Source organism: Heteronotia binoei, chromosome 5 (genome assembly GCF_032191835.1).
Source record: "Heteronotia binoei isolate CCM8104 ecotype False Entrance Well chromosome 5, APGP_CSIRO_Hbin_v1, whole genome shotgun sequence".
NCBI lineage: Eukaryota > Metazoa > Chordata > Lepidosauria > Squamata > Gekkonidae > Heteronotia > Heteronotia binoei.
Genome location: NC_083227.1, coordinates 21,760,325 through 21,878,539, shown reverse-complemented (window position 1 = coordinate 21,878,539; position 118,215 = coordinate 21,760,325). Strand labels below are relative to the sequence as shown.

At 45.6% G+C, this 118,215-nt stretch overlaps 4 protein-coding genes across 5 annotated transcripts; all 4 read right to left on the bottom strand.

Annotated features, from left to right (window-relative positions):
- Positions 1-23,513: 23,513 nt before the first annotated feature.
- LOC132571170 (zinc finger protein 232-like) lies at positions 23,514-39,950 on the bottom strand. Of its 2 annotated transcripts, none has more exons than XM_060237858.1 (8): positions 39,871-39,950; positions 33,318-34,286; positions 32,167-32,281; positions 31,722-31,804; positions 31,127-31,241; positions 29,506-29,613; positions 27,766-27,894; positions 23,514-24,352 (listed from the first exon to the last, which is right to left on the bottom strand). In XM_060237858.1, the coding sequence occupies exons 2-8, from the start codon at positions 34,011-34,013 to the stop codon at positions 23,658-23,660; spliced, it is 1,941 nt and encodes a 646-aa protein (XP_060093841.1). In that variant the 5' UTR covers positions 34,014-34,286; positions 39,871-39,950; the 3' UTR covers positions 23,514-23,657. The 2 variants fall into 2 exon arrangements, with proteins under 2 accessions (XP_060093841.1, XP_060093842.1); XM_060237859.1 differs by having other exon boundaries at positions 31,127-31,238.
- A 1,454-nt stretch (positions 39,951-41,404) lies between these two features.
- LOC132571188 (zinc finger protein with KRAB and SCAN domains 1-like) lies at positions 41,405-51,541 on the bottom strand. Its single transcript, XM_060237883.1, has 6 exons — positions 50,999-51,541; positions 49,263-49,362; positions 47,668-47,750; positions 46,088-46,217; positions 45,089-45,190; positions 41,405-43,960 (listed from the first exon to the last, which is right to left on the bottom strand). Exons 1-6 carry the CDS (start codon positions 51,512-51,514, stop codon positions 43,212-43,214), a joined length of 1,680 nt encoding a protein of 559 aa, XP_060093866.1. The 5' UTR covers positions 51,515-51,541; the 3' UTR covers positions 41,405-43,211.
- Positions 51,542-57,746: 6,205 nt separating this feature from the next.
- LOC132571190 (zinc finger protein 174-like) lies at positions 57,747-71,154 on the bottom strand. The gene is made up of 7 exons (XM_060237886.1): positions 71,022-71,154; positions 69,230-70,133; positions 67,620-67,719; positions 62,444-62,526; positions 60,896-61,025; positions 59,919-60,020; positions 57,747-58,412 (listed from the first exon to the last, which is right to left on the bottom strand). The coding sequence occupies exons 2-7, from the start codon at positions 69,935-69,937 to the stop codon at positions 57,862-57,864; spliced, it is 1,674 nt and encodes a 557-aa protein (XP_060093869.1). The 5' UTR covers positions 69,938-70,133; positions 71,022-71,154; the 3' UTR covers positions 57,747-57,861.
- A 3,654-nt stretch (positions 71,155-74,808) lies between these two features.
- Positions 74,809-117,574, bottom strand: LOC132571154 (uncharacterized). Its single transcript, XM_060237830.1, has 14 exons — positions 117,364-117,574; positions 111,938-112,909; positions 108,727-108,847; positions 107,659-107,741; positions 105,145-105,271; positions 103,941-104,048; positions 101,310-101,444; positions 93,076-93,151; positions 88,699-89,416; positions 86,299-86,416; positions 80,144-80,226; positions 79,515-79,641; positions 78,392-78,499; positions 74,809-76,437 (listed from the first exon to the last, which is right to left on the bottom strand). Exons 2-14 carry the CDS (start codon positions 112,646-112,648, stop codon positions 75,518-75,520), a joined length of 3,435 nt encoding a protein of 1,144 aa, XP_060093813.1. The 5' UTR covers positions 112,649-112,909; positions 117,364-117,574; the 3' UTR covers positions 74,809-75,517.
- Positions 117,575-118,215: the final 641 nt, after the last annotated feature.

Sequence of the window (118,215 nt, the reverse complement as noted above, 5' to 3'; positions counted from 1 at the left end):
CAAAGGTGCCCCCAGGTTGGGGAATCCCTGGTTTAGAACATTTCTACTTTTAAGAACATAAGAGAAGACATGTTGGATCAGGCCAATGGTCCATCCAGTCCAACACTGTCACACAGTGGCCAAAAAACCCAGATGCCATCAGGAGGTCTACTAGTGGGGCCAGGACACTAGAAGCCCTCCCTCTGTCACACACCCCCCCCCCCAAGCACCAAGAATACAGAGCATCACTGTCCCAGACCGAGAGTTCCAACAATACGCAGTGGCTAATAGCCACTGATGAACCTCTGCTCCATATGTTTATCCATTCTGCTCTTTTTTTTTTTTTTTGACTTTATTGAAACAGATATGGAACACAAAAATAAACAATATACCAAATTATAAACGTCCTTTCCCAATTTACACAGTCTAAATTCATATCCGAAGGGGTTGATTGTGAATTTTCTCCAATCTTTGTTAACATCTCCTGTTTAGGTTAATCAGATAGCAAGAAAAAAAAATACTTACATCAATACAGACCTTACATCATTTTTTTTTTTTTCCAACCAATCGTAAAATTTTTTCCATTTTTCTAAAGCTTCACATTTTGACATTCCTCTATTCAAATTAGTTAAGACATCCAATTCGGCAACCTGTAATATTTTCGAAACTAATTCATCTTGCTGAGGAGGACTCTTTTGTTTCCAGCATTTGGCAAACAGAATTCTAGCCGCCGTCAGAATGTAAACTACTATATATTCATCTTCCCGTGGGATCTCGTTTCTAACAAAGGAGAGTAATATTAGTTCTGCTTTAAGTTGAATATTTGTCTTTAATATCTCAGATAGCATCTTATGCACACCTACCCAGTATCTTTTCACTATTTTGCATGACCACCATAGGTGGAAGAACGAACCGTTTTTTGTGCCACACTTCCAACACTTCGGCGGGATAGATGGATTAATTTTGTTGAGTTGGAAGGGCGTAATATGCCATCTGTGGAAAAGCTTAAAAACATTTTCCCTATGATTGGTCGGTTTAAGAATTTTGTAGTTGATCTTCCAAAACAAGTCCCATTGTTCTAGAGTTATATTTTTATTAAGATCTTTTGCCCACTTTATCATGGATACCTTGACCAATTCATCTTGGAGTTTCATTTGTAGCATATAGTTATACACTTTTTTAATCACTTTGTCTTGTCCTATAGTTAGTATTCTATCAAAGTTAAAATCTTCCTTGGTGAACCCAAGCAATTTATCTTTATTATACTTGGTTGTTATTTGCGCCATTGTCCACCAGTCCAGTTTTATCCCCAGAACTTCTAAATCCTCCTTCTTTCTCAAATTATTCTTTCCATCAAGCAGATCTATATATCTAATAACCTTCATCTTGTTCCGTAAGTGGGGTTGTACTGAGGCCTCTTCGGGAGAGACCCATCTGGGTGTAATATTACCGTATACATTTCTCTTAATTTTCAACCAGACCTCATAGAGGGACTTTCTGATCAAGTGACTTCTAAAATACTTTTGGCTTTTTTCTATGTACCAAAGATTGGCGTGCCAGCCTGCCTGGAGATCGAACCCTTCCAGAGCCAATACGCGATTATCTTGTAATGTTATCCAATCTTTTAACCATAAAGTGGTACATGCCATATGATAGATCTCAAGGTCAGGAAGGCCCAATCCTCCGTTTTCCTTAGAGTCAGTTAAAATCTTCCATCTGACCCTCGGTTTCTTTCCTTGCCAGATGAAGGATCTTATCTGTTGATTTAATTTATTAGAGAAAGGTTTCTTTACTGCGAAATTGATCATTTGTAAAAGAAACAAGACTTTAGGAAGTATACTCATTTTAATTAGAGCCGCCCTTCCCATAAAAGATAATTTTAGGTTGACCCATTTTTTTAGAATTGACTCCGTCTCTTTTAACAGAGGAACGAAGTTGTTTTCATATATAGAACTACATTTATTTGTTATTTCTACACCCAGATATCTTACTTTTTTTTCCATTTTGTACTCCGTTTTCCTTTCCAGATCATAATTCTCCTGTGGGGTCAAGTTTTTAGTCAAGATTTTTGATTTTTGTTTATTTACCTTTAACCCCGCCACCTCTCCATATTCATCTAACACCTTTAAAACCTCCTCGACTGAATCTAAAGGATTTTGAAGAATCAACACCATGTCGTCCGCGTATGCTAGAAGTTTATATTCCTCCCCTTTTATCTTTAGCCCTCTAATTTTATTATTCTTCCTTATAACATTATTAAGAATTTCCGATGATAAAATAAATAAAAGAGGTGATAGGGGACAACCTTGTCTTGTACCCTTGCCTACTGTTATCTCCTCGGTCAAGTCCCCATTTATAATTACTCTGGCTACCTGTTTGTCGTAAATTGCTTGTATGTTCCTAATAAAATCAGACCCAAAATCCATTTTAATTAATATTTGAAATAAAAAATTCCAGTCTACGTTATCGAATGCTTTTTCTGCATCAAGAAAGAAAAGAGCCACGGCCTTATCCCTATTTAATTCATAATATTCTAATAAATCTAATAGCATCCGAATATTAGTACGCATGTGTCTCCTGGGAAGGAAACCTGTCTGGTCTGAGTGTATTATTGTATTTAGAATTTTTTTCATTCTATTGGCCAAAATAAGGGCATATAACTTGTAGTCCACATTAAGTAAAGAGATGGGTCGATACATTTTAATATCATCAACTTCTCCGTCTGTTTTTGGGATAAGGATAACATTACTGGATCTCCAAGATGTTGGTAGTTTGGCTGAGAACCAGACCTCATCTATTAGGTTTTTAAAATAATTTATAATAACATCTTTAAAAGTAATGTAATACTCTGGAGGGATTCCGTCTGGACCAGCCGCCTTATTTTTCTTTAATTTAGTCCAAGCTTCCTCTACTTCGCACATCGTAATCGGGTCATTTAGAATCTTTTTCTTTTCCTCTGTTAACTTTATCAGTTGATTATTGGATAGATAGTCATCTTGTTTTTCCTTATTCAATTCGACCTTATTAAATAGTTTAGTATAAAAATCTCTTACTATTATCTTCAAATCTTCTATTCGGGTTTTATATCTTCCCTCTTTATCTTTCAGAACTTTGATTGTTTTCCTTTCTTTTTCCTTCCTAATTTTGTACGCTAACCATTTCCCTGGTTTGTCTGCCTTTTCAAAGAATAGTTGTCTAGAATAAGCTATCTTCCTATCCATTTCTTCTAAAAATAATAAATGAACCTTGTGTTGCAGATCTCTAATTTCCGTCTTAATGTCCTTCAGAGACGGAGTCATCTTTAATTGTCTTTCTTTTCTCTTAATTAGGTCTGTCAGATTCAGGAGAGTTTTGCTTTCTTCTCTTTTTTTGTTTACAGAGAAATTAATAACTAGTCCTCTAAAAAACGCCTTACTAGTTTCCCAAACTGTTGTATGTGAGACCTCCTGCTGTGCATTTGTTTTGAAAAAAAAGTTTAATTCTGCTTTTATAAATTGTATAAATTTTTTATCTTTCATCAGACCTGCATTCATCCTCCATCCTGAGGATCTTTTTCTCCTGGGCCCTATAGATAGAAGAATAGGGCTATGATCAGCTATAGTAGAGGGTAGAATTTCTACCTCTTCAATCCATTTCGCTAAACCCAACGACAACCAGGCCATGTCTATCCTTGACCATGACTTGTGCCTATTAGAGAAAAAAGTGTAATCTCTCTTATTCGGGTTAATAGAGCGCCATGCGTCCACTAAAACAAATTCTTCTGCCATTTTAAAAAAAACCTCAGGTAGTACATTACTACCTGACAGTTTATTGATCTTGTTTCTTTTCTTTTTATTGGGAATTCTAGGACTTCTGTCAATGTTAGGAACACTGACTGCATTAAAGTCGCCGATAACACAAATATTTTCATATTTAGACTTTAACACCTTATTATACAAGTCCTTGTAGAATGGGCCTTGTTTATCATTGGGTGCGTAAACGTTTATCAAAAGGAACTTATGTTGATCTTTCATTATTTCGATGCCTTGGCATCTTGCGTCCCTAGTTTCAAAAATTAATTCAGCTTGGATATCTGACTTAATATATGTTACCAATCCTCTCTTCTTTTTTTTTTCTAATTCTGAAGTTATGATCCCCTTTCCTAATCTTCGATTAGTTAACAAATGTTCATCTTTCTTTTTTATGTGGGTCTCTTGCAAACAGATAATGTCCACGTCTAGTCTTTTAAGTTGTAAAAAAACTCTTTTTCGTTTCTGCGGGGAATTTAGACCGTTAACATTCAGCGAGACGATTTTCAATTTGCTAGCCATCATTTTATTATAAAGCTTCTACTGTTCTATTAATTGAAACTTCTTTTTTTTCTGCAACCTCGTTTCTCTCTGGGACAATTCGTCGCCTGCGGGTACCTCTCCTTCCTCTTTTTCGCTTACATCCAAAAGGTCCACCAGATGTGTGGGCTCTCTCGGTAGTGTCTGCTCCTCCGTCTCTTTAAAAGTTTTCCCTCTAGGTTTCCTTTGCCAATTCTTTGTATGATTCTTAATGAATTCATCTAATTTGTAAACAGAGTCAATCTTGAATCTAGTGTTTGCATAGGTAAATAAAATACCTTCCGGGACCAACCATTTATACATAACACCTTTTTCTTGTAACAGCTCAGTTAATCTCATATAATCCTTCCTCCTGGTCCTTATACACCATGGAATTTCTTTCATAATCTTTATTCTTACCCCTTTAACCATTAGCTGCTGTTCTCTGGCTTCTTTCCATACCTTTTCTTTTATGGCCTTGCGCACAAACTTTACGTGTACCTCACGGGCGAGTTCATTTTTTTTTGCATACAGGGTATTAACTCTATAAGCAAAATCAATTTCCTTCTCTATTTCATCTCTCTCCATCTCTAGAATATCTGTTAGAGCTTCCCCTATTATTTTTAATAAGCTCTCGTTCTTCTCTTCTGGTATATTCAAAAATCTTAGAAAATATTCCGCCTGGCCCATTTCTATATGGGCCAATTTACTATTAAATTCAGACTGCTTATGTTCTAATTCTCCGACTTTGTTTTCTGTTACTTTTAGTTTGTCCTCTATGGACTTAGTAATTTTGACCACTTCAGTAATGTCTCTCTTGGTATCTTTAATTTTATCGTCCAGACCTTCCAACTTGTTTGAAAGTCCCTCCATCTGTTTAGTTAAAGTAGCTTGTAACTGGTTTAAAGCCTCTGAAAAATTTTGCTGTATTTCTTTAATTGAATCTTGAGAGATTAAGGCCCCTACTGCTTTCGGTTGACCTGGCGAGAATTTGGTTTTCCCTTGTTGAGACATTCTTAAAATCTACAAAGAAACAGTTCTTCCTAAAGTTATATCAGTTGTACGCTTCAACACAAAGCAAAAATGGAATAAACAGTTCAAATATTCTCATCAGTGCCTAATAAATCTTCAGCCCAAACCGAAACTACTAAACCCGTTTACTGCACTCTCCCCCCCACTACTGTAAGTTGCTTCCCCACACCCCGTTTAGGGTGGGCAAAACCAAAAGAAGGGACAGAGAAAAGTTTGTAAATAACCCCAAAGCTGTCTAACTCAAATACAGGTCTCGCGTCTCTCAGCCGTCAGTCTCTGTTTCTCGTCTTCTGTCACTCTCCTGCAGCTTCACAGCGTGCTAATGTCCGTCTTCCGTCACTCCCTTCCTCTTCCTCTAACACCGCACTGAGAGGTTCTCTAGTCTTGCCTGAATGTCCTCAGTCTGTGTAGCACTTCGAACAGCCGTCTCCCACTCCGACTCCAATTCCAATCCAATTCCAGTCTCCGCTCTTTCTCTTGTCTCTCTTCTCAGCGACCGCTCGGCTCTCGTCACTTCTATCTCTCCCAAACAGTCCAAACCAAACACCGCCGGACCGGGAACCACAGCGACAACACACACACACAAAAAAAAAAAAACCAGCCGAAGAAGAAAAGGAGACAGAAGCTCCCACAGCACACTTCTCCTAGTAACCAGTGTCCTCCGAAGCCTTGCGAGCCAAAAAAGAAATATAATCGCACTTATAAGCAATCCTCTCAGCGTCTTTTCGGCTTCCTTTCAAACCGGGTGGCTGTGGCTTCCGCCCCGCCCTAGAGGAGGGGGGGGGAGGAGCACACCAGCCAAGAAAGAAAAAAAAATGCAAAAAACTGTAACTCCAAAACCAAAACGAGAATGGAGTATCTACACCGAACAGAAAGAAAATAATCCGAAAAAAAAGCCACCCAACTGCGCCTTTCACGCTCAGCCCCAGTGGGCCGGTGGCTGGAGCTACGGCGCCCTAAGACGCCTTCAACCTCCGGGGTTAAGGTAAGAGAGGTACAGCGGAGGGAGTCTTGTTGTCTCCCCCTTCCCCTCGCCCCTTCTACTTGCCAAAACTCCACAACCGGAGTTTGCACGGACCGTTGGTCCCCCAAAAAGGTCGAAATTCAGCTATTCTTGGCCGAGAAGGTCCAAGACACAGCCGCGCCGCCCCGCCGCTTACCGGAAGTCCAACTCCATTCTGCTCTTGAAGCTGGCTATGCTTGCAGCCGCTGCCACCTCCTGTGGCAGTGAATTCCATGTGTTAATTACCCTTTGGGCTGAGGCAAGCAGGCATCCTTCCTTTACTGCCTGTACCACCCACTGTCCTCCCCTACAATGACTCACCATCTGAACTATTATATTCAGGCTGATATTTATGTTTTAATCTGCAAAATGTGCCTGCTCTGCCTATTTTCTATCATTGAGCTGTGCTTGTTTTAATTGTATATAAACTTTTTATGATTGGATTCTGGTTTTGCTATGTCTGTAATCCACCCTGAGCCCATTATGGGAAAGGGCAGAATATACATCTACCAAATAAATAAATAAAATGAGTGGAAAATTACTGAATTTCAAATTATTACAACACTCAAGACAATGGAACCTGCAGGGCTTTAAAGATATACCCGAGTTCTTACCTCACTACACACTCTGTCACTCAGTTCTTGCATCTGTTTGTTAACACTTTTATTATCCGTATGCTGATTTGCTGCTATTCGCAGGCCTTACTAGCTGCTTTAATCCAGTCTTAGCTATACTTATCCTCATCGTTCAGCTACTTATACATCTTGACTCCAATTAGGCCTTCCTGGCAATTAATCTTGCACCTCTCTCTACCTATAATGTAGTGGTTGGTGAAATCTGTTTCAATGTATCTGAAGAAGTATGCATGTATATGAAAGAATTATGCCCAGAATTAAACTTTGTTAGTCTTAAAAGCACAGTGATGTATGGCTGTGAGAGCTGGACCATAAGGAAGGTCGAGCGCAGAAGAACAGATGCTTTTGAGCTGTGGTGCTGGAGAAGAATCTTGAGAGTCCCTTGGACTGCAAGAAGATCAAATCAGTCAGTCCTAAGGGAAATCAACCCTGACTGTTCCCTGGAAGGTCAGATGCTGAAGCTGAAGCTCAAATACTTTGGCCACCAAATGAGAAGAGAGCACTCACTGGAGAAGACCCTGATGCTGGTAAAGACTGAAGGCAAAAGAAGAAGGGGATGGCAAAAGATGAGATGGCTGGACAGCGTTACTGATGTAACAAACACGAATTTGAGCAGACTTTGGAGGATGGTGGAAGACAGGAGGGCCTGGCGTGACTTTGTCCATGGGATCGCCAAAGTCGGACTCGACTGTGCAACTGAACAACATCAAGTCTTAAAAGCACCACTGGATGAAAACTCACATGAGTAGTTGTGAGCATGTAGCCAACTTACAGTGACCCCCTCAAGGGGTTTTCAAGACAGGAGATGTTCAGAGGTGGTCTGCCATTGCCTGCCTGAGTCATGACCCTGGACTTCTTTGGGGGTCTCCCACTCTGCTTAGCTGCAGAGATCTGAGAGAGATTTCTTCCCCAAAAGACCAAAAGCTGCAGAGGCCCAAAGCATATGTTTAAGAGATGTGTCTTGGGTTTACACTGCCAGCAATTAGACACTTTACTTGTTCCCTTAATAAAAAGGTGCTAGTACAGTCTAAATATAATTTATTGCTAAAGATGTCACAGCTCGAGGTCCACAGAAACAAGTATTAATAGGGCCATGTTCCATTGCTTCAGCAAAAGAGGGTGATTGAGCTCCTTATTACTGCCTCTTTTACAGAACAGCTGTCTGAGCCAGTGTGGTGTCACGGCCTGAGCATCAAATCTGGGAGACTCATGTTCAAACCCCTACTCTGCCATGGAAGCTTTCTGAGCAACAGCAGCAGCCTCCTGTAACTCTAGGGGTGTTTAGGCTATTCTGGGGCTATACACCTCAGAATAGGCTATACACCTCAGAATATGGCAGTGTTATGTAAGGTTAAGTTTCGAGGGCTATAGAATAGAGGATTGTCTCATGCTAGTAAAATGCCTATTTTTTTTCTTTCTGGAGACTGAGAGTCAGGAAAGGAAAGGAGGGGAAAGGAAAGGAGGGGAAAGGGGAAAGGAAAGGAAAGGAAAGGAAAGGAAAGGAAAGGAAAGGAAAGGAAAGGAAAGGAAAGGAAAGGAAAGGAAAGGAAAGGAAGGGAAAGGAGGGGAAAGGAGGGGAAAGGAGGGGAAAGGAAAGGAAAGGAAAGGAAAGGAAAGGAAAGGAAAGGAAAGGAAAGGAAAGGAAAGGAAAGGAAAGGAAAGGAAAGGAAAGGAAAGGAAAGGAAAGGAAAGGAAAGGAAAGGAGGGGAAAGGAGGGGAAAGGAGGGGAAAGGAGGGGAAAGGAGGGGAAAGGAGGGGAAAGGAGGGGAAAGGAGGGGAAAGGAGGGGAAAGGAAAGGAAAGGAAAGGAAAGGAAAGGAAAGGAAAGGAAAGGAAAGGAAAGGAAAGGAAAGGAAAGGAAAGGAAAGGAAAGGAAAGGAAAGGAAAGGTCAGGTCCCCTGTGCGAGCACCAGTCGTTTCTGACTCTGGGGTGATGTTGCTTTCACAATGTTTTCACGACAGACTTTTTACGGGGTGGTTTGCCATTGCCTTCCCCAGTCATCTACACTTTCCCCCCAGCAAGCATATGTTTTACCGACCTCGGAAGGATGGAAGGCTGAGTCAACCTTGAGCCGGCTACGTGAAAACCCAGCTTCTGCCAGGGATCGAACTCAGGTCGTGAGCAGAGCTTAGGACTGCAGTACTGCAGCTTTAACACTCTGCACCACGGGGCTCTGTGAGATTCCTGAGGTAGGATTAAAAAGAACAACAGAACAATTTTGTGCTTCTTGACAGAAGAATTCAGGCACTTAAGCTGTCAGCTGGCACAATGAATAGATATCAAACAAAGGAACGCTTCAGCTCATGCTGATGTGAAATATTATCTTCTTCCCCCTTTACAGTGCAATTGAATGGTGTATACAAGTTAATTTAGTAATTCAGAAACATTACAATTTCTCACTGATTTGAAAGAATGATGTGGACTAGATTAAATCCATTGACACTCAGGCCTTCTTAGCTATCCCATCTACTCCACCCTGAATATGGTTCTTTATATTTTGAACGTATGAACTCATGAAGTTGCCTTTCACTGAATCAGACCCTTGTTCCATCATAGGCTTCCCAGACTCCCACTGGTGGTGGGAGATCCCTCCTGCCCTGGGATCAGATGGCTGGCAGGAGGACTTAGCAGCAGCAAACTGCTGCCAGAGACATATGGAAATATAGGTATTCTGGCACAAGCTCTATGGTAAAACCACTTCTACCATAGAGCCTTTGCCCGAACACCAGAATGTCCCCACATTGCTGGTGGCATGATTACATCACTTCTTGTGTGTGCCAGAATATTTTCTACTCATACCAGGGTCTCAGGTAGAGGTCTTTCACATCACTTCTACCTGGTCATTTTAAATTGGAGACGCCAGGGATTGAACCTTGGACCTTCTGCATGCTAAACAGATGCTCTACCAGTCAGCCATAGCCCCTCCCCTCCAGGAAAAGAAGAGTGAAAACAGAATCTTGGAATTTTGCCTGCCTTCTCTCTCCCCCCCCCTCCCCCCCCCCGTCTCCTGGAGTCAGAACTAAGCTTCACACAACTGCCTTCCTCAACCAAACATCTGCTTTGCTTGGATTTTAACACAGACTGAATTGATACAGTAAATTAACTCCACCCCCACAGGCTTGAGAATTCTCCATGCAAAACAATGACCCAACAGTGATCTTTTCCCAGATAGCTTGCTGCAAGTGGTAAAAGCTATACACCAATTCCAAGCAGAATTTTTTTAAAAAGATAAAAAATGTGGGTTAATAAAAGTGGAAAACGGTACACGAAGAACTGGAGGGCTCACACAAGGAAAGTGTGGGTACCCAGGAGGAAGAGAAGGATGGAAAGAAGTTGGATAAGAGAACAAACAGCTGATTCTAGGACTCAGAAGAAAAATCATTTCTGTAAGAACATAAGAAGAGCCCTGCTGGATCAGGCCAATGGTCCAATCTAGTCCAGCATCTTGTCTCACACAGTGGCCAACCAGCTCCGGACAGCAGGACAGCCACTGATAGACTTATCCTCCATTAATCTATTCAATCCCCTTTTAAAGCTATTTATTCCAGTGGCCATCACCGCATCCTCTGGCAGTGAATTCCACATTTTCATCACTCTCTGTGTAAAGCAGCATTGCCTTTTGTCTGTCCTGAACCTACTGCCCATCGGCTTCACTGGATGTCCATCAGCAGCTACATTCTGAGAGACCCAGACCCCAGAGCAGCATCTCTCTTCCCCCACAAATCACTACAACTGACTGGTATGATCATCTTCTGAGGCCCAACTTCAGGTGCCTGCCTTCTGAGATCAGTCAAGTGCCAACCCAGAAAAGGGCCTTCTTGGTCATGGCACCAAAAACCTTGAACTCTCTCCCCAAGGAGATGTGTCTGTCCCCTTCTGTTGCCATCTTCCACCTGATAAAGCCTTTTTTGTTGCATTCAGATTTCCCTCATAAATCCTTCCTTCCTGCCCTATTTATAACAATCATTTTCGTGTTCTGTATTTTAGCTTTGGTGCTAAGTGATATGTTTTTGTTTGGTTTTAATAGTTTTTAAAACTTCTTACATTATTAGGGTTTTAAAAATCTGTTAATTGCCTTGGCGGCACTCATGAGGGCAGAAAGGGAAGGTATAAATTTTGGAAATAAAATAAATGCCAGGATTGCTTGCATCACTAAAGGAGCGAGGAGCAGAGTGCATGCAGAGGGTATGAGCAGGCCTCTAAATATGTGAGGGTTTGAGAGAAAACTTACAACTCTGTCCTTTGGGGAATCAAGATGGAGAGAAAAACACAATGCTCTTATTTCCAGATTACACTTGCAGGTAGAGTTGCCAAGTTCAACTCAAGAAATATCTGGGGACTTTGGGGGTGGAGGAAGGGTGTGACAAGCACAGCTGAACTCCAAAGGGAGTTCTGTCCATCACATTTAAAGGGACCACATGCCCTTTAAATGCTTTCCCTCCATTTGGAATAATAGATGGGGGCGCCATCTTTGAGGGCTCATAGAATTGGACCCCTTGGTCCAATCTTTTTGAAAGTTGGGGAATGTTTTGAGGAGAGACACCAGATGCTATGCTCAAAAAACAGTCCCCCTAGAGCCCCAGATACCCATGGATCAATTCTCCATTATATCCTATGGGAATCAGTCGCCATAGGAAATAATGAAGTGTCTAGCAAAAATTTTCTTCCCCCCCCCACTTTCTAATTACCCTGAAGCGGGGGGGGGGGAGGGCCTCCAAACTGGGGAATTCCCTGCCCTCAACTGGGGATTGGCAACGCTACTTGCAGGTCATTTTTGAAGCCCTGCTTCTTTCCCACTTGAGTGGTAACCACGACACTCGTTGACTGGAGTCAACTCAGATTTTTTATTAGGGTGTTGAGGTTGAGTTTTTTAACTGCAAGCCGCCTCAAACAGGACTCTGAAGAGGCAGCACAGAAATATTGTAAATAAATACAATGGAGAAAGAGAGTATTGCTTTCAAATAGCTGCAGATAATTTACCTCATCAGCCTAGCCTGCCGCCTAGCTCTGAAGAGTAACAAATTTGATTTAATGCACAATACAGCACCGTCCCTAAAAGCACCAATTAGAAAAGGGCCTTTAAAAGACCACCTTAAAAAGCACTAAAAGAGAACAATATGGCAGCAGGGGGCAGATTAGACAGTGCGCTCTAACCCTGCCTCCCCAAACAGTAGATACGATACAGGAGAAATGCATGCCATTTCAAACTCAGACTTGGTCACGTAGTCAAACTAGCAGATTTTTATAGTACTACAAAGAATTTTTTTAAAATGCTTGCTTGGTCTTGAAAATAACAAGCCAATAAGAATTATTTTACCCATTCTAGGAATTTGAGGGAGGGGGGGCTGAGAGAGCTAATTACTTTGATCCTGCATCAGGCTCTTCAGTTTGTTGCAAAACCTTAAGTAATTCCTAACGACACAGGTGTGTAAACCATTTTTTTTTCCAAATTAGAACCCACCAAAATATCACAAAAAGAGCTTCTGAGTGCACAAAACTCTTCCTTGTGCAAAAACCAAAGGAAGGAGGGGGAAGAGAGAGAGCTCATGGTGGAATTATCCTTATATTTTTCTTCCTCTCCCTGTAATTTTCTCCTCTTCCAAAAGACTAGAACCCCCGGGCATGAAGCTGATAGGCAGCAGATGCAGGAAAGACAAAAGGAAATGCTTCTTTACAGAATGAGAGATTCAAATGTGGAATTTGCCGCCAGAGGATGTAGTGATGGCCTCAGGAATAAACACCATTAAAAGGGGATGAGACAGATTCATGGAGGGCAGGTCCTAGCCATGGTGACTAAAGAAAACCTCCACATTCAGAGGCAGTCAGCCTCGGAATCCCAGTGCCAAGAGGCAATGCCGGGGGAGGGCCCCCAGGGGTGGCCAAACTTGCGTAATGTAAAAGCCAGATAGAATAAATGTCAGATGTTTGATAGTTGCAAGACTTGTACATCAGATGTCTGCAAACAGGCAGGAAGGAAGAAAGATTGGAGCAGGAGAGGTGGAAAGAAAGCAACAAGCTTTAAATGCATTTTCCAAGCCACCAGCTGGTTTGGCAAAGTGATTTAAAAAGACAAATTCCTTCTCCAAGCCAGCCGATGGGGTGCGGTGTGGGCTTTGAGAGCCACACAATATGTGTGACAGAGCCACGTGTGGTTCCCGAGCCACAGTTTGGCCACCCGTGCTCTATGCCTTGTTGTTGGCCCCCCCAGAGAAAATGATTGGCCACTGTGTGACACAGCATCCTGAACTAGATGGGCCACAGGTCTGATCCAGCAGCACTCTTCTTTTGCAGAGGTCTAAGACAAAATGCAGAATTGCGTTCCAGTCTCCCAGACGTCGTCCACTTGCTTGGCATTGTACACCACCAAATTTCAAGCAGGGACGGAGACAACGGCAAGGAGAAATAACCCACAAAATATAAAAATCCAGCAGTTAATCAGGTGCCTCTCCAGCACTAATGGCAATCTTTGAAGGCAGAGATACTTACTCCACAGTTGGCAGAGAGCCATATTCACAATTAGTGTCAACCAAAAAAGCCACATTTACTTGCATTCCCAGCATGCGGCCTGCACCCCAGGGAAGTTCACAGCTTGCCTGTTCCTCCGGCAACAACTGTTTCAAGGTGAGAACCCCCAGCCAGACACAAACACTAATCAGGCAAAGGCCTGGCCCGCTTTCCTAGAATGTGGGGCAGGTGTCACGTTGGGAAACAATGCTCAGAACAGCCACAGGGTGGCATGGCAAAGAGCCACACGTGGGTAGCCACTGAGTATCAGTTTTTCAAAGTAATACAGAAGTTCAGGTCTGGTTCCACCACAACCACCAAAATCATGTGGCAATAAGTAAGGTGAGGGAATTCAGTTTAGACCATTTCCCATTCTCTTGGCATGAAAAAGCAAATCCCTTAAAGTCAAAATTAGACAGCGGGGAGGGAGGGGGGGAGTTTGATTTCTTTCTACCAGATTGTCATGTATCAACACATTTTCCTTCATGAATCAATTGGGGTGGTTCACACGGGCAGGGGAACGATCTGACAGTGAAGCAGCAGAGACATCGGATGACAATGGAGCGCACCACCATCTTGTAAACCTCTATCATGTCCCTTCCCTAACTAGCGAAGAGACCAATTAAAAAAAAAAGGCAGCAAGCTTAGTTTTCACACACACCCTTTTGCTGTCAAGTCACAGCCGACTTGACAGCGGTGACCCCAGAGGCTTTTCTGACAAGAGACGAATGCCTCTGCGAACCAACCCTGGACTTCCTTGGTGGTCTCTCTCATCTGTGCACAAACCAGGGCCTAGTCTGCTTAGCTTTCAAGGGCAAACTAGCCTAGCCTCTTCAGAACTACAGGAGTGTCTGAACGCGCCCTGTGCGTATGTAGAGGGGGAAAGCTGAAGAATATCTCGCTCTCCCTCCCTCCCTCCTCGCACAGGGGACCTTTCCTTTTCCTTTCCTTAGCTGTTATTAAGAACACAGGCGCGGTAGTTCAAAGCCAACAGGTACAACTGAGAATCTTGACGCACCTTCACAAATTATTATTATTAGGGCTGCCAACAACCTTTGAGTGTAGAGTTGCCAAGTCCTCCCTGCCCAAATCCAAAGTAGAAAACTCCTGGAGATTTGGGGATTAGGGTTGCCAATCCCCAGGTGGGGGCAGGGGATCCCCCCCGGTTTGGAGGCCCTCCCCCCGCTTCAGGGTCATCAGAAAGCGGGGGGAGGGGAGGGAAATGTCTGCTGGGAACTCTGTTATTCCCTATGGAGATTTATTCCCATAGAAAATCATGGAGAATTGATCTGTGGGCATCTGCGGCTCTGGGGAGGCTGTTTTTTGGGATAGAGCCACCAAATTTTCAGTATAGCATCTAGTGCCTCTCCCCAAAATACCCCCCCCCCAAGTTTCAAAACGATTGGACCATGGGGTTTAATTCTATGAGCCCCCAAAGAAGGTGCCCCTATCCTTCATTATTTCCTATGGAAGGAAGGCATTGAAAAGGTGTCCCGTCCCTTTAAATGTGATGGCCAGAACTCCCTTTGGAGTTCAATTATGCTTGTCACAGCCTTGATCTTGGCTCCACCCCTAATGTCTCCTGGCTCCACCCCCAAAGTCTCCTGGCTCCACCCCCCAAAGTCCCCAGATATTTCTTGAATTGGACTTGGCAACCCTATTGGGGATGGAGCCTGAGGAGACCAGCGATCTCAGCGGAGTTCCATGCCCCAGAGTCCACCCTCCAAAGCATCCGTTTTCTGCAAGGAAACTGATCTCTGTCGTGCAGAGATGAGCTGTAGTTCCGGGGGGGGGGGGGGAGAGAGAATGTCGGTGGGGAAAAATGGAAAGCGGAAGCTTTTCGAGCCACAAAAACACAACCTCACCTCATCCTACGAAGCTGGGCACCCTTTATTATCCAGAAATAATCAATCCCCACCAGATCTTTAGAAGGGCCCCGTGAGATTTATGTTTTTTTAAAACATCCACAACCGAACTCGACACAGAAATAATAATTTTGCAAAACAAAGCAAAACAGGCAACTCCATCCTTTGCTTTGACCCAGGCTTAATTCCACGCTGGCTTACTGCTCCTGGCTGCAAGTTTAGCTTTCGGAAAAGAGGGATGGGGGGAGTGGGGGTGGGAATTATATTTATATCCAGTGCGAGGTAGGAGTGAGCAGGAAATCAAATAAAAGAAGGAAGGGGGGGGGAATCAACAGCTCAGAAAAAGCTCCACTCACTTCTGCAGAACTGGCTCCGCTTTGGGCACCCCCTGGCAAGGTGGAGGGGGGAAGGGGCTCACCCCGGCTTGCAAAATCCGAGGGAGACAAGGCGAAGCTGCGGTTCCCGGGAAGGGCTCTGTTGCACCGGAGATGCCCAGCCCGGCTCCGCCTCCTCGACCCCGTCCTGTTTTTCTCCTTCCTCGGTGGCCTTAATGACGCGGCTGCAAGCCGAAGCGCTCTCGGCCGCCCCCTGCCGAAGCTTTCGCTCATGGCTGAGGGAGAAAGCTGACATGAAACCACATCGCGCATATACATTTCCTTTTGAACAAATGTACCTTTAAGACCAACAAAGTTTTATTCAGAACGTAAGCTTTGGTCTTAAAGGTGAACTTGACTCCTGCTTTGTTCTATTGCTTCAGACCAACACGGCTGCCCACTTGGATCTATCTACATTTCCTTTTGTTTAATCGACTTATACCAAGAGCAGTTAACAGGCAACTTTTATTACCTTTGATTGGTTTCCCACGCAAATGCTATCCAGACCAGATGGTCTTCCAATTTATTGCACTATTTCGCCATTTGATCCTAACTTTATATCAGTTTACACTCTTATCCCACCGGCTATATATATTTCTGCTCATTGTACCCCATTCCCTCTCCTGAAGAAGTACCCATGCATACAAAAGCTTACAGTCAAAATAAAACTTTGTTGGTATTAAAGGTGCTACTGGACTCTTACTTTATTCTAATGCAAAAGCCCTGTTACTCCTGAGTAAACCCAGATATTGACTCTGGCTAGGTGCCTTCATAAAAGCAAGCAAACTCCCCCCCAGTGACTTGTGGAAGCTCCTCCCCAGCCACAAACTTTGTTAGTCTTTAAGGTACTCCTGGACTCTTTGCTCTTTTCTGCTGCCACAAACAGACTACCCATCATGAACCAACTCCCCAAGCTTGTAGAACGAATTTGGAGCCCAGTGGCAGCGTTAACCTGCTGGAATGGCCTTGGGTCAGCCATAGCTCTGGCAGAAGTTGTCCTTGAAAGGGCAGCTGCTGTGAGAGCCCTCTCCAGCCCCACCCACCTCACAGGGTGTTTGTTGTGGGGGAAGAAGGTAAAGGAGATTGTGAGCCGCTCTGAGACTCTTCGGAGTGGAGGGCGGGATATAAATCCAATATCTTCATCTACCTCACAGGGTGTCTGTTGTGAGGGAGGAAGGTAAAGGAGATTGTGAGCCGCTCTGAGACTCTTCGGAGTGGAGGGCGGGATATAAATCCAATATCTTCTATCTTCTTCATCTTCTTAACATTAACAAGATTTTATTCAAGGTAGGGTCACCGGCCTCCAAGTGGGGCCTGGAGATCTCCCTCTTCTATAACTGCTCTCCAGTTGGTAGAGATCAGCCGTCATCTGAGAATTTGAAAATGGGCATGAACAAGAGTTAGTCAGGATGACATTACAAGTTTATTTGTTCGGCTCATGAAGAAGCTGTAATCAATGAAACTTGAGATCAAGCTGGTGATCACATGAAGGTGAATTGTCTTTTGAAGTCGATACCTGTGGATGAGCTCCATTCTACAAATAATTTGGGAGTGATCATTCATAACCCTTTGAAGATTGAAAATCTCTTCAGAATCACCCAGTGACATTGACATACTCTTCATGGGACTTTTTATTTTTAATTATCTTTGGAATTGTAAGAAATTTTGGATGCGTATGCACTTACATACAGTGTGATGTTTTTCTGCTTTGAATCAAGTGTTTGGTATTTTTTGGCACAGTTATTCGGGTTAGCATTCTGTACTGTGCCGCCACTGTTCTCCCTTGGAGAAAATGGCTGTTCGGATGGTGGACTCTATGATATTGTACTATGCTGGGTCCCCTCCCCTCCTCAAACCTCAACCTCTCCTGGATCCTCCCTCATTGTCTCCAGGTGTTTTCCAACACAGACCTGGCAACCCTAATTTGAGGTATGAGACTTCGTGTCCATGCACACTTCCTCAGATACAAAGTAGCCTACCTTAGGATCAACTAATCCTAATGAATAAAGTTTGAGTCCGGAGGCACCTTTAAGACTTTGTTGGTCTTAAAGGTGTTGGTCTTAAATAAAACTTTGTTGGTCAAAGGATGGGAGAGACTTGGCTTAGCAGTAGTATGTGCGAAAAGGATCTAGGGGTCTTGGTGGATCATACGCTGAACATGAGTCAACAGTGTGATGCAGTGGCTAAAAAGGCAAATGCAATTTCGGGCTGTATCAACAGAAGTATAGTGTCCAGATCACGTGAAATGATGGTATCGCTTTACTCTGCTCTAAGACCTCACCTGGAGTATTGTGTTCAGTCTTGGCCACCACATTTTAAGGATATAGACTAGCTGGAAGGGGTACAGAGAAGGGCGACAAAGATGGTGAGGGGGTCTGGAGACCGTCCTATAAGGAAATGTTGAAGAAGCTGGGCATGTTTAGCCTGGAGAGGATGCGGCTGAGAGGTGATATGATCACCATCTTCAAGTACTTGAAGGGCTGTCATACAGAGGATGGTGTGGAATTGTTTTCTGTGGCCCCAGAAGGTAGGACCAGAACCAATGGGTTGAAATTAAATCAAAAGAGTTTTCGACTCAACATTAGGAAGAACTTCCTGACAGTTAGAGCGATTCCTCAGTGGAACAGGCTTCCTCGGGAGGTGGTGGGCTCTCTTTCCTTGGAGGTTTTTCAACAGAAGCAAGATGAACATCTGAAAAGAATGAAGATCCTGTGAATTTAGAGGGAGGTATTTGTGAGTTTCCTGCATGTGCAGGGGGCTGGACTAGATGACCTTGGAGGTCCCTTTCAACTCTATGATTCTATAAATAAAACTTTCTTGGTCTTAAAGGTGCCCCTGGAGTCAAACTTTGTTCTATTACTTCAGACCAACATGGCTACCCCACCTGAATACGCTAAGGATAGCTTTTGAACACAATATGAATTACTTCTGAGTTGACAGTCAGATTTACTTACACCAGATTTAAGCCTGACTCGATGTGCAGAAGTGATTGTATCACAGATTATATTGTCCCTGCAATACGCATGCGCCTGACGAAGCCATCTGGGAAACGGCTTGTTTATTGGTGTGCCGTTGTGCCACATTTGTTGTTCTACAAATACGGGACTTTGAATCTTGAGACTTTGATTTCGACCTATGGAATTCTCCAGCATTCGAATTCAAGTGAACAATGGAAGTATGTGCGGCTGCTCCTTATCAGGCACACAAATGCTCACGCGGTTCACTGCCGACTATAATGGGTGTTTACTCTCGAGTCAGCTAAGCTTTTGGAAGGCTCGACACAGCATCTACAAGCACTGAATAAGAGTGGTTATTGAGTACTTTTATTGCCTTCAGTAAATATCCAGGTAATCTTAAAATGGGCAATGGGCGGTACAAGAACCTGCGTGGCTCCAGGTGGCTGCTGAGTGAGGCTTCTTGTGTTCATGAGTGGCCACTCACATGCCGAGCTTTGGGATAACAGTGGCGTGGACTGTATGGCATGGTACCCCACTGAGGTCCCTCTCCTCCCCAAGCGCCACCTCCCAAATCTCCAATCATTTCCCAACTCAGGGCTGGCAACCCCCTATGCCCTGTGCCCCGGATCCTGGCAACCTGACCACCCAGTAAGTTTCCATGGCAGCTTGGGGACTACTGTATAGAAAATGTTTCCATTTTTTATGCTTCAAATTGGGGTTGGGGGCAATGTTCCCTCTAAGCTGTGGAGTCCTGTGAGCAAAAATTGTACGTTGTGAGCTACTGGAATTAAAAGTTGTGAGCAAGTGATTCAGCTACTGCACAAATTAGTTTGCTCTGGAGCCATCCTTCCTGAGCTAAGACAAAAATGTGTAAGCCAGAGGCCAAAAAACTGTGAGCTAGCTCACACTAACTCAGCTTACAAGGAACATTGTCACTTTATAAACTACTGGAATTAAAGTTGTGAGCAAGTGATTCAGCTACTGCACAAATTCGTTTGCTCTGGGGCCATTCTTCCTCAGCCACCACAAAAATGTGTGAGCCAGAGGCTAAAAAAACTGTGAGCTAGCTCACGTTAATGCAGTTTAGAGGGAACACTGGTTGGGGGAGATTTCCCTTCCCAGCTTGCTTAAAAAGGATATCACTTGGCAGCAGTTGGTAATCCAGGACTTTATTGGCCAAAAGTATTACTTAGGGTGCAGAAAGCAGGAAATTTTAAAAGAGAGAGAAAGGCCCTGCCTTCAGGGTCACAGGCGAACTCAATAACTAGGCAAGTGTTGTTTTAAAAGCACCACAGTTTACGCCATCTACCCTGTGTATCACCAGCAATATAGGGAAAGAAATGCAATTTCCCCATCTCTCCAGTCCCCACAGATTTCAACACGAATGACTCTTCCATTTTAGAACAGGAGGCATTGCGCATCCCCTGCAGAAAACGAAGAGGGGATGTCTACCACGTCTTCTGGGAGGTCCAGGTTGGAACTTAGACCCTCGAGGAGTGCAGGAGTCCAATTCCGATTGGGACTGTAGAGTACGGGGCATTCAGTTTTTGCTTCCATGTCATTTTCTTGATCTGAAACAGCCCTGGAAAAACACGATTTGCCCTGTTGAGGAAATGTAAACACCTACACACTTCTGGTCCCCAGTGGGGTGAACAGCAGCCCCCAAGAGTCATTTCAAGTTCGGAAAACAAGCATGGGTGGGGCAGACGAAGGTTTCCTTTTCCCACATGCTGCCTTCCTAATCTGAACCTGGCCTTCTCAAATTTGAGATTTACTGATATTGGATTTATATCCCCCCCGTATACTCTGAATCTCAGAGTATCAGAGCAGTCACAATCTCCTTTACCTCCCCCCCCGCCCTCAACAGACACCCTGTGAGGTGGGTGGGGCTGAGAGAGCACTCCCAGAAGCTGCCCTTTCAAGGACAACTCCTACAAGAGCTATGCCATTCTAGCAGCTGCAAGTGGAGGAGTGGGGAATCAAACCCGGTTCTCCCAGATAAGAGTCTGTGCACTTAACCAGTACACCAAACTGACTCTTGCAATTCCAAGCAGGGCTTTTTTTTTTGTAGCAGGAACTCCTTTGCATATTAGGCCACACACCCCTGATGTAGCTAATCCTCTTGGAGTTTACAGTAAACCCTGTACGAAAAGCCTTGTAAGCTCTTGGAGGATTGGCTACGTCAGGGGTGTGGCCTAATATGCAAAGGAGTTCCTGCTACAAAAAAAAAAGAGAGCCCTGATTCCAAGCATGGAACACCCACTGCACATCAACTGGACAGGTATCCAGGCAGATTCAGGGATGGTCCTGGGAACAAATGTACCGTATAGTTAGGCCCCAAAGCAGAGGAAACATCTCTTTCCACTTCGAGGGCAGAGTGCAGTGTTGCACTCTCTGTTTCGTTTTTTTAGCAAGAGCGAGCCTTCGGATTCTCTTATGGTACCAGCGATCCTGCGTTTATCTAACATTTTGCTCAAAAGCTTAAGACGCATGTTGCTGGACCAGTTCTGAGATCCAGTCCACTTTTCAAATCGGCAAGATGTTCTAAACGGAAAAGGAAGTGACTTCTTCATAGGGACCACCACCAGATGTGGATGTGGGAATAACTGGTCGCTTAGAATGGTCTTAAAAAGAAAGGAACTGACTTGCCGCCTGGTGGAAAGAGATTGATCTAAGTCACGGTAACTAAATGGAAGTTCTGCGTGCCAACAGCAGGCACAAGAATCGAACCCCACAACTGAATGACTTGTAAAGCGTAGCCCGATCCCATCAGATCTTGGAAGCTAAGCAGAGTCGACCTTGGCCAGTACTTGGATGGGGAGACCACTAAGGACGTCCGGGGTTGCTACGCAGAGGCGGGCAATAGCAAACCACCTCTGAATGTATCTTGCTTTGGAAACCGTATGATGAATTGCAGCTGCAGCTTGCAGACTCTTTACACACGCATAAGTCAAGATGTTTTTAGGGGGAGGTATTTGTGCGTTTCCTGCATTGTGCAGGGGGTTGGACTAGATGACCCTGGAGGTACCTTCCAGCTCTATGATTCTATGAAGTATTTCCTTCTGTCTGCCCTGGACACACCTAAGTTCAGGTATTATGGGAGAAAAAGTTCTTTCTATCCACTTTCTCTGATGGAAGTGCTGTCAAATCACAGTCAATTTGTGGCCACCCCTTAGTAGGGGTGTGAAACATGGTCCCTGGGCCGGAACCAGACCATCCAGGGCTCTTATCTAGCCCTTGAGCAACTGATGATATTAGATTTATATCCCGCCCTATACTCTGAATCTCAGAGTCTCACAGCTATCACAATCTCCTCTACCTTCCTCCCTGACAGACACCCTGTGAGGTAGGTGGGGCTGAGAGAGCTCTCCCAGAAGTTGCCCTTTCAAGGACAACTCTGCAAGAGCTATGGCTGACCCAAGGCCATGCCAGCAGCTGCAAGTGGAGGAGTGGGGAATCAAACCCGGGTATCCCAGATAAGAGTCCACACACTTACCCACTACACCATACTGGCTCTCCCCCATAATAATTACCCTGATAATTACCCTTATTGCTAGATGACAGAGCCTGTACATTATCTCCCTGAACATTGTCTCAGTGCTAATGAGTAACGGGCAGTGCCAATGTTTTAAGCATGTTTGTATTTAGAGTAACAAAAATAATACCATTAATTGGGTTTGCCTGTGTCCTTTATAAAGTACCTATTTCCGGTAATCCCCTGTGCAAGCATCAGTCATTTCGGACTCTGGGGTGACATTGCTTTCACAACATTTTCATGGCAGACTTTTTACGGGGTGGTTTGCTGTTGCCTTCCCCAGTCATCTACACTTTCCCCCCAGCAAGCTGGGTACTCATTTTACCGACCTCGGAAGGATGGAAGGCTGAATCAACCTCGAACCGGCTACCTGAACCCAGCTTCCGCCGGGATTGAACTCAGGTCGTGAACAGAGCTTAGGACTGCAATACTGCAGCTTTATCACTCTGCGATGTGGGGCTCTTATATCTCCAGTACCTGGCATTAAATTTTATGGCACACATGGCCAAGCCCAACAAAGCGACATTTATGTTGAATCCAGCCCTCATGATGAATGAGTTTAACACCTCTCTGCCTTACAGGGTTTTCATGGCAAAAGACAACGCAAGGCGGTTTGTCACTGGTCTGCAATAGAACACCTAGATTCAAGACAAGTAATGCCTTAGAGACCAACCAGATATGAATCTGACTACATGTCTTTTGACTCTTGAAAGCTTATGCCCTGAAAATCTTGCTGGTTTCTAAGGGTGCTTCTGGACTCAAATCTACCGATCTCAATTAGAGTCACCCCTTTGAACTCTATTGACATCAGTGGGCTTCAAATCATGTGAATCTCTTGCTTAGAAAAGAATGCCTAAACAAGACAAAGACACTAGGGCAGGGGTGTCAAACACGGGGCCCAGGGGCCAAATCAGGCCCCTGGAAGGCTCCTATCAGGCCCCCAAGTAATTCACTGTTGTCTGCTTCCTTCTCCCTCTCTTGCTTTCTTCTGAATCACTGCTTGGCCAGGTTTGCTCAATCGCACAGGAGCAATAGAGCAAAACTCCTCCCTTGGGGAGGAAGTGGGGGAAGGAGTGCTAGCTTTGCCAGGTGCTCTCAATTGCACAGCAGAGCTATTGAGCCAAGCCTCTCTTCCTTCTGTTCGCTAAGGCTCAACAAGCCAGTGAGGTGGATTAGGTAGAGTATGTGTGTCTCCTTTAAAAAGTTTGTATCTCCCTTACTTGGCATTACATTTCATGACACGCATGGCCTGGCCCAACAAGGCCACATTTATGTCAGATCTGACCCTCATAACAAATGAGCTCGACACCCATGCACTAGGGACTTCAGATAGCTTTGTTTGACTGAAACAAATAAATAAATCCTTGCCAGTGTGAAAATTACACTGCTTTCGCCACCTCTTGGATTCTTTGATGTGTAACGGTGATGAAAATGGCTAGCTTATATTTCCTCACCCTGCCGAGCCCTTAACTCCCGCAGTCAAAGACCTGCTGGTGTCCAGTGTGGGTTCTCTGATGTTTTATCAGTGTATCTTTCCGACTAAAGCTCCTCCCACACTCTGGGCACTCATACGGTTTCTCCCCTGTATGGACTTTCTGATGCCGCTCTAGATGGATGCTCTGGTTGAAGGATTTCGCACAGTAAGAGCATCCATAAGGCCTCTCTCCGGTGTGGATTCTCTGATGTGACTTGAACGAACCACTTGAACGTAAGCTTTTCCCACAATCAGGGCACTCGTAAGTCTTCTTCCTGGCATGTCGACGCTGGTGCCTCATCAAGTGTTCTCTCTGCAGGAAACTTCTCCTCCCATGGGAGAATTCATAGTGCTTCTCTCCTATGGGGATTCTCTGATGTTTAGGGAGGCTTGGGTGGAAGTCTCCCCCACGCACGAGACATTTGTGGAAGTTCTCTCCAGCAGGCATTGTGCCATGACGATCTACAGCAGTATCTTCCCCCATATTTGGAGATCCTTTGGGGCTTGTAGGCACTGTTATCTTGGCAGGTGTATACTGCCTTTTGGATTTGCATGCTTGCTCTTGAATTTCAGCAGTCTTCAATGTACTCCGCTGGGCTAAATGGAGCACAGTCCTGTGTGTTTCCTCGGACTCTCTTCTTCCATATTGGGCCTCCTCTGCCTGGAGTTTAATCCCCTTTCTGCCACCTGCAGAGACAGAGAGAAGAGTCTTGTGAATGCTTCGGTCACCCCTGCTCAAGACCACAGCGAAGTCCTTCTTGCTGGCTCCTGCCTCTATTCATAACTTCCCTCTCTTTGTATCGTGGACTGGCACCGTTCTTCTGGGCTAAACTTTACAACAAAATTCTGCTGCAATGATATTCCTGCCCTGTGTCAAAAAATACTGAATTTTTGCTCCCTGTCCTATTACACAAAGGTGGAAATGTTGTGCTGGTTTCCCGTTATTAATACTGCAACTGACCATCACAGGCATTTGCTGATTCAAGGCACCCAGTGTTAGACCTGCTATGTTTTCACTTACAAGTTCTACTTGACACCATAGGGTCCCTGTTGGAAGAGTGAAAGAGACGGTTCAAACCAGCAGTGCTCTGCTGGATCAATTAAAGCAGTGGTCCCCAACCTTTTTGGCAGCAGGGACTGGTTTTGTGGAAGACAATTTTTCCATGGACTGGCGGGAGGGGGGGGGATGGTTTTGGGATGATACAATTGTGCACTTTATTTGGTTTGTTGGTTATGTGCGCAGACTCTTATCTGGGAGAACTGGGTTTGATTCCCCACTCGCAGCTGCTGGAATGGCCTTGGGTCAGCCATAGCTCTCATAGGAGTTGCCCTTGAAAGGGCAGCTTCTGGGAGAGCTCTCTCAATCCGACTCACCTCACACGGTGTCTGTTGTGGAGGAGGAAGATAAAGGAGATTGTAAGCCACTCTGAGATTTGGAGTGGAGGGCAGGATATAAATCCAATGTCTTCTTCTTCTTATTATTATTACATTGTAATATATAATGAAATAATTATACAACTCACGGCCTGGTTGCTAACAACCAGTCCATGGCCTGGGGGTTGGGGACCCCTGAATTAAAGGGGCAAAAAATTCACCACCCTCTTCCACAGCAGCCAGCCAAATGCTCCCAGGAAGCCTGCCAAAGCAGGGCGTGAAAGTCAGCCTCCCCTATCTCTATGTTGGCATCCTCTAGAATTTAGCATCTAGAGATACACTGCTTCTATGGAAGTTCTACTTAGCCATCATAGCTAACCACTGTGGATGGGTCCATCGATGGCTTATGAGCCATGGTGGCTAAAAGGAACCTCCATATTCAGAGAATGTCCATCCTTAAATGCATATTAGGAAGAAAGTCACATCAAGGGAAAGGTCTTGCTGTCCCTCAAGGGCAGCTATGAGACAGGCTATCAAAAGGGCTTTCCACAAACTATGCAAAATTGAATTATTCAATAAGGTTTTTCTGTGCAGGTAGTAGAATTGCACTGTACTAAATGATGCCCAAAGTTACTTGAATAAATCATTAGGGACTGTGGTCCATATACTTCGCTTGTTGCAACTAGGATCCTACTATATAATTTCTACGTAATGAGAGCCAGTTTGGTGTAGTGGTTAAGTATGTGGACTCTTATCTGAGAGAACCGGGTTTGATTCCCCGCTCCTCCACTTGCAGCTGCTGGAATGGCCTTGGGTCAGCCATAGCTCTTGCAGAGCTGTCCTTGAAAAGTCCGCTTCTGGGAGAGCTCTCTCAGCCCCACCTACCTCACAGGGTGTCTGTTGTGGGGGAGGAAAGTAAAGGAGATTGTAAGCCACTCGGAGACTCTGAGATCCAGAGAGAAAGGTGAGGTATAAACCCAATATCACTACCACCGTCATCATCTTAATATTTCATGTTAATAATTGCACTTGTTTCGGTTCTGCTCTTAGACTTCTGTTGGTTCTACACCCCTAATCCTATTGCATAGTTTATTGTATATTTATTGGATGTCACCTCTTGTTGGGTATATTGACTATGTAATCCACTTTGAGTCCAAGGGAGAAAGGCGGACTATAGGTAATGTAAGTAAAGAAATAAAGGGTTCTCTAGACCTCTCCACTGTGAATGTAAAGTCCAAACGGTCACGGCCATAGTCGGTGGCAGTGAATTTCATAAACAATCAAATGAGCGCATAAAGAAGAGCTTTTCAAACCTGTACCACTGAATCCAATTTTAATTGGTTATACATGGAGTCTTAGTGTTATATCAAACTAATACAGCAGACTCTGGAATAAAACCTCTACTATATTCCTCCACCAACTCGTCTCTCTTTTTCTCCTTAATTAAAAAAAAAAGCTTATCAAAGTAGTCTTCTGAAATAAAAACCATCCATGGCCTGGCATAGATATGCAGAGCAGAGGTGTCAAACATGTGGCCTGTGGGCCACATCTGGCCCCCAGAGGGCTCTATCAGGCTCCCAAGCAACTGGCTGTCATCTGCTTCCTTCTCCCTCTCTTGGTTCCTTCTGCATCACCGCTTGCTTTGCCAGGCTCGCTCAATCGCACAGGAGCTACAGAGCAAAGTTCCTCCCTTGGGGAGGAAGTGGGGGAAGGAGAGCTAGCTTTGCCAGGCTCTCTCAATTGCACAGCAGACCTACTGAGCCAAGCCTCTCTTCCTTCTGTTTGCTGAGGCTCAACAAGCCAGTGAGGCAGTGTGTGTGTTTGTCTGTGTCCTTTACAAAGTTTATATCTCCTCTACCTGGCATTACATTTTATGACACACATGTATTTCAGATCCAGCCCTCATAACAAATGAGTTTGGCATCCTTGATGCAAAGGATTAATGGCTGCAAGTGTTTGCCACATTAAGGGCACTCTTGAGATCTCCATCACGGGTGAGTCTCCTGATGCTGGACCAATGTGAAATTCCGAGTAAAATTTCTCCCACACTTGAGGCTTCTGAAGGGCTTCTCTCCCGTGTGGGTCGTCTTGTGGCTCATGAAGTATTCTTTCTTCTTGAAGCATTTCCCACACTGAAGACATTCAAAAGGTCTCTCTTCTGTATGGATTCCCTGGTGCCTTGTTAACATTTTTTTTTAATAAAGGAAGATCTTCCTGCACTCGGGATGTTTGTGCCATTTCTCTCCAGCGTGGCATCTCTGATGTTTCAGCAAATTTTGCCTATATTGGAAAGTTTTTCTGCACTCAGAACATTCACAGGGCCTCCCTTTGAGGCGAGCTCCTTGGTGACTCTCAAATGACTTTCTAGAACGGATGCTTTCTTCACAATTGGGACATTCGTCCAGCGTCTCATCTCGACTCTGGTGTCTGATCACATTATCTTCCTTCACACATACGTTGAGACTGAGTTGCTTCTGGCCTGTAAGAGTTCCCTGACTTTACTCAAGGAAACCTTTTTGCTGGAGGTTTGCCTCTGATATTAGATGTTTGTAGGGATTCCCACCTGTGTGAGTTGCAAGAAGTTCAGGTTTGTATTTTCTCCCATAATTGGAGAACATGGACTTCCCTCCCCTCTGCATTTATTGTGTATATTTTGCAACTAGCAGCAGAAAGACTTCCTAAATGCTCTCTGGGCTCCTTCATAACCTGCAGCCCTTGGGACTCACATCTCTGCTTGTGGATTTCAGATGTCCCAGGAATGCCCACTTGGGTGGCTTCAGTTGATAACTCCCATGTTTCCTCTGGGCCAGATTCCTCCTCCTCGGAGTCCTCCTTCTTGATCCTCTTCATGTCACCTGAAAGAGACAGAGAGAGGAAGTGGTTCATCTTTTGCTTTGAGTCAGGGGTGTCGAACTCATTTGTTACGAGGGCCAAATCTGACATAAATGAGACCTTGTCGGGTTGGGCCATGTTGGGCCAGGCCATGTGTACCTATTTAAGATTAGATAGCAGAGATATAAACTTTATAAAGGACACAGACAAACACAATTAAGATCTTAAAAAAAAAAAAACTTAAAACATTAGCACTCATTGGCCTTAAAGGTGCTTTCTTTGTATTTCTTCCATGGGATCCAGGGAACTGGGCAAAAGAAGCTTTGGCTCTTTCCTGCCTTCCTCAAGGGACCAGGAGGGGGAGGAGCCTCAGCCAATAGAAGGAAGAGACGCTTGGCTCAGTAGCTCTGCTGTGCAATTGTGATAGTCTGGCAAAGCAAGCACTTCCTTCCCCCCCTTCCTTCCCACGGGAGAAGCCTCAGACAATGGAGAAAACAGAGGTTTTGCTCTGTAGCTCCTGTGTGATTGAGCAAGCCTTGCAAAGCAAACTGTTGCACAGAAGGAAGCAAATGATAGCCAGTTGCTTGGGGGCCTGATAGGAGCCCTCCAGGGGCCTGATTCAGCCCCTGGGCCAGATGTTTGACATCCCTGTCCTAAACATAAGAACATAAGAGAAGCCATGTTAGATCAGGCCAACGGCCCATCCAGTCCAACACTCTGTGTCACACAGTGGCAAAAAAAAAATTATTTAAAATATAATTTAATTATAAATAAAATCAAATAAATAAATAAACTCTGGACAAACAGTGAATTTTCCTATTTGCAGGTCAAGAAATTTTAATTATTCCTCCCTTCCTTCTGTTCTCTTTCCATGATTCATTTTCTTTGCTTGCATGTAGATCATTAACAAGCTTAACTGTTCAAGGTTAGGTACTTTGTAATTAATTAACGGCAAGCGTTAATAGGGACTAGGAACTTTATTTTGGAAGGAAGGAATGCCAAAAAGTACCGCCCTCAGCCAGTTTTCTGCACTAGCACAGATTCTCAGGACGTGGGAACAAATGCTTGGCTTATTCAACATTTCTTCTCCTGGCTGCTGCAGTAATTCAGAAATCTGTGTAAAATGCTACTCCTTTTTTTTTTTTTTTAAAGAAGGAACAATGGCTGGAGTGTTCTGCAGACCTCCAAGAGAATGCCAGAGTGCTTCCTGAAGGATAAGTCTATCCAGGGCTTTTTTTGGGCAAGAATGCACAGGAACGCAGTTCTGGCTGGCTTGGTGTCAGGGGTGTGGCCTCAAATGCAAATGAGTCCCTGCTGGGCTTTTTCTACAAAAAAAGCCCTGTGTGAAACAATGGTGACACCAGAGGGCGTAGCCTAATATGCAAATGAACCCTGCTGGGCTTTTTCTACAAAAAAAGCCCCGAGTCTATCAGTGGCTACAACGGGGAACCTCCACATTCAGAGGCACTAAGTGAGGAGCGCACATCAGGAAAAGACCTTGACCTCTCTGCCCTGTTGTTGGCTGTCCAGAGGAACTGATTGGCCAGTGTGTGAGGCAGGATGCTGGACTCTTCTAAGGTTCATATGTTAATGATTTGTAAGAATCTCCCAAATATCCTTCTTCGGTCCCTTACCTGGATCTTGACCTGGGAGTCTCTCTCTTTCCTCCAGGAACTGGACCAACATTTCTTCTTCTTTTTCCAAATGGGAGGCAAGGCCACATTTAGGAACTAAAAATCCCTCTACAGCAGAGAAAGAGAGAAAGAAATGGGGAATGATTCCTGACACATTTGGATTAAAAGAATACTTCCTGATTAGTTGGACAGAAAAAACGTCTGGGAAAGAAATGCTCTAATTTTGACCCAGGCTTATTAGCGATAGAATAATTAACAGACATTCTCACATTCTGACATGTTACTGCTCTATTGTCTTCCCATGCTAATGCAACCCAGATCAAAGGTTTTCTGAATTTGTTAATTTTACTATTCTGCTATTGGATCTTAACTTTGTACCACTTTGCATTCTGAACCTCACCAGCTATATGTAGCTCTGCTTACTGTACCTCATTCCTTGTCTGAAGAAGTGTGCATGCACACAAAAGCTTACATTCCGAATAAAAGTTTGTTGGTCTTAAAGATGATACTTGACTCCTGCTTTGTTCTACTTCTTCAGACCAACAAGGCTGCCCACTTGGATTTATATTTTGGGAGGTAATGTTTAAAAACCGTCAATAAATCATAGAATCATACAGTTATAGAGTTGGAAGGGACCACCAGGTCATCTAGTCCAACCCCTTGCATAATGCAGGAAATTCACAAGTACCTCCCCCTAAGTTCAAATTCGAAGAAAAACAAAGGAAAGGAAAGGTCCCCTGTGCAAGCACCAGTCGTTTCCGACTCTGGGGTGACGTTGCTTTCACATTTTCACAGCAGACTTTTTACAGGGTGGTTTGCCATTGCCTTCCCCAGTCTTTTACACTTTCCCCCCAGCAAGCTGCGTACTCATTTTACCGATCTCAGAAGGATGGAAGGCTGAGTCAACCTTGGGCCTGATACCTGAATCCAGCTTCCACTGGAATTGAACTCAGGTCGTGAGCAGAGAGTTCAGACCACAGTACTGCCTAGCAACCAACATATCCCAGCCTGGGAAGCAAAAGCAGAGGGAGGAAACACGGTTGGGCGGCTAGCTTCCAGGAGGAGCCTGGAGATCTCCCAGAATTACAACTGATCCACTCCCCTGGAGAAAATGGCTGCTTTGAAGGATGGTCTATGCCCTACCAAGGTTCCTCACCCAACGCAAGCTCCACCCCCAGATCTCCCTGAATTCCCCAACCAAAAGATGACAAACCTAAAGCAGGGGGTGCTTGGTAGGGGGGGCGATGCCCTGGCCCACTACTGGACCTCCTGATGGCACTTGGGTTTTTTGACCACTGTGTGACACAGAGTGTTGGACTGGATGGGCCATTGGCCTGATCCAACATGGCTTCTCTTATGTTCTTAAAGAAAGATGAACAGCAGGCACCATTCTTGTAAAATCCAAATTTTTACACTTTCTTGCCTTTTGGTGGACATGTCTACTATAATAACAGATATTTTGCTCCCTGAATGTACTGAAACCCCTTTAAGGACTTTTTCATATCATGTGCATGCAAATGAATTCTAGGTATGTAAAGACATGTGCAAAACACAGGATCAGATTCTAACATTTTTGGTGACTTTTCTGGGTTGACTGCACTGGAGTAGAAGAGAGCCTTACCCAAAGTGTCTACATTTCCACCGTCTTCCTGCAGGACTTGCCAAAACATGGTCCTTTGGCCCAGCTCCATCGGACTTTGCTTGACGACATCTGTCTCCCTGGTGTTCATCCACTTCTTGGAACGGGGGTGGGGAGGAAAAACAGAAACAGAAACCACCACACACATATCTTGTTGCACAATTAGCTGTGTGAAGGATGCATACAGACAATCATATACCAGAACTCCCAAAATCTAGAGCCTTTTAAATATACCACCCTTAATCTACTTTAAAAAGCCAACCCTTCCAGCATCATTTAATCACCTTGATTTAGAGTAATTAAAAGGCCTGTTCATATGTCCTCAAGAAGAAGAAGATGAAGAGATTGGATTTATACCCCGCCTTTCATACAGCATCTCAGAGCAGTTTACAATCTCCATCTTACTTACTTACTTCCTCTCCTGTATGAGGTAGGTGGGGCTGAGAGAGCTCTGAGAGAACTGCTCTTGAGAAGACAACTATGATCTCAGACTGTGGATCTCAGACTGTCTAAAGAAGAGTACAAAATCTTTAAATGAAGAGTAACAAACCAACTTTCCCTCAGAGCATCAACCTACCTTTGTCTTCCCAGCTTCAGCTGTTTCCTGTCCTTCAGGAGGAAGTGATGGAGGGAAGTGTCCTGGGCGTTTGGTTCCCCTGCCTGAGAAGAACAGAAGGGAGATTTTAGACGAGGAATCAGCTCACCATCCTTATGGTGGTCAGATGTGAAGGAAGCTATCAAAAGCACAAGATTGTATCTCATAAACCAGCTCTGCATTTTTAAATTGTGTATGAGCAGGGGTCGTTTTGTAGAAAAATAGGTGGTGGAGCTCATCCAGGGATTGTTATACAGCTGCACGTACTATTCAATGGACAAGGAGGTGGAACTCTCAGGAGGAGGAGGAACTCTCAGAAAGGTTCAGGAGCTGTGCTCCTGTGAGCTGCCACTGAATCTGAGGCCTGTGTATGAGGGGGGGGTGTGTGTATGGGGGTGGGTGGGTGATGACTTCATGGAATCCTTACCCAACAAGTGGATCTCCCCCTCGCTATTCTGCCTGGCTTCTTTGTAGACTTTTCTCTGTGTGAGGTCCAGGGATTCCTCCTCAGCATTCAGAGAACCCACTTCTCGCAACGGCCCCTGAAACAGTAAAGAAGGTTCCACTCAAGACAAAGCTGAGTGTGTAAACATCGACTGAGGGGTGACATGATGGACGTTTACAAGATTATGCATGGGATAGAGAAGGTAGAGAAAGAAGTACTTTTCCCCCTTTCTCACAATACGAGAACTTGTGGACATTCCATGAAATTGCTGAGCAGTCGGGTTAGAACGGATAAAAGGAGGTACTTCTTCACCCAAAGGGTGATTAACACATGGAATTCACTGCCACAGGAGGTAGTGGCGGCTGCAAGCATAGGCAGCTTCAAGAGGGGGTGGGATTGGATAAGCATATGGAGCAGAGGTCCATCAGTGGCTGTTAGCCACAGTGTATTGTTGGAACTCTCTGTTTGGGGCAGTGATGCTCTGTATTCTTGGTGCTTTGGGGGGGGGACAGTGGGAGGGCTTCTGGTGTCCTGACCGCACTGATGGACCTCCTGATGGCACCTGGATTTTTTTTTGCCACTGTGTGGCACAGAGTGTTGGACTGGATGGGCCATTGGCCTGATTCAATACGGCTTCTCTTATGTTCTTAAAGCGGGAAGAGGGACATTTTGCTATCTCAAATCTTTTGGGGCATGACTCAAGGAATTTGTTTCTAAACAACGAAAGCTCTCAGAAGATTACTGAGGAACTGGCAGTTAGGACTGCAGGGGATGGATAGGCACCTGGACTTTCAAGAAAGAATACTGGGACCTGCATATGTTAAGGACCACCTACTCATTCAACCAGAATGATCATCTTTGGGGGTCCTACTTTGGGTGCCACTGTCACCGGAGGTTAGATGGCATGAACACAAGAAAGGGTCTTCTCGGTTGTGGCACCAAAATTGCAGAATTCCCTCCCTCCCCAGGGAGACTGGTCTGTCTTCCTGTATTTTTATCTTCTGCCAGCAAGTGGCTGTTGGGAGCTCACATTTCCTACAATACATCAGTTCTGTCAGCTCACAGGATGCCAACAAACCTGCCGCATTTTAGATTCTGTTGGAGACTGTGGGGATTAACTATTAAATCCTCACCTGCCATTTCCAAGTCTCAGCACCTCTGTGGTTCATGAGGAAAACATCCACCAGGGCCACAGCTTGGGTGCAGTTCTCAGGACAGCCAGCCCTGATCCAGCTCTGCAGCTCCGGCGGCAGGATGGCCAGGAACTGCTCCAGGATCAGCAGCTCCAGGATCTGCTCCTTCGAGTGCCTCTCCGGCCTCAGCCACTGGCGGCAAAGCTCCTGCAACTGGCTGTAAATCCGCCGGGGATCTTCCACCTCCTGGGAGCGGAACTGCCGAAAGTGCTGGCGCAGGGTTTCCATACGGTTGGCTTCCCAGCGCAAGATGGCTGCCTTCACTTTCCCATAATCCTCCCTGTCTCTGGCCTCCAGGGCACCAAAGGCCTGTTGCGCTTCTCCACTCAGCGCTGGCATGAGCCGGGCCACCCACTCTTTCCTGGACCACTGGCAGGCTTTTGCAACTTGCTCGAAGGAGACCAAAAAGGCCTTGGCATCATCCCAGGGGCTGCGCTCCTTCCCCCATCCTGTGTGAGGGGAATCCATTCTTCCTAAGAAGTCCTGACTCTGCACTTTCCAGAGTCGCTCCTCTCCTCCCTCACACCATCCAAATCGCTCCGCTGTATCTTCAGGCGGAATGATCCGGATGGCTTTTCCTGCTCCTCCTCCTGGTTCCTCTTCTCGTTCTAGGCCTGCAGATTTTCGTTCCTTCATCACTTTCACTTGTGGCTTTACCAGTGCAAATCCAGAAAGTTATTGAGAATCCTGCTTTCAGGACGATTTCAGGCAGAAAACCTGTTTTGTGTTGTGTTTGACAGGCAGGCTCTTGCTAGAAACACCATTCAGGAAACTGATGAACTTTTGCAGTATTTCCTGGGTTTTGCATCTGCAAGAGGATAACTTCCTTGGTGACCAACGGTTTTCAACTGTCAGAGGCCACAAGCCTGTGCCCTGGTTCCTGATTTGCAAGGGGAATTTCTTCCTGGCCTAGAGAGACACACAATGGAATGGTTAAAAACTACAAGGAAGCAAAAAACCACTTGCACAGATCACCTCACAAATGCATTCTTTTCCCTTACCAAAGAGCAGGAAGAAGAGAAAATACATGGCTACATGAAAGACTTAGATTCAAGGCAATTCCATTCGAAGGACCACCAACAGATAAATAGAAGATCTAATATAATCTGATCCGTCTATGCTTTAAGATTCTGTATAGCACCAATATTTTGTCTTAAATGGTAAATTGTTTGTTTTATCGTTTTATACCTGTAATTGAGATTGTTGGTTTTATTAAGAACATAAAAGAAGCCATATTGGATCAGGCCAATGGCTCATGCAGTCCAACACTCTGTGTCACACAGTAGCCAAAAAAATTATACACACACACACATATATACACACATATATACACACATATATACACACATATATACACACATATATACGCACTGTGGCTGATAGCCACTGATGGACCTCTGTACCATATTTTTATCTAACCCCCTCTTGAAGCTGGCTATGCTTGTAGCCGCCACCACCTCCTGTGGCAGTGAATTCCACATGTTAATCATCCTTTGGGTGAAGAAGTACCTCCTTTTATCCGTTCTAACCCGACTGCTCAGCAATTTCATTGAATGCCCATGAGTTCTTGTATTGTGAGAAAGGGAGAAAAGGACTTCTTTCTCTACTTTCTCCACCCCATGCATAATCTCGTAAACCTCTATCATGTCACCCCACAGTCGACATTTCTCCAAGCTAAAGAGCCCCAAGCATTTTAACCTTTCTTCATAGGGAAAGTGTTCCAACCCTTTAATCATTCTAGTTGCCCTTTTCTGCACTTTTTCCAATGCTATGATATCTTTTTGAGGTGCGGTGACCAGAATTGCACACAGTATTCCAAATGAGACCGCACCATTGATTTACACAGGGGCATTATGATACTGGCTGATTTGTTTTCAATTCCCTTCCTAATAATTCCCAGCATGGCGTTGACCTTTTTTATTGCAATCGCACACTGTCTTGACATTTTCAGTGAGTTATCTACCATGACCCCAAGATCTCTCTCTTGGTAAGTCTCTGCCAGTTCACAACCCATCAACTTGTATTTGTAGCTGGGATTCTTGGCCCCAATGTGCATTACTTTGCACTTGGCCACATTGAACCACATCTGCCACGTTGACGCCCACTCACCCAGCCTCAACAGATCCCTTTGGAGTGCCCTCTGGTTCTCACCACCCTGAACAATTTAGTGTCATCTGCAAACTTGGCCACTTCACTGCTTACTCCGAACTCCAAATCATTTATGAACAAGTTAAAGAGCATGGGACCCAGTACTGAGCCCTGCGGCACTCCACTGCTTACTTTCCTCCACTGCGAAGACTGCCCATTTATACTCACTCTCTGCTTCCTATTAATAAGTCAGTTTTTGATCCACAAGAGGACCTGTCCTTTTACTCCATGACTCTCGAGCTTACTAAGGAGCCTTTGATGAGGAACTTTATCAAAAGCTTTCTGGAAGTCAAGGTAAACAATATCTATCGGGTCTCCTTTGTCCACGTTTGTTCACCCCCACAAAGAAATGTAACAGGTTAGTGAGGCAAGATCTTCTCTTACAGAACCCATGCTGAGTCTTCCTCAATAACTCGTGTTCATCAATGTGCCTACTCATTCTGTCCTTATAATGATTTCTACCAACTTTCCTGGTATTGAAGTCAGACTGACTGGCCTGTAGTTTCCCAGATCTCCTCTGGAACCCTTTTTAAAGATGGTGGTGACATTTGCTACCTTCCAGTCCTCAGGAACGAAGGCAGATTTCAATGAAAGATTACATATTTTTGTCAGAAGATCCACAAGTTCAACTTTGAGTTCTTTCAGAACTCTTGGATGTATGCCATCCGGACCTGGTGACTTATTAGTTTTTAATTCGTCTATCAGTTGTAGGACCTCCTCTCTTGTCACCTCAATCCGACTCAGGTCTTTCAACACCCCTTCCAATATAAGTGGTTCTGGAGCAGGCAAACACTTCTCATCTTCCACAGTGAAGACGGAGGCAAAAAATGCATTCAGCTTCTCAGCCATTTCCCTATCCTCCTTCAGTAATCCTTTGACCCCTTGGTCATCCAAGGGCCCCACTGCCTCCCTGGCTGGTTTCCTGCTTCTAATATATTTGAAGAAATTTTTATTGTTGGTCTTTATGTTTTTTGCAATATGCTCCTCATAGTCCCTTTTTGCCTGCCTGATCACAGTCTTGCATTTGATTTGCCACTGCCTGTGTTACCTTTTATTAATCTCACTTGGACTAGCTTTCCACCGCTTAAAGGAGTCCTTCTTACCTTTTACAGTTTTCATTACTTTGTTTGTTAACCATGCAGGCCTTCAAATAGCCTCCAAGCTTCCCCAAGGGTTTTGACTGTATTTACCTTTCCTTTCAGTTTCCTCTTCACATGCCTCCTCATCTCAGAGAATTTGCCCCTTTTAAAGTTAAACGTGGTTGTGCTGGTCTTTTGGGGCAACTCCCTATTTATACAAATAGTGAAATCAATAACGTTATGGTCACTGCTCCCAAGCGGTGCGATCACTTTTACATCTCTCACCAGGTCTTGGGCACTACTTAGGACCAAATCCAGGATCGCCCCACCCCTGGTAGGTTCTGTGACCATCTGCTCCATAGCACAGTCATTGAGAGCATCTAGAAACTCAGTCTCTTTCTCTCGACCAGAACACATATTGACCCAATCAATCTGCGGGTAGTTAAAATCACCTATGATGACACAGTTTTTTCGTCTAGCCACCATCTTTAAGCCTTCCATCATATTATAGTCGTCCTCTGTCTTTTCATTTGGTGGGCGATAACAAATTCCCATAGTTAAATCGCCTTTTGGGCCCTCTATTTCAACTCAAAACATTTCTATAAGGGAATCTAATTCTCTGACCTCAGTCTTACTGGACCGTATGCCCTCTCTGACATACAGAGCCACCCCACCTCCAACCCTTCCCTCCCTATCCTTCCGATATAACTTATATCCAGGAATCACCATGTCCCACTGATTCTCCTCATTCCACCAAGTTTCTGAAATTCCCACAATGTCTATGTTTTCTCCCAATACTAAACATTCCAACTCACCAATTTTACTTTGAAGACTTCTAGCATTTGTGTACAAACATCTATAATTTCCCAGGCAAGCTAGGCCCGCCACCTTCCTCCTGCCGCCTCGAGACTCTGGCAGGCAGTCCATTCTGTTTGTCACCATCTCGGTGGACAACTCTGATCCATTACCGGGTACGATTGTTAGCCGCCCTGAGTCCATTTTGGAATGGGCGGGATATAAATCGAAGGTAAGTAAATAAATAAATAAAATAGCCATGTTGGCGTCCTTAAGCCACAGAACAAAGTTGGAGTCCAGTGGCACCTTTAAGACCAACCAAGTTTAATTCTGGGTATATAAGCCTTTGTGTTCAAAAGTTGCACATTCAAATCCCAATTTGGCCACAAATGCAGCAGAAACTTTAGACTAATCCTTTTGCCTTCCGAAAAGTGTTGGGAAAAGAAGGAAAATTCTATCATTTGAAGAAGATCAGATCCATTATCCAGATCTCCCTAGGGCTGCTGACAACCTGAAGAAAAAGAACTGCCCTGTCCTTTGAATAAAGGCCTAATGTGTGGAATGTAGCAATAGGATCTTAGCGTACAGCTGTGTAAATTAAAAAAACCCGCTAAGAGACACCATACATTTTAAACAAGACAGTGTAATGAAAAGGTCAGTGGTGTTCTGACAAAGCTTGCTGTGGAGTCTTGTGAGCAAATATTCCACTTTGTGAGCTACTGGCATTAAAGTGGTGAGCAAGCCATGCGGCTGCTGCATAAATCAGTTTGCTCTGCGGCCTTCCTTTCTGAGCAAAGATAAAAATGTGTGAGCTATCAGCTAGCTCACACTAACTCAACTTACACGGTAGCCAACTTTGAGGTAGTCAGTCGGGAAACATGTCCTCATTTTTCTTGCTTTTCAAAATATGGTAATCCTAACCTTTTTTCCGTTGGAGGTAGAGGACATCTTTGGATTGCAAAGGTTACATTCAGAATGTAAGCTTTCGTGTGTTCTAAGCACACTTCATCAAACAATAGGATGGATTGTCTGATCAAGTGTGCTTCTAGCACACAAAAGCTTACATTCTGAATAAAATTTTGTTGGTCTTAAAGGTACTATTTGACTCCTGCTTTGTTCTACAGACAGGAAAAAATGTGATTTTCTACAGCTTTTCATTTTTCATCTATTGTTATTGCCCCCTCCCATTCATCCCAGGGACTGGAACCTGGGTCTCGTAGACCTCAGTCTGACCCTAACCACTACTGCCACACACTTTTTAAATAAAGACTGTTTGCAAAAGGATTTTTGTCATTTCACCCAGCAAAATCCAGTCGCAAACTGCCCGAAAACTGCCTTATGCAGTGTGTAAGTCAAGTGCACCTTTAAGACCAACCAAGTTTTATTCAGAACGTAAGCTTTTGTGTGCTCCAAGCACACTTCATCAGACGAAGAATCAGGTACAGTGGGCAGAGCTACATATAGCTGGTAGGCAGTTGTTTAGAATGCAAAATGGTACAAATTTAAGATCCAATGATAGAATAGTAAAATTAACAAATTGATCTGGGTGACATGAATATGAGAAAGCAATAAAACAGTAATATGTCAAAATGTGAGAATGCCAATCACTATATTATATAAGGTAAAGGTAGTCCCCTGTGCAAGCACAAGTTGTTTTCGACTCTGGGGTGATGTTGCTTTCACAATGTTTTCACGGTAGACTTTTTATGGGTTGGTTTGCCATCGTCAAAAAGAGGGCGTTACTTTCTCAGAAGTTTTCCCATCCAACTAATTTACCTTTTCTATATGTAACATACATATAGACTTTATAACTATATGTAACATACATATAGTTTGCCATTAGAAGAAAAATACATTAAAATATAGTGGAAGATGGATTTAGTATACGTAATGAGATAAACAGCCAATATCCCTATTTGTGTTTGCCAAAGCAGCTAGCTAAAAGAGAAATCCATTGGATAGTGATGTCCTTGTCCACCAACACGGCTGCCCACTTGGATTTACGCAGTGTGTGTAAAAGAAGGCCATTTACTATCCCTTTATTACGAAAAACCAGGGAGGATGTGAGGCGGTGATCGTTCCCCTTGCACTTTCTGCGACTGACAGTCTCCAAAACAAAGATCACCTGCGCTGACAAGTATCCAATCCGATCTAAACGTAAACAAGCGGCGCTGGGGAGACCAAAGTGAACGTGCGCATTTAGACTCGCATTTTATATATTTCAGACTGCACTTCCTTCGGGGATGGGAGCTTAATGGGTGAAGCTTGCCGGGTGGGGGGGGGGGTGGAGTGTCAGGCTTTGAATGCAAGCTAGCCTTTGCCTCGTGGTCAGGGGCGGGGAAGGGGTCAGGAGTTTGTGGATCTACTGCGGGAGGGGGCCGAAGGGATCCCCTCTGCCTGCCTCGCCAGTTCTCCCAGATCCCCGGGTTTCTTCCCCGCCACCCACCCCCAGCGTCCCTTTTGCCACTCACCTCTCCTGCAGCCATTCAAAACAAAACAAAACAGGCAAAGTCCCCTCCGAAGAGGAAGGCTGCTGGGTCTGTTCCTCCTCGTCGTCCCCACCCCCTGCTCGAATTTCTCAACTGCTTCCGAGATCAGAATGTAACCCTTCGAGTGTCTCTCCCAACGGCGGGAGAAGTCGCTCGGCAAGGCTCACGCACATATCTCAGCTGCTGCTGGAGTTTGCAGCAGACACGCTTGCGTTTTAGCAATCGGCAGAATTTGCAAGCGCCCCAAAGAATGTGCAAGATCGTCTCTCCCTCCCCCGCCCATCTTCTCGGACTTAGACAGAGCTTGATAAATGAAAATCAGAAGAACCGGATCCTCCCCCCTCCACCTCAAACCAACTTTCCTCTAGTTTAAACTTGCAGTTCTATGCACCGGTCTCGCCGGAGGAAAATGGCAAGCAAACCCTTTAAGCCTCTCCTAAGGCGCTTTACTCAGAGTTGCTGGCAACCTTTCTTGGAAACAACCGACGGCTGCCTGCTCCATTGCTAAGGTTCCCAACCTGCAACTTCCAGGTGATGGCTGGAGATCTGCGATCACAATGGATCTCTTTGTGATAGGTGGTGGGTTCTCCTTCCTTGGAGGTTTTTAAAGAGAGGCTAGATGGCCATCTGACAGCAATGAGGATCCTGTGAATTTAGGGGGAGGTGTTTGTGAGTTTCCTGCATTGTGCAGGGGTTGGACTAGATGACCCTAGAGGTCCCTTCCAACTCTATGATCCTATGATTCTAGATATCACTTCTCCTAGAGCAGGGGTGTCAAATATGCACGTCAGGAAGTCCAGCAGCAATTAAATATATGGCATGATATGCAGCCATCGTGGAATAAGATATAAAATCATTTGTACACCAAGGCAATTCTACAGATTGCACCAACATTCTACAAATCGCACCAGGGCAATTCTACAAATTACTCAACGTGGAAGAAGGTGAAAATAACGACATTTTGTGATATAATGGACAAAAATGTTCTTTTGACCAAGAATGCACTGGAAACTAAATTAGGCTCAAAAACCACGTGTGTAGAAGAAAACTGCAGATTTATACCCTGCCCTTCTCTCTGAATCAGAGTCTCAGAGTGGCTTATAATCTCCTTTATCTTCTTCCCCCTCAACAGACACCCTGTGAGGTGGGTGGGGCTGAGAGGGCTCTCACGGCAGCTGCCCTTTCAAGGACAACCTCTGCCAGAGCTATGGCTAGCCCAAGGCCATTCCAGCAGGTACAAGTGGAGGAGTGGGGAATCAAACCCGGTTCTCCCAGATAAGAGTTCGTGCACTTAACCACTACATCAAACTGGCTCTCAGTTTGTACTTTGTACTTCTGTCTCTTATTGAAATCATGAAATTACCATTAACAGAATTTGAACAGATTCTTAAATACTCACAAACCTAAAAGAAATTTATTTAGGTGGCTTTATATGTAATAGCAACAAATCTCTAACACACCAAACAAGTGGCATAAACTATGAGGAAGAGGTTATCAGAAGAAGAATTAAACTTAATTTGGACTTCACCACCTTTTAATTCTAATATCATAGATGTAAAACTACAAGTAAAGCATTATCTTTTTGGTATCTCACCCTGCAAAAAATAGCCCATATATCCTGCTAACCCAAAATGCCGGAAAGACTGAAGACAACTAGGGCCATACCTTTATTTCTGGATAGAATGCTCTAAACTTCAGGAATTTTGAAAAGTGGTATTAGAATAAAATCAATAACAGGCATCAATATTCAGCTTATAACCAAACATATCTTTTTGGACGGGTGGAAAACTAAAAATTGCCCTCCTGTAAACTTAGAATTAAGTGTCTGTTTTACTATATGCAGGAGATTTGATAACCTTCCTTGCAACAGGAAGAAAAGGTCTCTTGCAGCTGGCTCCATCAGGGAGACAGACCTCTGAGGTCTAAGGAAGCTGGCTATTTTTGTCCATCTGGCTGGCCTAGCAACAGTCAGACTGCAAGGCCTCTGTTTGGCCCAACAAACTTGCTTGGCTCCAATATACATTTTGGGGGAAGTGTGTCTCTATTTTATTTTACTTGGGTCTATAGATCCTTGATTGAGAACAATTTAGGGTTGCCAAGTCCCTATGCCGCTGCAGTGGGGGACTTTCTTGCACATGGCACGATGACATCACATGGAAGTGACATCGTGCCAGAGACATCTGCAGGGGACGCTCTAGGACTTGCGATAGAACTCCATGGTACCATGGAGTTTTACTGTGAGTCCTAGAGCTTTCCACCCAGAGAGTTTTCAGGACAGGGTGTGGATCAGAACCCGGGTCTCCCAGATCCCAGCCCAACACATGAACCAGGACGCTATGCTGACTCTCGTTCATGTTCTAACTCAGTTTCTGTGAGGCCATATCTGTAAGCCATGATTACATCATTCCGGCTCTTAAAATTGTGCCTAAGAATTGTTGGAAAAGAAATTAGTGACATCTAAGTTTAGATGCCCTGAAGATAACGGAATTATTGTCCTTTAATGTTGCTGTATGGGGACAGGGAAGAAGGAGAGGGTTTCCAAATTTGTGCAGATTTGTGTCTCTCACAATAGACAGAGAAAAGGAAATACTTCTTTACACAGAGAATGATTAAAATGTGGAGTTGGCTGCCAGAGGACTGGCCAGTGATCTGATCCAATGCGGCTTCTCTTATCTTTTTAAGTGTGCTGGCTGGCAGAGGATGTAGTGATGGCGACAGGAATAAACAACTTTAAAAAGAGATGAGATAGATTCATGGAAGAGAAATCCATCAGTGGCTACTAGCCCTGGTAACTGAGGGGAACCTCCATGCTCAGAGGCACTAGGCCTTTAAATCCCAGAGCCAGGGGGCCACATCAGGGGAAGGCCTCGGCCTCTATGCCCTGTTGTTGGCCCTTCAGAGGAACTGGTTGGCTCCGTGTGTGAGACAGGATGCTGGACTGGATGGACTATTGGTCTGATCCTGCAGGGCTCTTTGTAACTTCTTATAAAAGGGGATTAAATAGATTAATGGAAGATAAGTCTCTATCAATGGCTAGTAGCTATGGTGAATTTCTGAAGATAAATCTATCAGTGGATAGTAGCTATGGTGACTGAGGTGAGCCTCCACCTTCAGAGGCACTAAGCCTCTGATTCCCAGAGCCTCTATGCCCTCTTGCAGAGGTGGTTGGCCACTGTGTGAGACAGGTTGCTGAACCTGATGGACCATTGGTCTGATCCTTATAAATTCTTATGAAGTATGGTTTGATCCAGAGGTCCAAAAGGAGGCAGAAGGAGGACTGAAAGCTCAGACCACCTGTTTGTGCCGAAGAAGCTAAGAAAATGTCATGTGTGGATCCTCTGGTGTATGGCCATTAATCTCCGTTGACTGAAGTCTTTCCCACACTCGGGGCATTTGTAAGGCATCTTTCTTCCATGACTTCTTCGATGCTGGCACAAGCCATCGATCCGAGAAAAGCTTATTCCACATTCAGGGCATTTGAACGGTTTCTCTCCTGTATGGATTCTCAGATGTCTGTTCAAATCATGTTTCCATTTGATGCTTTTCCCACACACCGGGCACGTGTATGTTGTCTGCTCACGGTGGATTTTCAGATGTCTCCTTAACGTCTTTGGAGTGAAGCTTTCCCCATTCTCAGGGCAATAGCTTTCCCCGTTCTCTCCCATATGGCCACTCTGGTTCTTCATCAGATGAACTCCCTTGGGGAAACCCCCCCTGATTGGACATTTGTAGGATTTCTCTCCGGTAGAGATTCTCTGATGTTCATCAAGGACTGAGTTGTCTTCTGATGTGGAACATTCATCCCATTGACCATATCTGGAGAATAAAGGCTCTTCCTTCCTTGGGTGCTCAGAGTGGGTTTGGCTACAGACAGCCTTCAGACCTTCTGAGAGACCATGGGAATCATTTTGCCCCTGCAGGGATTTCTTCCTCCACTCTCCTTCAGACTCACATATTTCCACTTGAATCTCAGGTGTCAACACCATGTCCCCCTGGGGCTTCTCTGGGACCCCCGGTTTATTTCCTCCACTGGAAAGATTATCCATTTGGAACTGAATTCCCTTCTCTTCACCTGCAGGAGTAAGAGATAGATAGATAGATTTTACATTGTTCTGGAATTTGGCATTCTCTTTCCTCCTGTGGGTTGTATCCAGGGCTTTTTTTGAGCAGGAACGCTCAGAAACGGAGTTCTGGCTGGCTTGGTGTCAGGGGGTGTGGCCTAATATGCAAATGAGTTCCTGCTGGGCTTTTTCTACAAAAGAAGTCCTGCCCATACTTATGCAAAACAGTATTTCCACATCAGTGCAGGTGGGCAGCCATGTTGGTCTGAAGCAACAGATATCCAAAGATAAGCCCAACAGTGTTTTCTTCAAGGTATGAGCTTTCAGGTGGATGCCCACTTCCTCAGAAACATTGAGATGGAAGTTACCAGTTGTGTTTGTGTGTGCGTGTGAGAGAGAGAGAGAGAGAGATGCCTCTACCTAGGTGGACAGCAAACTAGCATACAACTTAATGAAGATGTTTTGACCTATGTAAATTGATTTTTATTTTATTTGTATCCTGCCCTCCCTGCCAAAGCAGGCTCAGGGTGGCTAAACAACAATAAAGGCTAAACAGCAATAACAAGCTAAATATATATGGCCACCAGGCCACCATTCACCATGTGTTTTTTTGCGGGGAGGGGACAGTGTAGTAATAAATATGCCAAAATAGGAGACAGATGCATATGGTTAAATGGTGATATCAGGAGGTGTGGCCTAATATGTAAATGAGTTCCTGCTGGGATTTTTCTACCAAAAAAAGCCCTGATTGTATCCAGCACAAAACTTCCTCATTTTCTTTGCAGCTTTGCTTTCAGCTTCAGCCTTTGCAAAGAGAAGGCAGAAGGAGCTGGGGACGTCGTAGGCGGCTTCGGAACATTACAGGGTGAGGACCGGAGGGGGGGGGGGTAGGGGAGAGAAGAGCCCTCCGTGGGCCCGATTGAAGACCTGGGTGGGTAGGTAGGTTTGTCCCATACATTTGACACCCCTGCTTTAAATAATGGGATCTCAAAACCATCTTTTGCATGCTTATGGCATTTTGCAAGATTCATTCTTTTTTCAGCCAAGAATCTCTGTAAAGGATTTCTGGGAGAGAAGAAACAAAGGGATATGTCTGGGGAGGGTCTGTGTGCTCCCCAGCCTTCTGATGGATCCCTTACCTGAATCTCGGACTGTGAATGCCTCTCTTTCCTCCAGGAACAAGAGTGACATGTTTCCTTCTTTCTCCAGGAGGTTCCCAGCTCTGGGAACCAAAACTGCCTCTTGAGCGCAGAAAGAGAAAGAAAAAATTAATATTGGGGCCTATGGGACAAGAAATACTTATGGATTATTAGCTTTTAGTTGTCCAGCAGTACAAAAACATAAATATAAAACTACAACATGAAATTGGTTAATATAATATCCAATCACATATGTGGCAAGTAAAAAAGCACCTGCGTTTGAAAAACATGCAGTCGATGACCACTAGTCACGCTGACTAAAGAGAACCTCCCTATCCAATCTCCTCTTAAAGCTCTCTACTTCAAAAGACTAGTATTAGGAGGCAGCATCCAGGGAAGACCTTGGTCTCTTTGCCTTGTCTTTTGGGCCTGCAAGGAAGTGGATTGGCCACTCCATGGGACGAGATGCTGGACTTGATGTACGGCTGGTTCAGGTAGTCAAGGATGTGAAGGACCCCTCCCTTTAGGCCCCAGAGAGCCACTGCTACTCTATGCAAGAAGAAGAGGAAGAATGTAGTTATACCCCACTTTTTCTTTCCTGAAGGACTCAAAGTGGCTTACAATCCCCTTCCCTTCCTTGCCCCACAACAGGCATCTTGTGAGGCAGGCGGGGCTGAGAGAATTCTGAGAGAACTGGGACTGGCCGAAGGTCACCCAGCAGGCTCAGTGTAGAGAATGGATGTGGGAATCAAACCCGGTTCTCCAGATTAGAGTCCTCCATTCTTAACCACTACAACACACTGGCTCTTGATCTTACTGATCTTGATGGACCGGAGGTCTGATTCAGTACAAGACAGCTTCATGTGTTTGTGTGCATATGTTTCAAATTTGAAACAGCAGATTGGTCTCTATCTCGTCTTTCAGATTCTACATACAGAGAGACTTGATAGATGCTGATTTTGACTGGACAGCATGAGCCTTGGCAGAAAAGACCCTTACCCAAAGAATCTACTTTCCCACTGGTGTCTGGCAGGACCTGCCAAAACATGGTCCTTTGGCTTTGGTCCTGGGTCAGACGCTGCTCCGTCCTGTGCAAAGACACACCTGTCTCCTCAAGCGTCGTCAGTGCCTGGAATGGGAGAAATGCATGAGAGAGAATGTAAAGATGCATCTCCTTGAACTCTTTAACATTAAAAACAATTCCAGTCCTTGCACAAATCTTATACGGTTTCAAGCAAGTCTCGCCTTCACAGCATTCTTTGATCAATTTAAGAAAAAAAAGCATATGAGAAGCCATGTTGGATCAGGCCAATGGCCTATCCAGCCCAACACTCTGTGTCAGTGGCCAAAACCCAGGTGCCATCAGGAGGCCCACCAGCAGGGCCAGAACTCTCGAAGTCCTCCCCCTGTGCCCCCCAAGCACCAAGAATACAGAGCATCACTGCCCCTGACAGAGTTCTATCAATACCCTGTGGCTAATAGCCACTGATGGACTTCTGCTCCAGATTTTTTTCCAATCTCCTCTTAAAGCTCTCTATGCTTGTAGCTGCCCCTACCTCCTGTGGCAGTTAATTCCATGTGTTAATCACCCTTTTGGTGAAGAAGTACTTCCTTTTGTCCATTTTAACCCAACTGCTCAGCAATTTCACTGAGTGCCCACGATTAACACATGAAATTCACTGCCACAGGAGGTGGTGGCGGCTACAAGCATAGACAGCTTCAAGAGGGGATTGGATAAGCATATGGAGCAGAGGTCCATCAGTGGCTATTAGCCACAGCTAATTGTTGGAACTCTCTGTCTGGGGCAGTGATGCTCTGTATTCTTGGTGCTTGGGGAGCACAGTGGGAGGGCTTCTAGCCCCACTGGTGGACCTCCTGATGGCACTTGGTTTTTTGGCCACTGTGTGACACAGAGTGTTGGACTGGATGGGCCGTTGGCCTGATCCAACACGGCTTCTCTTATGTTCTTAAAAAGCCTAGTAGGAACTAATTTGCCTATTTGGCATCAAGCCAGCCAGAACTGCGTTCCTGTGCATTCCTGCTATTAAAAAAGCCCTGATTACGGGCAAGAGAGGGGAAGATAGTTGTGAAGAAAATCTTGGAAACATCTCAAGTAGGGCTAGTATCTTGCTTGCTGTCTTCAAAACGATGGGAGTGGGGTGTGTAATGTCATGTAGCATACCCTGGCATGGAAAACTCTGTCCACTGTTGCCAGATTTCTAAAAGCAGCAGCTGTTCAATTCACATAGGATCTTATATTGGTTATCTTCATACCGGTTCCAGTTGTATTTACATATGCTGATGCGGAAATCCGTGGGGCTGGGGCTGCATAGAAATTACCTTCTTTTCAATTATTCCCATATACCCTCTCTTATTTCACAGATATCAGTAGGAACATTTTGGGGCATTTGCCCACATTCGCACCTCAGGGTTTGAATCTAACCTCTGTCGGGACGCCCTCTACCCATATGTCCCACTTCGGAGAAAGAGAAACAGCAGTCAATCACAGACAAGTGGGAGATAGTGGGAGTGACACCTGCCTTGTAGACTGCAGACTGGCCCACCTGAGGATCACGTACCTCCACCTGCCCAGCTTCGATCCTCTCCTGTCTTCCAGGAGGAAGTGATGAACTGGAGTGCCAGAACCACTGGCTTCCACTGCCTGGGAAGGATGGAAGGGAGAGATTTTAGAAGGGGAATCGGTGCAGCCGTTCCTCCCTTGGGATAGAAGTGAATCAATTTCATCGTTCGTTAAAGTTTTGCAAAATCTGGACAGTTCCGACGGGAATCCCCCAAGCCAGAGCTGATCACCATAAGTGGCACTTGAAAGACTACCAGAATCTATTATTAACTCTCTGTCAGGCTCCATGGGGATCTACCTCTACCTGTATCCAGGGCTTTTTTTGGTAGCAGGAACTCCTTTGCACATTAGGCCACACCCCTCTGATGTAGCCAATCCTCCAAGAGCTTACAGGGCTCTTCCTCCTATTGTAAGCTCCAGGAAGTTTGGCTACATCAGGTGTGTTTATTTATTTATTTTATTCGATTTATATCCCGCCTTACCCCACCGAAGCGGGCTCTGGTGTGTGTGGCTCTGATAGCAAGGGAGCTTGATCTCTGTGTGGCTGCGTGGCCTTTCTTAACACAGACAGGCATGCACCTTATGAGTGTGGACCAGGCAAGTTCAAACAAGTTGAAATAGTTATTGGATGCATTAAGAGAAGCTCCTATATCACCATTTTGTTTTTTAAGAAATATATTGATAACTGCAGTTCTATACAATTGGTTTCCTTTGTAGTCCTATTTTTTATCTTATGCACTTAATAAACATTATTAATAAACTCCCAACATCTGTTGGCCATCCCCAGCCCAAGAGACGCCCGCCTTGCCTCAACTAGGGCCAAGGTTGTTTCAGTCCTGGCCCCAACCTGGTAGAATCAGCTCCCTACAGAGATCCGGGCCCTACCTGAAGCCAGAATGTCACACTTTTTCGAAAGCTGGCATGATTTTATCTTATAGACAAATCAAGGAGGCACTCAACGCTTAGCCAAGACCTTCCTCAAATTAGTGGGAGGAGGGAAGTATGAAGTACATGAAGAATAATTCATAGGAAAATAACAATCCTTCAGGCTATCAATATTTTTTCTCTCTTAGTTATACCTGAAGATAAATTTCAAAAGTGTGCTGAATATTAAGCTGTCAATACTTTGATTCATCAATATTTCTTTGTATTCGATGTATTTTTTTAATCTTTCTGTGTTGGTCATTTAGAAGGCTTCTTTCTGTGTTTGTTTTCTCTCATTCCTAGAGTGGTGGCTATTCCTCTCCCCTCTTAATATATTTTTTTAAATCCACCATGGAATACCTATTGCCTTGAAATCCCCATGAAGGGGGGGGGGTGTTGCCACGTATTTAAACGCAGATCTGAATCTCTTTAGATGCAAAGGAAGATTGCTAGAAATCTATTCATGTGGAGAAGAAAACATTTGTAGAAAAAGGAAGCTGCTAGAGAGAGGAGACAAACTTTAAAAAAAAAATACTCAATGGAAAAATCTGTCCGTGTGAAATTGAAATTAATTAAACCCACACCTGCCCAAGAGACCTGGCCTTTACACCTGAACTGTCTCTCAAACCCAAATGACCCAGAGTGCTGGACTAGGCAGGGCGTTTTTACCTGGCAAACTGACTTCCGCCTGCTCAGCTTCCTTGTCGCTCAGCGCCTCAGCAGGATTGAAGAGGGTCTCTTGTAAATCCTGACAGCTCAAGTGGCCCCCCTGAAAAAAGAAAGACCAGTTGCTGGGAGGAGTTGCTGTGCTAGTCTCCTGCAATACAATTAAACATGAGTCCAGGTAGGTTTACCAGTCTCCAGGTGAGGCCTGGAATTCTCCCTGAATAACACACTCCTCAGCCCCCTTTTCTATTGCTTACTCAAAGGATACATTTAGGTGCTATTGATGTACACTTTGTGCATCCGATGAAGCAAGTCTGGACGGACAAAATGCTTATTCTGGAATAAATTTCACTGGCCTCAGAAGGTGCTGTGAGACTCCCGTTTCATGTTGCTCAGGAGGAGGTTGGGAGTCCTATTAATGTATGCCAAAGATGTTTCCCCGGCTCTAAAGCCTGCCCTTACCTGGGTCTAATTGAAAACAACAGCTTTTTTTTTTAGTGGCCCCGTGGCACAGAGTGGTAAAGCAGCAGGACTGCAGGACTGTGGTCTGAACTCTCTGCTCAGGACCCAAGTTCGATTCCAGCAGAAGCTGGATTCAGGTAGCCGGCTCAAGGTTGACTCAGCCTTCCGAGGTAGGTAAAATGAGTTCCCAGCTTGCTGGGGGGTAAGTGTAAAAGACTGGGGAGGGCAATGGCAAGCCACCCATAATAAAAGTCTGCCGTGAGAACGTGAAAGCAACATCACCCCAGAGTCGGAAACGACTGGTGCTTGCACAGGGGACCTTTCCTTTCCTTTCCATAGGCTCTGGTTCACAAGTGGACATTTTCCATAGCAGTCTTTTATTTTGGACAGACACCTGTGGTTCTAGCAGTGACTGAAAAATCCATAGGGACAGGGTTACCCCCCTCGCCTGTTCACTGATGGAGGTCATGCTGAACCTGTTGGATTTCTGCCTGTTGTACCCCTCTTAAATGCTGAGGAGCTGTCATAGGGACAAAAATTTGGCCAACTTCTTAGATAGTCAGGCTGATACATGGCTTGTAGGCCTTCAATAAGCCTGGTGAGAACCAGGGAGCTGTTAAGGTCTTTATTTGTAAAGTGTCTTCAATTGGACCAGGGGTAGCCAAATTGTGGCTCGGGAGCCACATGTGGCTCTTTCACACATATTGTGTGGCTGTCGAAGCCCCTACCACGCAACTGCCTGGCTTGGAGAAGGCATTTCTCTCTTTAAATCACTTCTCCACGACAAGCCAGCGAGCAGCTTAGAGAACACATTTAAAATTAAAGTTGCTTTCTTTCCACCTCTCCCTTTCACCTCCTTCCTCCCTCCCTCTCTCCCCTCAAACATCTGACGTTCATGTCTTGCAGCTCTCTGACATCTGACATTTATTCTATGCGGCTCTTACATTAAGCAAGTTTGGCCACTCCTGAATAAGACCCAGAAAAGGGCAGGATTTAGAGCTGGGGAAATCTTTGGCCTACATTAATAGGATGCCCACCTGATCTTTAGGTGACAGAGATTAGTTCCCCTGGAGAAAAGGGCCACTTTGGAAGAAAGTGAATTCCATGGCATTACACACCCCATTGAAGTCCCAAATCCTGCCCTGCTCAGGCTCCACCCCCAAAATCTCCAGGTATTTCCCAACCTGGAGCTGACAACTCTAGCGCATGATGCCAACAACTCGTTCTACAATCTGCATCGGGTTGGAATTACTGCCAATTAAATACCGCTACTTCACCTGCCATTTCCTTGGCTTGGCCGCTCTTGGCTGGCTCAACAGGAAATCCTCCACCAGGGCCGTGGCTTGGGTGCAGTTGTCAGGACAGCCGGCCCTGATCCAGCTCTGCAGCTCCGGAGGCAGGATGGCCAGGAACTGCTCCAGGATCAGCAGCTCCAGGATCTGCTCCTTCGAGTGCCTCTCCGGCCTCAGCCACTGGCGGCAAAGCTCCCGTAGCTGGCTGTAAATATGGCGGGGGTCTTCCACCTCCTGGTATCGGAACTGCCGGAAGTGCTGGCGCAGGGTTTCCATGCGGTTGGCTTCCCCGCGCAAGATGGCTGCCTTAACTTTCCCATAATCCTCTCTGTCTGTGGCCTCTAGGCTGCCGAATGCTTTCTGGGCTTCTCCACTGAGAGCTGGCAGGAGCCGGGCTGCCCACACTTCCCGGGGCCACTGGCAGGCTAGGGCCACTTGCTCGAAGGAGGCCAGGAAGGCCTTGGTGTCCTCCCAGGGGCCGGGCTCCTTCCTCCACCCCATCTGAGGGGAATCCAGGTCCTTTAAGAAATCCTGTCCTTGGGCTCCCCAGCGCTGGTGCAGCCCCTTGCAGGGCTCCTCTCTGCCCTCCGTCCATGCTCTCCATCCAGGCCGTTCTTCCACCACATCTTCAAGTGGCACGATCCAAATAGTTTCTGCTGCTCCTCGGTTGGGGGCTGCAAAGTTGTGCTCCATAACCTTCCTCTCTTGCCTCTGAAATCCAGAACTGAAGAGCAAACCAAAATCCGGCTGGCAGACAGGGATTCCAGGAAGAAAAGTTTTGCGCTCCAACTTGTGCTCTTCTTATGAACGCCAGGGAAGGCCCAATTCTGCTTCTGGGGATGGTTTTATAATCCTCCAGGTGGAAGGATGACCCAGTTGATGAGTTTGACTGGGGAGACAAAAGAGCGGTGATTGTCAAAAGCTGCCAATAGCCCAAGGCCATCCCCCCAGGGGCGTTTCTGTTTGCAAGGAGAGAATCTTTTCCCTGAGCTAAAGACACATAGTGCAAAGGGGGAGGAGCACCTCAGTTTAATCAGAATCAGAAAGAACATTTGATTGGGATTCCTGTGCTAAGAGACCCCCAGGGTTGCTAGCTGCTGGTTGGGAAGGTCTGTGGAGATTTAGGGGTGGAGCCCGAGAAGGGCAGAGTTTGGGGCGGGAGGGAGCGCAGCAGCACTGTGATGCCTTAAGAGTCCAACCTCTGGAGTCAATTGAAATATGTAATATGGGCGTTTGAGAGAAGCTGGTCTGAGGACCTTGTCAGTTGGCTGGTGAAGAAGCTGCAAATGCAGCGGAAGGAACATGATTTAAGCCGGTGATTGCGTGAAGGCAAGACTTTCTCCTTCGGAAGCCGACATCAGTGGAAGGGCTCCGTTTGGAATTTACTTCTGAGTAGTAGTACTCCTTATAGACTTTTTGGAATTTTCCGGAGCCATCCTTGGGAACTTTTTGTTTGGAACTTTATGCTCTCTATGTGATTTATATCTTTGGAATGAATTTTGGATGCTTTTGCACAATATAATATAGATTTCTGTAAATTTGTCGTAAGTATGTATTTCTGACACAGTTGTTTTTTAGACCCCTATAGACAATGGCTGCTTTTAAGGGTGGTCTCTGTGTCATTGTACCATGCTAAGGCCCCTCCCCTGCCCAAACCCTGCCCTTTCCCAGATCCACCCCCAGAGTCTCCAGGTGTTTTCCAGCACAGACATAGCAACCCTAATTTTGTCCCATGGGCCCCAGTCTTACAGCTCATCTCCAGACTGCAGAGATTAGTTCCCCTGTGTGTGTGTGTGTGTGTGTGTATATATGTGTGTATCTGTTTGTATATATGTGTGTGTGTGTATAAGTATGTACACACACACATATATTGGCCACTGTGACACAGAGTGTTGGATTGGATGGGCCATTGGCCTGATCCAACATGACTTCTCTTATGTTCTTATGGAGAAAATGGATGCTTTGGGGGGGGGGTGTGGACTCTATATGGCATTGTACCCCACGGAGGTCCCTGTCCTCACCAGGCTCCACCCCTAAACCTCCAGAAGTTTCCTTACCTGGCTCTGGCATGCACACACACACACACCATTTACCAGGCCTCAGATTCAGTGGAAGCGCAGCTTCTGAACCTTTCTGAGAGTTCCTCCTCCTCCTTCTGAGAGTTCCACCTCCTTGTCCATTGAATAGTATGTGCAACTGCATAACAATCCCTGGATGAGCTCCACCACCTATTTTTCTACAAAACAACCCCTGCCATTTACACACACACAGTGGTCAGGGATCTGGCAACGCTAGCAACTGACCTGTGTACTCCACACAGACATCAACTATAATTCCAGGAAGACTCCAGGCCTCACCTGGGGGTTAGCATTAAATATCTTTCCTCCCCACAGAACAAGGCTTGAGTCCAAGGGCACCTTTAAGGCCAACATAATTTTATTCTGGGTATAAACTTTCGTGAGCATGCAGTTTTCTTCAGATCAGAAGTGTGTGTGCACATGAGAGCTTATACCCAGAATTAAAGCTTGTTGCTCTTAAAGGTGCCACTGGACTCCAACTGGACTTTGTTCTGTTGCTTCAGATCACCAGGGCTACCCACAGAATGTGGCAACTGAACAATAAGCCCCACAGATGAGCATTTGTAGTTTCAGTGAGCAGGGTCCAGGATAGGGTACCAGCTCTGGTCTTGAAAATTCCTGGAGATTTTGAGATAGAGGTTGGGTTTGGAGAGGGTGTTCAGTTGGGTATAATGTCATAGACTGCACTGTTGAAAGCAGCCATTTTTTCCATGGGAACTGACCTTCATAGTCAGGAGATCAGTCGTAATTTTGGGTGAACTCCAGGCCCTTCCTGGAGGCTGGCAAACCTTACCCAGGGTGTCATGGGTCTTTCCTCAGCCTTGAATCTAATAGGCACACCAAAAGGTTGGGTGGGCGAATAATGTGGCACCCTCTAATCCTATCCATTACTGCACTTCCAGCCCCAAACATCTAGGCCTGATTGGTCTCCTAGCAACACCTCCATTTTTTTTTTAGGCCCCCGGGCAGGAAACTTGTTATGTACTTTCCTTAGTTGCCTTGGGGCAACCAGTGACTTGGCTGAGCTTGAGGCTCCATGACAATAGCCACCTAGATTCTGGGTGGAGGCCAATCAAGGAACTTTAGACAAGTCTTGCACCTATAGTTATGTGTGTTGGGTTTCGGGTGGGGTCATTTGCATGCTTATAAGGAGGGCCCTTTGTTACTGTCCATGGGGTTTTCTTGGCAAGGATACTGGAGTGGGTTGCCATTTCCTTCTCCAGTGGATCGCATTTTATCTGGATTCTCAGCTGTAGCCTGTCCATCTTGGGTAGCCTTGCATGGCATAGCCCACAGCCTCACTGAACCGCGCAAGCCCTCTTGCCACGTCAAGGCAGCAATCCATGAGAGGTGGTGCTCGAGAAGAATCTTGAGAGTCCCTTGGACTGCAAGAAGATCAAATCAGTCAGTCCTAAGGGAAATCAACCCAGAGTGTTCCCTGGAAGGTCAGATGCTGAAGCTCAAATACTTTGGCCACCAAATGAGAAGGGAGCACTCACTGGAGAAGATCCTGATGCTGGGAAAGACAGAAGGCAAAAGAAGAAGGGGACGGCTTTTTAATAGGGTTGTCAGATCCCCTTTGGCAACCAGCAGAATATGAGATTGGTTCCCAGATCCAGGTCGAGAACAGTGGCTCAGTTGGTAGAGCATCTGCTTGGGAAGCAGAAGGTCCCAGGTTCAATCCCCGGCATCTCCAAAAAAGGGTCCAGGCAAATAGGTGTGAAAAAACCTCAGCTTGAGACCCTGGAGAGCCGCTGCCAGTCTGAGAAGACAATACTGACTTTGATGGACCAAAGGTCTGATTCAGTATAAGGCAGCTTCATATGTTCATATGAGAAACTCCTGGAGATTTGGGGGTGAAGCCTGGGGAGGACAGGGATCTCAATGGGGTATATTTCCATAGAGTCCATCCTCCAAAGCGCCCATTTTCTCCAGGGGTGCCGATCTCTGTAGTCTGGAAGATGAGCTGTCATTCCAGGGGATCTCCAGGTCCTACCTGGAGGCTGGCATCCCTAGCTCAGCTATGTGGATGAGGGGGATGGGAGGGACAGGCAATGGCATTTAAACAGCCAAGGTGTGGTGTGGCCAGTGATAAGAGGACAGAGGTTAATATCACATATATAAGCTGGAGTTTTCAGTTGGTGGGAGTGGGGTTGTGAAACTGGTGGCTGGACCACTGGCCTTATCCAGAAACTTTTCTTTTGCTGTTCTTATGTTTTAGTGAATTTTGACAAGAACGCCATGGAATTCTATTGTGCTTATGATTACAGAGAGGGAAATTGAGGCTGCAAAAGAATGGTAGCCCATCTGGTCAGAGTCTGACTGGCTGTACTGCACATGTGACTCAAGGGAAAGACTGTATGGTCTCCACGGGGTCCCATAGCTATGTCAATTTAAGTTTGTCATTTCCAGCCCAGGATATTCCAACGAAGGATGGAATTCTGCTAGAATCTATGGTGTATCATGCAGTCTGCCTTCTGAAGCTGCCATGTTCTCTGTGGGAAGTGTTCTCTGTAACCTGGAGACCCCAGAGGTTGGCAACCCTAAATACAACACAAGTTTTAAAAGCCCTGTAACCTGAGTTCAATCTGGGTTCAGGTAGCTGGCTCAAGGTTGACTCAGCCTTCCATCCTTTCGAGGTCCGTAAAATGAGTACCCAGCTTGCTGGGGAGAAAGTGTAGACGACTGGGGAAGGCAATGGCAAACCACCCTGTAAAAAGTCTGCCAAGAAAATGTCATGATATGACGTCACCCCATAGGTTGGTAACGACTTGGTGCTTACATAGGGGACTACCTTGGTGGTGGTGGGGATGGAAAGTGCTGTGAAAAGGGAGCAGATTTCTGGCAACCTTTGCAGGGTTTTCAAGGCAAGAGATGAACAAAGATGGCTTGCCATCACCTGCCTCCATGTTGGGACTCTGGACTTTCTTGGTGGTCTCCCAATCCGAATGCTAACCTGATTAACTTCTGAGATGTGATGAGATTAGGTTAGCCTGAGCTATCCAAATCAGGGTGTAATCTAGATTAATTTCCTGTTAATGCCCTTTCAGTTTATTTATGCAGTCAGGTATTATTTATATCTTGTGTTTCTCCCCAACATCTTCAGTTGTTCTCCCCAGTATTTATCATCACAGGAAAGGAAAAAGGAAAGGTCCCCTATGGATTTTTCAGTCACTGCTAGAACCACAGGTGTCTGTCCAAAATAAAAGACTGCTGTGGAAAATGTCCACTTGTGAACCAGACCTATGGAAAGGAAAGGAAAGGTCCCCTGTGCAAGCACCAGTCGTTTCCGACTCTGGGGTGACATTGATTTCACAATGTTTTCACGGCAGACTTTTTAATGGGGTGGTTTGCCATTGCCTTCCCCAGTCTGGGGACTCATTTTACCAACCTCAGAAGGATGGAAGGCTGAGTCAACCTTGAGCCAGCTACTTGAATCCAGCTTCCACCGGAATTGAACTCAGGTGGTGAGCAGAGTTCAGACCACAGTATTGCAGTAGTGCTGCTTTACCACACTGTGCCACGGGGGCCGTTGTTATCATCACAACAACCTTGCAAAGTAGGTTAGGCTGATGGAGAGGATCAACCAGCAAGCTTCCCTGGCAACCAGGCTGATGGAGAGGATCAACCAGCAAGCTTCTCTGGCAGAGGAAGGATACGAAAGTGAGTTTCTAAGTCCCTTTTCCAGTGCTGTAACCATCAGAGAACACAGTTGTCTTCATCACTATTGGACAACGCTGGGAAACCTTTCACCGGCAGAATTTCTGCCTTCCACATCCAAGCACAGGAGCTGTGCCAGAAAGGGAACTGGCATGCCCGGTGCGTGTTCAGATTGGAGGAAGCGGGGTAAAGCCAGGTTTAAGGGCTTGTTCCTGAGAATAAATGGCAATTGTTTGGAATAGTGTGTTAGGAACATCTATTGTGGTTAACATTGACGTTCTTTTATTGAACACTAAGAATGCACACACACCCCAATTTTTTTTCCCAGATCTCCTTCATTTGTCCCCGTAGACAAAAGAAAACCCAGCTGGGAGAAGATAATTCCTGCCAAGATTTGCCAGCTTCTGAAACAGCCCCTGCAGCTGTGCTTGAAATAACATCTGTTTCAGGGACATGGTATCCTGCTCCACTGCCAAGAAAAGCCTGACTTTCCAGTTTGGTGAAGTGGTTAAGTGGGCAGACTCTTCTCTGGGAGAACTGGGTTTGATTCCGCACTCCTCCATTTGCAGCTGCTGGCATGGCCTTGGGTCAGCCATAGCTCTTGCAAGAGCTGTCCTTGAAAAGGCAGCTTCTGGGAGAGCTCTCTTAGCCCTACCCACATCACAGGGTGTTGGTTGTGGGGTAAGGCGATTGTGAGCTGCTCTGAGACTTTGAGGTTCAGAGTAAAGGGCGGGGTATAAATCCGATATTTTCTTCTTCTTTGACTCCAAGATTCAGAGTAAAGACCGGGATATAAATCCAATATCATCATAATTGTCACCACCACCACCACCTCCTTCTTCGCTGCAGGTCTTAAAGATACAGACCATCCTACCCCTGAGTTGTTAACCCCTTGCAGGTCTTTCTGCATGCCAATCACAAAGCCCTAAGGAAGAAAGAGTGGGCTAGAGTCCACAAAAGCTTGTGCTGAAATAATGAAGCAATTGAGACAGAGATGTAAACAATGTGGTGTTCCTTTAATATAACAAAATATGTCCAGTGGCACCTTTAAGACCACCAAAGTTTAGACCACCTAAGAAGCTACGAAAACTCTACTTTCAGCTGGTAATGTCATTTGTGGATCCTCTGGTGTTTAACCATTAAACTCTTTTGTGCGAAGTCTTTCCCACACTGAGGGCATTCGTAAGGCATCTTTCTTCCATGACTTCTTCCATGTCTCCACAAGTCATCCATCCGAGAAAAGCTTATTCCACATTCAGGGCATATGAACGAGTTCTCTCCTGTATGTCTTCTCAGATGTCTGTTCACATTTCGCTTCCATATGATGCTTTTCCCACACACCGGGCACGTGTAAGTTGTCTGTTCATGGTGGATTTTCAGACGTCTCCTTAACCTCTTTGGAGTGAAGCTTTTCCCACTCTCTCCCATATGGCCACTCTGGTTCCGCATCAGATGAGCTCCCTTGGAGACAGCCCCGAGACCTTCTGAGAGACCATGGGAATAATTCTGCCCCTGCAAGGATTTCTTCCTCTGTTCTCCTCCGGACTCACATATTTCCACTTGAATCTCAGGTGTCAACACTATGTCCCCCTGGGGCTTCTCTGGGACCCCTGGTTTATTTCCCCCACTGGAAGGATTATCCACTTGGAAACGACTTACACCTGCAGGAGTAAGAGAAAGAGAGAGAGAGAGAGAGAGAGAGAGAGAGAGAGAGAGAGAGAGAGAGAGTTTTTACATTGTTCTGGAACTTGGTGTTCCCTTTCCCCCTATGGGTTGTATCCAGCACTAAAGGTCCACTTGTGCCAGAGCACTGGCTCAAGTGGAAACACAGGGAAAAGACTGCTGCTGTAGCTGCTTGGGCTATGTCAGTGATGCCCCCTTGGTGGCTTGGGAGTCATTTGTGGCTCTTTATTTCAAATTAAAATTTTATGTAGAAGAAGAAGAATTGCAGATTTATACCCCGCCATTCTCTCTGAATCAGAGACTCAGAGCGGCTCACAATCTCCTGTATCTTCTCCCCCCACGACAGGCACCCGGTGAGGTGGGTGGGGCTGAGAGGCCTCTCACAGCAGCTGTCCTTTCAAGGACAGCTCTGCAAGAGCTATGGTTAACCCAAGGCCATGCCAGCAGGACTGGGGAATCAAATCCGGTTCTCCCAGATAAGAGTCTACACATTTCACCACTACACCAAACTGGCTCTCTGGGAGAGCTCTCTCAGTGTGTCTGTTGTGTGGGGGGGAGAAGGTAAAGGCCTATGAAAGCTTTCAATATACATTACACTAACAGCAATAAAACAAAACAATATAACAAATAACCACAAATTATAACGTTTACTGTTTTTTTTAAAGTACTCATTCCTTCTCCCAGCCATTCGAATTGTCTTCCTATCAGGGAAGCTTTTGGGTGATCTTGCATTGAACGGGGGTGGGGGTTGGAGTAGATGGCCTCTATGGATGCTTCCAAATCTATGATTCTTCCTTGATAAGCTGTTGTCAGGAATCTAGGGTTTTTTTGTGTTTTTTAAAATGTAGACCACCTAGGGAAAAAAATCTGACTTTTCCCCTAAATAAATAAATCCCAAAGATGCTAAGGACTAGAAGCTTTATGCTTTAAATAATGGAATCTCAAAACCGGGGGGGGGGGGGGGGGTTGTAGCAGGAACTCCTTTGCATATTAGGCCACACACCCCTGATGTAGCCAATCCTCCAAGAGCTTACAGGTCTCTTTGCACAGAAGGATTGGCTACATTGGTGTGCGTGTGTGGCCTAATATGCAAAGGAGTTCCTGCTATAAAAAAAAGCCCTGCTCAAAACCATCTTTTGATGCTTCTGGCACTTTGCAAAATTCATTCTGCTTTCAGCAAGAGGAGTAATAAAAGAATCTCTGTCAAGGATTTCCGGGTAAGAAGAAACAGAGGGATATGTCCGAGGCAGTGTTCCTTCTGAGCTGAGTTAGTGTGAGCTTGCTCACAGTTTTTTAGCCTCTGTCTCACACATTTTTGTCTAAGCTCAGGAAAAATGGCCCCAGAGCAAACTAATGTATGCACTAGCTCAAAGCTTTAATGCTAGTAGCTCACGAAGTAGAAACTCTGCTCACAAGACTCCACTGCTTAGAGAGAATATTGGACTGGGGGTGTGTGCTCCCCAGCCTTCTGATGGATCCCTTACCTGAATCTTGGTCTGTGAATGTCCCTTTTTCCTCCGGCAACCAGAATGACACATTTTCTTCTTTCTCCAGGTGGTTCCCACCTTTGGGAACCAAAACTGCCTCTTGAGTGCAGACAGAGAAAGAAAGAATTAATATTGGGCCTTATGGCTCCAAAATACTTAGCGATCAGCTTTTAGTTGTCCTTCAGTACAAAAATATAAGTATAAAATTACAACATGAAATTGGTTAATGTAATACCCAATCACATATCTGGCAGGTAAAAAAGCACCTGTGTCTGAAAAACATGCAGCCTTGGTATTGATGGCAACTTGCCATGCTGGCTAAACAGAACCTCCATACATAAAGTTAGTCTACCTCAAAGGACCTGTATTAGGAGGCAGCATCAGGGGAAGGCCTTAGCCTCTTTACCTTGTCTTTTGGCCCTGCAAGGCAAAGGGTTGGCCTCTCCATGGGACAAGATGCTGGACTTGATGGACGGCTGGTTCAGGTAGTCGGGGATGTGAAAGACCCCTCCCTTTAGGCCCGAGAGAGCCACTGCCATTCTGAGCATGAGAAGAAGAATGGATTTATACCCCACTTTTCTCTGCCTGAAGGAGTCTCAAAGTGGCTTACAATCTCCTTCTCTTCCTTGCCCCACAACAAGCACCTTGTGAAGCAGGTGGGGCTTAGAAAGTTCTGAGAGAACTAGGACTGGCCCAACGTCATCCAGCAGGCTTTGTGTGGAGAAGGAACAAGGGAATAGAACTCAGTTCTCCAGATTACAGTCCTCCACTCTTAACCACCGCACCACACCGGCTCTCAGTCTTACTGGTCTTGATGGCCCAAGGCTTCAGTACAAGGCAGCTTCATGTGTATATTTTTTCAAATTTGAAACAGCAGATTGGTCTCTATCTCCTCTTTCAGATTCTACATATGGAGACTTGATAGATGCTGATTTTGTTTGGACAGCATGAGCCTTGGCAGAAAAGACCCTTACCCAAAGAATCTTCTTTCCCACTGGTGTCTGGCAGGACCTGCCAAAACATGGTCCTTTGGCCTTGGTCCTGGGTCAGATGCTGCTCCGTCCTGTGCAAAGACACCCCTGTCTCCTCAAGCGTCGTCAGTGCCTGGAAAGAGAGAAATGCCCCCATCGCATTGCATGAGAGAGAACGCAAAGATGCGCTTCCTTGAACTCTTCCTTGAACTCTGAACATTAAAACAATTCCAGTCCTCGCACAAATCTTAGACCGTTTCAAGCAAGCCTCACCTTCACAGCATCCTTTGAGCCATTTAAGAATACAAGAGCATATGAGAAGCCAGTGGCCCATCCAGTCCAACACTCTGTGTCAGTGGCCAAAACCCAGGGGCCATCAGGAGGCCCACCAGCAGGGCGAGAACTCTGGAAGCCCCCCCCCCCCCCCGTGCCTCCCCAAGCACCAAGAATATAGAGCATCCTTGCCCCAAACATCTATACCTTTTGGCTAATAGGCACTTATGGACCTTTACTCCATATGTTTATTCAATCCCAATTTGAAGCTGTCCATAATTTCTGCAGCAGTTAATTCCACATATTAATGATTCTTTTTCCTTTTATCCTTTCTAAGCCTACTGCTAATTAATTTCATTGAGTGCCCACAAGTTCTTGTATTGTGAGAAAGGGAGAAAAGGACTTCTTTATCTTCTGTTTCTCATACATAATTTTGGGGTGCTCACTTCCTCGTAGTGCACCATGGATAATGCTGAGGAGCTAGAACTTCCGGCTGCCAGACAACCATAGGATCTCCTGGCCATCCTACACACAGGGAAACAACTAATCAAACAGTCCCTCTCAGAACTAAAGGGGTATAAGGGACTGCATCTGAATATGTCAAATGAATACTGAGGATGAAAACAAGTCTCAGTCCCAATACTTGTTGCAAATCTTACTGACCAATAAAATAGATATGGCTCGTGTTCAGGAGACTCCATCTTGATAATAAAAATCAAGCCCGCCACATGGCAATATTTGATGGCTATGATATTATTGGCATCACATACCATTTTACCTATGCCTGAAGCAATACTAAAAATGTGAACCTGGTATTGACCAACATCTACAATGAGATTCCATTGGTCTCCTCTCAGGCATGGGGTTAAGTTAGTTTATTGCTCTTGAGAATTAAGAAAGACAACCTTAATAATCTGTCTCTTATTTTGATGTATTTATTTATATACCGTCCCCCCCCGCCATTAAATTCAAACACATGGTGATCTGGTGACCATATATTCTTAGCTTGTTCTTGCTGTTTAACCTTTGCCTATGTCAAAACTCTGAACTGATAACTTCCATTTCAATGTATCTGAGGAAATATGCGTCCACTCCAAAGCTCATACCTTGAAGAATAGTTGTTGATCTTAAAGGTGCCACTGGACTCTATCTTTGTTCTATTGCCTCAAACCAACATGGCTGCCCACCTGCACCTGAGCTAATCACAGACAAGTGGGAGAAAGCGGGAGTGGCACTTGCCTTGCAGACTGCAGACTGGCCCACCTGGACATCACATACCTCCATCTGCCCAGCTTCAATCCTCTCCTGACTTCCAGGAGGAAGCGATGAACTGGAGCGTGGGCACCACTGGCTTCCACTGCCTGGGAAAGATGGAAGGGTGAGGGTTTAGAAAAGGAATCAGTGCATCCGTTCCTCCCTTGAAATGGAAGTGAATCAATTTATTCGTTTAAGAACATAAGAACATAAGAGAAGCTATGTTGGATCAGGCCAATGGCCCATCCAGTCCAACACTCTGTGTCACAGAGTGGCCTACACACACACACATACACACACACACACACTAATAGCCACTGATGGACCTCTACTCCATATTTTTATCTAACCCCCTCTTGAAGCTGGCTATGCTTGTAGCCGCCACCACCTCCAGTGGCAGTGAATTCCACATGTTAATCACCCTTTGGGTGAAGAAGTACCTCCTTTTATCCATTCCAACCCGACAATTTCATTGAATGCCCACGAGTTCTTGTATTGTGAGAAAGGGAGAAAAGTACTTCTTTCTCTACATTCTCCATCCCATGCATAATCTTGTAAACCTCTGTCACCCCGCAGTTGACGTTTCTCCAAGCTAAAGAGCCCCAAGAGTTTTAACCTTTCTTCATAGGGAAAGTGTTCCAAACCTGTAATCATTCTAGTTGCCCTTTTCTGCACTTTTTCCAATGCTATATATCCTTTTTGAGGTGCGGTGACCAGAACTGCACACAGTATTCCAAATGAGACCGCACCATCGATTTATACAGGGGCATTATGATACTGGCTGATTTGTTTTCAATTCCCTTCCTAATAATATCCAGCATGGCGTTGGCCTTTTTATTGCAATCGCACACTGTCTTGACATGTTCAGTGAGTTATCTACCACGACCCCAAGATCTCTCTCTTGGTCAGTCTCTGCCAGTTCACACCCCATCAACTTGTATTTGCAGCTGGGATTCTTGGCCCCAATGTGCATTACTTTGCACTTGGCCACATTGAACTGCATCTGCCACGTTGACGCCCACTCACCCAGCCTCAACAGATCCCTTTGGAGTTCCTCACAATCCTCTCTGGTTCTTACCACCCTGAACAATTTAGTGTCATCCGCAAACTTGGCCACTTCACTGCTCACTCTCAACTCCAAATCATTTATGAACAAGTTAAAGAGCATGGGACCCAGTACTGAACCCTGCGGCACCCCACTGCTTACCGTCCTCCACTGCGAAGACTGCCCATTTATACTCACTCTCTGTATCCTATTAATTAGCCAGTTTTTGATCCACAAGAGGACCTGTCCTTTTACTTCATGACTCTCGAGCTTACTAAGGAGCCTTTGATAAGGAACTTTTATCAAAAGCTTTCTGGAAGTCAAGGTAAACAATATCTATCGGGTCTCCTTTGTCCACATGTTTGTTCACCCCCTCAAAGAAATGTAACAAGTTAGTGAGGCAAGATCTTCCCTTGCAGAACCCATGCTGAGTCTTCCTCAGGAGATCCACAAGTTCAACTTTGAGTTCTTTCAGAACTCTTGGATGTATGCCATCCGGACCTGGTGACTTATTAGATTTTAATTCGTCCATCAGTTGTAGGACCTCCTCTCTTGTCACCTCCACCTGGCTCAGGTCTTTCAACACCCCTTCCAATATAAGTGGTTCCGGAGCAGGCAAACACTTCTCATCTTCCACAGTGAAGACGGAGGCAAAAAATTCATTTAGCTTCTCAGCCATTTCCCTATCCTCCTTCAGTAATCCTTTGACTCCTTGGTCATCCAAGGGCTCCACTGCCTCCCTGGCTGGTTTCCTGCTTCTAATATATTTTAAGAAATTTTTATTGTTGGTCTTTATGTTTTTTGCAATATGCTCCTCATAGTCCCTTTTTGCCTGCCTGATCACAGTCTTGCATTTGATTTGCCATAGCCTGTGTTCCCTTTTATTAATTTCACTTGGACTAGCTTTGCACCGCTTAAAGGAGTCCTTCTTACCTTTTACAGCTTCCATTACTTTGTTTGTTAACCATGCAGGCCTTCTCTTATACCTGTTTGTACCTTTCCTAACTTGTGGAATATATTTTATCTGAGCTTCTAGGATTGTGTTTTTAAGTAGCCTCCAAGCTTCCCCAAGGGTTTTGACTGTATTTACCTTTCCTTTCAGTTTCCTCTTCACATGCCTCCTCATCTCAGAGAATTTGCCCCTTTTAAAGTTAAATGTGGTTGTGCTGGTCTTTTGGGGCAACTCCCTATTTATACAAATAGTGAAATCAATAACGTTATGGTCACTGCTCCCAAGCGGTGCGATCACTTTTACATCTCTCACCAGGTCTTGGGCATTACTTAGGACCAAATCCAGGATTGCCCCACCCCTGGTAGGTTCTGTGACCATCTGCTCCATAGCACAGTCATTGAGAGCATCTAGAAACTCAGTCTCTTTCTCTCGACCAGAACACATATTGACCCAATCAATCTGCGGGTAGTTAAAATCACCTATGATGACACAGTTTTTTCGTCTAGCCACCATCTTTAAGCCTTCCATCATATTATAGTCGTCCTCTGTCTTTTCATTTGGTGGGCGATAACAAACTCCCATAGTTAAATCGCCTTTTGGGCCCTCTATTTCAACTCAAAACATTTCTATAAGGGAATCTAATTCTCTGACCACACTCTTACTGGACCATATGCCCTCTCTGACATACAGAGCCACCCCACCTCCAACCCTTCCCTCCCTATCCTTCCGGTATAACTTATATCCAGGAATCACCGTATCCCACTGATTCTCCTCATTCCACCAAGTTTCTGAAATTCCCACAATGTCTATGTTTTCTCCCAACCCTAAACATTCCAACTCACCAATTTTACTTCGAAGACTTCTAGCATTTGCGTACAAACATCTATAATTTCTTAGGCAAGCTAGGCCCGCCACCTTCCTCCTGCCGCCTCGAGACTCTGGTTCAAGTTTTGCAAAATCTGGACAGTTCAGATGGGAATCCCCCAAGCCAGAGCTGATCACCATAAGTGGCACCTTAAAGACTACCAGAATCTATTATTAACTCTCTGTCAGGCTCTGGGGATCTACCTCTACATGGATCCAGAGCTTTTTTTTGTAGCAGGAACTCCTTTATGTAATAGGCCACACACCCCCTGATGTAGCCAATCCTCCAAGAGCTTACAGGGCTCTTCATACAGGGTCTATTGTAAGCTCCAGGAGAATTGGCTACATCGGGGAGGGGGGGCTTGCAGTGTTCCCTCTAAGCTGAGTTGGCATGAGCTAGCTCACAGATTTTTAGCCTCCAGCTCACACATTTTTGTTTTAGCTCAGGAAGGATGACCCTAGAGCACAATAAGTTATGCAGCAGCTCACAACTTTAATACCAGCAGGTCCCAATCACAAAGTAGAATTTTTGCTCACAAGACTCTGAAGCTATTAACTCTCTGTGAGGCTCTATGGGGATTCACCTCCACCTTGATCCAGTAGCTCACAAAGTAGAATTTTTGTTCACAAGACACTGAAGTTTAGAGGGAACACTGGTGGCCTGATATGCAAAGGAGTTCCATCTCTATGAGGCTGCGTGGCCTTTCATAACACAGACAGGCATGGCGGATCCAAGTGTAGACCAGGCAAGTTCAAACAAGTTGAAATAGCTATCGAAGGCATTAAAGAGGAGCATATAAAACACAATTTTGATTTTTAAAATAATATGTTGATAACTACTTTTATATATGCGGGCCCTGCGGGACTTTGAACAGTTCCGCAGGGCCTGCAAGACCATCCTGTTCCAGACAGCCTTCACCAGCTGAAACTACTAAACTACCAGTAAACTTGCCAGTGATTGTAGCACAAAGTATTAATGTTTTTAGAATTTTAACGGATTTTAATTAACTGTAATTATTTGTTATTTATTGTATATTGTAGGTATTGAGTTTTTGCTGTTAGCCGCCCTGAGGCGCTTTGGTCGGGGAGGGCGGGATACAAATAAAATGTGACTGACTGACTGATCATTGGTTTCCTTTGTAGTCCTATGTATTTTAGTTTATGCACGTCATAAACATTATTCACCAGAATCACAAAGGCACCCATGGCACAAAAAGGGTCTGGGACCCCTGCAAGAGATCCTGGTTAATGCCACCCAAGGAAGTCCAGGGTCAGCACACAGGGGCAGGCTATGGCAAACCCTTTTTAGGTGGATGGCAGCCCACAGGATAATAGCACAAAGTGGGAAATAAGCAGAATGTTAAACATTACATTTTTGGTATCTTGCGCTATAGCAAATAGCCATGGCAGAAAAATCGACATATCAATCAAAGGTAAAGCCAGAATGTCACACTTTTTAAAAACATGGCATGATTTTATCATATAGACAAATCAAAGAGGCACTCAACGCTTAGCCAAGACCCTCCTTATATTAATTGGGGGGGGGGGGGGCTAAGTATGAAGCAAAGAAAAATTCATAGGAAAATAACAATCCTTCAGGCCATCAATACTCTCTCTCTCTCAGTAATACCTGTAAATAAATTTCCAAAATGTGCTGAATATTAAGCTCTCTGTCAATACTTTGATTAAACAATATTTCTTTGCAAGGCTTTTTTTGTTAAAAAAAGCCCACCAGGAACTTATTAGCATATTAAGCCACACCCCCGATGCTACAATTGTTTCATAGGAACTCATTTGCATATTAGGCCACACCCCCTGACACCAAGCCAGTCAGAACTACATTCCTGTGCCTTCCTGCAAAAAAAAAAAGCCCTGTTTTTTTGTATTCTGTGTATTTTTCTTATCTTTTTGTGTTGGTAATCTAGAAGGCTTCTTTCTGTGTTTGCTTTTGTCTCATTTGTAGAGTGCTGGTTATTCCTCCCCCCTCCTAATATTTTTTTTAAATCCACAGTGTAATGCCTCTTGCCTTGAAAACCCCATGTGTGGAGGGGGAGTGGGGCTTGCCATGCATTTAAATGCAGATCTGAATCTCTTTAGATGCAAAGGAAGAATGCTAGAAATCTATTCATGTGGGGAGGAAAACATTTGTAGAAAAAGGAAGCTGCTAAAGAGAGGAGGCAAACTCTTTGAAAAACACTTAGTGGAAAAATCTGTTTTAGAAACTGTAATGATTTAAACCACACATTTCTTCACACCTGCCCAAGAGCCCAGCCTTTACGCCTGAGCCATCCCTCCAACCCAAATAACCCGGAGCCCTGAACTAGGCAGGGCGTCTTTACCTGGCAATTGGGTCTCCACCTGCTCAGCTTCCTTGTTGCTCCGCACCTCAGCAGGATCGAAGAGGGTCTCTTGTAAATCCCGGCAGCCCAAGTGGGTCCCCTGAAAAAAGAAAGACCAGTTCCTGAGAGGGGTTGCTGTGCTAGTCTCCTGCAATAAAATTAAACGCGAGTCCAAGTAGAGTTACCCATCTCCAGGTGGGGCCTGGAGTTCTCCCTGAATAACACACTCCTCAGCCCCATTTTCTGTCGCTTAAACTCAAAGGAGTTTAGGTGCTCCTGATGTACACTTTATGCATCTGATGAAGCAAGTCTGCACTGATAAAATGCTTCTGCTGGAATACATTTCATTGGCCTCTAAAGGTGTTGTGACTCCCATGATGTTTCTCAGGTAGGGTTGCCAATCCCCAGGTGGGAGCAGGGGATCCCCCCCCCCCGGGTTGGAGGCCCTTCCCCCCTTCAGGGTCATCAGAAAGTGGGGGGAGGGAAATGTCTGCTGGGATTTATTCCCATAGGAAATAATGGAGAATTGATCTGCGGGTATCTGGTGCTATGGGAGGGCTGTTTTTTTTTAATTAGAGGCAGGGCTTTTTTTGAGCAGGAACGCTCAAAATGTGAAACAATGGTGAGGTCAGAGGGTGTGGCCTAATATGCAAATGAATTCCTGCTGGGCCTTTTCTACATAAAAAGCCCTGGTTAGAGGCATCAAATTTTCTGTATAGCAACCCGTGCCTGTCCCCAAAATACTCCCCAAGTTTCAAAAAGTTTGAACCAAGGGGTCCAATTCTATGAGCCCCAAAAGAAGGTGCCCCTATCCTTCATTATTTCCAATGGAAGGAAAGCATTTAAAAGGTGTGCGGTCCCTTTAAATGTGATGGCCAGAACTCCCTTTGGAGTTCAATTATGCTTGTCACAATTATGCTTGTCACAGGAGCCTTGCTCCTGGCTCTACCCCCAAAGTCTCCTGGCTCCACCCCAAAGTCCCCAGATATTTCTTGAATTGGACTTGGCAACCCTAGTCATCCCTGCTTAACTTCCAAGATCTGACAAGATCAGGCTTGCCTGGACTACCCGGGTCAGGGCCCAATTTTATCTATTTTTAACTGAATATGTACATGATAGGACTGTCGATCTACGGGTAGAGGCTGGAGATTTCCCACTATTACAACCAATGCTCCCTCTAAGCCATGGTGTCTTGTGAGCAAAAATTCTACTTTGTGAGCTACTGGCATTAAAGTTGTGAGCTACTACATAAATTAGTTTGCTCTGGGGCCATTTTTCCTGAGCTGGGACAAAAATGTGTGAGCCAGAGGCTAAAAAACTGTGAGCTAGCTCACGCTAACTCAGCTTAGAGGGAACGCTGATCACAACTGCTCTTGTTAGTTCCCCTGGAGAAAATGGCCACTTTGGAAGAAGGTGAATTCTGTGGCCTTACACACCCCATTGAAGTCCCATCCCTTCCCTTCCCACATCCTGCCCTGTTCAGGCTCCACCCACAAAATCTCCATGTATTTCCCAACCTGGAGCTGACAACTCTAGCGCATGATGCCAACAACTCTTTCTACAATCTGCATCGGGTTGGAATTACTGCCAATTAAATACCGCTACTTCACCTGCCATTTCCTTGGCTTGGCTGCTCTTGGCTGGCTCAACAGGAAATCCTCCACCAGGGCCGTGGCTTGGGTGCAGTTGTCAGGACAGCCGGCCCTGATCCAGCTCTGCAGCTCCGGAGGCAGGATGGCCAGGAACTGCTCCAGGATCAGCAGCTCCAGGATCTGCTCCTTCGAGTGCCTCTCCGGCCTCAGCCACTGGCGGCAAAGCTCCCGTAGCTGGCTGTAAATATGGCGGGGGTCTTCCACCTCCTGGTATCGGAACTGCCGGAAGTGCTGGCGCAGGGTTTCCATGCGGTTGGCTTCCCCGCGCAAGATGGCTGCCTTAACTTTCCCATAATCCTCTCTGTCTGTGGCCTCTAGGCTGCCGAATGCTTTCTGGGCTTCTCCACTGAGAGCTGGCAGGAGCCGGGCTGCCCACACTTCCCGGGGCCACTGGCAGGCTAGGGCCACTTGCTCGAAGGAGGCCAGGAAGGCCTTGGTGTCCTCCCAGGGGCCGGGCTCCTTCCTCCACCCCATCTGAGGGGAATCCAGGCCCTTTAAGAAATCCTGTCCTTGGGCTCCCCAGCGCTGGTGCAGCCCCTTGCAGGGCTCCTCTCTGCCCTCTGTCCATGCTCTCCATCCAGGCCGTTCTTCCACCACATGTTCAAGTGGCACGATCCAAATAGTTTCTGCTGCTCCTCGGTTGGGGGCTGCAAAGTTGTGCTCCATAACCTTCCTCCCTTGCCTCTGAAATCCAGAACTGAAGAGCAAACCAAAATCCGGCTGGCAGGCAGGGATTCCAGGAAGAAAAGTTTTGTGCTCCAACTTGTGCTCTTCTTATGAACGCCAGGGAAGGCCCAATTCTGCTTCTGGGGATGGTATTATAATCCTCCAGGTGGAAGAATTACCCAGTTGATGAGTTTGACTGGGGAGACAAAAGAGCGGTGATTGTCAAAAGCTGCCAATAGTCCAAGGCCATCCCCCAGGGGTGTTTCTAGCTGCAAGGAGGGAAGCTTTTTCCTGAGCAAAAGAGAAACATAGTGCAAAAGGGGGAGGGGCACCTCAATTCAATAAGAAGAGCATTTGGTTGTGATTCCTGTGCCAACAGACAGCCAGGGTTGCCAGCTGCTGGTTGGGAAAGTCTGTGAAGATTTAAGGATGGAGTCTGAGAAGGGCAGAGTTTGGGGTGCGAGGGAGTCCAGCGGTGCTGTGATGCCTTAAGAATCCAACCTCTAGAGCTGCCCTTTTGTCCCAGGGGCCCCAGTTTTGCATCCCATTTCCACCCCCAAACCTCCAGAAGTTTCTAACCTAGTTCTGGCACAAACACAAACACACACGCACCTAGGGTTACCGAATCCAATTCAAGAAATATCTGGGGACTTTGGGGGTGGAGCCAGGAGACTTTGGGGGTGGAGCCAGGAGCAAGGTTGTGACAAGCATAATTGAACTCCAAGGGAGTTCTGGCCATCACATTTAAAGGGACAGCACACCTTTTTAAATGTCTTCCTTCCATAGGAAATAATGAACAATAGGGGCACCTTCTTTTGGGGCTCATAGAATTGGACCCCCTGGTCCAATCGTTTTGAAACTTGGGGGGAATTTTGGGGAGAGGCACTAGGTCATATACTGAAAATTTGGTGCCTCTACCTCAAAACACAGCCCCTCCAGAGCCCCCGATACCTCCAGATCAATTCCCCATTATACCCTATGAGAATCGATCTTCAGATAGGGAATAATGAAGTGCCCAGCAGACATTTCCCTCCCCCGCCCCTTTCTGGCTACTCTGAAGCTAGGGATTGGCGTCTCTACTCACGAGTTGCTGCCAACTTCTTTAAAGTAACACAGACACACCATCCCAAGAAGATGCCTTTCCAATCGAAGGCTGAAGCCTCCGGAGGTGAAAAGTCACATGGTGGCTTTGGGGGCGGGGCTTTCCCCCTCCCCCCCTTGACCAGCTGACTGGGGCGGGAAGGAGCCTGGGAAAGCGGAAGGCTGGGACCTGGGGATTGGCAAGCCTACACACACCTGTTTACACACTCGCAGTGGCCTGGGGGATCTGGCAACTCTAGCAACTGACCTGTGTACTCCACACAGACATCAGCTGTAATTCCAGGAAGACACCTGGAGGTTAGCATTGAATATCTTTCCTTCCCTCAGAGCAAGGTTTGGGTCCCATGGCACCTTTAGACCAACACAGTTTTATTTTGGGTATAAGCTTTTGTGTGCATGCGTTCGTCTTCAGCTTAGAAGTGTGTGTGCACATGAAAGCTTATACCCAAAATTAAAACCTGTTGTTCTTAAAGGTGCCACTGAACTCCAACTTTGTTCCATTGCTTCAGACCACCAGGGCTACCCACCGGAATCTTTCCTTCCCGTAGAGCGTGGAAACTGAACAAGAAGCATTTGTAGTTTCAGTGAGAAGACTGAGTAAGGTCCAGGATAGGGTGTCAGCTCTGGGTTGGGAAATTCCTGGAGATTTAGGGATAAAGGGTGGGTTTGGGGAGGGTGTTTAGCTGGGTATAAGGTCATAGACTCCACTGTCCAAAGCAGCCCTTTTCTCCATGGGAACAGACCACAGTCCGGAGATCAGTTGTAATTCTGGGTGAACTCCAGGCCTTTCCTGGAGGCTGGCAACCCTTACCCAGGGTTGCCAGGTCCAGTTCAAGAAATATCTGGGGTCTCTGCGGGGGGGCCAAGCCAGGAGATTTTGGGGTGGAGCCAGGAGCAAGGTTGTGACAAGCATAAATGAATGCCAAAGGGAGTTCTGGCCATCAGATTTGAAGGGACCACACTCCTTTTAAATGCCTTCCCTCCATTGGAAATAATGAAGGAAAGGGGCACCTTCTTTGGGGGCTCATAGGAGTGGACCCCCTTGTCCAATCTTTTTGAAACTTGGAAGGTGTTTTGAGGAGAGGCATCGGATGCTATGCTGCAAATTTGAGGCCTCCGCCTCAAAAAGCAGCCTCACATATCAATTCTCCATTATACCCTATGGGAATTGGATCCCCTGCCCCCACCTGGGGATTGGCAACCCTAATCTCTGTGAGAAAGAATGTCTGCAGCCAAGAGGCCTAGCCAGGGTTTTTACACAGACACTCTTTGCAAAGAACAAAATTTCTTTATATACTCAGAGTGCGGAAAGACCTCAAGAGTGTGGAGAGACCCTTTACATACCAAGAGTGTGGAAAAACCATTCAGCAACACCGCAGAATCGACACTGCAGAAAAACACATCGTTGCTCAGATTGTGGTGAGAGCTTCTCTCAGAAACGACGAGACCTTCTTTGATATATCAGAAGTCACACAGCAGTGAAGCCAGATCAATACCCCTCAAATGTTTCCACAATGTTGGTTTAATGCGTATCAGAGGAAGGGGCATCTGTGGTAGAGCCTCCGCTTGTGCCATGATCCTGGGCCTAGTGAGGCCCAGAGAAGCCTGCCTAGGAGCTACTACAGATAGCCTACATCTCCACACAAACATCAGCTGCAATCAGGGTTTATTGTGTAGAAAAATCCCTTCTGTCCTTCTGATTGGGTGGCAAGGTTCTGGAGGGAAATTAGCCCAGAGAGGGGTGGGACCTGAGAGGAAAATATAAAAGGGCCAAGCACAGGTAGGGTGTGTTCTTTCCTGAAGAGGCTGCTGGCAGGGAGGTTCTCTCTCTGGAAGGCTGAGCTGGAGGCAGGCTGTAGTCTAGAGCAGGGGTGTCAAACTCATTTGTTATGAGGGTTGCCAAGTCCAATTCAAGAAATATCTGGGGACTTTGGGGGTGGAGCCAGGAGACATTTGGGGTGGAGCCAAGATCAAGGCTGTGACAAGCATAATTGAACAACAAAGGGAGTTCTGGCAATCACATTTAAAGGGACGGCACACCTTTTCAATTCCTTACATAGGAAATCATGAAGGATAGGGGCACCTTCTTTTGGGGCTCATAGAATTGGACCCCCTGGTCCAATATTTTTGAAACTTGGTGGGTATTTTGGGGAGAGGCACTAGATGCTATACTGAAAATTTGGTGCCTCTACCACAAAAAACAGGCCCCTCCCCCAGAGCCCCAGATACCCGCGGATCAATTCCCCATGATTTTCTATGGGAATAAATCCCCCTAGGGAATAATAGAGTTCCCAGCAGACATTTCCCTCCCCTCCCCCCGCTTTCTGACGACCCTGAAGCGGGAGGAGGACCTCCAAACCGGGGGATCCCCTGCCCCCACCTGGGGATTGGCAACCCTATTTGTTATGAAGGCCAGATCTGACATAAATGAGACCTTGTTGGGCCGAGCCATGTTGGGCCAGGCCATGTGTGTACTTATTTAAGATTAGGCAGCAGAGATTTAAACTTTATAAAGTAAAACATGCTTTAAGTTCTTTTAAAACTTATACAAGGGCACACAATCTATACAGGGGCATCATTAGCATTTGTTGGTCTTAAAGGTACTTTCTTGTATCTCTCCCATGAGATCCAGGAAACTGGGCAAAGGAAGCTCTGCCTCTTTCCTTCCTTCCCCAGGGGACCAGGAGGAGGAGAAGCCTTAGGCAATAGAAAGAAGAGAGGCTTGGCTCAGTAGCTAGGCTGTGCAATTGAGAGAGCCCTCCCATGCAGACCCCTACCAGAGTGGTGGCAGCCAGTAGAAGGCCCTCCTAAGCCCCTGCAGTGTCACAGCTTGGCATGCAGAAGGTTATTCCTGCTCCAAGTCCCTTCTTGAAATTGTCTATGCCTATAGCCACCATCACTTCCTGCGGCAGTGAGTTCCATGTGAAAATTACTCTTTGGGTTAAAAATATTTCCTTTTATCTGTTCTAAGTCTACTTCTCATTCATTTCACTGAGCACTCATGAGTTCTTGTATTGTGAGAAAAGGACAAAAGCATTACTTTACCTTCTCTGTTCCATGTATAATTTTGTAAACCTCAGTCGTGTCACCCCTCAATAGTAGTTTCTCCAAGCTAAAGAGCCCTAACTTCTTTAACCTTTCTTCATAGAGAAGATGTTCCATCCTCTTAATCATTTCTGTTGCCCTTTTCTGCACATTTTCAAATGCTGTACTATCTTTTTTTAAGGGGCAGTGACCTATTAATGTAGAAAGACAGTAGGATGTCCTCATAATTGTGGCAGAATATATAAAAGCAGGAACAGCATGGACAAGTGGCTAAGAGAAAAAAAATGTATATATCATCGTTAAGGTAGCATGACACCCTATAAAACTGCAAGGTGTTGAGAACATCAGAAGACCCTTGCTGGATCAGACCTATGGTCCATCTAGACCACCATCCTGTCTCACAGAGGGGTCAGCCAATTCCTTTGGAGGGCCAACAACAGAACATAAGTTCAGAACAGACTATGAAAGGCATATGAAAGGGGAAAGGTCACTAGTTTACTTATTTTAAGTGGTTTGGAAAACACAGAGTAGTTTAACAAACACCCATGCTAGAGACTCCATGGATAGAGGCAGTCTACCTGTGAATACTACTACATCCATTTGAGATAAAAACAAACCTTCGTCCCTTTGAGATATCTCCTTTGGCCCTTGCTTTTTAGGCACCAGGGAAGGCAATAAAAGTATGCCCTGCTGTGAAAAGGCAACGCAAGACAACAGTGAACTAATCCAGAAAAGCATTTTGGATTTTTTATTATTCTGCATATACCTTACTCAGTTTGGCTGCGGGCAGAACTCCTTTCCTCAGCTCATTTTCCCTGCAAAAAAACCCCTTAAAGTGAGTCTCCCCAAAGATTTCAAAATATAAACATGAACCCAGAGGGGGAGGGGGGGATTAAAATATATCAAAATTCAAGTAACAGAAAAACAGCCAAAACGCATAACACAACTTGTGACACACGTAACGGGATAACATCAGGAGGGGAGGGGGAGCACCTGAGAGTTTCTCTGCTTTTTGATCGGGTCTGCCAATATTCTTGAAATGTAAGAAACACATGGTGCAGACGCATGGTTTCTCTGCCCTTTGGATTGTCAGGTTATATATAAATTGACTACTGGAGATTTTCTGTAGAAAAGAGAACTTTGATGGTCTAAAAGCTTTGTTGATGCCCTATATGGATTTTGTGATAGCTACCCAGTGTACCCCTGTGAGTTTTCCCCATACTTGGCTCAGCCTTGAGTTTCCTGCTGTGTATGAACCCACTGATGTGCAATCAAATACTGCTCCCACCGTCAAGAGTATCGTTAATCTTTCTCTACGAATTCTCTAACGACACAACAATGCATCCCATCCAAAGAAATTTCTCTCACACTTGGGACACCTGAATTATTTATATAAGTCTCTCTGGAGCATCTACTTGAGGCAGCTTTATTTATTCAGCTCATTTGAACAGTTTTTCGCGTGTGAGTTCTTTGGTGAGTCACCAAATGTTCTCTCCGCATGAAACCTTTCCCACACTCCAAACACTGGAACGGTCTCTCCCCGGTATGGATTCTCTCGTGTCTCGTTAACTCTCCTTTCGTAGTGAAGGATCTCTCGCACGAAGGGCATTGGTAGGGTTTCTCTCCGGTATGGATTCTCTGGTGAGTGGTAAGGGCTGCGTTAGAAATGAAAAGCTTCCCGCACACGAGGCACTCATGCGCTCTCTCTCCTGTATGAAGCTTCTGATGCTTCCCCAAGGTCGTTCGGTGTCTGAACCACTTCCCACAATGAGAACACTCGTAGGGTCTGCCTTCTGTATGGAGGCCTCGATGGTTCTCTAGTGATATCCTGCAACTGAAGCGCCTCCCGCAGTCGGGGCACTGATAAGGCCTCTCTCCCATGTGGTTACTCTGATGTCCAGCCATGCTATCTGTTTTCCTGTACTCAGAGATTTCGTATCTCTTCTCACTTATTTGGATTCTCTGATGTTTATCCAGGCATCCTGTCTGCTGGAAGCTTTCTCCCAACGTGGGGTATTCCAAGGGCTTCTCGCCAGGACGGATCAGGACAATTCCTGGCTTGTAGCGATACTTTCTCCCGTACTTGGAAAACAAGGGCTTCTTTCTCCCTCGGTGGATGGGACTAATTTTGTTTATGCTTTCGGCGTGCTGGCTGAATTCATTCTCTCGCCCTACTGATTTCTTCTCCTCTGGCCAACTGGACTCCCATCTCTGCTTGTGAATATCGTATCTTCCCAGAATATTCCAGTGAGTTACTTCCAGTGTCGCCTCTTGTGTTTCCTCTGGGCCTGCCTCTTCCATTTGCAAGTCCTCCTTTTTAATCTGATTTTTAATCTGATTTATCCTTTTATCACCTGCAGAGACATATAGAGGAATACTGTTTGTCTTTTGGGGATGCCCCCCTCCCCTTTTTCTGTTTTCAAAATTCGTGTAACTTTTATATTGGTCTTCCCAGGGGTGGAATTCTAGCAGAAGCTCCTTTGCATATTAGGCCACACACCCCGATGTAACCAATCCTCCAAGAGCTTACAAGGCTCTTTTTTGTAAGCTCTTGGAGGATTGGCTACATCAGGGGTGTGTGGCCTAATATGCAAAGGAGCTCCTGCTAGAATTCCACCACTGGGTCTTCCCTCCTGATATAACTGGCTAAGAACATCTTGTGCCTCCTTGTCCCGATCATCACATCACTCTTACATCGGGGGCTCCATCTATGGTGACATGATGGTGCTGTCCACGTGATGGGGGGAGGGTTCCCCCCCCCATTGCTGCTGCAGCAGCTGTTGATACAGGGCAGCACAAATGGGGCTTCCATGTGGCACGTTTTTCCACATTTCCCTTGCCCAGTCCCCTGCATTGGCCATTGTTACCCCCACCAAAGGGCTTTGACTGCTTGCTTTAAATAATTAAACCTGATAACATCACGTTATATCAGGGGTGGTAAAACTGTGGCTCTTTCACACATATTACGTGGCTCTTGAAGCCCGCACTGTCCCGTCAGCGGGCTTGGAGAAGGCATTTCTCTCTTTTAAATCACTTCTCCAAGCCAAGCCGGCCAGCAGCTTAGAGAATGCATTTAAAGTTGCTTTCTTTCCACCTCTCCCTCCCTCCTGCCTTCTATTTTTTCCTGCTCTCAAACATCTGATGTTTATTCTAGGTGGCTCTTATGTTAAGCACGTTTGCCCACCCCTGTGTTACATCATTACAAGTGAGGAACCCACAATGACTTGCAAGGGGCATCTCATTTCCCCTCTACCACTATTATCTATTTCCCTCCCTTAAAAGCCCCCACAGCCTCTCCCCTTTTCCTGCTTCTTTGTCTTCTTCCCACCCCTCTGCCTGCATCTTTTCTGCATTCCCTTCCCCCAGACATTTGTTCCCAGGGAGCTTCTGGTAGAATTGCTAGGTGCCAGTCACCAAGCTGGGTCCAGCTGTGTGGTGTCAATAAGGCCAGGCCCAGCTGCATGGTGGGGATCCTGCAAAAACTTGCATAGGGGGCCCTTCACTTTCTTTTGTATTGCTCTCCCCACACTGTTTCCTCTTTCCCTCCTCCTGGCAACTCGCATATCCACACCTTTCCCTCACCCCAGAGCACACTAATTTATGCAGTCGCTCACAACTTTAAGGCCAGTAGCTCACAAAGTAGAATTTTTGCTCACAAGACTCTGCAGCTTAGAGGGAACATTGCTTCCTTCTCTTCCCACCCACTTACCTTTTATCTGTCCCCTCCATCTTCAGCTTATTTGCCTAATTTTTAACTAGCCTTCCCAGTGGGAAGTTCCCACCCACCTAACTTTTATCTGTCTCCCTCCATCTTCAGCTGTATTTAATTTTTATTTACCACACTTATAACTGACCTGCAGCTTACATTGTTCTCCTCTCTTTCCTTTTATCCTCCCAGCAACCCTGTGAAGCAGGTTAGGCTGAGAGCACATGACCAGTCCAAGCGAGCAGTACGGCAGGGTGAGAATTCAACCTGGGTCTCCCAGATCAGTTTTGAAACTCTAACCATTGCACCACACTGGCTTCCATAGGGAGGCTGCTGTTGAGCAGTAGCAAGCAGCTGGGCCTGGCTACATTATGCACACTGGGTGTCTAAAAACAAACTGTGACATGTATCAAACGCCAAGGAATTGCTGAGAATCTAAATCTGAAGCCCCCTTGGTGCCTAAGTCCCAGGTCAAAAAGCAGTCCTACTTTCCCTATCCGGCCTTAGTTGAATCAAATATTTCTGGAAGGAAAAAGATAGAAGGGTTGATCTCTGGCTCTCCTGGGAGATTTCCTTCCCAAAGTGAAAGAACAGCCTCTTACCCAAATCTTGGCCTAGGAGTCTCTCTGTTTTCTCTGGGACCTGGACAAACATCATTTCCGTTTTTCCTGGGAGGGAGGAAAGGTCAGGTCTGGGAACTAAAAGCCTCTCTTAAGGGAAGGAAGGAAGAAGTGGCAGGAGGAGAGAGACAGAAAAAGAGAGAGAGAGCGCACAGAGAATTATTTCCACTGCCTCGGGACAGAAAAATATTTACAAATATTTAACTTCATTGGTTGATTTCTAACCGGAAAAAAATCAAATGGAGTGATGCATATCATGTCCAAAACAGAACCGTTCCGGAGGGTGTTTGTTAATAAAGGAACTGAATTGCTTTGCGTCTCTACAAAAAGGACAGACATGAAAGTGCAATTGTGTGGAAGGGTACTGTTTTGAAAGGTGCTGAAATCTTCATTGCCCAAGCAAGATTTTGGCCAGTCTCTTCCTCCTTCATGCCGTGTTGCTTATCAGAGGCAGGGGTGGAATTCTAGCAGGAGCTGCTTTGCATATTAGGCCACCTACCCCTGATGTAGCCAATCCCCCAAGAGCTTACAAAAAAGAGACTTGAGAGCTCCAGGAGGATTGGCTACATCAGGGGTGTGTGGCCTAATATGCAAAGGAGCTCCTGCTAGAATTCTACCCCTGATCAAAGGTATTCTCTTTGTCTCATTTTTCTCTGTGACATTCACTCCAATGGCTTCAATGCTTTTTGAAATCCAGGATCCTGCATCTGTTTAACTAATTTTATTTCATTGTTTTTTTAATTTTGCAGCACAGCTGGGTTGCATTATTTATTGTATGTACTATGTTTTTTGCATGGTTCTTACAAACTCTGTAATGATAAGGCTGCGATAAGGAAGAAGGCTGTTAATAATAGGTGCTTTTGGAGGCCTTTAATTCACAGAGTTGTCGTGAGTTGAAAGTGACTGGATGGCATAGTCAAAAGGAAAGAAACAGGGTTTGAAGAACAAGCTTTTCACATGGAGTATGCCTGCCTTTCGCATACATGTTTGTGAAGCTGCTTCTTCTATAGTTAAGCAGGGTAAAAAAACCCATGTAAAATACATTATAAAGGCAATTACTTTGGGTGATCTTTCCGTGCTAGCCCCAAGTGGAAAGGTTCCTTACCTGAAGACTCTACATCCCCACCATCTCCCAGCAGGACTTGCCAGAACATGGTCTTTTGGCTGGGTTGAATCAGAGCCTGCTCAGCCATGGTCAATGATCTATCTGTCTTCTTGAGAGCCATCATTCCCTAGAAAGACAAAAACACCAACCCCAAGAGAGATCTGATTGTATGAGAAGCAATGTGACTGCACTGTAGAGCCATTACCAATCCACTCATAAGAACATAAGAGAATCCATGTTGGATCAGACCAATGGCCCACTCAGTCCAACACTCTGTGTCACAGTGTGGCCAAAATCCAGGTGCCATCAGGAGGTCCACCAGTGGGGCTAGTATTCCAGGAGTCCTCCCACTGTTGTCCCCCAAGTGCCAAGAATACAAAGCATCACTGCCCCAGACAGAGTGTTCCATCTATACCTTGTGGCTAAGAGCCACTCATGGACCTCTGGCCCATATATTTATCCAATCCCCTCATACTTAGGGTGGAGTTACAGATATCCTGGGCACAGATTTAAAAAATCAGGGCTACTTTGATAACCAGGGATGATCAGAGCAAAGGCTTGCCTGCCTGTCTCAAATGGACCCTTGGACTTGCATGTTGCAGGAAAAAGACCCCTTGAAGATCACATACCTCAGTCTTCCGTGGGTCCACTATTTCCTGATTTTCAGAAGGAAGCCGTGAACTGCAGTAACTTTGCCATTTCGTTTCCCTGCCTGGGAGTAATCGAAGGAAGACATTAGAAGGTGAAACATAGCCTGTCCCTTCATCCTTGGGTGTTCAGCTGCAAAGGAAAAGAGTTTTCCTGCGCTCTTTAACAGTAACATACAAAGTCAGAGGGAATTTGACAGGTGTGATGGACAGTAAATGGTTAAGGCTTTAACCAGGTCTGAGAAGCTTGAGTGACAGGGGATTCAAATGGAATTCTTCAGTTGAGAGTGTCAGTTGGGAGTTGACAGTTGACAGCTGACTGTGAGAGAGTCAAGGAGACTGTGAGAGGATCAAGAAAAAGACCATAGATTTATATCCCGTCCTTCTCTCTGAATCAGAGTCTCAGAGCAGCTTACAATCTTCTTTATCTTCTTCCCCCACAACAGACACCCTGTGAAGTGGGTGGGGTTGAGAGAGCTCTCACAGAAGCTGCCCTTTCAAGGACAATTCTGCAAGAGCTATGGCTGACCCAAGGCTATTCCAGCAGCTGCAAGTGGAAAAGTGGGGAATCAAACTCGGTTCTCCCACTACACCAAACTGGCTCTCAAGTAGGATCCTGAGGTAGGGAAATGTGTTACGTAGCCAATCCCTAACAAGTCTGAGGGAAACAGCTTCTAAAATACAGGAGTGATCCCTAGCCAGTGAATATGGAAGGAAACTGGAATGTGTCTGCCTTCACAAACTTTAATGTCTGTGAAACTAAGAAGCTTATGCTTGTTTATGTAAGAAGAAAAGAACTGCCAAGAAATCTCTCTCCTCAGTTTTTAAAGACTTGTCTGAATAACAGAAACAGTTACCTGTTTGTGATAAATTATCTGGTGTTTAGTTTTATACAAAGTTACCTCATTCCTGTTACCCATTTACCTTAAAAATCCTAAACCTAATTCCTACCTGACCATTTCCCATTAAAGTGAAATAAAAGGTTGTAAGTTTTGATTTACCATCAGCCTCTCATTTGCCATTATAAAACAAAGTATCTTGTAATGCCAATTACCCTCCACTTCAGACTTGTCTCCGGCAGTCTCTGCTAACACCCGAATGTCAGTAGAGGGTTTTTTACATAAAACAGAACACCAGGTAATGTGAGGCCACAGTGTCAGGGTTTCTGAATACTGTGGATTTAACAGCAACACAAAGACACAGTTTTAAAATGCTTAAGAAGGATTTAAGGTGGTACTCAGTTCCTAAAAAGAAAAAGAAGTGACTGAAAACAACAAAAGAAGTCAGTATAATCTTAGCACTCTTTACACCTAGTGCTCTTAGGGCAGGCTCAGTCCAAATTCCTAGCCTCATCTGGCTGACTGATCATCCCAGGAGAAGTGGAGAATTTTCCATCAGCATCTCATGCTGCACTCCAAGAGACCCCGAGGTACACCCAGAGCCAATCAAAAGTCTTTTCCCAGCTAATCATCACAACAATGAACATGCTGCTTTTCCATGTGTCTGCATGGGAAGGAATCCTTAGATCTAACTAATCTAATTAGAAAGGGGAGGGGGCCCTATGAACTGAGAGCTTAATTTTCCTAGGTACTGTTTTTTCTCCTGAGTACAACCACTCAGCCAGCTGCGTTGTGATAATAAATAAAACAAGGAAGCCTACTTCTTCCTCTACTTTCTCCATCCCATGCATTATCTTGTAAACCTCTATCATGTCACCCCGCAGTCGACGTTTCTCCAAGCTAAAGAGCCCCAAGCGTTTTAACCTTTCTTCATAGGTAATGTGTTCCAACCCTTTAATCATTCTAGTTGCCCTTTTCTGGACTTTCTCCAATGCTATAATATCCTTTTTGAGGTGCGGTGACCAGAATTGCACACAGTATTCCAAATGAGACCGCACCATCGATTTATACAGGGGCATTATGATTCTGGCTGATGTTTTCAGTTCCCTTCCTAATAATTCCCAGCATGGCATTGGCCTTTTTTATTGCAATCGCACACTGTCTTGACATTTTCAGTGAGTTATCTACCATGACCCCAAGATCTCCCTCTTGGTCAGTCTCTGCCAGTTCATACCCCATCAACTTGTATTTATAGCTGTGATTTTTGGCCCCAATGTGCGTTGCTTTGCACTTGGCCACATTGAACCACATCTGCCACGTTGATGCCCACTCACCCAGCCTCAACAGATCCCTTTGGAGTGCCTCACAATCCTCTCTGGTTCTCACCACCCTGAACAATTTAGTGTCATCTGCAAACTTGGCCACTTCACTGCTTACTCCCAACTCCAAAACATTTATGAACACATTAAAGAGCATGGGACCCAATACCGAGCCCTGTGGCACCCCACTGCTTACCGTCCTCCACTGCGAAGACTGCCCATTTATACTCACTCTCTGCTTCCTATTAATTAGCCAGTTTTTGATCCACAAGAGGACCTGCCCTTTTACTCCATGACTCTCGAGCTTACTAAGGAGCCTTTGATGAGGAACTTTATCAAAAGCTTTCTGGAAGTCAAGGTAAACAACATCTATCGGGTCTCCTTTGTCCACATGTTTGTTCACCCCCTCAAAGAAATGTAACAGGTTAATGAGTCAAGATCTTCCCTTACAGAACCCATGCTGAGTCTTCCTCAATAACCCGTGTCCATCAATGTGCCTACTCATTCTGTCCTTGATAATGGTTTCTAACAACTTTCCCGGTATTGAAGTCAGACTGACTGGCCTGTAATTTCCCGGATCTCCTCTGGAACCCTTTTTAAAGATGGGGGTGACATTTGCTACCTTCCAGTCCTCGGGAACGGAGGCAGATTTCAATGAAAGATTACAGATTTTTGTTAGAAGTTCCACAAGTTCAACTTTGAGTTCTTTCAGAACTCTCGGATGTATGCCATCCGGACCTGGTGACTTATTAGTAGACTGCAGGGCAACATGATAGAGGTTTACAAGATTATGCATGGGAGGGAGAAAGTAGAGAAAGAAGTACTTTTCTCCCTTTCTCATGATACAAGAACTCGTAGGCATTCAATGAAATTGCTGAGCAGTCAAGTTAAAACGGATAGAAGGAAGTACTTCTTCACCCAAAGGGTGATTAACATGTGGAATTCACTGTCACAGGAGGTGGCGGCTACAAGCATAGCCAGCTTCAAGAGGGGGTTAGATAAAAATATGGAGCAGAGGTCCATCAGTGGCTATTATCCACACTGTGTTGGACTGGATGGGCCATTGGCCTGATCCAACATGGCTTCTCTTATGTTCTTACTAGGACTGGATCTACATGTTTTTTGAAGGGGGGCAAAATTAAAAATGATGCCCCCTCATAGGCCCATTCTATCTTATGAGCCCATAGAATAGAATGGACTCCATACCCAATTTGATGCCCCCCTCCGGTGGTGCCCAGGGCAAGTGCCCCCTTTGCTCCCCCCTAGATCCGGCCCTGAAGCCTACTACTTGAAGGGCTGTCATATAGAGGATGGTGCGGAATTGTTTTCTGTGGCCCCAGAAGTTAGGACCAGAGCCAATGGGTTGAAATTAAATCAAAAGAGTTTCTGCCTCAACATTAGGAAGAACTTGCTGACTGTTAGAGCAGTTCCTCAGTGGAACAGGCTTCCTCCTCGTGAGGTGGTGGGCTCTCCTTCCTTGGAGGTTTTTTAAACAGAGGCTAGATGGACATTTGACAGCAATGAAGATTCTCTGAATTTAGGGGGATGTATTTGCGAGTTTCCTGCATTGTGCAGGGGGTTGGATTAGATGACCCTGGAGGTACCTTCCAACTCTTATGATTCTATGATTCTACTTGTACAACCTAAAGCAGTACACCAGAGGACTTAAAAACTTTTTTAAAATTATGGTTTCATCTAGGGCTTTTTTTGGAGAAAAAGCCCAAGTGCTCCCCTGTGCCTTCCTCAGCATAATTGCTGCAATGGGCATGCTGGGGAAGGCTGAAGCCATTGGGGTGACATTTAAAGATGCCTCCCTGCGCCTTCCCCAGTGTGCCAGCTGGAGCTCTGCTCCTGTGCACTCCCAAAAGCCCTGGTTTTATCACATCTCTCCTCTCAGTTCCCTAGGCTGGATCAGCATTTACCAATAGATATTCAAACAACTGGGTGGGACACCCAGAATAAAAGAAAGAAGAAAGAAAAGGGATTGCTCAGCTAAGAGCAACATAAAGGGAAATCCTGTGAGGGAAGGTAAAATTGTCATAGAATCATAGAGTTTGAAGGGACCTCCAGGGTAATCTAGTCCAACTGCCTGCACAATGTAGGAAACTCACAAATACCTGCCCCCAAATTCACAGGATCCTCATTGCTGTCAAATGGCCATCTAGCCTCTGCTTAAAAACCTCCAAGGAAGGAGAGCCCACCACCTCCCAAGGAAGCCTGTTCCACTGAGGAACCGCTCTAACGGTCAGGAAGTTCTTCCTAATGTTGAGCCGGAAATGCTTTCGATTTAATTTCAACCCATTGGTTCTGGTCCTATCTTCTGGGGCCACAGAAAATCCCACCCCATCCTCTATATGACAGCCCTTCAAGTACTTGAAGATGGTGGTCATAACAGGTTATATTGGATAAGATGCTGCTGAGGTTTGAGCCTTCATAATGCCTTCTCAGGTTGACAGATGACACACTTACAAGTGCTTCTCTTTAAAATATAATATAAACCTCTGCTGAGGTATTAGAAACAGATCTGGGTTTGGGGGACTTCTGGTCCAATAAGACCACAGCAATTTGCATCAAAGTGAAGCTTATTTGAACAGCTGGTGGGAAAAGTCTCTGTTCTGGCCCCCCCTTTTCACTTCTGTAATACATACTTTACATAGTTGTAATTGCAGCTGGTACCGTAGTGACCCACTTATTATCTGCTGCTTATTCAGCCTCTCAGTCCCACCCTTATGTAAAATCAGGTTTTCTTTATGAGCGATTTGTCCAAATGAGCAGGGGAGAGAGCACGAATGATTTGACAACAACTGCAATAGTTGCTCAATTTTAGTGTCGATGCAATTTAGTCTCTCAAAGATGAATCCCACAGTTTTAGCAGTCAGACTAGGATAATTATTTAAAATGGAGTCATCAACCTCCGTATCAAATGTTCTGAGATTATCTTTATTGACTTCATTATTTTTTCCAGGGCAATCAGTTAAGTCTGATCAGTTAAAATTCCCAGCATCTCCAAAAAAGGGTCCAGGCAAATAGGTGTGAAAAACCTCAGGAGACCCTGGAGAACTGCTGCCAGTCTGAGAAGACAATACTGACTTTGATGGACCGAGGGTCTGATTCAGTATAAGGCAGCTTCATAGTTCATATATGTCTCTCCACTCATCAGCTTAACTTTCAGGTGCATCAACTGCCAAAGGAGCAAATTGGTTTGAAGTAAAAAAAAAGCGCGTCCAATTTTGTCTGTTTACAGACCGGGGGAGGAGTTAAGTCATCCGAGTCACGTGTCCTCTTAATCTGACCCCTTCCCATAACTGAAAAAAAAAGCAATTCTTCTTTGGGTAAAGTCTAACACAGTTCCCACAATGAGAATGGAAAAACCACAAGACAGCGCTGCCGCTCCGCGTCTACTCCCAGTGTAAAGTACATAAAGTCACTCTTACGCTAAGCAGACTAAATGCCAACAGCTGATTACAATCACGTTTATTTTCAGTATTTCACTCTTTCTCACTTGCCAACAAATTCCAGTCCACTAGGGCAACAAATTCCAGTCCACTAAATAATTGCCGAAGAGTGAAAGTTCAGGTCAAAACACTCTTGAGGTTGTAAATTAGGCAGGTCAATAATTCTCTTCCTAGAACCTTCATGTTTCACACCAGCTGCACATTATAAGATTTACTATTCAAAATGAGATAAAATAAGAGCTAGGCGACTAGCCAACCACCAAGCCCAAAAATGCTGAAGATGCCAGCCAATTATCCAAATGAGCCGGAGGGAGTTATATTCTTTCGTTCTACAGCCCACAATGAAAAGGATTAAAAGAAGATAAAATCCTCAAGCTGAAACAATAATTAAGAAAATAAAACTAGATTAAAACCAGGTTAAAAGGACTTATCACGACGGAGCTGGAAAACTACGCGTCTGCCTCCCTCCGACGCCTGACCGGAAGCCCCCCTTTTCACTTCTGAATAGCTCCATGAATCCTTACCGAGTAACTTCATCTCCCGCTGGACACTCTGTCTGGCTTCCTTGTGGATCGCTCTCTGTGCTCCCAGTGGCTTCTCTTCTGCTTTTCGGGACCACGGCCAGCCCTCCTGCAAGAGCCCCTGAAATAGGAAGAACCATCTCTGAGCCAGCCATGAGAGACCCTTTGCTCCCACCGCTTTCAATGTTATTTCAAGAACCTGGTTTTACAAGCAAAAAACCCCCCCTCACTAGTCCTCAGGAGGCCTTTCTAATGCCAAACAAACTTCATCATGTGACCCCTTTAGAAACCGCTCCATTGGCTGCCAGTCTGTTTCTGACCTCAATTCAAGATGCTGGTTATGACCTTTAATGCCTTTAACAACTTGGGGACCACATATTTGAAGGGTAATCTCTTTCCATATGTCCTATAAGCCATCTGTGGTCACCAGGCCACCATCAGCGGCCTATCCCACCGCATAGGGTGGCCTGTCTGGCATCGACCAGAGCCCAGACCTTTTCCATCATGGCTCCAGCTCTCTGGAATGGGATTCCGGAAGAGGCAAGGTGGAGATCTTTAGGAGGCACTGCAAGGCCTGCCTGCTTGCCAGGGCATTTGAAGGGATGTGTACAAGGTTTACACAATTATGCATGGGATAGTGAAGATAGAGAAAGAAGTCCTTTTCTCCCTTTCTCACAATACAAGAACTCGTGGGAACTCAATGAAATTGCTGAGAAGTTGGGTTAGAACAGATAAAAGGAAATCTTCACCCAAAGGGTGATTAACACATGGAATTCACTGCCACAGGAGGTGATGGCAGTTACAAGCATAGACGGCTTCAAGAAGGGATTGGATAAACATATGGAGCAGCGGTCCATCAGTGGCTATTAGCCACAGCGTATTGTTGGAACTCTGTCTGGGGCAGTGATGCTCTGCATTCTTGGTGCTTGGGGAAGGGGGAACAGTGGGAAGGCTTCTAGTGTCCTGGCCCCACTGATGGACCTCCTGATGATGCCTGGGTTTTTTGGCTGTGTGACACAGAGTGTTGGACTGGATGGGCTACTGGCCTGATGCAATGCAGCTTCTCTTACGTTCTTATGTACAGCAGGCATTTTTGTATGGGGGTTGAAAGATCTGGGTTGGCTATTTTGTTTTTGGTTTTAACAGAAAATGTTTTCAACTAGTAGTAAACTACGAGGAAAGGCAGGATATAAATGTTGTAACCAATCAATGGGAGGACAAGAAGGATACCCATTTTTCTGTCACTGCTTCAGGCCTTGAAAGGGAGGAACATATGAACACATGAAACTGCCTTCTACTGAATCAGACCCATGGTTCATCCAAGTCAGTATTGTCTACTCAGAATGGCAGCGGATCTCCAGGATCTCACGCTGACATCTTTCACCTCACCTACCACCTGGTCCTTTTAACTGGAGATGCCAGGGATTGAACCTGGGACTTCCTGCATGCCTAGCAGATGCTCTGGCAGTGAGCCACAGCAAAACACCAGCTGCAGAGCTCCATCGCTAAAATAATACTACTTTGTAGTCCTCAGCCAGTCTTTGGCGTGCTGGAAAAAGCTTCACTTGGGAATTTTTGACTCTGCCATGAAAGATCAGGCACCTGACAAGGAAAAAAAGGCGACATACCTTAACCTACCTCACAGTGTCAGAGTCAGGCTAAGGAGTTCATACCTTCCGAAAATAAATAGGAGTCTCATGGCACCTTGGAAATGACCAAATTTTTATTCCAGCATCAGATTTCATAGGTTAGAGCTCACTTCTTCAGAGAGTGAGTGAATCCACTAACAAAGACTGACCAACAATGGAGAATACACAAAAATGATTTTTTTTTCCCTGCTCGAGGAATGATTACTTTATTCACGAGCAGGGGTGGAATTCTAGCAAGAGCTCCTTTGCATATTAGGCCACACACCCCTGATGTAGCCAATCCTCCAAGAGCTTACAAAAAAGAGACTTGTGAGATCTTGGAGGATTGGCTACATCAGGGGTGTGTGGCCTAACATGCAAAGGAGCTCCTGCTAGAATTCCACCCCTGACTGCTACAGACAGACAAACACGGCTACGCATCTTGATCTGTCTTAGAACATATTAGTCATGATTCTGAACAGCAGTATTTAACAACATGTTTAACACGACTAATAATTGTTACAATGATAATAAGGCAAAGGTGGAAGTTCTGTTGGGCTGCCATGGAAAGCCTGAACTTCCTCCAACTGGAGGCTCCCCAGTGTGTGAGTCCGAGCTTCTTTTAGAAGATGCTGTTATTTGGAATGCGCTTCAGGGACATGGTTAGGGTAGTTACGACGGTGTCAGTTATTACCTCGGCCACATTTTAATTGAAAAACCACAGATGGTGCCAACAACTTCACCCGCATTAAAGACTCAGGGATTAAATCCTCACCTGCCGTTTCTCTGCTTTGGCTGCTTGCTGGCTCAGCAGGAAAATATTCACCAGGGCCGTGGCTTGGGTGCAGTTCTCGGGGCTGCCAGCCCTGATCCAGCTCTGCAGCTCCGGCGGCAGGATAGCCAGGAACTGCTCCAGGATCAGCAGCTCCAGGATCTGCTCCTTCGAATGCCTCTCTGGCTTCAGCCACCGGCGGCACAGCTCCTGCAGCTGGCTGTAAATCCGTCGGGGGTCTTCCACTTCCCGCGAGCGGAACTGCCGGAAGTGCTGGCGCAGGGTTTCCATGCGGTTGGCTTCCCAGCGCAAGATGGCCACCTTCACCTTCCCATAATCCTCTCTGTCTCTGGCTTCCAGGCTGTTAAAGGCTTTCTGGGCCTCTCCACTGAGTGCTGGCAGGAAGTGGGCCGCCCACTCTTCCCGAGGCCACTGGCAGGCCTCAGCCACTTGCTCAAAGGAGGCCAGGAAGGCCTTGGTGTCCTCCCAGGGGCCTGGCTCCTTCCCCAACTCCACATTAGGGGAATCCATCTCCCCCAGGAAATCCTGCCGTTGGGCTTCCCAGTATGGTGCTGGTCTTCGCTCTTGGCATATTCTCTGCTCAGGCTGCTGCGCCATGTCTTCGGGCTGAACTATCTGGATTGCTTCTCTTTGCTGCAGCATTGGGCCTGCCGGGATTTGTTCCCTCCTCATTTTTGCCACCGGCTCCATACCTGCAAATCTAGAACAGCGATCCTGATAGCAAAAAGATTCTAGGCAGAAAATCTTTACAGTCACGGGCTTGACTTGAAGGAGGAAAAGGCTCAACCCCTCCCTCTTGGGCTCAAGGTACTCGCTGTGACACTTCAGCTGAGAACTTCTCATTTCATTGCTTGGCAACACCCTCTAGGCAATGTTCAAACCTCACCTCACTCAAAACTTAAAAACTAGATTGCTTTCCTCTTAACTGGGACCATGCCAGGAAAGAAGATGGCACCTAGGGGGTGTTTCCCCGTATTTTTTAGGAGGCAGCAAGGATCATATGCCTTCTTTGATTAAACTGCTTTTAAAAAGTATTAAGAGCATAAGTTGTTAGGGTTTGTAGAATCTTTCGGGCTCAAGTGCCATGTTCTACTGGAGAAAGTTTTTCTTCCAGACGTTTCGTTCTCGGCTGCGGAGAACATCCTCTGTGGCGTTGCACGAGAACGAAACGTCTGGAAGAAAAACTTTCTCCAGTAGAACACGGCACTTGAGCCCGAAAGATTCTACAAACCCTAATGATGTTACCAGCCGTGAAAACCTGAAATCTTTGATAGCATAAGTTGTATTTTTAACCCCACCACCATGGCTATAGCAAATGCTCTCAGCACAGTCTAATTTATTTATTGAATTCATTTATACCATCTTTCTCCCCAATGGAGACCTAAAGCATTTCACTTTGTTTCCCTCTCCTTTATTTTATCCTCACAACAACCCAGAGAGGTAGGTTAGGCTGAGAGCCCAAGGCCACCTGGCAAGTTTTCACAGCAGAGCGGGATTCGAACCTGGGTCTCCCAGATACTAGTCCAACTTGACACAGCACCAGTCAGCAGAGCAGCTATGCTCGGCTGCTGAAACAAAGCATCTTGGGACTTCTTATCAAATTTATCATGGTGGAAATTTCTAGATCCAACACCCGTTTCAGTATAAAGCGTCTGCCTAGGGTTGCCACGTCCAATTCAAGAAATATCTGGGGACTTTGGGGGTGGAGTCAGGAGCAAGGATGTGAGAAGCATAACTGAACTCCCAAGGGAGTTCTAGCAATCCCACTGAAAGGGACCGCACACCTTTGAAATGCCTTCTCTCCTTTGAACATAATGAAGGATAGGGGCACCTTCTTGTGGGGCTCGTAGAATTAGACCCCCTGGTCCAATCTCTTTGCAACCTGGAGGGTATTTTGGGGAGAGACACTGGATGCTATGCTGAAAATGTGGTGCCTCTGCCTCAAAAACACCCCCCCCCAAGAGCCCCAAATACTTGCAGATCAATTCTACATTATACCCTATGCGAATTGGTCTGTTTAGGGAGCAATGGAGTGCCCAGGAGACATTTCCTCCCCCCGCTTTGCTTTCTGATGACCCTGAAGCAGGGGGAGGGCCTCCAAACCAGGGGATCCCCTGCCCCCACCTGGGGATTGGCAACCCTACTTCTGCCACAATTGATTCAACCATCTTTAAGGTGTCACCAGAGTCTTTGTTATTTCGTCTGTGGCAGACCCAGGGCTGTTTTTTTTTTAGCAGAAACGCAGTTCAGGATGGCTTCGTGTCAGGGGGTGTGGCCTAATATGTAAATGAGGTCCTGCTGGGCTTTTTCTACCAAAAATGCCCTGGGCAGACCTAACAAGAAAGTTTGAAACAGTTTGGTCACTCTTTCCAACTCTCCCTCCCACCCCACTTCTCTTCCCTGGACCCCCCATCAACTCACCTCTCCTGCAGCAGGACAAAGAAAAATTCTGCTGCAGGAAAGGATAAAGGGAAAATCTGCTTCCTCATTCCCTTCCCAGACCCTGCTCAGATTTCTGAACTGCTCTGAAAACAGGGTTTTTAACCCTTCGAAAGTCTACAAGAACCACGATGAGAACTGGGCACCGCACAACTAAGTGTTATACTGAAATAACAGCTTGTTATTCTTTAAGGTGCCAGAAGACTTGGGCGTTTTTGTTTTTATGATGATTAATGGATGGATGGATGCAGGGCTTTTCTTGTAACGCCTTTGCATATTAGGCCACACACCCCTGATGTAGCCAATCCTCCTGGAGCTTACAGTAGGCCCTGTAATAAGAGCCCAATAAGCTTTTGGAGGAATGGCTACATCAGGGGTGTGTGGCCTAATATGCAAAGGATATGCTGCTACAAAAAAAATCCTGGATGGATGGATGCTCTTTTCTACTGATGAAGGACTGTGCAATTTACCATGGCTTGAACCATCCTGAGCTAATGGCCATATCAGCAGATGTACAAAGGGACACACAGCTATGTGGCTTGAAGGAAAAACAGATAGAAAACTTTTAAAATATGATAGGTCTGTACAAAGGGAAGTCCCAAAGCCAAGCAATATAACAGAGCACAGAATGGATTTGGGGGACAGCTGCATCTTTCAGCAAGGCAAAGCAGCACTGAACGATTTTACCTGTCATACATGGTTCCTGCGTCATTCGTAATTGGAACAGAGAGAATTCTCCGCTAAGGGAGTTTTCCCTCCCTCTGCTGGGCAAATTGCGATAGCAAAAATTCCCTCTCTGCTAAAACAAAGTGGACAGGAGCCCCACTGGCTTCCTTTTTAGGGTTGGCAAAGTATCCTACTATGGTGAGAGGCCTTCAACCAGGCAGCCTTGCATTACAGCGGTAATGGAAAAATTGGTGGGAAACAGGAAGTGATTCCTAACGTTGTGACATCACTTCCAGCACAAACGCTGAACTGGCGTCATGCTGGAAGTGATGTCACAGCGTCAGAGCGACACCTATTTGCTAGTCCCGGTCCCCAAAACTGCCCTACTCGCCTCCCACTTGGATCGCTAGAAAAAGCTGCCCAAAAGCCAAAGTGATCAAGGGTGTGGGGTCCTTTCCGTATAAGGAAGTGTAGGGCTTTCAAGTGTTAAAAAAAAGGGCAAAAAGGAACGGCAACATAAAGATTTGGAAAGTAATTAGTAGCTTGGAGAAAGCAGATAGAGACCAATCATTATTTGCTCCCTTGGTTGTCATAGTAAACTCTGGGGTGGGGGGGTCATCCTATTAAATTGATAGGTGGTTAAGCTCAAGAAAGACTCAAGAGAAATTTGTGTGTGTTTCTATAGTTTGCTATCATAACTTAAGAAGAAGAAGACTGCAGATTTATACCCGCCCTTCTCTGTGAATCAGAGACTCAGAGCGGCTTACAATCTCCTATATCTTCTCCTCCCACAACAGACACCTTGTGAGGTGGGTGGGGCTGAGAGAGCTCTTGCAGCAGCTGCCCTTTCAAGGACAACTCCTGCGAGAGTTATGGCTGACTTAAGGCCATTTCAGCAGGTGCAAGTGGAGGCGTGGGGAATCAAACCTGGTTCTCCCAGATAAGAGTCCACACACTTAACCACTACACCAAACTGGCTCTCTTACAGGGATGGCAACTGATTTGGGTTTTTGTTTTTTTTTAATATTAACAAGCATTTCTTAGTCACAGAAGACAAAGGGAAGCAGAACGAGAAAGCTGAAATGAAACAAAAGCCTTCACAGACAGAACCATGTGGTCAGTGTACGTGCAGCTGGGTGTACCTGTTGTGATGTGTTTTCCTAAAACAGTATTATGTTACAAACCCGTCATTTGCAATGCTGGTGATTTTTCACTTCCCCCACACTGCTGTCAATAAATACAGAGGCAGCCTACCTCCAAATACCAGAAGCTGAGTGAAGACCGACAGACATCACCGCCGTGCCCTTTTTCTGAAGCCTCTGCTTAACAGCTGTGGGAAACACAATGGTGGATTAAATGGACACTGTTCTGCTCCAGCCAGACATTTCTGAGGGTTAGGTATTACATTTTTAGCCTGCCCTTCTACGGAGTTCAAGGTGGCATCCAAGGCTCTTCCTTCCACTTTTATATTCACAAGAATCCTATGAGGTAGTTCAAGATGGGTAACCAGGGTTTTTTTTTTGTAGCAGGAACTCCTTTGCATATTAGGCCACACCTCCTGATGTAGCCAATCCTCCTGGAGCTTACAGCAGGCCTTGTACTAAGAGCCCTGTAAGCTTTTGGAGGATTGGCTAAATCAGGGGTGTGTGACCTAATATGCAAAGGAGTTCCTGCTACAAAAAAAAAGCCCCGTGGGTAGTCATGTTAAGTCTGTCCATAGCAGTAGAAAACTTCAAGGTTCTTTAAACAGTCTTGAAGATGCTACTAGACTCTTGCTCTTTTCTATACCTGTGAGGTAGAGCAAGCTGAGAGGGCACAACAGGCTCAAGATCACCCAGTTTCCTGGCAAGCAGATATTTGAACTGTCTCCTCATTCCTAGTCCAACCACACCACCACGCATGTTTACTCTGACTGACTGCACAGCAGTATCTTACTTATTTGAAGGGGTAGAATTCTAGCAGGAGTTCCTTTGCATATTAGGCCACACACCCCTGATGTAGCCAATCCTCCAAGAGCTTCCAAAAAAGAGTCTTGTAAGCTCTTGGAGGATTGGCTACATCAGAGGGGTGTGGTCTAATATGCAAAGGAGCTCCTGCTAGAATTCCAACCCTGCTTATTTGTATTCGTTTTGCACTTTCACAAACTATTTCTTTATCAAAACATTTATATCCTGCCTTTCCTCGTGCATTTGCAAAGTGGCTCACAAGCAGAACATTTTTCTAAACAAAAATAAAGCCAAGGGAGAAATAATGTTTAAATATGAGTTTATTTTAAAAAACACACACAAGAAGCAGGATAATAAAGCAGAGAAAAGAAACACACATTAGTACAACGCATGAGATTCTCTGTTACTGTTGCATATAAGAAGGGCACTGACAATATTCTTCTGCCCTTTGGATTCTCTGGCCTGCAAGATGAATGTATGCCACTGGGGATGTTCCACAGAACAGTCTAAAACAACTGTGCTCCCTGGAGTCTCTGGTGGCTAATCAAAGTGCCTACAGATTTTCCCCACACTTTGGATTATCCATCAGGTTTCTCCCCTGTATAAATCTTCAATCTGTTTAGTTTCTTTTACCAAGGAAAAAAAACTATTTTCATATTCTGTCCCCTGTATGAACGTCGCAATGTCCCTTCAAATTGTTGTACTCGCTGAAGGATGCCTTCACCACAGGTACGGCTTCTCCCTTGTAAGAATCGTCTGATGTTCAGTCCACTGGTTTCTCCTTTCAAAGGAAATCTTTTACATCTGGAACAGACAGGCAAACGGGCTCTCTCCCATATAGCATTTCTATGTTGCCTCAAAAAGATCATGCACCAGAGTATCTCTCCTGCATAAATTCACAGATGCTGAATTGATTTCTTGCCCATTTTCTTCACACTCAGGGCATTTGTAAGCCTTCGTTCTCATACATCTCATACATGAGAGCCAGTTTGGTGTAGTGGTTAAGTGTGCGGACTCTTATCTGGGAGAACCGGGTTTGATTCCCCTCTCCTCCACTTGCACCTGATGGAATGGCCTTGGGTCAGCCATAGCTCTGGCAGAGGTTGTCCTTGAAAGGGCAGCTGCTGTGAGAGCCCTCTCCAGCCCCACCCACCTCACAGGGTGTCTGTTGTGGGGGAGGAAGGTAAAGGAGATTGTGAGCCGCTCTGAGACTCTTCGGAGTGGAGGGCGGGATATAAATCCAATATCTTCTTCTTCTTCATCATCTACTCAGATGCCCCTGCAAATCGTTCATCGGGGCAAAACTTCTGCAAAACTTGTACAAGTTCTTTTGTGCATGACTTTTAGTATCTTCACTGAGATCCAGCTTCTGGCCAGGTTCTTCTCGCTCCACAGGGCATGCCTGGAGGGTTCCTTCCTGTATGCACCAGATCAACTCCTGATCTAGAATGGAGCCTTCTCACTCTGGAGGCCACCGGCCATTCTGGTCCTGGAGGTGCTGCAGCTTCATCAGTACCGGCAGCTGTACCCCTTTCTGTTATTCAGTCCCTCCTTCCCCTGGTCTCATCCTCTGCTGTCTTTCAGAATGGTGACTCTGCTGCTGAACCTCAGCAGTCACCAACATCTTCCTTTGGGTTAGATCCAGGAGGGGCCTGTGCATTTCCTCTGGCTCACCTTCCCCTGCACTGAGGATTCTCTAACTTGAGCTCAATCCCTTCCCTGCCACCTGCAGAGGCGGAAAAAGAGAAGGGGTCAGCAATATTTGCATTCGGGGCAAAGTGTCAGTCAATTTTGCAGTTGTTAACAATTATGCCAACATGCTTTGTTGAGTTTAGGGGGGAGGGTGTGTGTGTCTGTACCTAGAAGCAATGAAGAAGATATCAGATTTATATCCCGCTCTCCACTCCGAATCTCAGAGTGGCTCACAATCACCTTTATCTTCCTCCCCCACAACAGACAACCTGTGAGGTAGGTGGGGCTGAGAGAGCTCTCCTAGAAGCTACCCTTTCAAGGACACCTCTGTGAGAGCTATGGCCATGCTAGCAGCTGCAAATGGGGGAGTGGGGAATCAAATCCAGTTCTCCCAGATAAGAGCCCACGCACTTAACCACTAAACCAAACTTGCTCAGTGGGACCCAGTGGATTTAGTGGGTTTAGTTTGACTCTCCTCAAGAAAGAAAGCATGCAACTTTGTGGCTGCTCAACCCTGATCCCTGTCTAATTCAAAAATGGATGCTGCTGAATTCAAGGACAACTCTGTGAGAGCTATGGCTGACCCAAGGCCATGCCAGCAGCTGCAAGCAGAGGAGTGGGAGAATCAAACTCGGTTCTCCTACATGAGTCCACGCGCTTAACCACTACACCCAGCTGGTTCTGTCGACCTCTGGTGACTGACCCCTACTGGGGGCCTGGAGGATATTCAGAGAGGTGGCTGAACAAAGCCTGCCCCTGTCCTCCTGACTGCTGGTATTCCAGGGAGGTCTCCCATCCAAGTACTAACCACAGTCAACCCTGCTTAGCTTCTGAGATCTGATGAGATCAGGCTTGCCTGGGCTATCCAGGCCATGGCTCATATGTGCTTTTTGCTCATTTTGCATAATCGATTCTGCTCGCGTTAACTGGAGGTCTGCCAACATAAAATTCTAAAGATCACAGCTGTCCCATTTGGATTTACTAGACTTGCATTATATCATGCTCTTTTTGTTGGCGGGGGAGATGACGCTCGTCATACTTCAAGAAGGGCCCTAATTAAGTGGATCGAGCAAAGCCAGCTGGTGGTTTGGAGAATGCATTTAGAGTTGCTTCCTTTCCACCTCCCTCCCGTTTGTCTACCTGCTTTCTTTCTTGTCATCTGACATTTATTCTATGTGGCTCTTAAGTTAAGCGAGTTTGGCCATCCATGCTCTAGCAGAACTATTCAGAACTGCTGCCGCGTGACCTCGGGTACATTCCGCTTTTCTGGAAGGGTCAAGAAGTCATCTATTTTTCTGGATTTTAGGCTGTGCAAAGCAGAACTATTGAGGGCAGCCTTTGAGGGGGGAGGGGGTTAACGGAAATTTTAAAAATTTTTGGACACAAGCGGTTTTCACTGATGTTATTATTACAGTTTTAAATTGGGAGAAATGTGGGGCTAGAAGCAGTTTAAATAAACAAATAATATTAGAAGAAGATATTGGATTTTTAGAAGAAGATATTGGATTTATATCCAGCCCTCCACTCTGAATCTCAGAGCGGCTCACAATCTCCTTTATCTTCCTCCCCCACAAGAGACACCCTGTGAGGTGGGTGGGGCTGAGAGGGCTCTCACAGCAGCTGCCCTTTCAAGGACAACCTCTGCCAGAGCTATGGCTGACCCAAGGCCATGCCAGCAGGTGCAAGTGGAGGAGTGGGAAATCAGACCCAGTTCTCCCAGATAAGAGTCCGCACACTTAACCACTACACCAAACTGGCTCTCAGACTTACAGAAAGTCTCTTAGACTTACAGAAAGCAGAAGCTGTGTCAAGAGACCCTGTAGGTAGCTCATTTTAGGGCATGGGTCTCTCAAGACTTCACTTTTCAACAGGGATGGAATTCTATCAGGAGCTGCTTTGCATATTAGGCCACACACCCCTGATGTAGCCAATCCTCCAAGAGCTGACAAAAAAAGAGCCTTGTAAGCTCTTGGAGGATTGGCTACATCAGGGGTGTGTGGCCTAATATGCAACGGAGCTCCTCCTAGAATTCCTTCCCTGCTTTTCAAACTGAAGTTCCAGGAAAAGTACTCACCTAGAGAATCTGGACTATCAGTGCCCCTCATGAGTACTCTGGTGGTTCATCAGCATAGCTTTCTGGCTGAAGCTTTTCCCACACTCAGGGCATTCATAATGTTCCTGCATTCTATGGGTTTCCAGATGGACGATCAATTTATTCCTCCGATGTAAGTTTTTCCCACACTCGAGGCACATGAATGGCTTCTCTCCCGTATGAGTCCTGTGATGACTCATGAGGTGGACCCTCTGTCTGAAAGATTTTCCACACTGAAGGCATTTGTACGGTTTCTCTCCTGTGTGGATTCTCTGATGCCTCATTAATTCCCCTTTAGAAGTGAAGACTTTCCCACATTCGGGACATTTGTGCAGCTTCTCTCCGGTGTGAATCTTCTGGTGCTTCAGCAAAGTCTGCCTGTGTCTGAAGCGCTTCGCACACTGCGAACATTCGTAGGGTCTCCCTTCGGTATGGACACCTTGGTGACTGTCTAAGGATGTTCTACAGTTGAAGCTTTTCCCGCACTCGTAACACTGATAAGGTCTCTCGGTCGTACGCCCGATCAAACTGTCTCTTTTCTTGTACTCTAAACATTCGTATCGCCTCTCGCTCAGATGGAATCTCTGGGGCTGCGGGATGTTCTGCCCCAATGTGGAACATTCAAAAGGGCTCTCATGTGTGTGGACCGTGACAAGTCCTGATTTGTAGCGGTATTTTCTCCCATACTTAGAGAACAAGGGCTTTCCCCCCTCTCCATGGACTGGGCTTGATTTGCTAATACCATCTGAATCTTCATCATATTCATTCTCTTGTTCTGTTGGCTGTTTCTGCTCCCAGCTGGAATCACATCTTTGCTTATGAATTTCCGATGTCCCTGGAATGTTCCACTGGGTTACTTCCACCAACGTCCCGTGTGTTTCCTCCAGGCACATCTCTCCCTCTTGGGATTCCTCCACCTTGATCCGACTTCTCTTCTCCTCACCTGAAGAGACAGAGAAAGGAATATTGTCCAACGCTCTGGAGGTCTCCCTTTTTTTAAAAAAAGTCTCTCTTCGCTGGCCTTCCCTTCTGCCATACAGCAAGCGCCTCCTAAACTCCTCATTCTTCGCCTGTCTCTATGAACACAACGGCCCTCTGCTTATAGATCTGTGTGTATTCTTGGAGGGAAGAGATTAAAACGGTAGAAATGTTAACCCCGATTCTGCTCCTGGAAAAGGCGTTCCTTATATAAATTCTGAAGATTAGATACCTCTATGATTAAATCCAACTAATCCCGGGAAGATGCTGATAGAGAGCAGCCCTGCTGGTTCCGCTGTGTCAGGCAAAATATGGGTTTCCTGGTGAAAGAGATTCAAAACTCTGGGAACCGTGTTTCCCGAGAGTATCTCAGCAGCCTGGAGTCAGACACCCTCATAAACAGTTCTTCCCAGAGAATTTAATGGAAAAAGCAATGGCAAGAACAACAGGAAAAGATGTGTTGACTGCAAACATGATTACAAACAGTGTTACACTTAGGCCTGGGGGGGGGGGGGAATGTATTTTCTCTCTTTAACAGAGGCCTAATGGAATGTACCTATCAGGTAAACCACAAAGGGATTAAAACGTAGAATCAGCTGCCAAAGGATGAAGGGAAGGCTACAGGAATAAACAGCTTTAAAAGGGGATTAGATTCATGGAGATAAGTCTATCAATGGCTCCTAGCTAACTGAGAGGAACCTCCACATGCAGAGGCTCCCAGAGCCTGGAGGCAACAGCAAGGGAAGCTCTCAGCCTCTCTGCCCTGTTGTTGGCCCTCCAGAGGAACTGGTCAGCCACAGTTTGAGACAGGATTCTAGACTAGATGGACCACTGGTCTCACCCAGCACAGCTCTTCTGATGTTTTTGGGAAGGCCTCAACCTCTATGCCCTATTGTTGCCTATCCAGAGAAACTGGTTGGCCACTGTGTGAGACAGCATGGTGGACTACATGGACCTCTGGTTTGGTCCAGCAGGGCTCTTCTTACGTTCTTATGAAGGCCTCAGCCTCTCTCCCCTGGCGCTCCAGAGGAACTGGTTGGACACTGTGTGAAGCAGGACGCTGGACTAGATGGACCATTGGTCTGCTCCAGCAGGGCTCTTCTTATGTTCTTATATAATTTACCTACATGCCATGAAAAGCTTCAACTGCCCGTTTCCACACAATATAACTCTATTAAAGAAGTAGGACATTTTTCTCCGGCCTGGTGGCAATCCTACTTACGCTGGTATAAAACCACTGGAGTCAATGTGTTTGAAAAGATGAAATTGTTTAGGACTGCAGTTTGTCCCTTCAGGGTTTGGCCCTCTCGAACTGAGCAAGCTGCCGACTGCTTACTTCAGTAGGAAAACCCCTGGCAGTGCTCCTGGTCCCCCTGCCAGTGCTCAATGGAGCTGCAGCAGAAAAACTGGTGGTGGCAGGGAGGTGGGGGGAGAAAGGTGGCACACAGGGCTTTTTTCTGAGAAGGAATGCACAGGAAGGCAGTTCCGGCTGGCTTGGCATCAGGAGGTGTGGTCTAATATGCAAATTAGTTCCTGCGGGGCTTTTTTCTACAAAAAACCCCAGCCCTGTGTGAAACAGTGGTGCCATCAGGGGTGTGGCCTAATATGCAAATTAGTTCATCCTGGGCTTTTCCTACAAAAAAAGCCCTGGTGGCACATGACACCATGATTTCATTTCTGCCTGAAAAGCTGGAAGCGACATCACTGTATTGCATGATGCTCTAGAATACCCCTGCAATCTCTATGGTTTACCAAAGAGCTTGGGGAGGATTCCTAAGGCATCACATCCATTTCCTTTGGCCAGCAATGAAGTTGTGACATCACGCGCCATTTCCACATGACTCCATCCTTCTGGAATCTCCTGTAACCCTGCAGACTGGAATATTTCCGAACAAAATTGGACGTTTTCTTCCATCCTCCCCTCATAAAAGAGGAAATTTTAAAAGGCGGTGATAGAACCTTCAGATTATTCCCACCTCTTATAATTTCTCATAGGCTCCCATCTTGTAAACTTTTGTACCAAAAGTAAAATTATAAATCCCAAATTGACAAATGGATCTTTTAAAAGAAAACACTATATAGAATCTTTCATAATACAGGGTACAGGACACAGGATCAGTATCTACGGGTGTCTTTCTTGCTCACAGCAAAGAAATGTAGATTTTTTTTTTTGTATCAAATGTTCAGTTCCCAGAATATAAATGTAACTAATGGATTCTTTAATGTTTTTGAGGCCAAAGTGTCTCCTGTACTTGGGCATCTGTGAGGTCTTGGTGAATTATTTGAGATATGATTCTTTCAGATGAGTTTCCTCCACTTTCAGGGCTCTGGTGTGGTTTTTTTCTATGTCTCACTCATAGATTTGAAGCAAAGCTTTTTCCACACTTGAGAACACTGTAATTTTCCTCTCCTTTTGTGGATCTTGTGAAGTACACAGGTTTGGTTTTTCATAGATGCTGCCCCTTAGCCTTTGTATAGTCTCTCTCAGCTTTATCAAGGTATTTTGCAGAGTCAAACCACCCCTCAACACATACACCAGTGGACATTCATAGTTGTCCTTTCATTTGTGTTTTATAACAAAGATGTATTTGTACTTTTTCCACCATATCAAGAGAATGAAGGCTTCCCATCACCATGTATCCTTAAGTAGTTCAACAGTGCAATCCTAAGAAAGTCTACTCAGATTTCTACTAAAGTCTGCTCAATGGGACTTAATCCCAGGAAAGTGCTCTTAAGATTGCACTGTTAATCTTTCTTCTGCAGCCCCAGGATAGACTCACATGTTTCCTTGTGGATCTCATGGGGCACCAGCAAATTCCCTTGGGTCACCTCTGGGTCCGACCCAGGTGTTACTTCTGGCTCATTTCTTCCACAGGGAGAATTCTCTGCCTTCACCCGTCCTCTATTTTGATCACCTGCACAGACAGAGAGTGAAGAGTCTATACATTTTTCAATGACTCCTAAATTCCCACATCCTCCTTCTATCTCTTTTTCATTTCAGCCACATGTCCCTCTCTACTTTATCATCTCTGATTACTTATCCTTTTTATTCCTGTCTCCAGGGCTTTTTTTTGGCAGCAGGAACTCCTTTGCATATTAGGCCACACCCCTCTTATGCAGCCAATCCTCTGAGAGCTTACAGGACTCTTATTACAGGGCATACTGTAAGCTCTCAGAGGATTGTGCTACATCAGGGGTGTGTGGCCTAATATGCAAATGAGCTCCTGCTACAAAACGATAACCACCAGTGATCCTCAGTACATCCTTCTAGGAGCTCCAGCAGGTGAATACTTTTTGTTTTGTCTACCATACCCCACAAAATGGTTACTGGACCTCATTCTAATGTTTATGTGTTTTTAATTATTTTATAACTGATCAAATGTTTTAATGTTTTTTCAAATTCCAATTCCAAAAACCTTTATTGGCATAACGTAATGTTTTTTAATGATTGCAACCTTTTGGACCATGAAAGGCATCATAAAATGTTTTAAACAGTAATTAAAATGTATTGGTTATTGTAGGCTTTTAATGGTTATCCTTTTTCTGATGGCTTGATATTATTGTTGCTACCTGCCTTGGGCCCTAGTTTTCTGGGAGAAAGGCAGCTCTATAAACATCTTCGACAAATAATGAATCATATGAACTCTGACCTCCTTTTTGAAATCTAGTATGGGAGCCATTCAGAAATCCCAAACCAAGAGAAACTAAAGTTCTGTCCCAATATAAATTAGATTCTGCTGCTAGACACAAGGAATTCTGCTAGTTGCAAGTTAAGGAAATGTGAGGTTTTTTTCATAATTGATTCTACCTGGGGAGGAGGGATATGCAAATTGCTAAAGACTCATCTCCTAATCAGTAAAATTATTCATTCAGCCCCATCCGTACCAATCCTCCAGGCTTGTGGGATTTCACGGACAGCACTAGCCATAGCCTTCAGGAATTTGTTGGTTCTGTAATGATGGGGCAGGGGGGCATTTTAACGCCTATCTCTAATTTTAGTATTCTTCCCTGTTCCCATTATCTCTTATTTGGTGTGTATGTGTCTTAGTTTGATTTTTTAACGATCAGCAAGGACCATTATTTATTTATTTTTTAATTGTGAAATATAAACTTAGCACCTAAAAGGATATTTGTTTTACAAATAAGAAAAAAACCACCAGTACTGATAAGGCCTGAATTGTTTTTAAATGAAAGGCCAGGTCCACCCTCCACAACTTTTCAGCAGTAAGAGAAAAAATATATATATAGTGAAGACATAACATATACTATTTTATTTTACCAGTTACATTAAACCCCGTCTTCCTTAAGAACATAGGAGAAGCCATGTTGGATCAGGCCAATGGCCCATCCAGTCCAACACTGTGTCACACAGTGGCCAAAAACCCCAGGTGCCATCAGGAGGTCCATCAGTGGGGTCAGGACACTAGAAGCCCTCCCACTGTTGGCCCCCCCAAGCACCAAGAGTACACAGCATCACTGCCGCAGACAGAAAGTTCCATCTATACCATGTGGCTAATATCCACATATGGTCCTCTGCTCCATATGTTTATCATTATCTTTATCCACCATTTGAGGGTATCTGACCAAGTGAGTTTTGACTCATGAAAGATTCATACCATGGAAAAAATTTGCGGGTCTTTAAGATGCTTCTGTACTCAAATTTTGTTCTGCTGCTACAGACTCACGGCCACCCACTGGGACTTTCTTCCATCATGGAAGTCAAAACAATTTATGGCGATCTGCAAGGTGATATCTCATTAGGGCTGCCAAATCCCCATCCAAAGAGAGAGAGATCCCTTGCCTCCTGCTCTGAGTGGCAGCAGGAGAAAAATTAAAAAACATACATAAAACAACAAAAAACCCTGCAATGGCAGCTGTGCCATCATGTCACTTCCGGTAAAAAAAAAAAAAATGAAATGACATAGGGTAGCTCTAGGAATCATCAATAACTCTGTGTTTTTATTATAGAATTTTCAGTGATTCCTAGAGCTACCTATGTTGCTTCCAGGATTTTGTTTTTGAGTTTTTTTTAAAAAACAGAAGTAACATGGCACTGCAACTGGCATCTTGGCTCCCCCCCATATCCCCACCTACAGCTCTCTCACTGGATTTTGGTAAATCCAGGAACAGAACAGACAATGGACCCAGCCCTGTTCGACTCCATCGAAATGGCTGGCCGATAAGCTCTACTTAGATCCCGCCCTGATGATACCTAAACCATGGCAACAGAAGCAGGTTTTTCTTATTCTGTACGGTTGATTCAGCTTCTACTAAACATTGGCAAGCAATAAAAATCCATGTAAAATGTTTAACAGAGAATCAAAAGAGAGGCCCGCGTGTTCTCCAAACCTCTGAGGGAACCCAAGGCTTCTTGGAATGCAAAATAAAAGAAAGTAAAAATCACCAAATACCTGAATCTTTGCCTGGGAGTCTCTCTCTTTCCTCCAGATAGTGGACAGATGTCCCTTCCTCTTTTTCTGACTGGGGGGTGAGATCAGGTTTGGGCACCAAACGTCCCTCTTGTGTGTGTAGAGAGAAAAATCACATAATTATTCCTTGTAAGTTCCAAGTAAAACTTTTAAAATAACTATTCATGTGTTGTATTTTCTTCCACTCTAACCTTTGAAAAGCTAATCGATCAATAAGAAAAGAAAATTAAACTCAAGACAGATTAAGGTCATATGCAAACCAGCTGCCCTGAGCCCACCATGGGAAGGGGTGAGCTATAAGTGCAATAAATAAAATTAATAATAATAAAACCACGGCTCACACCTCAGTGAGCTAACAGAGCATATTTGAAAAATCTCTACTGCAGGAGAGAAACTTCCTCTTCTCAAATCCTTCCTCCATCGACAGGGAGACAATGCTCCTTTTGGAAAAGTTTTGGTGATATCGGCAGCCAGTTAGGGAAGCCTTATATCAGTTAGGGAAGCCTTATCTCAGACCTATTTGCATGTTTAGCAAACCAAGACATCACAGGCTACACTAGTGTCAGAATTCCTTCCAGGGCTTTTTTTTGTAGCAGGAATTTCTTTGCATATTAGGCCACACTCCCTGATGTAGCCAATCCTCCTGGAGCTTACAGTAAGCCCTGTATTAAGAGCCCTGTAAGCTCCAAGAGGATTGGCTACATCAGGGGTGTGTGGCCTAATATGCAAAGGAGTTCCTGCTACAAAAAAAGCCCCTGATGCCTTTAAGAAGTAATGCTAGTTCATGAGTGTTTACCTTGCCCAAAAGAAAGCTGATCTGGCCACAATCACGTGTCATAGTAACTTCCAAATTTGACCACTGTTAACATGCTCTATGTGGGGCTGCCCTTAAGGATGATTTGGAAGCATCAGTGAGTTTAAACGGTGGCAACTAGTGTCCTTACACTTACTCAGTAGACTACTTTAAGCTAGTGCTATATCATTTACACCAGCTTCCAGTCTGTTTCTGGGCTCAAGGCACTGGGTTTGAAATGGCTTCGACTCAGGGTATCTGAAGGTATCAACCAACACAATACTTGTTTCCTACTGCAGATACTAAATCTGAAAGAAGAGGCCATCCTATGTATGTGAGTGTAATTTCTTCTTTCAGAGTCTAAGAATGGCACTCAGATGCAGAGATCCTTACCCAAAGTATCTGCATTCCTATTGTCTTCTTGCAGGACATGCCAAAATATGGTCCTTTGCTTTGGCTGTGTCAGTAGCTCCTCCACCTCATCCAAAGACACACCTGTTTCCTTGAGGTTTACAGGTGCCTGGAAAAAGAGGAAAATGTCCCCCCAGCCTCCTGTCAAATTGTGTTATACAACAGATAGTGTTAAGGCACAGACCTCAGATCACAACTGCTAAGTCAGGAGGTGGTGGGAGCTACAAGCATAGACAGCTTCAAGAAGGGATTGGGTCAACGTATGGAGCCAAGGTCCATCAGTGGCTATTAGCCACAGGATATAGATGGAACTCTCTGTCTGGGGCAGTGATGCTCTGTATTCTTCATGCTGACCCTGTGTACCTATCATCTTGATAGAAAAACACAATTGTGCTATCTTTGGAGATGGATCCAGCCCCTGTCCTAGGGCTCCATTGAGCGAAGTTTATTTATTTCAAAATTTACTTCTTCACCAAAAGAGTAATTAACACATGAGATTCACTGCCATAGGAAGTAGTAGCGGCTATAAGCATAGACAGCTTCAAGAGGGAATTGGATAAACATCTGGAGCAGAGGTCCCTCTATGGCTCTTAGGCACAAGGTTTAGAGGGAATGCTCTGTCTGGGGCAGTGATGCTCTGTATTCTTGGTGCTTGGGGGGCAGAGTGGGAGGGCTTCTAGTGTCCTGGCCCCACTGGTGGACCTCCTGATGGAACCTGGGTTATTTTGGGCACTGTGTCGATGGCCCATCCAGTCCAACACTCTGTGTCACACAGTGGCCAAAATTCAGGTGCCATCAGGAGGTCCACCAGTGGGGCCAGAAGTCCAGACAATATGACCAACACTACAATCTTTGGTAGTGAATTCCACATTTTAATCAATCTCTGCAAAAAGCAAGGGTCGTTTTGTAGGAAAAAAACATGGTGGAGCTCATCCAGGGATTGTTATGCAGCTGCACCTACTATTCAATGGACAAGGTGGGAAGAAGGAGGTGGAACTGTCAGAAGGGTTCAGGAGCTGTACTCCTGTGAGCTCCCACTGAATACGAGGCCTGGCATAAAGTATTATTTCCTTTTGTCCATTCAGAATCTACAGCCCATCAGCTTCATTGGATGCCTTCAAGTTTTAGTATTTTTGGAAGAGAGAGCAAAAGTTCTTCTTGTCAACTCTCTCTCCATCCCAGGCATAATTTCATAAATCTCAACCACGTCCCCCCTTAGTCACCTCTTTTCAAATCTGAAAAGTCCCAGACTCTTCAGCCTTTCCTCATAGGGAAGGTACTCCAACCCCCTCATCATCTCGGTTGCCCTCCTCTGTGCTTTTTCCAGCCATTTCCTCAGTGGCTAGGACATCATTCTTCTCTCCTCTGTTTTTTTCACAACAAATCTATGAGGCATAGGCCTGCTAATCCCCAGGTCCCAGCGGGGGTTCCCCCACTTTTTCAGGCTCTTTCCTGCCCCCAGTCAGTTGGCTGGTGGAGGGAAGCCCCGCCCCAACAACCCCTATGAGCCTTCAAGCCTCAGAAGGCTTAAGATGATGTTGAAAACAGCTGTTTTTCTAGAAAGGTGCATGTGTCTTTAAATCTTAGACCAGGGGACGTGGGACGAGCCTGAAGAATAAGGTTCCTGGTGGAAGGGAAGGGAAGGTGCCCAGAAACTGCATTGGTATAATCTTCTTAGAGGCCGTTTGCACAGGAAAGGGTAAACTAGAACCTTTAGCTGCCTTGTGTTGTTCTTTAGAACTTCAGCAACTCATGAGTAAATTGCCCTAGTGAGACCACACAAGCGCAAGATTGCAAACTGTTCATTTTGGCTTCTCTCTCTCTCTCTCTCTCTGTGAAAGAAAGAGTACAGTGGAGGTACAGCTGGTTGGGGTGAGGAAATGAAGACTGTATTCAGGGGAACTGCACTGCTGTTTTTTTACTTATTTATTTTAGGGAATGTGAAAGTCTCCTGGCTCCACCCCCAAAGCCCCCAGATGCTTTCTGAGTCAGACTTGGCAACCCTACCAGAACTCCCCTTGGAGTTCAATAATGCTTGTCACAACCTTGCTATTGGCCCCACCCCCAAAGTCCCCAGGTATTTCTTGAATTGGACTTGGCAACCCTAGTGAGATACCTTAGACTGAGAGGAGGTGACTGGCCCAAAGTCACCCAAGTGAGCTTCCATGGTAGAAGTGGAAATTCAAACCCAGGTCTGCCAGGAGTCTAGTTTGACATGTTTTTCACTCTGCCATGCCCATTCTTGGCACTTGATCCCCACACAGAGATTTAATTTAAAAACTGGCAAAAATCTAACAATAGCTATGTCGGTGTAGAAGTGCCTAAAAACGCAGACCTTCCCCCTCCAACTTTCTTTAAAGACAAAACAGGGATGAGGGACAGCTACCAAAGAATCAGGGCTGCCTGAAGGGCTGGTTAAAGCCATGGCGGTTCTTCTGTCGCATGCCACACTCTGGCCATGCAAAGAACAAACTGCCCTAGCAGATGATTACATACCTCATCCTGTTCACCTTTAGCTGTTTCCTGGGCTTCAGGGGGCAGCAATGAACAGGACAGACTTGAGCATTTGGGTCCACTGCCTATGAAGGAAAGAAGGAAGGAAGACCTTAGAAGGAAAACTGATCCATATGTTTAAGGGAACCAGGTGCAAAAGAGGGCAGATTTCCTGAGCCATTTATAGTTGTGTGCAACAGGGAACTAAAAAAAACAATCAGGAAATCATCCGCTGCTCAAGACACGAGGAGGAAGTGCAAGGGAGGGAGTATGCCGTCACAGAGACAAGGCACATTTCTGTCTGCCCTGAACGAATATCTGGATGCAGCGTCAATGTCTCTGCTTGGGGCTTCAGGATAACAGTTCCTTCGGAACGTGGATTTCTGTTGCTCTACTAAGTTAAGTACAGAGCTCCACAGAGCAGAGTGGCAAGCTGCAGTACTGCAGTCCAAGCTCTGCTCACGACCTGAGTTCGATCCCAGCGGAATCTGGGTTCAGGTAGCTGGGCTCAAGGTTGACTCAGCCTTCCATCCTTCTGAGGTTGGTAAAATGAAGGCAACGGCAAACCACCCCCTAAAAAGTCTGCCAAGAAAATGTAGTGATGTGATGTCACCCCATGGGTCGGTAACAACACGGTGCCTGCACAAGGGACTACCTTTACCTCTTTTTTTTTACTAAGTACGGGCCAGTATGTACCAAGGAATTTAGGTTTTCCATAATCTAGGACAAGGGTCCCTAACCATTTCGAGCCTGCAGACACCTTTAGGATTCTGACACAGCATGGTGAGCACAGCCAAAAAATGACTGCCTGAGGTAATTTTCAATCCCACACTGAAGATCCTTGTGCTGTCGTGGCAGCTGCTACCAAAGCAACATTTTTTTTAAAATCTGCACATCCAGTCAGGAGCCTCACTGGAGAAAAGTGTCATCTGCCCCCGTCCACTTTCTTGTAGCTGCAATTTCTTCATGCAATGAAAAGCTCTGCCTGTCCAAGTTCTGTTCTTCTGTTGCAACTGTTAAAAGGCAGAAGAGCTTTCCTTTACAGCTGGTCACCCGAAGAATCTCACAAACCTGGCAAACTGATGGTCCCGCTGCCGTTTTGCTTGGTGTCTTTGCAGGTAGGTCTCTGCACGGGGTCTGGAGGCTTCAACTCTGCATCCAGGGAACCCAGGCAGAGCTCTTGCAGTGGTCCCTGAAAGAGAGAGGATGATTCCACTCAGAACAGAAGAAAAAGCTAGCGAAGAAGAAGATATTGGATTTATATCCTGCCCTCCACTGTGAATCTCAGAGCAGCTCACTATCTTCCTCCCCCACAACAGACACCCTGTGAGGTGGGTGAGGATGGAGAGGGCTCTTGCAGCAGCTGCCCTTTCAAGGACAACTTCTGCCAGAGCTATGGCTGACCCAAGGCCATTCTAGCAGCTGCAAGTGGAGGAGTGGGGAATCAAACCCGGTTCTCCCAGGTAAGAGTCCACACACTTAACCACTACACCAAACTGATCATTTCCGCTGACAGGAGGGCTTTCTGTCAGCAGTTTGGAACGTTCTCAATTTCCCCCTCCCACCGGAGCTCAAAAGCTACTCCTGTGGAAAGGGAGACCCTTAGGAAGAGCTTGAGGATCTGCAGTGGGGGTGGGGGAATTGGCCAAAATCGCCTCCCCACCTTCCATTGGTGGAAATCTACTGTTGGATACGATCCACCGACTGCAAAAAGTCCTATCCTCTCTGAGGTAAACTTCAAAAAGCCATCTTTGATTAACAAGGTTCTCCGCAGCTCACTAGTTCTCAAGAGGTCGTTGTAAAATCAAAATCTGTGGGCCAAACAGCTATGTCAACTTCCCCCCATTCAGGGCTTCTTCTTTTTTTGGGGAGCAGGAACTCCTTTGCATATTATGCTACAACCCCCTGATGTAGCCAATCCTCCAAGAGCTTACAGGGCTCTTAGTGCAGGGCCTACTGTAAGCTCCAGAAGGACTGGCTACATAAGGGTGTGTGACATAATATGCAAAGGAGTTCCTGCTACAAAAAAAGCCCTGCCCCCATCCAAAGAGAGGTATGGAGGACGGACTCAGCAAGAAACAGTATTCCTTTCCTCATTATATACATTTGGTGGTGGTGGGGAATCCTACTACCGGGGCTTTTTTTGTACTTCTTTGCATATTAGGCCGCACACCCCTGATGTAGCCAATCCTCCTGGAGTTTACAATAAACTCTGTACTAAGAGTCCTGTAAGCTCTTGGAGGATTCACTACATAAGGGCGTGTGGCCTAATATGCAAAGGAGTTCCTGCTACAAAAAAAGCCCTGCCTATTACCATGTTTTAACTCTGTTAGACAACCGTCAGGGGCACAGTCACCCTGCCAGAAATAAAAAGCGGCAACATTCATTGCCAGCCTCCAAACTAGCCCCTGTAGCTATCCCTTTAAAAAGCAGGTTTTATTGACAACATTAAGAGGTGGAATGTGCTTCACTTCAATCATAAAACGATTCCCCGTCTGACTTCTGCAACTCAGACCTGTATTAAAAGGCAAAAGATGAGGCAGGCTGATTGGAAATGCAAGCGGTAACTTTAAACCTATGTCAGAGGCCATTGTGAGATAGGATGGCCAACCTCCAGATGCTGGATGGAGATCTGGAATTGTAGCCCGTCTCCAGGCAACAGAGATCAGTTCCCTTGGAGAAAATGGCAGCTTTGGAAGGTGGACTGTATGGCATTGTGCCTTATTGAGGTCCCTCCCTTTCCCAAGCTCTATCCCCCAAAATCTCCAGGTATTTCCCATCCCAGAACTGAAAAAGAAGGATTTAAACCTAGACATTCTTGCCAAAGCATAAGCCTCACTTAACAAAATGGAACTTACTTCCACATAAACATTCATGAAAGTGCACTCTGCACAAGATGAAGGCTGTAACAGGTTACAAACACTTAGAATGATAAAGAGAAGGAGATATTGGATTTATATCCTGAAACTCAGAGTCTCAGAGCGGTCACAATCTCCTTTACCTTCCCACCCCCACAGCCCTGTAAGATAGATGGGGTTGAGAGAGCTCTTATAGCAGCTGCCCTTTCAAGGACAACTCCCACGAGAGCTATGGCTGACCCAAGGCCATTCCAGCAACTGCAAGTGGAGGAGTGGGGAATCAAATCCAGTTCCCCCAGATAAGAGTCTGTGTGCTTAACCACTACACCAAACTGGTGCTCAAGAGCAAACAGCAATTAATACTGTTCTGGAGGGCAGAAAAAAAGGCCATTAACCATAGCATAAGAACATAAGAAACATAAGAACATAAGAGAAGCCATGTTGGATCAGGCCAACGGCCCATCCAGTCCAACACTCTGTGTCACACAGTGGCAAAAAAATTTATATATACACACACACTGTGGCTAATAGCCACTGATGGACCTCTGCTCCATATTTTTATCTAAACCCCTCTTGAAGGGGGCTATACTTGTGGCCGCCGCCACCTCCTGTGGCAGTGAATTCCACATGTTAATCACCCTTTGGGTGAAGAAGTACTTCCTTTTATCCGTTTTAACCTGTCTGCTCTAGCAATCGATCACAATCGATCACAGTTAATGGATGTGCACTACTGGTGTATACAACCTCATGTGTATGGAATCTTGATTTTCCTGCCTTTCTCTCCACCCCTGCAGCCTTCTCCAACCCCTAAAAAGATCATTCCTAGAGTTACAGAATCCATGCAGAGGAATAGCTGTGAGGGGCAAAGGATCACAGTACCAGGAAGGGGAGAAACTAGGCACTTTCACACACACTAAATGCACTTTCAGTCCACCTTCAATGCACTTTTTACTGTGTGAAACTGCAAAACCCACTTGCCAATAGCTGCTGAAATGGACTTTAGTTAGCATGAAAGTGCACATTTCATCCATAAATGAAGCTGCACTGACAGAAGAGAAAAGAAAACCTGGTTCTTCCTTACAGCAGTGTGCCAACCCACAAGAATCTTCCTCTCCATGGAGGGAGGGGCTTTGGCTCAGTGGAAGAGCCTCTGCTTTACCTGCAGGAAGTCCCAGGTTCAATCCCCGGCATCTCCAGCTTAAAAGATCAGGCAGTGGGTAAAGTGAAAGACCTCTGCCTGACACTTGGGAGACCTCCTGCCCATCTGAGGAGACAATACCAATGTTGATGGTCTGAATATCCATCAGAAACATCCAAAGATGCCTTTATTTTGGAACGAAATTCAGGGATGTAATTAAGCAGCCTTTCTGACACACTATAATTTCTGTCTATTTTTAACTGGAAATTGAATGTTGATTTGTCACCTGCCATTTCCGGGTTTTGGCCCACCCTTGGTGGTTCAGCAGGAAATCCTCTGCCAGGCCTGCAGCTTGAGTGCAATTCTCGGGGCCGCCAGCCCTGATCCAGCTCTGCAGCTCTGGCGGCAGGATGGCCAAGAACTGCTCCAGGATCAGCAGCTCCAGGATCTGCTCCTTCGAGTGCCTCTCTGGCCTCAGCCACTGGTGGCAAAGCTCCTGCAACTGGCTGTAAATTCGCCGGGGGTCTTCCACCTCCCGGGAGCGGAACTGCCGGAAGTGCTGGCGCAGGGCTTCTGTGCGGCTGACTTCCCAGCACAAAATTGCTGCCTTCACTTTCCCATAATCCTCTCTGTCTTTGGCCTCCAGGCTGCCAAAGGCTTTCTGGGCTTCTCCACTCAGTGCTGGCAGGAGTCGGACTGCCCACTCTTCTCTGGGCCACTGGCAGGCTTGGGCCACTTGCTCGAAGGATGACAAGAAGGCCTTGGCATCCTCCCATGGCCCAGGCTCCTTTCCCCGCACTGTGTGAGGAGAATCCAGCCCCCTCAGAAACTCCTGCCACTGGGCTTCCCAGTGTTGGCACAGTCCCTTGCACTGCTCTTCTTTACAGTGTTGTAGCATTCGCCATCCAGGTCGTCCCACCATATCTTCAAGCTGAGCTACGCCGGTCATTTTTCTTGTTCTTTTTCCCAGTTCTGGTCCTGAAGAATTTTGCTCCATTTATCTTATCACTTAAATTCCAGAACTAAAGAGCAAATTAAGATCCCTCTGGCAGATCAGTTTGAGGCAGAAATTCCGTGTTCGCTGAGTCCTGATCTTTCTGAAAAAGCACCTAGGAGGTAAAGGCCCAACTTCTTCCTCTTATATCCCCTCAGGACTGATGAGAAAGACTTGCAGTCAAAAAAGCTGTTGGCCGCCACCAACAATCCAAGTCCATCCCCTGGAGATCATTTTGACTTGCATGGGGAATTTCTCCCTCGGCTGAAAGAGACACACAATGGAGTGGTTGAAATACCAGAGAGAGGGAGAGAGAGAGAGGCAGTTTGGATTAAGCACCTCCAAAATATATTCAACTGTCCATAAGTGAAGCAAAGTGGAAAATAAACCTCTCATCTACGGATTCACTAAGAGGCAGTGTGCCCAAAAGTCTGAGCACTGCACTTGGATGCCCCTATTTCAAATCCTGCCTTACCCATGAATCAAAATAAGGTCTCTTTTCCCAAAATGTTAGTCAACTAACCTGGAAAGGAAACCCTTGGAAGAAGAGGCTATTTCTATGCAGAGTTGCGCCTCCTCCTGTGGCACCAGGCCCAAGCAGCAGAAATCCATTTTGCTGAGGCCTGTCTCCTAGCAACGCCTTCATGTTCAAGGCCTTGGCCTTTGGGAGAACAGCCTGGGAAGAAGCTGAATTCCTCCAGCCTCTGACTCTTTAATTTTTATTTCTGTTTATTGAACATTCAAGCACAATACATTAATTTCTTAAAGTTATGATTGACACCAGGATGCAAGTAGCACTTCCTAATTTAACAAAAGGCACCAATTTTTTTAGCAAAGGGATTCAATCTTTTTAACCCCCCCCTTTTTACTACAATAGCTTTTATTTTTTTCGCCTAGGGGGCAAATTCCCAAGTAACCGTTTTAAAACTTTTTGTAGTTAAAATATTTGATCAATTCAGTGCCAGGGGAAGGGATGGCTTTTTAGAATCTTTTCACTACACTGGTTTTATTTTTCTTTTAATTCAATTATTACTTGCCTTTCACCTTATAGGAACTCAAGGTGGTTTACAATGTAAATAGTAGCGTAAATAAAATACACAAATATCACTAATTGAAATTAATAGTTTAAAGTTGTCACTGGGCAGAAGAGCTAATTAAATGATGTCATGAATAAAGCTATCTTCAGCTGCCTCCTAAAAATTTCAAGTGCTAGGTGCATCTCCCTGGAGAAGTTGTTCCATAATCATGGGGCTGCCACTGAAAAGGCCCTCTCTTGTGTACCCATCAGATATACATATTCCTGAGCTGCACAGCCCAGACTAGCCCGATCTCCAGGGTCAGCCTTCGCTAGTATGTAGAAGGGCAAACTCCAAGGAATACCAGGGGCGTGATGCAGAGGCAGGCAATGGCAAACCACCTCTGAAATATCTCTTGCCTTAAAAACAAATCTAGCTTGCCACCTGGTGGTGAATAACGCTAAAAGAGCTAGAACTTCTGGTTGCCAGACAATCTTAAGATCTCCTGGCTATACTATACACACTGCCATACGATACTTATTAATTGGGTACAAAGAGTTAGAGGGTCATCTAGTCCAACCTCCTGCACAATGCAGGGAATTCACAAATACCTCCCCCCCACTCCACACAAACACACAGTGATTCCTGCTTTATGTCAAGAAGATGGCAGGAAGCCCCCAGGATCCCTCGCCAATCTGGCCTGGAGAAAAACTGCTGCCTGACCCTATATTATACATATGTTTAAAAATGAGGTTTGATTACAATTTCCAGCAGGCCTAAATAAAAATGTCCCATCTCTTGAATATGGCTTAATGTGTGGAAATGGGCAGCTCGAGCTTTCAAGGCGTGGACATCAGTAACATCCCATCTATTAAAGGGACAAGTAATTTCCACCCCCCCAGTCAGCTGGCAACCGAAGGTTTGATCCACCTGCTCATTCAACCTTAGTGCCAGTGTGGTGTAGTGATTAGAGTGTCCAGCTAGGATCTGAGAGCCCCAGGTTTGAATCCCCACTTGTGCCATGGAAGCTTGCTGGGTCTCCTTGGGCTAATCACATTCTCTCAGCTTAATGTACCTCACAAGGTTGTTGCGAGGATGAAACAGAGGGAGGGAAGGATGGCTGAATTTAAATAGGGCTGCCAACTGGCCAAGGGAACTATATCCCTTTAACAGAAATGTAACATGTGGAAATGGGCAGCTAAAGCTTTTTATAGCATAGAGGTACCAATTGAGAAGCCTGCATTAAAGGGACAGGACATTTTTTTACAGGATAGTTGATCCAAATGGGAAAGAAGAAGAGAAGAAGAGACTGGATTTACACCCCATCCTTCACTCAGAGCCTTAGACCTGTTTACAATCTCCTTTCCCTTCCCCTCCCCACAGCAGACACCCTGTGAGGTAGGTGGGGCTGAGAGTTCTCCAAGAACTGCTATTGAGCAGAAACTTGTGGCTGACCCAAGGTCATCCCAGCAGGTGCTTGTAGAAGATTTTGGAATCAAACCCGGTTCTCCCAGATTAGAGTCCACTTCACCAAACTGGAGATTACATATAGAACCCCTTATCATACTTAAGTGATTTTAGAGTGTTAAAACTCTTCCCATTCCCTTGCTGCAGTCCTCATAGCAATCCTGTAAAGTAGATTATTATTATTGTTGTTGTTATTGTTATTATTCCCATATTACAGAAGGGAAGGACTGAGTCTGAAATGGACATACATACTTCTATTGCATGTCAGGAATAGGCTATGAGTCAATTACTGCCATATGCTCACCAAGGTGAAACTCCGCAGGTGTCCAGCATCTCAAACTCTGAGATACATAAAGTGGTGTCTGGGGAAGTCACAGCAAGAAAAAAGATATACTTATGTTTAATTAGCCAGTCCTGTGGCATTGTTTTACATCACGGATGCGAGTCGTCGATGTGGAAATCCTTTATAATAAAACTTTGTCTTGGCAAAACACAGTACCCTGATTGGCTGGGACTGCACTGCATCAACCTTTGGCCCTTCAAAGTATCAATTAAGAGTACCTACAAGGAATGCTCCCTCTAAGCTATGAAGTTCTGAAAGCAAAAATCCTACTTTGTGAGCTACTGGCATTAAAGCTGTGAGCAAGCGATTTGGCTACTGCATGTATTAAGTGTGCTCTGAGTCCATGCTTTCTGAGCTATGGCAAAAATCTGCGAGGCAGAGGCTAAAAAACTGTGAGCTAGCTCACACTAACTCAGCCTAGAGGGCGCACTGCTTGCAAGCCTCTTTCTAGAGCCTGTTGTACTTTTCTTCACAACGGGCCTTATTCCTAGTGAGTTCCATAAACCCATTCTGCAAGTGGGGGGGGGCGCGGGGGGGAACACTTCCAGGGTGGAGAACAGATGAGCCTTCCATTCTGTTTGCTTACTGAATCCAAAGTATGTTCAACTCTTCGAGAACCCACAGGGATACCACTGTTTTCTGTCTCCCTCGTTCTTTCCTGCAATTACTGAACTCAGACGCTAGTCTTGCTGATTTTAAAGGGGTTTAAACCCGGTCTTGACCAATGTTCCGTCTAATCTGCAGAGTTTTATGAGCAAAAATTCTACTTTGTGAGCTACCGGCATTAAAGTTGCGAGCTACTGAATACATTAGTATGCTCTGGGGTCAATTTTCCTGAGCTAAGACAAAAATGTGTGAGCTGAAAGCTAAAAAACTGTGAGCTAGCTCACACTAACTCAGCTTAGACGGAACACCGGTCTTGACTCTTGACCCGCTGCTGCAAGGGGAGCGGAAGAGGGCTGCGGCGGTACGACGGGCTGGACCACTTCCCATCGCAGGGGGGAGAGACTGCTGCTGTTCCAAAGTTCTTTTAAAGAAATAATTCCACGCAAGTGGAAAAGTAGCGCGCCGAGTCGCGGTCTTTCCGCTAGCGACACGACTTTGCGTTTTATTCGGAGGGAATTTTTTTTTCCTACATAGGGAACGTGGAAAATAGGATTCGCCCCCCTTGCAGTCCGAAGGGGTACAGCCCACTCACCCGGCTCAGTCTGCGGCTAGACCAGGCCTTCCTTTCTCACCCTTCCAAAACCCGCCTAGCGTTGCGCGGGATCGCTCCCGATCCGCAGCTGCATCGCCGTTCCGTTGCATTCAAACGGAGCGCCACTCCTTCATAAATATCCGATGCAATGCGCCCATTGCAATACACATACGTTGCAATGGATAACACACTTCCGTGGCCAAAATGCTCTCTCCCGGGATGGAAGAGTCCTTTGCAGGGGGCGGGGGGGGGGGCGCGCAGAGGCGAATGCAGGCTGCAACCTCTTTGGGTTGCTGTGCATCTCTCTACTGCGACCTTCCAGCGTGCATCGACTGCACACTTTGCAGCAGGATCCTCAAAGCAGGAGGCTGCAGTGGGCGGGGGGGGGGGGGCGGGATTCTTGTGCAAGGGTTTTCCATCCATCGGAGGCTTTGAAGGGGTTAAGGCCAAGGCTTTCCGGGAAAGACGTCAGGTTTTGAATGAAACCTGTCCCTCTTTCGACCGGGGGGGGGGGGGGAGGATCCAACCCAGCTTAAGAGAGACATGTTTCCGTCTCCTTTTCAGGGGAGGTGGGGTGGTTGCGGCTCAGCTATGGATTCCCTCTCGCCTGCTTGTCCGCCTCGATCCACCCCCTCCGCTTTCTTATTCCTCTTCTTCCCCCCTCCCTCCCCACAACGATCCGCCTTGAACTCACCTCTCCAGCAGCCTTTCCCAAACAAAAAGTCCCTCCAAGGAGAGGGGGGGGGGCTTCCCTTGTGATATTCCCCGCCCCCTTCTCCGGTTTCCGAAAGGCTGCAGGGAGGAGAGTTTTAACCTTTCCAGCGCCTGGGAGGAAGAAGAGAACCACTCCAGTGGCAAGTCTGCTTTTTCCAGCCGTCTACCCGCAAACGCGCCGGGAAGGGAGGAAAATGGCCTTGCCCTGAATGGCTTTTATGTTGATGGTGCTCTGCAAAGATCCAAGCTCTTGTTTGGGGAATTCCTGGCGATTTGAGAACAGGGCCTGGGGAAGGAAGGCAGAATTGGGAGGTTGGAGAGAATCACGGAAGAAGATAACTGGATTTATATCCCGCCCTATACTCTGAATCTCCGAGCGGTCACAATCTCCTTTACCTTTCCCCGCCCCCAACAGGCACGCTGTGAGGTGGGTGGGGCTGAGAGGGCTCTCCCAGCAGCTGCCCTTTCCAGGACAACTCCTGCAATAGTGATGGCTGACCCAAGACCATTCCAGCAGCTGCAAGTGGAGGAGTGGGGAATCAAACTTGGTTCTCCCAGATAAGAGTCCACTCACTTAAGCACTACATCAAACTGGCTCTCAGAGGTCGGAGCAAGAGGTCGCAAAAATACAAAAGTATACAACCATGAACGCTTACTCAACCATGAACGCTTACTAAATTCTAATCTTAGACATCAGTCTGCTATTCTGACTTATACTGCCTTCTTGTCGTTTCAGTCAACAGAAACTAACAATCACCAGACCCCTACTTGTGATTCTTTTAATCTGCTAAAAAAACATTTCCATGACTGCATACTAACTCACTGCCCACTT

What these genes read in the sequence shown, in the direction of transcription:
- LOC132571170 (XM_060237858.1), bottom strand. Translation starts at nt 34,013, where the DNA reads ATGAAGGAACGAAAATCTGCAGGCCTAGAACGAGAAGAGGAACCAGGA. An exon ending in CTGAAGCTGGGAAGACAAAG is followed by an intron (nt 31,242 to 31,721) that starts GTAGGTTGATGC and finishes CCCCGTTCCAAG; the next exon opens with AAGTGGATGAACACCAGGGA. An exon ending in ACTCCCAGGTCAAGATCCAG is followed by an intron (nt 27,895 to 29,505) that starts GTAAGGGACCGA and finishes TGTCTCTTTCAG; the next exon opens with GTGACATGAAGAGGATCAAG.
- LOC132571188 (XM_060237883.1), bottom strand. Translation starts at nt 51,514, where the DNA reads ATGGGGTGGAGGAAGGAGCCCGGCCCCTGGGAGGACACCAAGGCCTTC. An exon ending in GGCGGAAGTCAGTTTGCCAG is followed by an intron (nt 47,751 to 49,262) that starts GTAAAAACGCCC and finishes CATCCTTCCCAG; the next exon opens with GCAGTGGAAGCCAGTGGTTC. An exon ending in ATTCACAGTCCGAGATTCAG is followed by an intron (nt 43,961 to 45,088) that starts GTAAGGGATCCA and finishes TTACTCCTGCAG; the next exon opens with GTGAAGAGAAGGGAATTCAG.
- LOC132571190 (XM_060237886.1), bottom strand. Translation starts at nt 69,937, where the DNA reads ATGGAGCACAACTTTGCAGCCCCCAACCGAGGAGCAGCAGAAACTATT. An exon ending in GGTGGAGACCCAATTGCCAG is followed by an intron (nt 62,527 to 67,619) that starts GTAAAGACGCCC and finishes CATCTTTCCCAG; the next exon opens with GCAGTGGAAGCCAGTGGTGC. An exon ending in TGGGAAAGAAGATTCTTTGG is followed by an intron (nt 60,021 to 60,895) that starts GTAAGGGTCTTT and finishes TCTGCACTCAAG; the next exon opens with AGGCAGTTTTGGTTCCCAAA.
- LOC132571154 (XM_060237830.1), bottom strand. Translation starts at nt 112,648, where the DNA reads ATGGAGCAAAATTCTTCAGGACCAGAACTGGGAAAAAGAACAAGAAAA. An exon ending in CCAAAGCAGAGAAACGGCAG is followed by an intron (nt 86,417 to 88,698) that starts GTGAGGATTTAA and finishes TTCCTATTTCAG; the next exon opens with GGGCTCTTGCAGGAGGGCTG. An exon ending in GCGGGAGATGAAGTTACTCG is followed by an intron (nt 80,227 to 86,298) that starts GTAAGGATTCAT and finishes GATTACTCCCAG; the next exon opens with GCAGGGAAACGAAATGGCAA.